This window comes from Lucilia cuprina, chromosome 4, assembly GCF_022045245.1.
Source record: "Lucilia cuprina isolate Lc7/37 chromosome 4, ASM2204524v1, whole genome shotgun sequence".
Lineage (NCBI taxonomy): Eukaryota > Metazoa > Arthropoda > Insecta > Diptera > Calliphoridae > Lucilia > Lucilia cuprina.
The window spans coordinates 29,576,180-29,679,730 of NC_060952.1; the positions used below are offsets into that span (position 1 = coordinate 29,576,180).

Below are 103,551 nucleotides of genomic sequence, written 5' to 3' on the forward strand. Positions count from 1 at the left end.
ATAATGATAATCTGTGATCACTTCTATTTCCCACCAAAAATCGATTTTTTGAGTGAAAACATAAAAGTCAATTTATCTTGGAAACTAGAAGAGATAGAGCCAAAACAATGATAATCTGTGATCACTTCTATTTCTTACCAAAAATCAATTTTTTGAGTGAAAACATAAAGGTCCATTTATCTTGGAAACTAGAAGAAATAGAGACAAAACAATGATAATCTGTGATCACTTCTATTTCCGAGCAAAAATCAGTTTTTGAGTGAAAACATAAAAGTCCATTTTTCTTGGAAACTAAAAGAGATAGAGCCAAAACAATGATAATCTGTGATCACTTCTATTTCTTACCAAAAATCAGTTTTTGAGTGAAAACATAAAAGTCCATTTATCTTGGAAGCTAGAAGAGATAGAGCCAAAACAATGATAATCTGTGATCACTTCTATTTCTTACCAAAAATCGATTTTTTGAGTGAAAACATAAAAGTCCATTTGTCTTGGAAACTAGAAGAAATAGAGACAAAACAATGATAATCTGTGATCACTTCTATTTTCCACTAAAATCTGTTTTTGAGTGAAAACATAAAAGTTCATTTATCTTGGAAGCTAGAAGAGATAGAGCCAAAACAATGATAATCTGTGATCACTTCTATTTCACACCAATAATCAGTTTTTGAGTGAAAACATAAAAGTCCATTTATCTTGGAAACTAGAAGAGATAGAGCTAAAATAATGATAATCTGTGATCACTTCTATTTCCCACCAAAAATCGATTTTTTGAGTGAAAACATAAAAGTTCATTTATCTAGGAAACTAGAAGAGATAGAGCCAAAACAATGATAATCTGTGATCACTTCTATTTCCCAGCAAAAATCAGTTTTTTAGTGAAAACATAAAAGTCCATTTTTCTTGGAAACTAGAAGAGATAGAGCCAAAACAATGATAATCTGTGATCACTTCTAATTCCTACCAAAAATCAGTTTTTGAGTGAAAACATCAAAGTCCATTTATCTTGGAAACTAGAAGAGATAGAGCCAAAACAATGATAATCTGTGATCACTTCTATTTCCCACTAAAATCTGTTTTTAAGTGAAAACATAAAAGTCCATTTATCTTGGAGACTATAAGAGATAGAGCCAAAACAATGAAATTCTGTGATCACTTCTATTTCACACCAATAATCAGTTTTTGAGTGAAAACATAAAAGTCCATTTATCTTGGAAACTAGAAGAGATAGAGCCAAAACAATGATTATCTGTGATCACTTCTATTTCCCACCTAAAAAACATAAAAGTCCATTTTTCTTGGAAACTAGAAGATATAGAGCTAAAAAAATGATAATCTGTGATCACTTCTATTTCCCACCAAAAATCGATTTTTTTAGTGAAAACTTAAAAGTCCATTTATCTTGGAAACTAGAAGAGATAGAGCCAAAACAATGATAATCTGTGATCACTTCTATATCTTACCAAAAATCGATTTTTTGAGTGAAAACATAAAAGTTCATTTATCTAGGAAACTAGAAGAGATAGAGCCAAAACAATGATAATCTGTGATCACTTCTATTTCCCAGCAAAAATCAGTTTTTGAGTGAAAACATAAAAGTCCATTTTTCTTGGAAACTAGAAGAGATAGAGCCAAAACAATGATAATCTTTGATCACTTCTAATTCCTACCAAAAATCAGTTTTTGAGTGAAAACATAAAAGTCCATTTATCTTGGAAACTAGAAGAGATAGAGCCAAAACAATGATAATCTGTGATCACTTCTATTTCCCACTAAAATCTGTTTTTAAGTGAAAACATAAAAGTCCATTTATCTTGGAAACTAGAAGAGATAGAGCCAAAACAATGATAATCTGTGATCACTTCTATTTCACACCAATAATCAGTTTTTGAGTGAAAACATAAAAGTCCATTTATCTTGGAAACTAGAAGAGATAGAGCCAAAACAATGATTATCTGTGATCACTTCTATTTCCCACCTAAAAAACATAAAAGTCCATTTTTCTTGGAAACTAGAAGAGATAGAGCCAAAACAATGATAATCTGTGATCACTACTAATTCCCACCAAAAATCAGTTTTTGAGTGAAAACATAAAAGTCCATTTATCTTGGAAACTAGAAGAGATAGAGCCAAAACAATGATAATCTGTGATCACTTCTATTTCCCACTAAAATCTGTTTTTAAGTGAAAACATAAAAGTCCATTTATCTTGGAGACTAGAAGAGATAGAGCCAAAACAATGATAATCTGTGATCACTTCTATTTCACACCAATAATCAGTTTTTGAGTGTAAACATAAAAGTCCATTTATCTTGGAAACTAGAAGAGATAGAGCCAAAACAATGATTATCTGTGATCACTTCTATTTCCCACCAAAAATCAGTTTTTGAGTGAAAACATAAAAGTCCATTTATTTTGGAAACTAGAAGAGATAGAGCCAAAACAATGATAATCTGTGATCACTTCTATTTCTTACCAAAAATCGATTTTTAGAGTGAAAACATAAAAGTCCATATATCTTGGAAGCTAGAAGAGATAGAGCCAAAACAATGATAATCTGTGATCACTTCTATTTCCCACTAAAATCTGTTTTTTAGTGAAAACATAAAAGTCCATTTATCTTGGAGACTAGAAGAGATAGAGCCAAAACAATGATTATCTGTGATCACTTCTACTTCCCACCAAAAATCAGTTTTTGAGTGAAAACATAAAAGTCCATTTATCTTGGAAACTAGAAGAGATAGAGCTAAAAAAATGATAATCTGTGATCACTTCTATTTCCCACCAAAAATCGATTTTTTGAGTGAAAACTTAAAAGTCCATTTATCTTGGAAACTAGAAGAGATAGAGCCAAAACAATGATAATCTGTGATCACTTCTATATCTTACCAAAATTCGATTTTTTGAGTGAAAACATAAAAGTCCATTTATCTTGGAAACTAGAAGAGATAGAGCCAAAACAATGATAATCTGTGATCACTTCTATTTCCCACTAAAATCTGTTTTTAAGTGAAAACATAAAAGTCCATTTATCTTGGAGACTAGAAGAGGTAGAGCCAAAACAATGATAATCTGTGATCACTTCTATTTCTTACCAAAAATCGATTTTTTGAGTGAAAACATAAAAGTCCATTTATCTTGGAAACTAAAAGAGATAGAGCCAAAACAATGATAATCTGTGATCACTTCTATTTCCCACTAAAATCTGTTTTTAAGTGAAAACATAAAGGTCCATTTATCTTGGAGACTAGAAGAGGTAGAGCCAAAACAATGATAATCTGTGATCACTTCTATTTCTTACCAAAAATCGATTTTTTGAGTGAAAACATAAAAGTCCATTTATCTTGGAAACTAAAAGAGATAGAGCCAAAACAATGATAATCTGTGATCACTTCTATTTCCCACTAAAATCTGTTTTTAAGTGAAAACATAAAAGTCCATTTATCTTGGAGACTAGAAGAGGTAGAGCCAAAACAATGATAATCTGTGATCACTTCTATTTCTTACCAAAAATCGATTTTTTGAGTGAAAACATAAAAGTCCATTTGTCTTGGAAACTATGGAATTTTCCACTAAAATCTGTTTTTGAGTGAAAACATAAAAGTTCATTTATCTTGGAAGCTAGAAGAGATAGAGCCAAAACAATGATAATCTGTGATCACTTCTATTTCACACCAATAATCAGTTTTTGAGTGAAAACATAAAAGTCCATTTATCTTGGAAACTAGAAGAGATAGAGCTAAAATAATGATAATCTGTGATCACTTCTATTTTCCAGCAAAAATCAGTTTTTTAGTGAAAACATAAAAGTCCATTTTTCTTGGAAACTAGAAGAGATAGAGCCAAAACAATGATAATCTGTGATCACTTCTAATTCCTACCAAAAATCAGTTTTTGAGTGAAAACATCAAAGTCCATTTATCTTGGAAACTAGAAGAGATAGAGCCAAAACAATGATAATCTGTGATCACTTCTATTTCCCACTAAAATCTGTTTTTAAGTGAAAACATAAAAGTCCATTTATCTTGGAGACTATAAGAGATAGAGCCAAAACAATGATAATCTGTGATCACTTCTATTTCACACCAATAATCAGTTTTTGAGTGAAAACATAAAAGTCCATTTATCTTGGAAACTAGAAGAGATAGAGCCAAAACAATGATTATCTGTGATCACTTCTATTTCCCACCTAAAAAACATAAAAGTCCATTTTTCTTGGAAACTAGAAGAGATAGAGCCAAAACAATGATAATCTGTGATCACTTCTAATTCCCACCAAAAATCAGTTTTTGAGTGAAAACATCAAAGTCCATTTATCTTGGAAACTAGAAGAGATAGAGCCAAAACAATGATAATCTGTGATCACTTCTATTTCCCACTAAAATCTGTTTTTAAGTGAAAACATAAAAGTCCATTTATCTTGGAGACTATAAGAGATAGAGCCAAAACAATGATAATCTGTGATCACTTCTATTTCACACCAATAATCAGTTTTTGAGTGTAAACATAAAAGTCCATTTATCTTGGAAACTAGAAGAGATAGAGCCAAAACAATGATTATCTGTGATCACTTCTATTTCCCACCAAAAATCTGTTTTTGAGTGAAAACATAAAAGTCCATTTATTTTGGAAACTAGAAGAGATAGAGCCAAAACAATGATAATCTGTGATCACTTCTATTTCTTACCAAAAATCGATTTTTTGAGTGAAAACATTAAAGTCCATTTATCTTGGAAACTAGAAGAGTAGAGACAAGACAATGATAATCTGTGATCACTTCTATTTCACACCAATAATCAGTTTTTGAGTGAAAACATAAAAGGCCATTTATCTTGGAAACTAGAAGAGATAGAGCTAAAATAATGATAATCTGTGATCACTTCTATTTCCCACCAAAAATCGATTTTTTGAGTGAAAACATAAAAGTCCATTTATCTTGGAAACTAGAAGAGATAGAGCCAAAACAATGATAATCTGTGATCACTTTTATTTCTTACCAAAAATCAATTTTTTGAGTGAAAACATAAAAGTCCATTTATCTTGGAAACTAGAAGAAATAGAGACAAAACAATGATAATCTGTGATCACTTCTATTTCACACCAATAATCAGTTTTTGAGTGAAAACGTAAAAGTCCATTTTTCTTGGAAACTAAAAGAGATAGAGCCAAAACAATGATAATCTGTGATCACTTCTATTTCTTACCAAAAATCAGTTTTTGAGTGAAAACATAAAAGTCCATTTATCTTGGAAGCTAGAAGAGATAGAGCCAAAACAATGATAATCTGTGATCACTTCTATTTCTTACCAAAAATCGATTTTTTGAGTGAAAACATAAAAGTCCATTTGTCTTGGAAACTAGAAGAAATAGAGACAAAACAATGATAATCTGTGATCACTTCTATTTTCCACTAAAATCTGTTTTTGAGTGAAAACATAAAAGTCCATTTATCTTGGAAACTAGAAGAGATAGAGCCAAAACAATGATTATCTGTGATCACTTCTATTTCCCACCAAAAATCTGTTTTTGAGTGAAAACATAAAAGTCCATTTATTTTGGAAACTAGAAGAGATAGAGCCAAAACAATGATAATCTGTGATCACTTCTATTTCTTACCAAAAATCGATTTTTTGAGTGAAAACATAAAAGTCCATTTATCTTGGAAGCTAGAAGAGATAGAGCCAAAGCAATGATAATCTGTGATTACTCCTATTTCACACCAATAATCAGTTTTTTTAATGAAAACATAAAAGTCCATTTATCTTGGAAACTAGAAGAGATAGAGCTAAAAAAATGATAATCTGTGATCACTTCTATTTCCCACCAAAAATCGATATTTTGAGTGAAAACTTAAAAGTCCATTTATCTTGGAAACTAGAAGAGATAGAGCCAAAACAATGATAATCTGTGATCTTTTCTATATGTTACCAAAAATCGATTTTTTAGTGAAAACATAAAAGTCCATTTATCTTGGAAACTAGAAGAGATAGAGCCAAAACAATGATAATCTGTGATCACTTCTATTTCTTAACAAAAATCGATTTTTTGAGTGAAAATATAAAAGTCCATATTTCTTGGAAACTAGAAGAGATAGAGTCAAACCAATGATAATCTGTGATCACTTCTTTTTCTTACCAAAAATCGACTTTTTTAGTGAAAACATAAAAGTCCATTTATCTTGGAAACTAGAAGAGATAGAGCCAAAACAATGTTAATCTGTGATCACTTCTATTTCTTACCAAAAATCGATTTTTTGAGTGAAAACATTAAAGTCCATTTATCTTGGAAACTAGAAGAGTAGAGACAAGACAATGATAATCTGTGATCACTTCTATTTCACACCAATAATCAGTTTTTGAGTGAAAACATAAAAGGCCATTTATCTTGGAAACTAGAAGAGATAGAGCTAAAACAATGATAATCTGTGATCACTTCTATTTCCCACCAAAAATCGATTTTTTGAGTGAAAACATAAAAGTCCATTTATCTTGGAAACTAGAAGAGATAGAGCCAAAACAATGATAATCTGTGATCACTTTTATTTCTTACCAAAAATCAATTTTTTGAGTGAAAACATAAAAGTCCATTTATCTTGGAAACTAGAAGAAATAGAGACAAAACAATGATAATCTGTGATCACTTCTATTTCACACCAATAATCAGTTTTTGAGTGAAAACGTAAAAGTCCATTTTTCTTGGAAACTAAAAGAGATAGAGCCAAAACAATGATAATCTGTGATCACTTCTATTTCTTACCAAAAATCAGTTTTTGAGTGAAAACATAAAAGTCCATTTATCTTGGAAGCTAGAAGAGATAGAGCCAAAACAATGATAATCTGTGATCACTTCTATTTCTTACCAAAAATCGATTTTTTGAGTGAAAACATAAAAGTCCATTTGTCTTGGAAACTAGAAGAAATAGAGACAAAACAATGATAATCTGTGATCACTTCTATTTTCCACTAAAATCTGTTTTTGAGTGAAAACATAAAAGTTCATTTATCTTGGAAGCTAGAAGAGATAGAGCCAAAACAATGATAATCTGTGACCACTTCTATTTCCCACCAATAATCAGTTTTTGAGTGAAAACATAAAAGTCCATTTATCTTGGAAACTAGAAGAGATAGAGCTAAAATAATGATAATCTGTGATCACTTCTATTTCCCACCAAAAATCGATTTTTTGAGTGAAAACCTAAAAGTCCATTTATCTTGGAAACTAGAAGAGATAGAGCCAAAACAATGATAATCTGTGATCACTTCTATTTCTTACCAAAAATCGATTTTTTGAGTGAAAACATAAAAGTCCATTTATCTTGGAAACTAGAAGAGATAGAACCAAAACAATGATAATCTGTGATCACTTCTATTTCTTACCAAAAATCAGTTTTTGAGTGAAAACATAAAAGTCCATTTATCTTGGAAACTAGAAGAGATAGAGCCAAAACAATGATAATCTGTGAACACTTCTATTTCCCACCAAAAACTGATTTTTTGAGTGAAAACATAAAAGTCCATTTTTCTTGGAAACTAGAAGAGATACAGCCAAAACAATGATAATCTGTGATCACTTCTATTTTCCACTAAAATCTGTTTTTAAGTGAAAACATAAAAGTCCATTTATCTTGGAGACTAGAAGAGATAGAGCCAAAACAATGATAATCTGTGATCACTTCTATTTCTTACCAAAAAACGATTTTTTAGTGAAAACATAAAAGTCCATTTATCTTGGAAACTAGAAGAGATAGAGCCAAAACAATGATAATCTGTGATCACTTCTATTTCTTACCAAAAATCGATTTTTTTGAGTGAAAACATAAAAGTCCATTTATCTTGGAAACTAGAGATAGAGCCAAAACAATGATAATCTGTGATCACTTCTATTTTCCTCTAAAATCTGTTTTTAAGTGAAAACATAAAAGTCCATTTATCTTGGAGACTAGAAGAAATAGAGACAAAACAATGATAATCTGTGATCACTTCTATTTCCGAGCAAAAATCAGTTTTTGAGTGAAAACATTAAAGTCCATTTTTCTTGGAAACTAGAAGAGATAGAGCCAAAACAATGATAATCTGTGATCACTTCTATTTCTTAACAAAAATCAGTTTTTGAGTGAAAACATAAAAGTTCATTTATCTTGGAAGCTAGAAGAGATAGAGCCAAAACAATGATAATCTGTGATCACTTCTAATTCCCACCAAAAATCAGTTTTTGAGTGAAAACATAAAAGTCCATTTATTTTGGAAACTAGAAGAGATAGAGCCAAAACAATGATAATCTGTGATCACTTCTATTTCTTACCAAAAATCGATTTTTTGAGTGAAAACATAAAAGTCCATTTATCTTGGAAACTAGAAGAAATAGATACAAAACAATGATAATCTGTGATCACTTCTATTTCCGAGCAAAAATCAGTTTTTGAGTGAAAACATAAAAGTCCATTTTTCTTGGAAACAGTTTTTGAGTGAAAACATAAAAGTTCATTTATCTTGGAAACTAGAAGAGATAGAGCCAAAACAATGATCATCTGCGATCACTTATATTTCACACAAATAATCAGTTTTTGAGTGAAAACATAAAAGTCCATTTATCTTGGAAACTAGAAGAGATAGAGCTAAAATAATGATAATCTGTGATCACTTCTATTTCCCACCAAAAATCGATTTTTTGAGTGAAAACATAAAAGTCCATTTATCTTGGAAACTAGAAGAGATAGAGCCAAAACAATGATAATCTGTGATCACTTCTATTTCTTACCAAAAATCGATTTTTTGAGTGAAAACATAAAAGTCCATTTTTCTTGGAAACTAGATCACTGTGATCACTTCTAATCCACACTAAAAATCTGTTTTTAAGTGAAAACATAAAAGTCCATTTATCTTGGAGACTAGAAGAGATAGAGCCAAAACAATGATAATCTGTGATCACTTCTATTTCCCAGCAAAAATCAGTTTTTGAGTGAAAACATAAAAGTCCATTTATCTTGGAAACTAGAAGAGATAGAGCCAAAACAATGATAATCTGTGATCACTTCTATTTCACACCAATAATCAGTTTTTGAGTGAAAACATAAAAGTCCATTTATCTTGGAAACTAGAAGAGATAGAGCCAAAACAATGATAATCTGTGATCACTTATATTTCCCACCAAAAATCAGTTTTTGAGTGAAAACATAAAAGTCCATTTTTCTTGGAAACTAGAAGAGATAGAGCCAAAACAATGATAATCTGTGATCACTTCTATTTCTTACCAAAAATCGATTTTTTGAGTGAAAACATAAAAGTCCATTTATCTTGGAAACTAGAAGAGATAGAGCCAAAACAATGATAATCTGTGATCACTTATATTTCCCACGAAAAATCAGTTTTTGAGTGAAAACATAAAAGTCCATTTTTCTTGGAAACTAGAAGAGATAGAGCCAAAACAATGATAATCTGTGATCACTTCTATTTCTTACCAAAAATTGATTTTTTGAGTGAAAACATAAAAGCCCATTTATCTTGGAAACTAGAAGAGATAGAGACAAAACAATGATAATCTGTGATCACTTCTATTTCTTACCAAAAATCGATTTTTTGAGTGAAAACATAAAAGTCCATTTATCTTGGAAACAGTTTTTGATTGAAAACATAAAAGTTCATTTATCTTGGAAGCTAGAAGAGATAGAGCCAAAACAATGATAATCTGTGATCACTTATATTTCACACCAATAATCAGTTTTTGAGTGAAAACATAAAAGTCCATTTATCTTGGAAACTAGAAGAGATAGAGCTAAAATAATGATAATCTGTGATCACTTCTATTTCCCACCAAAAATCGATTTTTTGAGTGAAAACATAAAAGTCCATTTATCTTGGAAACTAGAAGAGATAGAGCCAAAACAATGATAATCTGTGATCACTTCTATTTCTTACCAAAAATCGATTTTTTGAGTGAAAACATAAAAGTCCATTTTTCTTGGAAACTAGATCACTGTGATCACTTCTAATCCCCACTAAAAATCTGTTTTTGAGTGAAAACATAAAAGTCCATTTATCTAGGAGACTAGAAGAGATAGAGCCAAAACAATGATAATCTGTGATCACTTCTATTTCCCAGCAAAAATCAGTTTTTGAGTGAAAACATAAAAGTCCATTTTTCTTGGAAACTAGAAGAGATAGAGCCAAAACAATGATAATCTGTGATCACTTATATTTCCCACCAAAAATCAGTTTTTGAGTGAAAACATAAAATCCATTTTTCTTGGAAACTAGAAGAGATAGAGCCAAAACAATGATAATCTGTGATCACTTCTATTTCTTACCAAAAATCGATTTTTTGAGTGAAAACATAAAAGTCCATTTATCTTGGAAACTAGAAGAGATAGAGACAAAACAGTGATTATCTGTGATCACTTCTATTTCCCACCAAAAATCAGTTTTTGAGTGAAAACATAAAAGTCCATTTATTTTGGAAACTAGAAGATATAGAGCCAAAACAATGATAATCTGTGATCACTTCTATATCTTACCAAAAATCGATTTTTTTAGTGAAAACATAAAAGTCCATTTATCTTGGAAACTAGAAGAGATAGAGCCAAAACAATGATAATCTGTGATCACTTCTATTTCCCACCAAAAATCAGTTTTTGAGTGAAAACATAAAAGTCCATTTATTTTGGAAACTAGAAGAGATAGAGCCAAAACAATGATAATCTGTGATCACTTCTATTTCTTACCAAAAATCGATTTTTTGAGTGAAAACATAAAAGTCCATTTATCTTGGAAACTAGAAGAGATAGAGCCAAAACAATGATAATCTGTGATCACTTCTATTTCTTAACAAAAATCGATTTTTTGAGTGAAAATATAAAAGTCCATATTTCTTGGAAACTAGAAGAGATAGAGCCAAACCAATGATAATCTGTGATCACTTCTATTTCCCACCAAAAATCGATTTTTTGAGTGAAAACATAAAAGTCCATTTATCTTGGAAACTAGAAGAGATAGAGCCAAAACAATGATAATCTGTGATCACTTCTATTTCTTACCAAAAATTGATTTTTTGATTGAAAACATAAAAGTCCATTTATCTTAGAAACTAGAAGAGATAGAGCCAACACAATGATAATCTGTGATCACTTCTGTTTCTTACCAAAAATCGATTTTTTTAGTGAAAACATAAACGTTCATTTATCTTGGAAACTAGAAGAGATAGAGCCAAAACAATGATAATCTGTGATCACTTCTATTTCCCACAAAAAATCTGTTATTGAGTGAAAACATAAAAGTCCATTTAACTTGGAAACTAGAAGAGATAGAGCCAAAACAATGGTAATCTGTGATCACTTCTATTTCCCAGCAATAATTAGTTTTAGAGTGAAAACATAAAAGTCCATTTATCTTGGAAACTAGAAAAGATACTTAGAGCCAAAACAAACCAAAAATCAGTTTTTGAGTGAAAACATAAAAGCCCATTTATCATGGAAACTAGAAGAGATAGAGCCAAAACAATGATAATCTGTGATCACTTCTATTTCCCACCAAAAATCAGTTTTTGAGTGAAAACATAGAAGTCCATTTATCTTGTAAACTAGAAGAGATAGAGCCAAAACAATAATAACCTGTGATCACTTCCATTTCTTACCAAAAATCGGTTTTTGAGTGAAAAATAAAAGTCCATTTATTTTGGAAACTAGAAGAGATAGAGCCAAAACAATGATAATCCGTGATCACATCTATTTCCCAAACTAGAAGAGATAGAGCCAAAACAATGGTAATCTGTGATCACTTCTATTTCCCACCAAAAATCGGTTTTTTAGTGAAAACATAAAAGTCCATTTATCTTGGAAACTAGAAGAGATAGAGCCAAAACAATGATAATCTGTGATCACATCTATTTCTTACCAAAAATCGATTTTTTGAGTGAAAACATAAAAGTCCATATTTTTGTGGAAACTTGAAGAGATAGAGCCAAACCAATGATAATCTGTGATCACTTCTTTTTCTTACCAAAAATCGATTTTTTTAGTGAAAACATAAAAGTCCATTTATCTTGGAAACTAGAAGAGATAGAGCCAAAACAATGATAATCTGTGATCACTTCTATTTCCCAGCAAAAATCAGTTTTTGAGTGAAAACATAAAAGTCCATTTATCTTGGAAACTAGAAGAGATAGAGCCAAAACAATGATAATCTGTGATCACTTCTATTTCTTACCAAAAATCGATTTTTTGAGTGAAAACATAAAAGTCCATTTATCTTGGAAACTAGAAGAGATAGAGCCAAAACAATGATAATCTGTGATCACTTCTATTTCTTACCAAAAATCGAACTAAATCACTGTGATCACTTCTATTCCCCACTAAAAATCTGTTTTTAAGTGAAAACATAAAAGTCCATTTATCTTGGAAACTAGAAGAGATAGAGTCAAACCAATGATAATCTGTGATCACTTCTATTTCTTACCAAAAATCGATTTTTTTAGTGAAAACATAAAAGTTTATTTATCTTGGAAACTAGAAGAGATAGATTCAAAACAATGATAATCTGTGATCACTTCTTTTTCTTACCAAAAATCGGTTTTTTAGTGAAAACATAAAAGTCCATTTATCTTGGAAACTAGAAGAGATAGAGCCAAATTAAAGATAATCTGTGATCACTTCTATTTCCCACCAAAAATCAATTGAAAAAATAAAAGTCCATTTATCTTGGAAATTAGAAGGGATAGAGCCAAAACAATGATAATCTGTGATCACTTCTATTTCTTACCAAAAATCAGTTTATAAGTGAAAACATAAAAGTCCATTTATCTTGGAAACTAGAAGAGATAGAGCCAAAACAATGATAATCTGTGATCACTTCTATTTCCCACCAAAAATCAGTTTTTGAGTGAAAACATAGAAGTCCATTTATCTTGGAAACTAGAAGAGATAGAGCCAAAACAATGATAATCTGTGATCACTTCTATTTCCTACCTTAAATCAGTTTTTAAGTAAATACATAAAAGTCCATTTATCTTGGAAACTAGAAGAGATAGAGCCAAAACAATGGTAATCTGTGATCACTTCTATTTCCCACCAAAAATCGATTTTTTTGAGTGAAAACATAAAAGTCCATTTTTCTTGGAAACTAGAAGAAATAGAGCCAAAACAATGATAATCTGTGATCACATCTATTTCTTACCAAAAATCAGTTTATAAGTGAAAAGATAAAGTCCATTTATCTTGGAAACTAGAAGAGATAGAGCCAAAACAATGATAATCTGTGAACACTTCTATTTCCTACCTTAAATCAGTTTTTCAGTAAAAACATAAAAGTCCATTTATCTTGGAAACTAGAAGAGATAGAGCCAAAACAATGGTAATCTGTGATCACTTCTATTTCCCACCAAAAATCAGTTTTTGAGTAAAAACATAAAAGTGCATTTATCTTGGAAACTAGAAGACATAGAGCCAAAATAATGATCATCTGTGATCACTTCTATTTCCCAGTAATAATCGATTTTTTGAGTGAAAACATAAAAGTCCATTTATCTTGGAAACTAGAAGAGATAGAGCCAAAACAATGGTAATCTGTGATCACTTCTATTTCCCACCAAAAATCGATTTTTTGAGTGAAAATATAAAAGTCCATTTATCTTGTAAACTAGAAGAGATAGAGCCAAAACAATAATAACCTCTGATCACTTTTACTTCTTACCAAAAATCGGTTTTTGAGTGAAAAATAAAAGTCCATTTATTTTGGAAACTAGAAGAGATAGAGCCAAAACAATGATAATCTGTGATCACATCTATTTCCCAAACTAGAAGAGATAGAGCCAAATCAAAGATAATCTGTGATCACTTCTATTTCCCACCAAAAACCGATTTTTTGAGTGAAAACATAAAAGTCCATTTATCTTGGAAACTAGAAGAGATAGAACCAAAACAATGATAATCTGTGATCACTTCTATTTCCTACCTTAAATCAGTTTTTGAGTAAAAACATAAAAGTCCATTTATCTTTGAAACTAGAAGAGATAGAGCCAAAACAATGATAATCTGTGATCACTTCTATTTCCCACCAAAAATCGATTTTTTGAGTGAAAACATAAAAGTCCATTTTTCTTGAAAACTAGAAGGGATAGAGCCAAAACAATGATAATGTGTGATCACTTGTATTTCTTACCAAAAATCAGTTTTTAAGTGAAAACATAAAAGTCCATTTATAATGGAAACTAGAAGAGATAGAGCCAAAACTATACTATGATAATCTGTGATCACTTATATAGGTTTCTTCTTACTCCATTTCATGTTTCTTGATCCGTTATTATAGTTAATTCGAAAAAAAGTACTAAATTTCTTAATTTCTAGGTTCAATATTTTAGGAAATTCAAAAAGGACCTTTGAAGAACGAAAAAGTACTGAAAATCTGGACTCTACATACTTAGTTTCATGTTTCTATGATCAGTATTACAAAGAATTTATAAAGTGAAACAAGTATGAATATATAGTCGGGCGTAGCCGACCATATGATATCCTATACCCTTCAGTATGTTAAAAATGGGGATTATTTAAAAAAATTTGGCATTTGATTGGTTTTTTAAGTTTATTTCGGAATATTTTTACTTTTTTGGCAAAAAAAAAGAGATTTTGTTACATTAGGACCCAAAGGGGAGTAGAGCAAAATATGGCCCTATCCTTTTAAATGTTGGTATAGGGAGTTAAGTCTACTTCAAAGTTATTTACGTAGAATTTAAAAGTTTTATTAGTGTTTGTAAGTGAATTTTGATATTTAGGTCATTTTCTGAAGGTGAGTTTGTATGGGGGCTAGGGTCAAATGAAGCCCGATCATTGCAAAAATTGGTAGTGTCATTTAGAGTTCTATAAAACTCTAAATTAATTAAAAGCCCAAACCCCCTATTTAAGGGATACTGTTGTATGGGGGCTAGTCGAAATAATGGTCCGATTTTAACCAATAGCCTTCGTCCTTGGGCCTAAAGAAGAGTGTGTGCCAAATTTCATCCAATTATCTTATCCTTGGGCCAAAAGAAGCGTGTGTGCTTTTCTAGTTTAGGATATATAAGATTTCAGATTATATTCGAATTTCCAAAAATCGCGACCAACCTGCTGTCTAAATTTCTATTCTTAGCTTCAACCGTTTATGCTGTACGATGATGAATAAGTCCGTCAATAACGTTAAAATTTGTTTATACATATATATAGATTAAATATGTTTATTCAATTCCAGTTTGGAAATGATTACCTAATAATGCGAAATTTATTGTTTCAGCCATACAATGACCTCTAAATTTTAAAAAACATTTTACATGACTCGTCATCACGGGGGAAATGGCAGCAAAAATGCAAAGCTCTTTCACATGGAACAGTAGTTATGGGGGTTAGAAATACTACAAACATGAACTTTGACAAAACCGTAAATAAGTGTTTAACAGATTTACGCAAAATAAAATTTTCCAAAAACTAAAGAAAAGTTAATAAAATAGTTAAACACGTTTTATACATAATTTATAACAATAACATTAAAATATCCATAAATAATGAAATATATTAAAGAATTTCAAATGATTTCTAATTAAAATCACATAAATTTTTTTAATTTTAAATATTGTATGTATATAATAAATTGTAATTTATAATAAAAACACCAGTTGCATTTTAAATCGAAAAAATATATATATATATATAAATGTACTTGTTTAAATTTGTATAGACAACTTGCATAACTTTTATATCCGTTTCTAAGTGGCTAATAACCACCACTTCCGTTCTGAGCATACAAGTGTCTACTGCAAGCACATGCATGTAGTTAATTTTTAAAACTCAAAAGGGGGTTTAAAACAAAATTAATGCCATAGGTGTAAAAAATGAGTAAACAATTTTTATTGTTTATAAAATGTATGAATACTAGTGGATTTACTATGCCGGTTTTTGTTTCTTGTTTTAGAGGCAAACAAATATTATGTACAATTGAACTTGGCTTAAATTTTGTCATAAACTTACGAGTGTAAACATACACGAATACACATGTGTAGAAAAGTTAGTTACACTTGGTTGCATTTATACTCTTTTGAATTGAAAGAGTGCAGATAGTTCATATGTGTATTTGTAAAAAATAAATCTCTTTAAACATAAAACACCCTACAGCAGAAAGATTTAAACAATTTTAACAAAAAAAATATAAAAATATAAGTAATATGTTATGTTGCATGGATGTTACGATACACTAATACGTGTTACAATGTTCATGAGTTCAGTGACATAAAGTTCTTGAATTACAAATACTTCATAAAACAAAAAAATAATTTATTTCCCAAAGACTTAGCGTCCAATATATTTTTGTATTAAAAGTGTAACAATGTCACACTTTTAAATGTGTCATAATATTCATGGACACTCTTGCAGGATTGGTCAAGTTTGACAGAATTTGATGTTGTCCTAAAACATAGATAGAACAATTAATAGAATGAATTGATTCAATTGTGTTTTTTGAAATTATGACAATTTTGAAATTATGACAATTTTTAAGAATTGTCACACAAAAGCATAAAGTTCATGATAAACAAATAGTCACTAGGTATGCATTTAAAGAAAAGGCAAAGCCAGTGAAATACCCCAGAGTTTAAACTACTTGCGCCCTACCGAGTGCCCTAAATTAAATTTCTCCTGTCAAATTTTCGATTCTTTAGAAAAAGAAATGAATATAACAGACTTTTCATCTGCGATGGGTAGTTATCTTGACGTGATGCTGATGCTTAAGCGTAATAACCTGTAGAGCCATGGTGGAGGAAATGGCCATCAGATGTTGGCTATTCCAGGTAGGGTCACCATTCCAGACGTCACCATTTCAGCGTGAAATTAAAAATTACACTCAGCCTGTCTGATAGCGTCTGTTTCCCTATGGAACGGCTATCATAATTTTTCCTTGGTTATTCCTTGAGAGGGATAGTCCTGAAAAGCATGTCCAGCAGATTCTATTTGAACTATTCCTCTGTGTATTGTCCGTCTGTAACACTTGTGGGGCAGTTTGACCTGGCAGTAGGTTAAAGATTCAGTTCAGCTATGTCGTCTCTTACACCAGCTTTCAAAGTGCCAATTGTATCTCATGCTAACTGACGGAATCCTCCTGTCCTAGGGTTCAACTACCCCCTGCCAAGTCCGGCAATCAAGAGTAGACTATTGATTGCCGGACTTGGCAATCAACTAAGAGGCGTTCCGGCTATAGGATTATTGCGCGACTCGTGTATAAACCACCCGAAGAACACACAACGTAGCAAACAGCTTCAATCCAATGGTCCAAGGATCACATCGCTAGCAATGACAACGCTTCTCCTCCCGCCAAAGTTAAAAAAGAAGCGGCGCCGAAACGTCAACGTATAGAGGATGAAGCGCATGTAAGTCACTCATGTTTGATAGAGTGGCTGCCCTTCTTACCTAAAACTGAGATCTACAAACTAGGGAATTGATTAATCCATAGACTATAGAATACATGTAGGCTAGAGAAAGTAATAGACTAGTTTATAGCCCAGTCAAAGGACTAGATAATTGACTAGAGTGTAGACAAGTCTATTGAATAGACTAGTTTATAAGCTAAACAATTGGCTAGTCTATAGACTAGACACTATGAAAGTCTATTGAATATATAAAGTAATTGATAGAATACTCGCTAATCTACATTTTTTTAAACGTCTCTTCTTAACTTCATAACACATACATATTTATATTAGAAGTTAAAGCATCTTAAGTATATACTTTAACCTTGTTGTCACAGAATCATTGCAAATTATTTATATTTCTTTAAAAAAAATGTAGATAAGAATATGACGATTTAGACATTTCTACAGGTTGGTCCAGAATAAGTCATAGTAGCATAGTAGATGGACTGAAATTTTAAAAATCTAACAGTTATATTTGTGTACTTCTATTGTCTTGTCTTGTCTTGTCTTAAGGAAATCGACCAATTATTTGCATATTGACAGACTTAAGAGTCTTAAAATAGCTGATGGAAAAATAATCAATAAAAAACACAACCTAATCTACACATCTCATCTTTTTTCGGAACCCGGAACCCATTGTTTAACGATAATATTAAAAATATTTCTATTTAGTTGATGAGATTAGTTTAGTATACAAATTTAAATTAAAGAATTGTTTAACTAAGTAGTATTTAATAAATATATATCAAACATTTTTTAAAATGTTTAAAATTCTTTAAATAATATTCATACTACCAAATATCGTTTTGTGTTTTCCAAAATATAAACATCTAAAAGTGTTTCCCAGGTTTCTTGGAACCTGTAAGAAAGCTCTAAATTAAATGTTTCTGCCACATAGATGCTACTGAACTTGACATAAAGTATTTCTAAAATATAATTAGAAAAGCGCTCAAGCAAAATTTTCCATTGCTGATCAATTCTGGTAAAATACAAAGAACAAAGAATTGTTAAAATGTTTAAGAACCAACCCAGCAAAATTTTTACTTAAACGGTAAGTAGGCAAGTAATATTAAAGAAAAATGTAAGTAATTACTTTTTTGGTGAATAACTACTTATTTTTGTTTTACAAATGTGCTCATCCGATTTTTCTGGATTTTATGTTTACTAATCTAGTCTTTTCTCTTACTCAATGCTTCATTAAGTGAAATTTCTATAAAAAGAAAAAGTGGGCGCACAAACTGCTGGGGGTGTGGCACCTCCCATATTAATAAATTACAAAGATTTGTTAATCCTGGAAACTATTACAGTTAAAATCTTAAAATTTTGTTTAACATACATTTGGGAAATAAATTGACGGACTATCAATGGGGGGAGCTGAACCTCCTATATGAATAATATAAAATATCATTTATCTGAGAAACTAATGGAACTACATTCTTAAAATTTTGCATTAAAAACTATCATATTTATCTGAACATTTTGAGGGAAAAAAGGAAATTTCATCGGGGGTGGGGGGGGGGGGGGCTGGACTTAGAACCCCCATATGAATTAAATAGAAAAATTTGTATATCTAAGATACTATAGAAGCTAGAATCTTTAAATTTTATATGAAGACTTTTGACATGCATGGGAACATTTAGGAAGAAATTGGCGGACTTTTAATGGGAATTTTATTATTCATATTATTTACATTATTCACAGCTTACATTAAAATTCGTATTAGTTTTACAAAGATTGGCGAAATTGAATTTATTTGATTGGCATCTCTCTTATATTATATTATGACAATTAGGGCGAAACTGTCAACCGATCTAGGAGAAGAATTTCCTTATCCTAACTATTATGAGGCCATAGATATGGACAATCAAACAAAAAATTAAATTGACTAAACCAAAAAGGTTTGGTCGTCAAAGTTATTTCTCATCTAAAAATTCAATCTGTAGTCTTTAAAAAAAGGTTTGATTATATTTTTTTGCAGATAACTAAACCGAAATTGCTAGAGGAAGTGCAGACTTCCTTATGCCACAAAAATAATCCAGAGTTAACGTAGATATTGAGTAGATATACCTTATACATGTTTAAAATTCCAAGCCCTTTCAAAAATATTCTTCTTTTATATGTACAGTTTAAAAAATTCGTCTATTATCGAAACATTTAACACAGTTATTGCCAGTTTGATGTCAGTAGCCATAGTGTGTGCAACATAATAACAAATTGTGCTTTAACATATTAAAAGTTGGGTAGTTTTGCCACTCTCATATACTCACAAAAATGTACACAAATAAATGTAATGTACGTGCCACCAGTATGAACATTTATTCGATGAGTGTATAACAATGTATTGTGCTTTACCACTCTACTCAATTCCATGGTAAATATATTTGGTTAACTTTACATTTCGATGGTCTTTAGTTAATACGAATTGTTTTGAAAATTTAGTTGTTAAGACGACTTAAAACTTAGCGGTTGACTTTTTTTTCAAACTGAATTTATTTAATAACAAGAAAATAAAATATATTAATAAAAAATCATAAGACGGGATTAAAAAGAAAATAACAATTAAAATATTGAGAAAAAAATGAAAACATATATTAAACAAGCTATAAATAGCTACATAAATTAATAAATCTGCAATTAATTAAAGATAAAAAAATGTTTTAACATTAATTTTGATTTTTTTTCAACTTTAAATTAAATGATTTTAAAATAAAAACAACAATATCGTGAAATAATAAAAAAAAACTAAATAATTAATTGTAAATTGAATATAATCGTGATCGTGTTCTAAATGTTTATTACCACCCAAAGAAATAAAAGTTCTATTTAAATGATCGTGTTGTAGGAAACAAAGAAACGAATAGTGCGTGTACAACGTCTTCTTATGGCACGTTCCAAATCATTAAAGTGTTGTCATCATTAACTCACCAACTTAAAAAAAATACTACAAACAAAATAAGTCCAAAACCCAAACACCTTTAATAAAACGTTAAAAAAAAATATATATACAAAATTTGCTGTTTTATTTTAATAACCCACAAAGAAGTCAGTCTATAAGTTCATTTGTATCAGAACAAATAGTCACGGTGGTTGCATTTTAAAATTCTATGCCATCCATGTAGCCAAACATACAGCCATCCATCCATCCACATTCATTCACATTATAATTTTGGTAACTTTAACTTATACTTCAGTCGTTGTTGTGGTCTATGGGGTTCTTGACTTTTTAAAAACATACAAGTCGTTTGATCACCCATCACATATGAATACATAACTAATTGTAAATTGTATGATAGTATTTCTTAAGGAAATGTCACCTTAAATAAATTAAGGAAGTAAGTGCATGTGAGTGTATTATTTAGTGAAAAATACAACCCTCTTCATATTTACAAACTTGGGAGTATGCAAATAAAAGGATGATATTTAACTAAGGATATTTTTTTATTATACCACAAGGGTAAGTATTATTTTATTACAAAACTTAAAAATAATTTTTTTTAAATAAAAAAAGTCGAATTTGTACATAAATAATATTTTATTTTTTTAAACTAAAACACTCATACATTTCCTTAAAAGTATCTGTACATGAACATTTTCCTTATAATGTTTGAACAGAACGATAGATCAGTTTTTTTGCTTAAGCTCTGAAATTGATTCTCGGGACCGTATCAAGGAACTTATAATCATTGTGATATTTTATCATTAAAAAAACTTAACTTCTGATGCTAATTTTGCAAATTTAATTGTTTTACTATATCCGCTAATTTTAGTAAAATTAGGAGAGTACTCTTTAGTTCGCTCGATATTTACTTAGTCCACTCAAAGATTTATCTATCAATTCCATTCTATATGGCATCGTTATCGCAGAATTTTTAACGACTTTATGATCGTATAAATTTTGCGACTTAAGAAAATTCCAAATCATTCCAAGATTTCGGTAGCCACTTCACATCTCCTCTTAACATCTGATGCTAATTTTGTAAATTTAATTGCTTTACGATATCCGCTAATTTTAGAAAAAAATTGAAGAGTGCACTTTGGTTCACTCGATATTTACTAAGTCCACTTAAAGATTTATCTATCAATTCGATTTTATATGGCATCGTTATCGCAGAATCTTAAACGACTTTATGATCGTATAAATTTGCGACTTAAGAAAATGGCATATGTCTGAATATATGTCATAAAAGTCTGAATTCTCTCTCTGGTGTTGTTGCCAACTCAACAGATATCACTGGGTGAAGTGATCGCAGCCTATGCTAAATTGCTAAACCCATTGAGTACCTATTTAATAATCTTCGCGTAGTACACAGAAAAAATTATCGGTAGTTTATTTTCAATTAACATGTTTTAATTTTCTTTATTTTTTATTTAAACAAATTTTTATTTGTCTTAATTATCTCGTTCTTTGAAAATGTTTGAAACTTAAGTGTAAAATTTTTATTAAATTTTTAATTGATTGAAAAAAAATTTTCTGGCCGTCTATTCTATTTTAGATTTTTTTGAATATTTTATTTTGAATTTTTTCCTAGCAATATTTATAATTCTTAAATAGTCAATAAAATTGTAGGCATATAATATTCAAGTTTCTTGAAAATTAATGAAAAACTTTATATGTTACATTGTGACAATAAAGTGATAGTTTTTGTAAATGCTGAATGCATTTTTAAAGGTCTAGTATTCCTTTAACGTTGTGTGTCATCGATTAATAATTTGATTGTTTCAATCACCTTTTTAATATATTTTTAAAAAGTTCTCTATCAAACAGTTTAAATTATTTGAATAATAAATTAATAAAATATTAATTTTAAATTTATTAAATATTTAATTTATACAATTATTGAATTAATCAATGTTAAATCTTGTTTCAATTATTGACAATAATTCTTCTGATTAATTCGTTATTTGGAAAAAAAAATATTTTTATTTTTTACAAATTTGGTAATTGATATCATCATTTTGGTTATAGGTGCAAAACTTACTTGATACAATTATTTTGATAATTAAAAATCATTTTCAGTTTTTTCTGTGTAGGGTGTCAGTATAGGTTTGGGGAATTTTTAGGTTGACACTGTTGATTGTGATTTCGTAGTTCGTTCCTTATGTTCAGAGAATGGAAATGATGTACGTTAGTGAACGTTCGTGAAAGTCTCATTTGCCAAACGGAGACTAGTTTCGATTAAGTTGCCTTCTCAACATTATACATATTGTTTCATGCCACGCAACTTGGTTGAGGTCTATCACTCAACTAGTGGTGGACCTCAACATGGAATTGATTAATGCTGCCTCTCAGGACTATTTCATCAAAGTGCTGGTTATGAACCGGCACAGTCATGTACAATGATTGCCACCTGAGTTCATCATAAAAGGACTCAGCGACACATGGTAGAAGGTTCTCAACTCTACCCAGTGGATGAAAAATACCACCGTGAAATAAGGCCGTCAAGGCAGGTGTTCACGTTAGGCACTTAGACATTCTTGATAATTGCAACAAATAGAGTCAGTAACAGCAGTAATTGCAAAATCTTGCACATGAATTTGGTTAGGAGTTTATCCATTAAAGATCCTTAAGAAGGTATATATGTACATATGTATGTGAACTGAACCGACAAAAATTATGTTTTTTTTTTTTAATGCGTTTTTACATCTGTCATGAAATTGTGGTCATTGTGGATTTCAGAAATCGATTCTCTATTCGCAAGAATTTCTTATAAACTAACTTAAATGTTACTTTTTGAACATTTTGAATAATGTTTATTATATTAAATAAATTTACACGATTTGTTATTAAACATAAATACATTTTATTTAGCGTTAAAATATATAGAAAGTGAAAATATTTAGGTTAAAATAGTTTTTTGTGTCATATCGCGACAGACAATAACATTATCTTCTACTTAATTAAAAAACATCTTAAAGAAGTACTCAGACAAAATCGGAAGTTAATGAAAATAAATTATAAGTTGTTGCTGCGGCACTTGTTAAGGTGTTGCACAAATTATGAAGCAACTAAGCGTTACGGAAAAAACTTCTGATAAAAAGAAATTGTAAAGAAATAAGTAATAAATATTCGTAGAGGAATCCATAAACTGTAAACAAAAATTAAGATTAAAAAAAACTTTGTAATAATTACTACTTGCAATATATATTACCTAGAATAAGAATTATACATTACTTCGAAGTGGTTTAGTAATGTCAGATGTATAAGCTAAGATGTTTACATTTTTATGGAAACATCCATATGTAATATCACCTAGAATAAGAATTATACATTACTTATAAGTAATTTAGTAATGTCAGATGTAGAAGCTAAAATGTATATATTTTTATGGAAACATCTATATGTAAACAAATTGTAAATGCAACAAGTGCAATTATGTTTCATATACAAATAAAACTAAAATGTTATCAATGATTTTACAGATAAATATGATTTGTATACAAGTGTTTCGGTTGGATTTTTATTAGTCACTTTTTTTATTTAAATAAAAAAAATTGCACTTTACCATGCTGCCTTCAATTTCCGGTGTTGGTGTTTTGATGCATAAACTTGGAGATACCCCAGTTACCCTTATGACTAGCAACACTAGTACATACTTAAATAGGCTACACATTATCAAATGCAACAACCATTTAAAACTCTATTGAATTCTTTGTTTTTTGTTTTAATACAATCGATTCAAGTTCAACGTCATCAAGCCACTTGTTTTTTTTTTTTAACAGAAAAGATATATTTATTTGTTTGTTTTTAGAATAGGGTTATAGTTACTGGTTAACGAAAATGTAACTATAACAATCTGGAAATCAAATAAATCCATGTATACAGAAAACAATTCGTTGCGCTACTATGATTTTGATTTAAAGTTTATTTTTTGTTGTACAACAAAAAAAACTACAATAATGAAAAAGGAACACACATGTGTTTTTGGTTTTTCCAAACATCATCCCTGCAATAAAAGAAAGAACTTTCAAAGAAGCGAAAAAGAAGTAGAATTCTTTGTTTGCTGTATTAGATAATAGGATAATAGGGTTAGTATTTGAAAGGTATTCAAAGTTAATTAAATTATAAATTTTTTTTAAAAAGTACTAGTACGGTGTCTAGTGAAAATTGACATACCCAGCAAAAACTCGGTAATGGGTTGTACTTCCATAACCACTTACTTTTCAATAACTATTTACTTGCCGTCTGCATTACTTTGAAGTAATCGTGTAATGACTTTCTTTTAATCTGATATAGAAGTACTTCATTTTCGGCTTTGTCATTTTGTTTGCACATTTTATTTAATTGCGTGTTAAGAATTGTATTTTATAAAAAAATGAAAACAACATTAACTTTGTATCTGAAAACCATTATTTGACGCGCAATAATATTGCTAAGCAGTGGTGCAGTGAGTAGAATATTTAACTAACAAACCAAAGTCCCTGATTCGTATTCTCTCTGGCTAATTTTTATTCTTAAAAACAAAACAACTTACCCAATAACTTCTTTGTAAGCAAAATATACAAAATAGTATATGAGTTAAAATGCTAACGAAGAAGTAGTGAGAAGCCGCCTGTCTGGTATTACCCTTGTTTGGGTCCCTAGGTACCATAGTAGTACTGACAGATAAGATTACCAGAATGGGATCTGCTGTTGATATTTCCAACGCCGTAACAGTAGCAACCCCATCAAGAGTAGAATCCTCAGATTCTATCTTCAAAAAGCTGAAAATAAGACACATGTAAAGGGGCCAAGATATTGCGGCCTTTCTTCAATGAGAAACGCACAAGACTCCTTATAAATCGAAGTAGACGGGATATGTCGAGATCCCACAAAGGTTACTTTGTGTAGACAGACATGCAAATCTACTTGAACTCCCCTTCAGCTATCACTGTCGCAGTTGCAAAGACTTCATATCTATCCTTAGTGAGATATCTGGGTCTAAGCTTAATGTTGAATTTCCACAGCTACATCTGACGACTGGAGTGGTTTGGTCAAAACGCAGTCTTTTCAACTCTACTTGACAGTTCGCGTGCAGTGAACTACCACGCTAAACAACCAACCAGAACTTGTGTCATAAATCCAGTTTAAAATGACATCATTAAGGCATTCTAAGTATAACATCTGAAAACTGACATATGCTGAATTATGTTGTTGCCGGAAATTAAACTAAAATTACCCTTGTCACGGGGCTCGTACTTTATAAAATGGAGTTTGATATAGAATTTATGTCTGTTCAATTTCACCTTAAGATATCTATAGAGGTTATGATTAATGCGAATTAGACATTCTGCCAAAGAGCATTAAATTTGTTCCATTGTCGTATATACGATTGGTGTTCAAAAAGATTTACATTATATTAGGTTAACCGATTTAGGATTATAAAGTTGGAGAAGACTCATGATCTTCTTCATTCCCTATTAAAAATTCTCTTAATAATTAATACGAGTTTTGAAGTTTTTGGGGTAAAAGAACATTAACATCTTAAAAATAGGCAATGTTAACACAAAATTTAAATGTTATTTCCCTTTTAGATCTGCAACTGCTGGAACTAGTTACATAACTAGTTCTTACTAACCATTAATTTGGTTTTTTCGTTCAGCATGTCGGTTGACAACGTAAACATTTCTGCAATAATGAGCAATGTCAAGAAAAATTGTTTGATATAACTGTCATGCTCTTTGATTTTAATTTAACATTACTTAGTAAAAAACCATTAAAGTAAAAGTTCGTACTGTTAATTAAGTTAAAATTATATATATTTTTTGGTGAATATAATGTGATAATAATTTTATAAAGCATAAACTTAATACGAAAATTAGCTTAGAAATTTACTCCCATATTCATAAATGTTTAATAAAGTTGTTGATGGTTTATTGTAGGAATTTTTTATGGAAAACGATTGATATCTTTATGAAGGTTAACCTGTAAAAACTTATGTAACTTTACAAAAAAAAATTAATCGAAAATGGTAAAACAATTCCTTTAATTAAATTAACAAGCAATGGGAATGAAAAATATAAAATTTACTAATAAATTTTGCTTTATTATCACTTAAAGCAAAAATTTCAAATAATTAATCCAACGGATTAATATGCAACAAATTTCAATTGATATATGAATTTCAAATACATAATAACACATATTAAATATAAACAAATGTATAGTATAATAATAATATTATGGGAAATTTTGTGTTCAATTCGAACTATTGTTTTATACTCATACATAGTTATAATCCTAACCAAACCAAAAAGCAACACTGATGTATTAAGTACCTCAGATTTTAATGAAGAAAAGTTGTATTTTTGCATCTTAAGTGTCTCTCTCTTTATGGAAAAAAACTAACAGTTCATTCAAATAGATTTGAAATTATGACATCGCTGCAACTCGATCGTATTATGAACGCATTTTATAACAACTCTACAATATTGTTTATTTTCGTACAATATATTTTCAATGAATATTTTTTTGAAAATGTAGATTGCACAAACCAAAGAAAAATTAAAAACCATATTGTGGTTTTGGAAGTCTTTCAACAAAGACAATTGTTAATCATACAATTATGTGAGAAAAAAATGTTTAAGAAAAACTAATTACACTCATAAAGGAATGTCTGTAAATAATTAAGTTTTCTTTAGTTTAGATGTTTGAGTTGGATATGATGCTTACAAATTGATTGACATGTTTAGGTTTTAAAATAAACTCAACTTAACTAAACTGGTTTGAGATGAACTGCATTTTAAAAGTACGGTTTTTAGCGAAAAATTAAAAAAAAAATGTTTAAACACATTTTTAGTAAATCGTTAAAAGAAAATGTTGTTAAAGTAGGTGTAAGTTTTTATTAGTTACTCAATACTTTCCCAGGATAAAAGACACTGCTTTCGTTTAAGTGGCATTGTTCTGTTATTAGTTTTTGTTATTTTTTTTAATAAAAAGGCTAGTATATTTTGTATATTTTGTAGATTTTATAATATAGAGTGATCCAACAAGCCGTTCTTTTTCAGCTAATAAAATCTAACTAACTAACAAATGTAATTATATCACAATCACATCGGCCATGACAACAATCTTTTATAGGATCTACCGAATCAGAATACCAAAAAGTAAAACTGGACTATAAACACTGTTCTTCGGGAATACACGATATTGGGTACTATCTCGGGAATTATCTCCGATAAGCTTACTAGATAGTATATTTAATCCTAAAGATATCGCCCATTTACATTTGCATCTCTCATGGCTTTCATCTCGAATCAGATAAGGTCTAAATGTCCCTTCTTTGACTCTTTGAGAGATATTGTTACAAACATCTTACATTATCTTTATAGACTCAAAGGCAAATCTTATCAAATATATTAGAAGTATCGTTTCAATAAATAGAACGCCCAGACAAGGTAAAACTAATAAGGTTGGACCAAAAGGTCTCCAATAATTCAAGCTTATCATTATTTGTCCAACCCGGATTGCCTAGTGTAATCTTATTTTATAACAGACTAATTTCTATAACTTCTTTCTCATTTTTGACTTGGTCGTTATTAGACTTTTAAGGATCGTATATTTAAGACAAGAAAAGCCTAAGTTAGCCAAATTATAACTCTGTTCCTTATCTTACTTCACAAGATCACACTTTACGTACGTAAAAACTTATGACAAAAAAAGAGTAAGAGTCCCATGATTTTTAAATTTCGAAAACAAAAAATACATAAAAATACATCCTTGATCTAATGCGACTAGCTTGTTTTTCTAATCATTTCAAAAAATGAAGACTTTGATTTTAATTTCAAACTGTTAAACTTTTCATCCGTATTTTCTCTCAATAACCGTTCTCTTCTACACAAAATTTTGACAGATCATAATACTTGTGTGCTCGTGTAAAGGAGACTTAACTTGAGTACTAAATATTTATTTAAACAAATTATGTATTATTTGTGAGGAGGACCATAAAAATCGCATGAAATAATGGAAACTTCCTCTTAGGGAATAGAGGTTGTATTAGTATTTTAACTCCCCAGCAAAAACAAAACTTCTAAAGAAGCGAAAATGAAGTTTAATTTACTCCATGGAAATACTGAAAAAGATCTGAAAATATGATGATTTTAACACAGACTGTTATTTTTATTTAATGGATTTAATTCAAAAAATTTCAGTACAAAAATATATATTTTCAATTCAAATCAAAAACATCACTTCCACAGTGGTGATAAATGTTATTCATTTGGAAGTAATTCGTTGTATTTTTGTTGGGTCATTAATTTTCAATGTAAGTTTTTCCTAGTACATTTTTAAAGAATAACGATTGTATTAGATTTAAGAAAGTACATTTGAAAGAATCATGTCTAGAAGATCGATTGTCTAAATCATCAGATGACATTTGGTTCTTATGAACATATATGTTAACTCTGCACTTGTTGGATCCATAAATACGTAGATCCCACGATTGAGGCTTTTGTCCGTTAATTGCATATTTTTATACCCTACACCACTTTAGTGGGGAGGGTATATTGGGTTTGTGCTGATGTTTGTAACATACAAAAATATTCGTCCTATACCCACCTTAAAGTACACCAATCGGCTTAGAATCATTTTCTGAGTCGATTAAGGTATGTCCGCCCGTCCGTCCGTCTGGCTGGCTGTCCATGTAAACCTTGTGCGCAAGGTACAGGTTGCAATTTTTGGATGAAATTTGGCACACACGCTTCTTTTGGCCCAAGGACGAAGCCTATTGAAAGTGGTTAAAATCGGTCCATTATTTCGACTAGCCCCCATACAACCGTACCCCCCAAATAGGGCCTTTTTGGCTTATAATTAATTTAAATGATCTATTATGTTAACAAAAGTCGACAAAACTTAGTTTTATAGAACTTTAAATGACATTACCGATTTTTGTAATGATCAGGCTTCATTTGACCCTATCCCCCATACAAACTCCCCTTCAGAAAATGACTTAAAGGTCAAAATTCACTTACAACCACTAATAACACTTTTAAATTCTACATAAATAATATTGAAGAAGACTTAACTCCCCCTACCAACATTTTTAAGGATAGGGCCATATTTTGCCCTACTCCCCTTTGAGCCCTCTTAAAAAATTTCTTTTTTGCCAAAAAAAAGTAAAAATATTCCGAAATAAAGTTAAAAAACAAACCAAATGCTTTATTTTTTTAAATAATCCCCATTTTTAACATACATACTGACTGGTGTAGGGTATCATATGGTCGGCTACGCCCAACTATACATTCATACTTGTTTGATATTAAATTTAACCGGACCATTGAATTGAGAAGACGATTTGACTTTATAACGTTGGAATTGAGAGAGTTTTAGAGTCCAAAAGTTTGGGATTGAATAATTCAATTCCTACCCATAGACTTTGGCACGTTACACCCGTTCTTATTGTCTTCTTGATTTGCTCTAATAATTTAATTATACTCATATGGATAGGTTTCTGAATCATATATATTTTTTTCTATATTCAAATTTGAACGCCTTGAAAATCATTCATAAATATTTTATTAAAACAAAACAAAAAATAATAATTTTTAATTAATTTCAATTCATGAAGATTTTTTTACAATTAACCTTGTAATATTACACCAAAAAGAAAAAAGATCTATGTATTACTTTATTATCTATTTCGTTTTTAATCGCCTAAATGTATCGCATTTTATTTGTAATTATTTTTCAAAACAAATCTGTAGTATTGCAATCAAATTCAAGGTTATCATTTTTTTATATTTTAAACAATTTAACAATAAAAAAGAAATACTAGCTTAAGAAAAACATTGTTTAATTAACATAATTATGCTTATATTTAAATTGTTTTCAGTCATCCAAAGATGATGAGTGATGTACATAGTTTTTTTACATTTCTTTAAGATTTACTTTCGTTTAAATATTTTATTTTATCAACATGCTATTTTTTATTTACAATCAATCTTGTTTAAAAAAAAGTAATATAATATTTATATATTTAAGTATGTACCCTACAACCGCAAAGTTGGTGACTTATGTTTTAGGGATTGCTCACATTGTTTTATTAAACATAAAGAACTAGAACTAGTTCCGTAACTAGTTTTATGTGAATAAGAACTTATTATAGAGAAGACCTGTCTGTCTTTAAAACTTAAATATATCGTAGTTGAGCAGAATTGATGACATTTGGATATTCTGTGACAGGACTCCGTAAATGTTTTAATTATTATTTTTCTTTTAATTCTAATTATAAAAATTATAAGTTTAAAGTATTTAGCATTCGAATTTTACCTTTGCTAACTACGTTAGTTTCTATTTTTTTCTTAAAGTACATATTATGAAGACAATAGTCGCTATATTTATGGTGTTGATGATTTTTCCAACGAAACAGTACTTAAATAAATAAGAAAAAAATCATAGTACTAGTGTTTAGTAAACTGTTGCTAATCATTTTATGGTCAACGATTTTTTGTAACAAATATATTTGGGTTGAGTGGTTACTATGACCATCTTAGGTATGAATATACAAACAATAAATACCCTAATAAGATTTGCGCAAAAAATGAAGAAAATGTGTAAAACATCTTTTGTTTTTCAATTATTTCCAACAGAATGTTTTGCTCTATACGTATGCAAGTTCAAGTAATTTAATGCTATGATGATCATTAAATAATATTTGTTGTATAAATATGTATAATACGTTGATGACGATTTAAAGAAATGTAAGCAAGATGTTTACAAAAAGAACGGCAAACTGACTCTGGTATCATAAGATATCGAACAGAGATATCTTAATCTTTGCCGACATCTAAGCTGCAATCAAGTCCCTGAGAGGTGTATACTCTTCATCACGACTAGTCCAGGAATGCCGGATGTCCTTAAATAGGCTAGCGAGACATTCAAACATCGTACTCGTATGGGTACGTGCACACAGGGACTCTACAGGCATGTTTACAGTTGCCCGACTCGGACATAGACCACGGACCATATTCTAAGACATAGCCGAACCCAATTCAGCAGAACTATAGCTGTCATCACAGGCCACTGTAAATTTGGCAACTACACAATTCGACTTGGATTACCTTATAACGACTACTGCAGAAGCTGTCAAGATGAGGAAGAAGAGAAATCAGTAGAACATCTGGTTTGATGAAACAAACTCAAATAGCACTGATTAGTAGCTTTTTCGAGTCCGAGACTTCTCCTCTCTCACGTTATGTTCTTAGTCTTTCTCTATCTATCTTAATCTCCGTCTTTCAATAGATACAATTTATACCCCTAATGCCTCATCACTATTGTCTCTTACCATAACATTCTATGTCCTCTCCCACTTCTCTTTTAATACACTTTAATACAGGTATCACAAAAGGACCAATAGGACCCACGTGTACATCTATTGCAGCCTGAACTACCAACCAAACAAAATGTAATGAAAATAAGATTTATTTTCATTGACTAAATAAAACTCAAAATTATAATAGAATCTTTAATCATAAAAATTCATAATTTTTATCTTGACTATAATGTGTCCAATCAATGATCGTCAAAATAACGTATATTTTGACGAAAATGTGTCTTTAGCTAAAATTGATCCCTGTGAAGAATTTTTCAACGAATGGTTATTAGACGTGACGGATCTTTTCGCTTCTCTGTCGTACAATTTGCGAGTTAAAGATATGACACATTGTAACTGTACATTGCGCTATAAAGGCTTATAACCTAAATATATGATCAGGTGTAACTGCAGAATGCGCTATAAAGTGTGCTGATATATCTTACTCTTGATCGCCTTTAATCCTAATCTTAGTGCATAAGCCGATCATGGGCGAAACCCAATTTTTGTATTTTGACTATTATGTGTCTCCGGTAAAATTAGTTCCGGTACAGAATTTTACCACAAATGTTAATTAGTGGTGACTAATTCCGCTCCTCTAAACTTCTTAGTGCATAAGCTGATCAAAAGATTGGTCAAAACACCCTTTTAACGGTATTTAAACGCCACATCTGCTGTGCCTAAACGGTTAAGTACTTCGTGAGTACTAAAGCTGCGATCCGAAGCAAGTTTTGGCAACCAATTGTGGAGTTTAAATAGAAGATCTCAAAAACAAATTTGTAAGCTAAAGCCTAAGCTGTTGGAGTTTAAAAAGATGATTTCATGTATAAATTTTCAATCTGGAGCCTGTGCAGTTGCAATCGATTAAGAATCGACTATCTGGGGTTTAACCGATTTTTTTGCGAACAGCGTAGATGTTTTCATTCGATAAAGCGTTCATATGATTAAGTAGTATTGGCTGATGTTAAGTGTCATTTGGAATTTAAATTCCAATTGTTAAAGATTTGAATTTGGAACGACACTATAATAAGTTATTATGTGAATTAGAAGCAACAAACTCTAGAAAGTGTAATCAGTGAGGACGGTCATTTAGTCCAGATAATTTATCGAATCATTCGCTTAAAATTTGTATATTCGACTTTGAAGAACTACCGCAGTGACTTGAGCTTAATGTATGAATTGCAGTCTAAGGTAAAGTGGTTAGTTCCTCTGTCAGCTCAATATTTCTTTATACTTTAAAGCTATTTGAACCCTTCGAAAAAATAATATATATACATAGTTTCCCTGATCATATCACAATGGGATTTTACAGTTTCTTTTTAATATTTTTCAAGAAATGATACGGGATATTTGATTACACTGATAATTTAAAATGTTCTACAATTTTCGAGTATAAAAATAAAAAAAATGTTAGTTCTCACATATGTACTACATATATGTATGTAGTGCTTATCAAGTAACCTTAATTATAAGTAAACATAAAATATTTTAAACTCCTCTTAAAGAGATACATAATAACTTTAAGAACTCAGAATTATTACCACACTACAGGAAAAATTCATAGAAAATTAAGTGAATGAATGAGTTAACGTACAAATGGAACAATTAAAATTATATATGTGTCTGAACTGGACTGGATAATCAAGTAGTAATGTTTTTATTGTGCTTGTATCTTGATTTACACATACACAAACGTCCAAGAATCAAATGTTAAACATACGCAGTAACCGTAACACTCTTAGTACATTAACTACTGATTGTAAACATGGTCGTAATGTGATTTATTTGAATTTATATTATTTGATTCTTTTGTTTAAATCACGTACGTTAATTTGGTACTACTAGAAGTGGCCGAAAGACAGGTTGTCTGCTTGGTCATTTTATTTCACTTTTTTTCTAGTTTTTTTTTTACTTTGACAACAGATCTCTTTCTGTTGCAATAACCATACATATGTACATATGTCAATGTATTTGTTGGTTTTTTATGAGTATTTTGACTTTAATTTATGATTTTTTTTTAAGATTTTTTTTTAACTTAAAATGTGGAGTATGTGAAATCAGTTTAATTACCGGAACATGTATGTATGTTTGTTGTATTTATAAGTAGATATAAATTACTTTAAATAATTAGGAAATTGGCACACTAACAGATTTTCTTAAATCTTATAAATTCATTTAAATTTGAGTAGGTATTTTAATTAAGACTTTTTTACTTGTTTTCATTTGTTTTTATCTATTTTAATTGATTATTAAAAATAATTATAGCTCTGCACTTGATTATTTTTTAAAATACACTGTTCATTTAATCAAATTAAGTATGCACTAATATTGAATATATTTTCTTATAATTTAAGCAATGAAGTTTTTTTGTTGCAAATAAGATTTATGAGAGATATGGCCGATTTTGTAATACCCTATTTCAAACATTTGCTTCCAAAAGTTTATAATTGAATCATAGGGCCAAATGCAACGAGATAATTATGAAAATAGGCAGCAACAAACTCTAAAAAGTGTAATCGGTAAGAAATCTACTTCCACGCCTTACTTACACATTTCAAAAGGAATGACTAATTTATAGTCCCAAATGCAACAAGATCATTTCAAAAATAGGCAGTATCATAACAAAATATAAAAATTTTAAATTCTACAACATATTTTAATATGTCGAGTTTACACAGATGATATCATACTGCGGCGCAGACTATTAAGAGTCGACTGTATGGGGTTTAACCGAACTTCTCAGGAACAGTGTAAATGTTCTCATCCGATATAGCGTTTATATGATTAATTAGTGCTGGCTGAAGTTTAATGTCATTTGGAATTTAAGCGCCAATAGCTAAAGATTCGAAACAATACTATGATAAGTTATTGTGTAAATTCTAAGCAACAAACTCTAAAAAGTAGAATCCGACCGAACTCAAAACTTAGTTCGGTACTGAATAACGAACCCGAACTTCGGTAAATATGAAAGTTCGGCAGAACCCGAAGTTTGTTCGGTTTTCAAAGTTTGGTGAACACGAACTTTTTTCTTAAATGAGAAACGCATTTATGATTAAAAAGTAATAAATTTATAACATTTAAAGCCAAAATATAAACATCCGGAAGATATTTTGAAGAGGGTCTTTAATTAGCAATTGTGTCAATTATCAACTAATTCCGAATTCCAGAGAGTGATAAATTTCTAATAACAAACCAATTGCATATATCTTAATACATTTATATTTGGTTTTTAAACGATTTATTGACAATGAAATAATTCTCTGTAAGAGCACGCAGAGAAAAATACATGGTTGTGATTAAAATTATGATTGTTGTCTAAACATATTATTGTTATTGTAACAATTTTAAAATTTTAAAAAATCTTATTATGATTAAATACCGTCAAAATATTTCATCTTGATATTTTTGTATTTATCATAATATTGTTATACATGATCATATTATGATCCAAGGTGATCAAAATTTCTTTTTAAATATGTATCGAAATCAAAATGAATTTTATCGAATCATTAAAATTACAATTTCTAAAAAAAAAAAACAAAAAATTATATATATAATATAAAGTTAATAATTTGCCGATTTATATGAAATTTTGGTTCATAAAACAATTTAAGTATAATTTCATAAAAATACTAGTATTTTTAAGCCTGTTATTAATGTTAGCCATTTTCTAAAGCGAAGGTTATATGGAGACCATGTCCAAATGTAAACCGATTTCGTCCATTTTGAATACCAATCAAACTGCAAGAATAGTTTAGGTCCTATCGTTCCTTTAAGAGATTGACTGTGTGAATGACAAAAGTGTCTAGATCGTTTGGGAATGAGGACCTAGAAATTGTCAATGTTACAAATTAACAGTTAACAGTTTTTCAAATCAGCCGAAAAACGAACAGTTTAACTGGCGTTCTATACCTATGTATATCGGAAATTCATTGTACAACCAGGATGAATGCTAACTTCTGTAAATAAATTTTCAGCATTTTTAAAACTTTTTGATAATGTAAAAATATAATAAATAAACATTTTCGGTCAAAATTTCGACGAACACAATGGAAAAACCACACTCTTTACTGAACTCCGAACCCGTACCCGAACGTTCGGTCGGACACTACTATTAAGTGTAATCGGTAAGAAATCTACTTTCGCCTTAATTACACATTTTATAAAGAGCTATATGGCTCATTCATTTGAGAAAAGACTATTGCCAATTAGTCCCAATTTACTTGGGATTAATGTATGATCAATGTTTCAACTTTGTAGGACATTTGTAGGTCAATCGTAATCTACCCTCAAATTTTAGGTATTACATTATATTTTTCATAGATTATAATCTAAAGTCAATACATAGGATTTTTAAATGACATAAAAAATTTTTATAAATAATTCGATTCTATTCAATGACTTTTTCAAAGGTATATATAAAGTTGAACTGGAATAATTATTTTTTTATAATAATAGATAAATATTAGATTAACTAGAATTTAATGTTTTTATTAATTGCAGATCAATCAACATGAAATCCTAATAATAAGCATTTAAAATATAACAAACAACTAAGACAATGCATCGAAGTATAAGAAGGCCTTTGAGGCCTATATTAAATTTAAAACCATCAACTCCCGAATATAAAAGAAAACAAAATAAAGTTCGTTTAAAAATCAATGAAATCATACGAGTCACACAACTAAGTCACTTAATAATACTCTTAATATTATTGCAAACCACTCAAGCCAATCGCCCACCAAGATTTATGATAGAAGGACAATCGGAAATTGTATTAAGATTAAAAGAAAGTCCCGAAACAGAAGTGGGTAAGTTATCTGCCGTAAAAATAATATAATAATAAATGAGTTAAAAATAATCTCCTTTTTTAGGCACGCTAATATACACACTTAAAGGCTTTGATCCTGATAATGATCCCTTAACATTTGGCAAACGTCCCTCGCATGATAGTGAAGTCATACGCATAGAGAATAAGGGTTCCAATGAAGCCTATGTTTATCTAGCCAAAGAATTAGATAGAGAAACTCAGGATGAATATTCTATAGTGTTAACATTAACCGATAATCATTACAACGACTTTAATTATGTAACACAAAGTTTTTTACTTCTCGTAGAAGATATTAACGATAATGCTCCCATATTTTTACCCTACCAAAGTGCTATTGAAATACCTGAAAATAGTGCTCCAGGCATTGTAACATCTCTGGAAGCTATCGATGCCGATGAAGGTGCCTATGGACAAGTCGTGTATTATTTACAAGAATCTGAGGGGGATAATGAAATATTTTCCATAACTACTAATCAGGGCAAGGGTATTTTAAGTCTTATGGGTAGTTTGGATTATGAAACAAAAGCTTTATATCAGTTACGAGTTTTAGCTGTGGACAGAGCCAATCAGGGCCCTGTTAATACGGGTACAGCAGCTATATTGATTAAGGTCAAAGATATAGAAGATCAGCCGCCAGAATTTGTTAAAGTACAACCGGTAGCTAGAATACCAGAGGATGCTCCTGTGGGTACCAAAGTGTTGAGGGTTTTATGTGTAGATGGTGATCGTGGCATTAATAATCCTATAGCTTATGAGTTAGAAACTAATGAGTTATTTGGTATAGAACGTAATACGGGCTGGATTTATACCATACACGAATTGGATCGTGAGGATCCGAGTAATCAAGTAAATGGAGCGTATATTTTGAAAATAACGGCTAAAGAAATATCGAAGGTAAGAGAAATCAAATAGTTTTTTAAGCAACAACAAAAATATATACTTTTAGACAGCAGAACAACTACCAGCCTCGATGACAACGGTTAAAACTGAAGTTACCATAATCGTATCCGATGTAAACGATGAAATTCCAACATTTGGTGAAAGTCTGTATCGCTGTGAGGTTAATGAAAATGCCCAAGCCAATACACCACTTAACTTCATAGATGGAGATGTCAAACATTATGTTTATGATCACGATTTGGGTAACAATGGTACATTTCGTTTGTTTCTTGATCCACAAAATGATATTTTCGAAATAGTACCCGACATAGCAGTAAACGAGGCTAGTTTTATGATAAGAGTGAAAAATCCTAAATCATTAGATTATGAACAACTAAAAGAGATCAATTTCACATTATTTGCTCGAGAAGTAGATGAGCCAAGTCGTTACTCGTCAGCTCATGTGCAGATTTTTATACGCGATCAGAATGATAATTTTCCAGAATTTACACAATCAGTGTATAATGTATCAGTAGCGGAAAATAGTGAAATGGGTACAAATGTGGCTAAATTGGAGGCTTACGATGAGGATTCGGGAGATTTTGGCACAATGGGCATAAGATATAAGAATTTAAGAGGTGGCATAGCGAATTTGTAAGTTGTTCTTTAAAATATATGGAAATTGTAGCACAATTTTATACTTTTTTACCTTAAATTACAGATTACATTTAAATCCCATTACCGGCTTGGTAACTATAAAACAACCAGGCGGTGCAGCCTTTGATCGGGAAATTATATCGCGCCACTATTTGACAGTGGAAGCTATAGATAATTTGGGCATGGGTAATCGCAATACGGCTCAGTTAATCATTAATATTGAAGATATTAATGATAATGCACCCACGTTCTTACAAAGACAATATGAAACCACTCTAATGGAAAATAAACTAGAATTTGAACATCCTTTACAACTGGAGGCACGTGATATCGACTTAAATGGCACGGAGAATAGCCAAATTACATATGAAATTGTCGAAGGCATGTATCGTACCAATTTTACCATAGATCCTGAATTGGGCATTTTAAAACCTTTAAATTCATTTGACTATGAAGAGCTAGTGGAACATAAACTAAATTCCCCAAGACGTTTTGGTACTAAAGAAGAAAACATCGATAAGGGTGTTAGATTATTAGATTTACTAATACGAGCCCGAGATTCTGGCATACCCATGTTATCGACCGTGGTTCCTGTATTAATTTATGTTCAAGATATCAATGATAATCCTCCAATATTTCATAAAAGCTTCTATTCCAAAAGTATTCCCGAAGATTTGCCAGGTGGTAGTTCGGTTCTGCAAGTAACAGCTATAGATCGTGATGGTTCCGCTCCCAATAATGTTATAGTTTATCGCATACAAACTGGTGCTAAAGACAAGTTTGTTATTAATTCGGAAACTGGAGTTATATCTGTGGCTCAAGGTGCAAATTTAGATCCAGATTTAACCGATAACAAGACAATGGATTATACTTTAACAGTAGTAAGTATATATAAAACAAATCTGTCCAGAAAACCCACTAAACAATTTTGTTATAATTCTTAACTTACAGCTCGCCATAGATGGTGGCATAGGCAACTCTCAACTGATGAATACGGCCACAGTAAATATCACAATCAAGGATGTTAATAACAAACTTCCCATACTGCCCGAATTACCCACACTTCACATTATGGAAAATACTCCCGTGGGAACTGAAATTTACAAAATTCAGGCTAATGATTCAGATGAAACACCCATAATACGTTATAAAATAAATCCTCTCAATTCTGAGGCGCGCAACGAAGAAGGATCTGTAGTAAAGTTAACAGAATATGATTATATATCAGCATTTGATTTGGATCCCATAGATGGTACTATGCAGGTGATCAAAGTAATTGATCGTGAACGAGTAGAACATATAAAACTATCTTTTACTGCTGAGGATTTGGCAGCGGCCAAAGGTAAACAAATTGTTGAAGGTTTCCTTAACATACAAATTGGAGATGAAAATGATAATAATCCCAAGTTTAAACAACCTTTCTACAAAAGATCCATTACCGAAAATAGCATGAATGGTGTTTTAATAACAAATGTTATAGCTTATGATGTAGATAAGAATCGTACTATTACTTATAGTCTAGAGGGAAATCCTTTAATACGTCAATTAATACATTTAGACTCTCATACGGGTGAAATAGTGGTGGCAAATAAAATCGATCATGAACAATATCAATGGTTGAATTTTTCTGTCCGAGCTACAGATTCTGGCATTCCAGCCAGATCGTCATTGGTTGATGTTTATATAAATGTTTTAGATGAAAATGATAATAATCCTTATTTTATTGGTGGCTCCAAGAACTACAGTATCAGTGAATCGGCGGTGGTAGGTACTAGAATTGGTACTATTCAGGCGGCTGATGCCGATTCGGGTGACTTTGGTAAAATTACTTTTCTCATGGATCGCATAAGTTCTCAGGGAAAATTCTCTATTGATGCTGATACGGGAGTTTTGACGGTTACCGATGTTTTGGATAGAGAAACTAAGGATTTTTATATGCTTGTCATCGAAGCCTGGGATAATTATCAATTTGGTTTTTTAGCTGGCGAAAGTCGTAATGCTTTTAAGCAAGTTTTGTAAGTTACTTTGTTTAAAAAATTTACTTAAATAATAGAGTTTTTAATATATGTCTTAAAGCATAACTATACTTGATGAAAATGACAATGCTCCCGAAGTTTTTATGCCCTCAGCATGTGTTTTGATCACTGAATATCATGAATTAAATGAGAAAATAGCTACTATAAAAGGCAAAGATTTGGATGATCCCCTAACGCCAAATGGTAGATTAGAATTTAAGATATCCAAAGGCAATAAAGATGGTAAGATTTAATAAATGTTTTTTAACTTAAAATTTAGTTAATTCTATTCAATAATTTTAGATTTATTTGAACTTAAACAAATTGATGCCTGGAATGCTTATGTGTATGCTCGTTCTTCTTTGCGTAATCGTTATGGCAATCATTCCCTAACCATAACAACACGAGATTTGGGCATACCCTCTAATATTATTACAAAAACATTAGATATATGTATTTCGGATTTTAATGATCATGCACCGGTTTTTATACAACCTCTGCATAATACCACTGTTAGAGTACCAGAGAATACCACTGTGGGTTCGTTAATTCTACAAGTCATTGCTACGGATGAGGATATTGGTATGAATGCTTTGGTGCGTTATCGTTTAAAACCTGATCCTCTAGGAAGTTATAAACTTTTCGAATTGGATGCAGAAACGGGTCATTTATTTCTAAAAGAATCTTTAGATCGCAATAAACAAAAGATACATGAGGTGAGTTGAAATGATTGATAAGCAAATGTGTGAAATATGTTTGATTTGAGTACTTTGTATATTAGATAAGAATAGAGGCTTATGATCAAGGTTTGCCAACTTCCTTAAGTGCCGATTTAGATTTAACAATTTACATACGAAATGTCAATGAATATGAACCGCAATTTATTGTGGATGAAATTTTTGTTAATTTTACAGGTAAGTTCTAAAACATGATTTTTCCAACATTTTTAAATAAGAATAAGAAATATTTCAGAACATGCGGATCCGGGTTCGGAGCGTGTTAAACTTCCCGATACAATTGATAAAGACGAAGTTGACGACTTAGATGATCCACCTAGTCAAGTGTGTTATTTCATTGTTAAAGGCAATGAAGAGCAATTCTTTAATTTAGATCCTGAAACCCATATATTAACGACACAAAAAGAATTGGATCGTGAAATAAAAGCATATTATCATCTCTATGTAAGAGCTACCGAAAATTGTATAGAACAAGATAATTCTTTAGAATTGGCTATGAACAAAAAAATGGAAATAGAAATTGACAATGAACCGTTGAAGCCTTTTAGTCGAAGGCAAGGTGGCTTTTTAAGAAACTCTGAATTCTATGATCGTTATAAACATTCTAGAAGTTTAAGATCCATAAGCGAGGAATCATTTCATAATGAAAGTATTTTAAATGATTCTTTAAACAGTGAAGAATTTCTAATGTCTGATAGTACCATTGTTAGAGTCAAGGTTAAGGTACTGGATGTCAATGATAATCCACCCAGATTTCGTACGAAAATCTTTACAGGTGGTATTACAACAAATGCAGATTTTGGTACCAGATTCATGCGTGTTGAGGCGGTGGATCTAGATGAAGGCATTAATGCAAAAATAAATTACTATCAAGTAGGTGACATAAGACAAACCTTGTCGGAAGGTTTAGAAAATGTTCGCAGCTCACCGTTTTTGGTGGATCAAGAAACTGGTGAAATTCAACTGAATTTTGATCCCCAAAAGGGTATGAAAGGTTATTTTGATTTTATGGTATTGGCCAATGATACGGCTGGCATGAAAGATGTGGCACATGTTTTTATATATTTGCTAAGAGAAGATCAAAAAGTAAGATTTGTCTTTCGTTTACAGCCGAATGAATTGAGAAATAAAATTGAGGAGTTTAGGGAGTATGTTTGTTGTAAAAAAATATATAACTTTAACTAATGTTATTATGATTTTCAGAACATTAAGTAATATCACCGATACCATAGTAAATATAGATGAAATAAAGGTACACGAAAATAAGGACGGTTCAGTGGATAAAACAAAAACCGATTTATATATGCATTTAGTGGGGAAAGAAGATAATTCTATATATGAAGTGGCGGAAGTTTTAAATCTAATTGACTCTCACATAGAACACTTGGATGAACTGTTTAAGGAACTAAATGTTTTGGATACTCAAGCGGCCGAAGCTCAAATGCTGCAAGCTGGCCCTCAAGCCAAAGCCATGTATGTTTGGTTGATATTTACCAATCTATTTCTGGCCACTCTATTGGTGGTTACTTTAGCATTATGTGCCTCACAAAGAAATGGCTACAAGCGTCAGTTGAGAGCTGCAAAAGTTAATATATTCCGTAAGTTTAACTATATAAAAATATGAAATCATTTATGTAATCCTATTATTACAGGAAATTCATCATTATCTTTACAACATCCAAATGAACCCACCACCCGAGTACCCAACACCAATAAACACAGTGTCCAGGGTTCAAATCCCATATGGCTAAAAGGTTATGAAAATGAATGGTTTAAAACCGAGGAAAATTTAAGGTACGAATTTCCATTCCAATTGTAGATGTAAGATAATTTTACTCTATATTTTTTTTCTTACTTTCAGCCAAAGTGGCCATGATTCTTTGGATGATAATTTTTTAGCCATTGGTGCTCAGGACATACAGGAAACTTTAAAGGGTACTGCAAAATTATTTAATCATACCAATGATTTGAATCGTCATTTTAATGTTTATAATCAAATAGACAAATTAACAAATAATGCTCAAATATTAGCAAGGAAATTAGAAACAACGGAACTATAATTTAATTTATTTTTAATTAACATAAGATTACATGATTTTTTTAAGTTATTTATTTTAATTTAAGAAAGTTAATTATTTCTTTGTACATAATTGAAAGCAATTTTTTATACATATTAAAACGAATTGTTTATATTTAATGAGTTATTAGATAATTTTACGAAACACAGCAGGTGATTATGTACCTAAAACGCAAGCGATCCTAACTAACAAACAATCTGAAATCTGCTTTCATTAATTTTAATGCAAACAAAAAAATTTGCACTCCGCCAACCAAAATTATTGATCTTATTAATAAAAAACAAAACGTACTATCTTAAAAAAATTAAATAAAGGCTAAGAGAACAATAAAAAACAAGGGCCAACACATTTTAAACCCAGAGACGAATGTATACTTTTGTTAAGGTTTGAGCTGTGTTAAATTCGAATCTGTTCTCAGAATTTCTAAATCACAACAAATGTTTGAGATATCGAGCACTAAAGTTTGAAAACCCCGCTTTTTTCTGAAAGCCATATCTATCGACATTTACATAAATAAGGGAATACTTTTTAATATTTCTGCTTCTTTCTTCGAGATTTCTTAATCTAAACCTAAGACAATCAAGCTTAAAAATATGCATTTCTAAACATATAACACAAGTTAAGCTTTCATAGAATGGATTTTCAGATAATATAATAATTTTATAAACTTATCTCCGAGCTCTTATAATACTAGAGATTTAAATAGAACTAGCATTTGTCTAACTTTAGTACACGATATCCCCAATTCCTCTTGTAATATATTAATATTGAGTCCCAATTCGAGTTCAACTTAGTCCTTATTTGAGCCATTTCGACTTTTTGCAAATTTAATAAAAGTTTTATTATAAAACCTTTTAAATAGGATCGTTATTTGGGGATCTACGATTTTGGGAAATAATAAAGGAGAAAAATTATGATTCTTTAATATACATATGTATGTAATTGAAACCATTATAGTGGGGAGGATATTATGCATTTGTGCTGATGTTTGTAACACCCTAAAATTTTAATTCTTCTTAAAGTATACTAATCGGCTGAGAAACACTTTCTGATTTGAGAAGGCTTGTGCGCACGCTATGAGTCGCAATTTTCAAGATAATTTAATGAAATTTGGCCCATACCTACTCGTCTGTTGATCCAAAGACAAACGCTGTTGAAAATGTTTGAAATTGGTCCATTATTTAGCCAAGCCCCCATACAACTGTACCCCCCGAATAGGGCTTTTGGATCCATAACTATGTTAAATATTCTAGTATGTCAACAAAAATCGGCAAAACATTTTGTAATGATCGAGTCTCGTTTGACTCTTGCCCCCACAGAAATTCCAATTAAGAAAATGACTTGAAGGTCAAAATTCACTTTTAAACAATAATAACATGACTAATTTCACCTTAATAACTCTGAAGTAAACTTTAATCCCTTTACCAAATTTATAATGATCATCGATCCTCGCTAAATTTACAATTAAAGCGTTCTTAAGGATCAACAGATTCTTTCGGTTTTCGTTATTTTCTTAATTTGATCGATAATTAAGGATACACCAAATACATTTTTGATGAATAATTAATTGATTAGAGCGCTTAAGTGGTTTTTTAATTGTAGATTTATTTAAAGATCTGATACCGAGTTTTGTTTTTTATAAATGTACCCAGTGTGCTTCGCTACCCTCATCGTAATGGAATAAAATACATATCATTATTGTAAATGTGTATATATCTGCAATATCAAAAATATCAAAAATTCCCCTTTTAAAGAACTTTTTAAGCTTGATTTTATGATTCTAGTCTCAATATTACAGAAAATTTAAAAAAAAAAAAAACAGTTGAAGAACGAAGAAGTACCATTTAGTCAGTGCCTTTTTATATATTTTCATTAAATAAGGATGACGCATGTTTAATTTTCAACCAGAAACTAAAAAATCGCATACATATTTTTATACAATCAGGAAGCTGCATGTCCAATTTTAGGTTCATTATTATAGAAAAGTATTAGTATAAAAACAAAAAAGTACCAAAGTATCCTTTTTCAATTTTCGTTCAATTAGGATACTGCGTGTTTAATTTTATGTTTATATATTCAATATTTTAGAGTGCTATAAAAGTAAGTGAAGTGCGAAAAAGTACCAAAAGACCTATTTTATTTAATTTCATGTTCCACTCATGTCCCTGATTGCTTAGTTTTATGTCTACCAAAGGGCCCACTTTTATAGATTCCAATTAACTCCACATGCTTAATTTCATGTTTCTAGGATCAATATTATAAAAAACACAAAAAGTACCTTTTGAAGAACGAAAAAGTACCAAAAAGTGCCATTTTATAGGATCTCACTTAATCCAGGCTCTAAATGCTTAATTTCATGTTTCTAGGTTCAATATTATAGAAAATTTCTTTTGATGAACGAAAAGGTACCAAAAAGTCCCCTTTTATAGATTCTCATTTACTCCGGGCTCTACATGCTTAATTTCATGTTTCTAGGTTAAATTTAATAGAAATCAATGTTTTATGAAAAAAGTACTAAAAATAGGTACAATTTTCACCCCTTAAACATCCGAATAACCAAAAAGTACTAAATTTATATTTTTATTTTTTCGTCAAGTTATGAAGGAGTCAAAAATATTGTTTGAATGTTCACTGGTTTAAAAGATACATGGGGTGCAAAAAATGTACATGTTTGCACATGTTTTTATATATTTGCTAAGAGAAGATCAAAAAGTAAGATTAGTCTTTCGTTTACAACCGAATGAATTACGAAATAAAATGGAGGAGTTTAGAGAGTAAGTTTGTTGTATAACCAAATAACCATAAGTACTAAATTTATATTTTTATTTTTTCGTCAAGTTATGAAGGAGTCAAAAATATTGTTTGAATGTTCACTGGTTTAAAAGATACATGGGGTGCAAAAAATGTACCAAAATACAGTTTTTATCCGTTTATTCCTTAAAGGGGCCGAAATTGAAAAAAAGTACCAGACACCTATCCGCTTATTTTTTAAATGAACGACGATAAGCTTTAAACTATTTTTGTATCTTTTCTAGTTTAGGAGATATGAGGTTACCGAATTTACCCGTTTTTACCCTTTTTACCCCCTAAACATTCGAATTTCCAAAAATCCCGTCTATTTGTTGGGAGACCAACCCCCTGTCCAAATTTCAGTTCTTTAGCCTTAACCGTTTAGGCTGTGCGATGATGAATCAGTCTGTCAGTCAGTAACGTTAGAATTTTATATATATGTATCATATACATACATAATGAATGTATGTTTAATGGCAAAAGACAATGGTACCAGATAATAGTACATAATAAAATAATAATACCCACGTAATAAAATTTATAAATTTAATTTGCATACATACCTTGCATAAACACTGCATTCAATATTCTGAAGACATATATCCAAAGGTTTGGAGTTTATAAATTCTGTTTACTTTGTACGTACAAATAATTTACTACACACAATTTTCTTTTATTGAATTACTATAACATTTAAATTTTATACTGATTTTTCTCTTTTATTAACATTTAATTTCTTCATCTTAGCAGAGCATCAACAACCTGTTGTTGTTTAAAAAGCACACATACACACACGCACACAAAGAAATACATAAACTCTTTTTTCGTACAGGAAAAATTAAAAACAACAAAAAAACTAGGAACTATTCATCTTGTGCCTTTGAAATTAACAAATTACTTATTTTTTTATTTTAAACTATATCTAACAATTTTTTGAGATTTTTGTATTTATATAACTTATTATTTTATTTCAACACCATTTTTCTATAGATTTTAATAAGATTTGCTTAATTTTACACAACAGCCGCCACCACCTATCACACGCACTTGATTTACTTTAAAGCTATGTTAGGTTACATAGATTTCTTTAAAATTTCTTTATATCTTTACATAAATAACACATTTTTTTAAATATTAACTATTTTTGCTATAATTACTTTAGATTTTAATAAATTTCTCTTAATTGTTAGCAACAATCACTTCCAATGTAAAACGCGCCGAATTTTATACTAATTTGACATTAAGTAACGGAAGAAGGATAAAACGAATGACAAATAATAAAAGAGTTGTTAACTTTTTTCGCTGTTAAAAGCTCCATAATGTACAAAAATCGCTTAGTATGGAAAATTATGCGCCAAAGTTAATACAAAAAATGAAATAAGAAGAAAAAAAAAAAGTTGACTTTGAAAATAATTAAAGAACTTGTTAACTTCTGATTGGTTTTGTTTGCAAAATTAATAAAAGAAAAGTTAAATTTTTGGTATATTATATCTATACTTCATAGGTAACACATACACAGTAGTATAACTCCTCAAAGACCTTAAAACTGAAGAAATACATTTAGGCTTCCATCGGGCCTGTTGTGAGCTCCGGTCTACTGGTCTAGAAGACAAAACCACAAACCTACCGGAGACCACAAGGTATTAAATGGTTTTAAATGTAAGTGTAATTTTAGTAAATTTTAGATCAAAATGTGTTTTCAAATGCCTGCGTCCAAAAGCAATTAAATAGATAAAAAGTCTAATTTTCGCACTTCTCTTAAGCTGTTATTTACCATAACAGTTTTTTTCTTTAAATAATTTAAAAACTCCATTTATTTTATTAAATTAGTTTATTTAGCAAAATCATTATACGAGTTCTTATACAAAAAAGTTATTAATTTCTTTGATAAATGACAAAAAATTTTCTTAAAATTAGGCATTTCTTGTAAAAAAAATACTCTCATACAAGAAGGTGAATTCATTAAGAAAACATATTAGCGAAATGCTTAATTTTGTTCAATAGTTTTTGATTAAATTTCAAAAATTCTGTTTATCTATAATCTAATGTTAAAATATAGATTAAATAGTATTAGACAATTATTTCATCTAATAACAACTACATCGTAACAAATGTAGTAACTACCTCTGCAAACTTAAATCAAATCAGCCACATTCATAGGCATTTCATCAATTTGTGTTGAATAGTACTGTTCAATATCACGCAAAATACGAATATCATCGGATTTAACGAAATTAATAGCGACACCTTTACGGCCAAAACGACCCGAACGACCAATACGATGTATATACAATTCACGATTGTTGGGTAAATCGTAATTAATGACCAGCGACACCTGTTGTACATCTATACCACGAGCCCAAACATCGGTGGTAATAAGTACACGGGATTGTCCAGCTCGAAATTCTTTCATAATTTCATCACGTTCCTTTTGCGGCATATCACCGTGCATTGAGCTGACTGTGAAATTAGCTTCACGCATTTTCTCCGTTAACCAATCGACTTTACGTTTTGTATTACAGAATATGACAGCTTGTGTTATGGTCAAGGTATCGTAGAGATCACATAGAGTATCGAATTTCCATTCTTCACGTTCGACGGCCACAAAGAATTGTTTAATGCCTTCCAGGGTCAATTCATCACTGTTAAAAGGAAAAAAGAAAAAAGTTAATGTATCAAAAAAAGATAGAAATTTTAAAACTCATAAGTCTCAACTTTCCCTTTCTCTGCGACTTACCGTTTTACCAAAATCCTAATAGGATCTGTCATAAATTTCGAGGTCATTTCCAAAATTTCATGAGGCAATGTAGCCGATATCAAAACGACCTGTGTGGCTGGTGGCAAATAACGATATACATCATAGATTTGTTCCTTGAAACCCTTATTTAACATCTCATCAGCTTCATCCAACACCAACATTTTAATGGCTCTTGTACGTAAAACACGTCGCTTAATCATATCGAATACTCTGCCGGGGGTACCACTAACAATATGTTGACCATAATCCAATTTACGTATATCCTCACCCAAATTTGTGCCACCAATGCAAACATGACACTGTACGTTCATTAGATCACCCAAGGCCAAGATGACTTTTTGAATTTGCACCGCCAATTCACGAGTAGGTGACAGACATAACACTTGTGTTTCACGCAGTGAGGTGTCAAGACTCTGTAATATTGATATGGAGAAAGTGGCCGTTTTGCCGGTACCAGATTGTGCCTGGGCAATGACATCGCGTCCCTTTACAATGGGCTTGATGCTGCGCTGTTGTATGGCGGAGGGTTTTTCAAAACCTAAGGAAAACATTTTATATTTTTAGTTGTTTTATTTAAGGAATTTACTCCCTCCCCCCCTATACTTACCATAGGCATAAATGCCTCTGAGTAATTCTTCTTTAAGACCCATAGCATTAAAACTGGGTATGACTTCAACATCTTCGCTTGTCTCAAATTCTACATTTGATAAATCCTCTGCGGGTGCTCCACCTTTACGAGCCATTTTATTTTATGTTTTCTTCAGTCTCTTAACAATAACGAACAATATTCAAGAGAAATTTATTAAATTATTTTTATATTTTTTGCTGTAAATTGAAAATAATGCCAAGCCACGAAAAAAGAATTATTTTTTACAATGTGGTTCGCTGCAGATTGTTTTGACGTTTACTTTTACTGTTCTTATTCGTCACTTTCTCTATTCGTTATTAAATAAGGGTTGCCAGTGTGTTGAAAAACAAAATTAAATTGTGTTTTTCTTGTGGAAATTTTGATGTTGGTGAGCATGTGTTTGTTAAAAACTGGTATAAAAAACAAAATTCAAAACTTTAGTAACATTTTCAGTGCTTTTTAATATTGAAAAAATACTATCATGTCATTTTCGCCACTTTCTCTAATATATAAACTTTTGATTAGGGTTCTATAAATCGACTTTCGAATAATCGAACAATCGACTTTTTGTCGAAAAAAGTCGAAATCGACTATTTTGTTCCAAAAAAGTCGATAACTCGATTATCGTCTGTGAAAAAAAGTTGAAAAGTCGACTTTGTGAATAAAAGTCGAAAAAAGCCGAAAAGTCTGAAAGTCGAAACGTCGAAAAAAGTCGATAAGTCGAAAAAAGTCGATAAGTCGAGAAAAAGTCTATAAGTCGAAAGAAGTCGAATAAAGTCGAAATTTCGTAAAAAGTCGAAAGGTCGAAAAATCGAAAATTGTAGAAAAAAGTCAAAAATTAAAAAAAAGTGGAAAAAAAGTCAAAAACTCTAAAATAGTCGGAAAAACTCGAAAAAAGTCAAAAAATAGTCGGAAAAAAGTAGAAAGAAGTCGAAAATAGTAAAAAAGTCGAAAAAAGTCGGAAAAAGTCGAAAAGTCGACTATTTATAAAATACTTATAGTCTAAAAGTCGACTTTTATTTAAATGAAAAGTTGAAAAATCGACTTTTCATAAAATGCAAAAAGTCGAAAAGTCGACTTTTAACTAAATGAAAAAAGTCGAAAAGTCGACTTTTTGTTTTAACTGTAGAACCCTTTTGATATGTTGTCCACATGATGGCCATTAAACTAATCTATATATGAGCTAGTTTAGTCTACAGTCGGATCTATAGTATAGTCTAAAATTTAGAGCATAGTCTAGTCTTTAGTATAGTTTATAATCTAGTAGTTTAATCCAATCTGTTGTGTAGTAATGTAAATTGATCATGTTGTTCTTAAAAAAACTAAAAAGTACTATTTTTGTTATTAGTACTATTTTCCATGCCTGCTACCATAAGTAAGTTTTTTAGTATTTTCGTTTTCATAAATTGAATGAGTGAGAAATAGTGTATTTTTCTTCCTTAGGGCCAATCTTTAAGTGAAGAGTTAGGGATTAAATTAAAATTAATCTTCAAATGTTGTTTTTGAATACTCAGGGAGGGTTTCTTACTCATCAGTTAAACTAGGCTTAACTTGCTGTTAGATTAAACTCGGAACAAATTTAGCAGGACTTTAAACGATAATTGTGTTTTTCAGTTTTAGATGTAAGCTCTGTTAACTTTGTAAGTATTGCCAACTTTTCACTCAAAAACATAAACAATGAACAGCTGTTTTTTGCAAACAATACTTTTGTAAAATGGAAAATTTTGGAAAAATGTTAAATAAACATTTAAAACAATAATAAATAAAACAAAACAAATCAGAAAATTGCAATTTAGTTAAAATATTAAGTTTTTGTTCTTCCGAAATCATTGTTTTATTGTTTTTGTTAATTGTGTTTTCTCACTTATAACTTGAGTTTAATTGGCCAATTACACTCAGTTAAACTAAGATAATAAGTAACTTTACCGATAACTGAAAAACACGAAAACTATATTAAACCAGGTTTAACCAAAGAATGAAGATTATATTTATCAGAAAAACTCGCCCTCAATCAGCTAATTTTGTTTGCTAGTTTAAGCGCCCAATGGAGGTGGTTTAAACTTGAGCCAGAAATGCAAAAGCGTAAACTGCTGATGCCAAAAAAATTAATACAATTTTTATTAGAAAAAACATTATTAAAATATTTAATTTATCGATTAGGGACTTCACAATATTTTTTCTGTTTTAAATTTAAGTTTTCATTATTTTCATTTTACATCTTCTCTTTTTTGTAAAACATGTATTGTTTTGATAACAGTGACGTTTTCTCTTGTTTTGTATGGCAACACTGCATAGTTTAATCTAGTACTGAAAAACATCAAAAGTGATAAACATCAGATTAAACTGATTAACCCACTCTTAAGTGTTAAATTTTCCCCTATAATGCGGCACTCGTACAACCTTCGTATTTGGTATCTCGGTCAGAAATTTTATGTTCAAAATTTTAAGAAAAGCACTCTTAACTTAAAAATTAAGTAATTGTTCATGGAATTTTTTGAAAATATAATTTCCGTCGAAAATACTCAATACGAGGTTAAATATATTAATGATTTTGTTTGCACCATAGTTTATTAAAACAATTTTTCTAATTAAAAATAAACATTTTATTTATTTTTTTGTTTAATTCTATTACTAAATAAATTATATAACTAATTATTACACTGTTATATAGAAAATAAAAATATTTTGGTTAAAAAATGAACCAAAAATTTTGCAAAATAATTTTTAAAATTAGTTTTTTTTATATATTATTATATACTCAAAAACTTTTCATAAATTATATTTTTTCATAAAATTCAAATTTATGTGTAAGTTCTTTTTTAAAAAATATCACATTTCTTTTATTTTTTTTATAAGAAAAGTTTTTGAATATGTGTAAACGAACTCTTTGTTTAATTGAGCTTTTTTGATTTAAATTATGTAATTTTCCAGGTTCACTTATATGTAACTAAAGAAATAAAACAAAAATAAATAGAAAATTTACAAAATCTTAATAAAAATTAAATCAATAAAGATTTCTTCTCTAAATTTTAGAATAAAATATGTACTATATATATTGTACTGAGAATCTAGCATTAATAATTAACAGTTTTAAGTTTTTTACAACAAGATTGTCGCAATTAAAATTTTGACTCCTTTTAAGTTCAAAACTAATGCCCGAATTCAGAAAGAAGAAAAGAAAACAATTTTCAACATTTTTTATGAAATCTTCTCAGTTTTTGTTAGAATTTTTCATATAAAAATTTTAAATATTGTTCTAAAATCTTCTTTACGGGCCTAATAAGCCGCTCAACTTTTTACGGATATATGTGCACCATTTTGACGTATTATGAACATTTTTAATGAACAATATATATGTCAAACATAAAAGTATTATCTTCATACAGTGTTACCAAAGTCGTTTTAATCAAAACGATAGATATCGTTCCTATTATCCTCGCTAAAGCACTTTGTATAGTAAATTTAGTTAATTTCGATATGGAAATTAATGACATTTTTCTTGTTTTAAGTAGATAAAAGTAAATTTAATGATTCCAGTCTAGGAAACGTCTAGAAAAAGACACTTTTGCGAAAATATGGTCCAATTGGTACGTTAAAAATGAATCGATTTTGTAGATTTAAAAAGAAATGGTAACACCTTGAGAAAGTTTGTGTCTGATAGATTTATTTAGATCTAGGAGATAACTACACTGAAAAAAAATCCATGCCTAATATATACGACAAAATGTCGTACATTGTACGAATCGTTCGTTGTTTCGCACCACGAAATTCTTTCGTAATATATACGAAATTGTACGAAATATTTTAGTATAATGCAAAATATTCTTGAAAAAATTAATTTACATAAATTGAAAAAATGGAATTTTGAATAAATATTGTAAAATTTACGAAATATTAATTTATTCAAATATTTTTGTTCATTTTAAAATAAATTTTCTAATTTTAGTTCAAAATTATTCTTCACAGGAATTTTCAATTTTTTTTTTTTATGAAAATAATAATAAAATATTACGAAAGGTTTTCGTACTTTTGTAAAAATAGAAAAATAGGGTTTTATTTAATAATATTTCGTATTATACACGAAATTTTTGTAAATATTACGAAAATAGAAGTTACGAAATTTTTTTTTTCGTAAAGTTGAGCATGTTTTATTTTCAGTGTAGGATCTTCAGAAAACAAATTTAAAACAATATTAAATTGTTGAAATAACAAATGGAAACATAAACTCTTATCATGAAGTTAAATGGTGTAAAAATAAACATAATATAATCCTTGATTAATTTTAAAGAAAAACCCCCATATTCATAAAGGCTTAATAAAGTTATTGATGGTTTAATGTAGGAATTTTGTATGGAAAATGTGCGTAATAAATCTAAAGTATTTCGAGAAAGTAATTGTCCTTTGCAAAAAAAGAAATAATTTATAAATAATAAGTAAAAAAAAAAAAAACATGAAAAATGTATTTAACAAAGTGTTATTAAAAAAATATATATTATTTTTTTTAAATACAAAAAATATATTAATAAAATTTTCAAATATGAAAAATAAAACATTAAAATATAAATTAGTGAACTAAGATATATTCAACTTTATTTTTTAATTTAATTTAATTTCTTTTTATCAAAAAGAGTTAGTTTTTTTGTTGTTGTTTGTTTCTTTTCTTAATCACATATAATTGGTTGGGGAGGAAGGGGTGTTGGGAAGGAGGTCAATAGTAAATGATTTTTGTTGCTTTCGAGGAACACTAATGGGGTGGGTGTTTAATATGTATGTATTGTATGCATCTAACAATATGTTAATGAGAAATACAGAGCCAGAAAGTAACTAGTTTGAAATATTTTGTAAGCGTTCTACTACTAAAACATCTGCAGCAATATTACCACCATTATTATCATTATTAGCAACATTTTGAATGCCAGCATTATTTTCAATGGTTCTATTTACATTTGGTGATAAATTAACACTTAATTGTGGCTGGTGTTGTTCTTTATGAAAACCATTAACTTTGGGTGAATTTTCCTCATACTCATCATCACCTTCAACATCATCATCATCCTCCATATGATCGTCCAATAACTGTCGACGTTCATAATCATCTTCTACTTGTGATGGTGATGCTGCTGCTGTTGGTTGATCATTATTGTTTACTAGACCATCTCCTCCTTGTCGTTCTTCTGCTAGATTATTGTGCATATAGTTATTTTCTATATAGCCATTATACTCACTTAAAGAACTGTGTGAAGAACAACTACGTCGACGTCGCACCTGTTGATGGCGCTCATCATTGCTTGACGATGATGAAGAGGACGATGATGAACTGGATGTTGAACTATCACTTTCACTGTCCTCACTGGATGAATCCATGGGGGTAGGTTGACAGGCGGCACCCATTGGTGCTGTAGCTGAGGGTGGTGAGGCTGCTGCTGCGGCTGCAAATGGTGCTGAACGCATTAATTGACAGCGTAAATCTAAAATAAGAGAAAAAAATTATTGTTGTAAAATTTTAGTAAAATTCTTGTTTTAAAAAATAATAAAAATATTATTTTTATTTAATTAAAAGGATAAGATTTAAAAGTTCCGATTCTTTTTATACCCTACACCATTATAGTGGGGAGGGTATTATACGTTTGTGCTGATGTTTGTAACATACAAAAATATTGGTCCAATACCCACCTTAAAGTATACCGATCGATTCAGAATCATTATTTGAGTCGATTAAGACATGTCCGTCCGTCCGTCTGTCTGTCTGGCTGTCCATGTAAACCTTGTGCGCAAGGTACAGGCTGCAATTTTCAATATAATTTGATGAAATTTGGACCAAGCATGTTTTTTGGCACAGGGACGAAGCCTATTGAAAATGGTTGAAATCGGTCCATTATTTCACCTAGACCACATACAACCGTACCTCCCGATTTGAACTTTCTATGCCATAATTACGTCAAATATTCTATTATCTCTCTGACACAAATAAGTTCTATATAAGTATAACTGACACTGCAGATTTTCTTTATTTGACCCTAGCCCCCATACAAATCCCCCTTCAAAAAATGTCTTAAACGTCTAAAATTGACTTGTAACCATTTGTTTCGCAATGAAACTCAACAAAAGTAACTGTTATTTAAAAATATATATCCTTTCCCAAATTTTGCGAGGATCGGCCCATATTTGACCTATATAAAGCCTCATTTAGAAATTTTAGTTTATTCAACGTAAAAGTTTCTTTAAATAGAAATAAAAATTTTAAAAATATACTCATGGTGTAGGGTATTATATGGTCGGCCATGCCCGACTATACTTTCCTACTTGTTTTGAAATAAATTTCGAATTTTCGAATATGTTAAGTTTTTTTCTGAAAACAAGGAAAAATATCTTAAAATTTTTCAAAATTTACTTACTATGATTCTCCCTTGACAGCTCTTTAACTTTATCATCTAATACTCGTATTTTCGCCATATATTCTTGTGCTATACGCTGTATATTCAGTTGCTGTTGCCGCTGATTACCCTGATCTTTGGAATAACGATCTTCTATTTGTAAACATTCCTCGATTAGTTCCTGCTTACTTAAACTCTCTAAACGTTCCACTCTAGCTTTTTCGTAAACATTAGCAAATTCTTTTGTTAGAAATTCTTCTTCATCTTCTGGTAAAGAGAAAAAATAATTATCTTCCGAATCCATGGAAAAACTAGAATCTCTTGTACGGCCTGTGGGTGTTAGCAGTGCACTGGGCACCTCTGCCAAATGTTCTTCCATTAGAAATTTATTAGTATTATAGGGTACTAAGGAGCGTGAACGTTGTAATTTTTCTCGACGATTACAACCACCACTGCCGCCGGCCGAAGCACATTTACTGTAGTTGATTCGTGGCATTTGAAATCTCCAATTGGTTTTCTTATATGGTTTATTGGCATTTTTTGCTTTGGGTTTACCGCGTCTATGCTTCCGTTTTGTCTTTTGCTGTGGTTGTTGCTGCTTCTGCTGACCGGGAGGACTAACCATAGGTCCTTTGGCAGCACCCTCTGCTGCTGGTATTACTACCACCTCATCATCTTGGATTCTTGGGGATTCAGTTAATTTTTCAGGAGAATTTACTGTAATTATAGGAAAAAAAAGTAAGTTTAGTGGATTTAATAAGTTACCGTGTAAAGTTCGGATATGCCGAATATTTTAGACATATCTTTATGTTTATATAAAATATATTTTTTCGCCCTATACCAGTGAAACGCTGATATGTCGCAATTTTGAAGATAATTCAATGAAATTTGGTACATGATCTTTTATTGTCCCAGGGACGAAGCTTATTGAAAATGGTTAAGATCGGTCTATGCTTTCACTTAGCCCCCATACAACTGTACCCCCGAATTGGGCTTGTAAACTTTGTAATCAAACTACAGGTCGCAATTTTGGAAATAATTCAATGATATAGGGCACATGATCTTCTATGATAACGTAGACGAAGCTTATTGGATACGGTTAACATCGGTCCATTCTTTCACCTAGCCCCCATACAACTGTACCCCCGAATAGGGATTTTAAGTTTTTAATTATGTTTAATATACTCATATTTCGACAAAAGGCTGCAAAAGCAAATTCTATATTAGACTTCATGACGCTCACGAATTCTATAATATAGGGCCTCATATGATTCTAGCCCCTAAAATTTTGTTCAACAAAAAAACTGCTTAAGTTTATTAAGTACAATTCAACTTAAATGCTTTATTATGACAATTAATGACAAAGAAATAGATTTAGTGTGATAAAATCGATTACTCAGTTTTCAAGTTATTCGCATTGACAGATGTGCCCCTATGGCAAATGATCCCCCTTCTACCCTACATAGATATTTTAAACAAGTAAGAACTTTTTGTCGGGCGAGGCTGATCATATAAGCCTCGCCCGACAAAAATTTCGTGTTCAAATTACAAAGAGACCCCCTAAATCAATAGATCAATTTCAGAATTTTCCAATAACACCCCAGAAAATTTCACTTTCGAGAATATATTACAACACAATTGGTAATTTCTAAATAAATAGAAAATTTCTGAAATAACGGCTAAGACCCGGTTCACACTAGGAAACTTTTTTTTAGAAAACTCTTGATTTTCGTGTGTGAGAGAAAGAGAAAGAAATATCAACCATCTCTTTCTCTCACACACAAAATCAAAAGTTTCTCAACAAAAGTTTCCCACAAATATGGCGATGTAATTAAACGAATTTTAAAGTTAACAGTTTTATACGTATTTATTTAAAATACTAACAAGATTTTAAGTGAAAATTAATCTTCAATTTATCCCATACCAAATGGTAAGCCCTAAAAAGTATTATAAATTATCCACCTAATAAATACAACTCTTTTAAAAAAAAGACCCCCCTACATACATTCTTTCTCAAGACAATGGCAACTCTGACGATTAAAAATAAACCGACATCCATGCTACACAACTACATAAAATAAACGTATAAAAAGCAAAACAGAAAAAAAAACGCAGCAATAAATTAAAAATCTAAATTCTCAATAGTCGCCATTTGTCGTATCTCAACGAACGGGAGGGTCGAGAAAATGTTCTAAATTATTAATTTAAGAACTTACCTGGTTTAATTGCTATTTCCATCGTTTCTTTTCAGGTTTTTTTTTCAAAACAAAAACTTTTTCTCTGTATATTAATGCTAAACGATTTTAAATGTTTTCCGAAATGCAAATAAATTTCAATAATATCACTTCACTTTTCGACTTTAATTAAATCACTTGAAATGTTGTGCGCGATGTATTTGCCTGATTTGAATTCTATCGCCATTTTCTCAGTAATAAACGTCCCCTTCATAGAAATTGGGAAGAAACCAAAATGTGTAGAAAAAAATGAATAAAAAGAAAACTACAAAACTACGAAAATTTGTAGTACAACTTGAAGGGGAGTGCTGACAACTGTTTTAGCTGAAAAAAAAAACGCTATAGAAAAACTATTAAAGAGCAAAAAAAGAAAAACGTTTAATTTTACTCGGTAATTTGGAGATATGACTTTTATATAGGGAATTTCAAAACTTGAGACTATGTTAGTATTTTTATATAAAAAAAAATACAAAATTTTACGTCAATGATACGTTTGTTTCAGATATAATATGTCATATCGTTGAGAACCTGGGTAATTTCTTGTTTTACCAAATTACCATTAACTATATGTATACAACATTTCGGCCTTTCATATGATATATGTTCAAATTAGGGTTCTATAAATCGACTTTCGAATAATCGAACAATTGACTTTTTGTCGAAAAAAGTCGAAAAGTTGAAAAGATAACTCGACTATCGTCTATGAAAAAAGTCGACTTTGTAAATAAAAGTCGAAAAAAGTCAGAAAAAGTCGAAAATTCGGAAAAAGTCGAAAAAACTCAAAAAATTGCAACAAATAGAAAAAATATAAATAAAATTTTTATTAATAATAATTAATAGTTATATAATGTTAAATGGCAACATTATAAATTTACGCTTCCGGCAACTTTATAAATTTTTAACTCTGGTCGGAAAAAGTCGGAAAGTCGAAAAAAGTCAAAAGTCGAAAAGTCGACTATTTACAAAATATTAAAAGTCGAAAAATCGACTTTTAACTAATTGCAAAAAGTCGACTTTTCATAAAATGCAAAAAGTCGAAAAGTCGGCTTTTCGTTTCAACTATAGAACCCTAGTTTATTGCCCTATCTCATGATATGCAAGCGTTATGAAAATAAAGGCAATAATTTGTATTTTCAAAAATATTTACAGTTTATTTAATTTTATTATATAGCGCCGTTAAAACGCTAGACGATTGGGACGTTTCGCATCTATCGTGTTTGCAAAATTGTAAAAGCAACGTGTAGTAAACGGAGTAGTGATTTTTCCCTCCAATAAAAATATTTAAATGATTAAAAAAATTACAAGTTGATAACACTGTAATACAAAGTTATTTTGTCCCAGGGTTGTAACTTGTAATTTTAATTATTACAGTTGATATTTGACGTTATTAATCATATGTATTTATTAAGAAATAAAAATATTTTATAATATTCTTCTAGAAAATCGTTAAAAATAAAAATATATTAATAAATCTTACTTAAAAGTTTTTGGGCGCCTAAAAATATATGTTAAATTTTAAGCAAAATATTAAAATAAAGTCTGGTTAAATTTAACTAAATATTAGTGCTGCCACATTATTTAACTTAAAAATCTAACATTTTATTTGAAATTTTTAACACATTCCTAATTTCGAAATCATTGACTAGACTTTCAAACAATTAAGTTTTAATTAAAGTTAACTATTGGTATAATTTTAATAACTTTTAATAATTAATTTTTATTAAATTTTTTTAAACTTTAAACCTTAAATCAAATATAACACTATCTGGCAACATGCGTCTCATCAATTTGTTTTCCAATTCAGCTGTGAGCAAGAGAGGGAACACATATTCGTTGGTCGTTGCCAATAACCGAAGTAGACAAAGCTGACGAATTATCCGCCATTTTAGTTGCGTGTTGTCATCTCTCAACTAATGTCGCATTGAAAAAATTTTCAATTTACGAAAAACCTAATAAAAAGTTTTACAAACGCTTAACAAATACCAAATTTTGCAAATATATTGGTAAATTTAACGATTTCAAAAACATTTATCTTTCTACGAAGTATTTAAGCCAAGAAAAACGGGCGTGAAAATACCATAATATAAATTTTTTCTTTCGAAAGAAGTGAGAGAAGCAAAAAAAAACATTTTTATTAACAGAACCAGCCTATCTTTTGAAGGGGCGCAAGCAGTGAGAAGAAGAAAAAAATTCCCAGGCAGGTCTGTTTTTACAATAAAGAAAAATACAAAAATATGTTTAATAGCTTATGAGAGCGAAAGAGATAACTATATATACATATGTATGCAGATGTTGAATTGTTATAAAAAGAAAACCATAAATGCAACGTTGCCAGAAGAATGATGTTGTGGTGGTGATTTTTAATGTTTTTGAAGTCGTTAAGAAAAATTTGGGCGATTTTTTTTTATAAAATTCGTTAGGGAAAATTTTTAAATTTACAAAAAACAAATTTTTATTTATAACTGCTTGCCTTTTGTTGTGGACACTTGATCGGTTTAAGGCAATTGTCTGCTTCTATCGTAAATTAAATATTTATTTTGCCGAAAAAAACTTTAATATTAAAATTTTACAACAATCACCGCCATAGTTTAAGTTATAATTGAAACAAAATATCAAGTTTTTGCAATTTTTTCTGGCAACTCTTTTTACTGAGAATGACACCACCACAAAACAAACAATTTTTGCCAAACACATATAAAGAGAATGGATGAGAGAGTAATTTCTGTAAATTGGCGCAATTTCTTTTATTTGCAAATTCAGCATTCTCATTTGTTTTTTATTACTGTGCTATTAAAAGGAGAACGAAAAGTACTTAATGATTCATGAATCAAAACATTTTAATTTATATTAAAAAATTTTTATGTTGTAAAATTATATTGTTGATTACTCGATATTAGTTTAATTTATTATTTTAAATTATTAATGTTTTAAAATTTTTGTTTAATATATTTTTATTTCAGAGATTTTATGGTTTCATTTTTTTGTTTGAAATAAGAATTTCCCTAATATTAAATATATACAGTCAAACCTATTTATAACGAATCTGTGAGACTAGTCAGATTTGTTTTATGTTAGCTCAGTTCATAATAAGTATAAAAAAGTAGACTTTTTATATTGTTTCTTGATTCTTTATATTACCTACAAACTAGGGTTCTATAGTTGAAACGAAATGTCGACTTTTTGCATTTTATGAAAAGTCGACTTTTCGACTTTTTGCATTTTATGAAAAGTCGACTTTTCGACTTTTTGCATTTTATGAAAAGTCAACATTTCGACTTTTTGCATTTTATGAAAAGTCGACTTTTCAACTTTCGTTAAAAGTCGATTTTTCGACTTTTTTCATTTAATTAAAAGTCGATTTTTGACTTTTAATATTTTATAAATAGTCGACTTTTCGGCTTTTTTCGACTTTTTCCGACTTTTCGACAATATTTGACTTTTGACTTTTTCCGACTATTTTTGACTTTTGACTTTTTTCGACTATTTTCGACTTTCCGACTTTTTTCGACTATTTTCCACTTTTTTCGACCAGAGTTAAAAATTTATAAAGTTGCCAGAAGCGTAAATTTATAATGTTGCCATTTAACATTATATTATTATTGTAATATATAATAATATTTATTATTATTAATAAAAAAATTTATTTATATTTGTTGCAATTTTTTGAGTTTTTTCGACTTCTTTCTATTTTCGACTTTTTCCGACTTTTCGACTTTTTTCGACTATTTTCGACTTTTTCCGACTATTTTCGACCTTTTCCGAATTTTTCCTACTTTTTCCGACTTTCCAACTTTTCGACTTTTTTCGACTCTTTCCGACATTTCGACTTTCCGACTTTTTTCGACTTTTATTTACAAAGTCCACTTTTCGACTTTTTCATAGACGATAGTCGAGTTATCGACTTTTTTCGAACAAAATAGTCGACTTCAACTTTTCGACTTTTTTCGACAAAAAGTCGATTGTTCGATTATTCGAAAGTCGATTTATAGAACCCTACTACAAACTACGTCACAAAAGCAGTTTGTAAAAAAACTTGAAAGAAAAACGAGAACGTGTTATTAGAACGGTTCCTTCAGCTTGGTGTAAAATAATGTAAAAAACAAGTAGGAAAGTATAGTCGGGCATGGCCGACCATATGATACCCTACACCATGAGTATATTTTTACAATTTTTACTTTTATAAAAATTTTATTTTTTGTAAAGAAACTTTTATGTTGAATATTACCATAATTCCAAAATATTTAAGCCATTTATTGATAAAAAACTAAAATTTCTAAATGAGGCTTTATATAGGTCAAATATGGACCGATCCTCGGTAAATTTGGGAAAAGGATATATTTCTAAATAACAGTTAGTTTTGTTGAGTTTCATTGCGATACAAATGGTTACAAGTCAATTTTAGACGTTTAAGTCATTTTTTGAAGGGGGGTTTGTATGGGGGCTAGGGTCAAATATAGGCCGATCCTTACGAAAATCTGCAGTATCATTTATACTTATATAAAACTTATTTGTGCCAATTTTTAGAGAGATAGCAGAAAATTTGACGTAATTATAGCATAAAAAGTTCAAATCGGGAGGTACGGTTGTATGGGGTCTAGGTGAAATAATGGACCGATTTCAACCATTTTCAATAGGCTTCGTCCTTGTGCCAAAAAACATGCTTGGTCCAAATTTCATCAAATTATCTTGCGGCCTGTACCTTGCGCACAAGGTTTACATGGACAGCCAGCCAGCCGGACAGACGGACGGACGGGCATGTCTTAATCGACTCAAAAAATTATTCTGAATCGATCGGTATACTTTAAGATGGGTATTGGACCAATATTTTTGTATGTTACAAACATCAGCACAAATGTATAATACCCTCCCCACTATAGTGGTGTAGGGTATAATAAATAAAGTAAAATGGATTAAAACTACTTATTAAGATCACTAGTACTTTGGGTCTTGGAATCTAAAAATAATACCTTTTAATCATAAAGAGTAAAGAAGTTCCAAAATTCTATTAAGAAAAAACACATTTTTGTTGTTTGATCACCGTTATTATGTTTTTTTTCGTCATTTTGTTTATTTTATTATTTTGAATTTGTTTATGTGGTCAGTGACTTATAATTACAACAACAAAATTAACGCTTTTTTTTGGCAAAAAAAAGGCCAACAAGAATTTGTTAGTAAATAGAACAAAAACATACATTTATACATACATACATACATACATACATATATGTACTTATAAGTAATTTATGTGATCAACGTCATAATCATTATTATGAAAACAAAAACAAACAATAATAGCTTTATCATCATTATTATTCTCATCTCATTCAACAAATTGAAGTCTATCTTACTCACTCTTTTTTAACTATAATACAAACAGACAAAAATATTCCCACAATAACAAAGAAATCGTACAGAAATGTATGTATGCATGTATGTTTGTGTTGTAAAAAAATACGAAAAAAATTGAAATCATTTAAGTCCGACTTATAATTACCCTTGATAGAGAGTAGTTTTTGAAAAATGGATTTAAATGAAATACCTATGTAGATATCGATTAGTAAAGAAATTTTGTTATACTTAGATACAAATTGTTGTACATATCAAATAAAACAAAACTGGGTTCTTTAGAGATTTATGCATTCAGTTACGCTATGATCGAAAAAAGGTATTCCAACAAAAAACTGAATCGTAAGAAAAAGAAGGAGCAATTCCATTTCTTTTCAATTTCTTTACGATTGTGTGTATTTTGCATTTCGATCGTAATTACGTTTTTGTAAGACCTGGTTCACACTAAGAAACATTTTTGGAATACTTGATTTTTGTGTGTGAGAGAAAGAAATATCTCACACACACAAAATCAAAAGTTTCTCATTTGTATGTGGCGGAGAGTCGAATCGAAATGCAGAATACCAAAGTTGCCAAACGAGAAAATTTCGATTCAAATCGAAATGCAGAATAGGGACCATAGATTATGTACCGCGAATTATAAAGTGTATTTCTGGTATACCTGTATTACATATATTTTTAGAGAATTCTGCAGTTTCGCATATACCTACAGTCTCACTAGGCCTAAGCCATGTAAAGGTTACAAGGAAGGACAAAATTTAGCACAAATGATATATATTGTCACCACTATAGTATTTAGTATTGTAAGGTACATAGGTATAAAAAAGAAATTATTTTTTTTGCACAAAAAAATCTTAACAAAAAGAAAAAAAAACAAATTAAGTACAAAAAGCAACATATATACAGTGAATCAACTAAGTTTTTTGCCTACCTTTTTTTAAAAGAATTTTGTTTTAGGAAAAATACCTAATTTAGATATTTTAAAATAGAGGTGGTTATCATACCGTAAAGGCATGAAAAGCAATATTTTTCACCTAATACATACACTTATATATATTTAGAACCCAAATCAAGAATAACTATCCAGATCCAAATACGCCTACTGTATCTTATTCATAAAATAAAGAATTTAAAATTTGAGGTTGAAAATTAAGATTTTAGCATTTAATAGTTTTATAGTGGTATATGGTGATGTCCCCGTACTTAGAGTGGCTAGGATGGTACTTAGTGTTAGATTTATTGAATAAGAATATTATAAAATTCTAAATAAAATTTACACAATACTACCCAAAAAGATGGAGTTCCCGTAATGTAGTTCTTGTTTATCAATACAAAATGACCAAAAACCAGGATTATTTTTGTTATAATATATAGATTTATACCTCACAAAACATTTTTTCTAGGTCCAAATCCATTGATTATCTAATATATCATGTATACAATTCAAAATTACTTATTATTTTCGAAATTTAATCAAAGAAACGATAGATTTAATGTTAAATCAATTATTGATAAATTCTTATAGGTATATCGGATAATAAATCGGTTAAGAAATTTCGTTCCACTACTAAAATATCTAAAAATGTTATTCTAATATATAGGTGTAATAAAAATATTAAATTTTATAAAATAATGCAGCAATATTAAAAAATAACAAAAAACCTAAAAAAGCAAAATACTTTAGAAATTTAGACTGTATAACAAGTTCATAATACAAAGACCTGGTCCACACTAGGAAACTTCTGTTGAGAAACTTTTTCTTAATTCTCTTTTGAAGTTTCCTTAATGTCCACACATAGAAACTTTTGTTTCACTTGAAAAGTAGCTTTTTATCGTTAAAAATGACAAGTCATTAAAATATAGCGCCTATCGAACATCCTTAGTTATTATTTTCACAGTAATATGTCGTTATTTCAATTAGCGTGTTTTAAATAGTGGGTGTAACATATTAATTTATCAACATCTGATACGAACGGACATGAAGAACAAGAAGAAGTTTTATTATGTATGCAAACAGAGCAATTATTCGAAAATCGTATGACTAATTGTTGTATCAAATCTATTGGCAAATTGTTGATTTAAAAAAATAAAAAAAATTAATTGATAACATGTCAATATAAGTGATAAAGTAGCGGTATATACAAGTTTAAAGATTTCACTGCGCAGAAATTAAAAATGTACAATTAAACAATACAGCTATGACGTAGATATCTTATAAATAAATAGGTATAAATTTTTAATTTAAATTAAAAATAAAATAAAAATTTTTATATAATTTTTTTCCCGAAACAAGGCAGTTTTGATTGTACGAAATTTTATTTTTTTTTATAAGATCATGGATTAGTCTACTCTCGTTTCAATAATCTAAATTGTTAATTCTATGAATCATTCTAAACTAGAAAATTATTTAATAAGTTCTAGTGCTACTACAAACAAGGGTTTTATAGTTGAAACGAAAAGTCGACTTTTCGACTTTATGCATTTATTTAAAGGTCGACTTTTTGCATTTTATGAAAAGTGGATTTTTCGACTTTTTTCATTTAATTAAAAGTCGAATTTACGTCTTTAAGTATTTGATAAATAGTCGACTTTTTGACTTTTTCTGACATGTCGACTTTTTTTGAGTTTTTCCGATTATTTTTGAGAAGTTTTCCTCTACTCTTGTTTCAATAATCTAAATTGTTAATTCTATGAATCGTTCTAAACTAGGAAAGTATTTAATAAGTTCTAGTGCTACTACAGACTAGGGTTCTATAGCTGAAACGAAAAGTCGACTTTTCGACTTTATGCATTTATTTAAAAGTCGACTTTTTGCATTTGATGAAAAGTGGATTTTTCGACTTTAAGTATTTTATAAATAGTCGACTTTTTGACTTTTTCCGACATGTCGACTTTTAGTTATCGACTTTTATGGAACAAAATCAGATCTTACAAAATTGGCAGTAAAATGTTCAAAAAATGTTTTACAACCGTGTAAACTTAAAATTTTTGCTTTAAAGTGTTGGTCAGAAAAATCATTTCCTGAACATTTTGGTATTTACATAGCTTACGTTATTCTCAAGTATAAAACCATGTATACAAACATATACATACATACACAATATTTACAATGTACAAACAAGTATTAAATTGGATGTATATTAATACAAATTCATTTTAACTGAATACCCTAAATAAAATGTTTTAACTTTTGTTTTGTTTTTGTATTTCTTCTTTTGTACAGAAGAGAATGTGAAAGAAAAACAAAACAAAGAGAGAGAGCATTTTGTTTTGTTATTATTTGTGTTTGATTTGCTTTTGCCTGTTCGTAAACTCTGCTCTTTAGTTTAGTTTTAACGTATTTATCGTAGAACAACGTTTGGTTGTGCGAAAGAAATCGCGTAAAGTTAAACAAAACAAAAAAAGTGACGTTAAATAGTATATACAGATATACAAACATATATTATATACATACGAAAAGTCGACTTATACATATACAAGAAAGTATTAAGCAAATTAGTGCATATTAATAAATTAAAAAGAAAGAAAATTTAGAAATTTAATATTTTGAGTTATTGTTGTACCTACTACGTTGTACATGATACTAAAGCAAATATTTTTTTTATAAAAAAATAAGAAAATTATAGTGTTAATGATAAATTTTGCAAAAAATTTTATTCAATTATAAATTGCAAAAAAATTGATGTACATAAGAAATTAAAAAAAAAAGAATTTCGTGTGGATACCAGACAGGAAGAAGAAATAAAGGAAAAAAGTTTGTTGTTTTTTTAACATTTTCTCTTATAATTGTGGATACCATAAAAACAAGTAAAGAGGAATAGGCGTATAAAGAAAATTGCAGAGGTACAATAACAAAAAGGGTAAATAAATAAATGCAAAAAGTATATAAAAATAGAAATAAAATCAGAAAGGGCGATGCCAAAACAAAATAAAGGAAATTTGTATAAAATTGTGTTGTTGTTTTCCTTTTAATTTGTTTTTGTTAACTTTTTTTGTGTGCTGGATTGATTGAACATATATGTAAGTGTGTGTGTGTGTGCAATTGAATGACGACAAAAGGTCGGACCGGTATGTTTTTTTTACTCTTCTTTGCTTGTTGTTGTTTTTTTGTTGTGCCTGTCGTGGGGAATACATATACTTGTAGGTACTTATTCCAACGGTTGATATTATATTTTTTCTGTTTTTTTTTTTTTTTTTGAAAAGGTGTTTTGTAGATGAATAATATTGGAAGGTAAAGGAGATGAAAGATTGCTAATGTTACACTCTCAAATAATAGTTGCTGTTTTACTTGTCTCTACTGATAGGATGTCATGTGCATATGATTAAATATGTATTTTAAAGTCTGTTGACTAATATAGGCACTAGATATTATATTTGTTAATAGACCAGTTAAAAAATAGTTAATAATCAATTCAAAATTTGTACTTAATAGCGAAACAATTGATTGAGATCATTTTTTCCGAGATGATTTACTTTTGGAACTTCTGCAGACGTCTGGGCAAGGTTTATCCATAACTTAAACTCGAAAATAGTACCTATCCTCTCTGTTTATAACTTGTATAAGATAACATATATTTATCACCATTTTACCCAACAGACTTTTCTTCATTTATTCGACAAATTCTTTGAGAAAAACCTTTAACACGCTTATTCAAGGTATACAGATGGCGGTGCACGCATACCCCTTCATCCATCTCATATCATATACCTACCTATAGAGTCCCCAGAATAGTTCCATAAACAATTCTCTTCAGGGTATCTGTTATCTCAGCAATAGTACATTTTTACGTTGTATCAGATTATAAGGCCCTCTAGTTCGACCTTAGGTCATCAGTCATTCCTAAGAAAGTCCGAGGATGTACATATTTGACACCATCAGTTTATAGTCTTTTTTTAATTGAACCAGCACTCAGGGGATGATCCCTACTTATGCGAAGAATTGTATTGGAACTAGGAAAATAGGTTGTGGGAAGGAGTATAGAGGGAGTAGTGTTTATGGACATTTGATTTAAATCTTCTTATATCGAAAATGACAGGGAATACCTCTGCAGGAAGTTTATTTCACATACCAACAGTGCGGCTGAAGAATGAATTTTTTTCTGTAATGTGTTGTGCGGTGCACTGGAAAATCTACCACAAATGGGTGTGTTAATGAAGAATGACGTGTGTAACGCAAGAATATACGGGTATCGGGAACAAGTTCCCTAATTTCAAAGGAACACAATCCATTGTTGTATCGATAGAACAGTGAAAATATACCCCACGTTGCGACGGTGCTCCAGTGAATCAATAGAATCTCCCCGATAAGTACCTTCGCCCTCTCCTGTACACGCTCGAGTAGCTCCAAAATAGACTTCGAAGCTCCGGCCTATACATGAGAGTTGTATTCCATTTTCGGTAGGATATAAGTGGTGTAAATAGTAAGATCAGATGGAGTGAAGTATGTCTTACACCTTTTCAAAAAAACCGAGACACTTGAATGCTTCTTTCGACACTTGTAAATATGTGTTTAGTCAAGCCCAGAACATCAGAGTTTCTGATTCCTTAATATTCACACCACCAATATATAGAGATGGAACAACAATATCTACCAAGCGTTTATGTGTTAAAAAAACAGTCTTGGAAAACTAGAGGTACTAGCAGTACCTCCATCAAGAAGGGATAATTTCATCAAGGTATCATGCACCCGGGGGATTCTCCCTGGGATTGTAAAATATCAATATCCAATCCAACTACTTAGAAATCAACCAATTTTACTATTATCACAGTATCATTCATATCATTCCTTGATTGAAAACTATTTCTATATCTAACAAAGTATTCAGTATTTCGACCCAAGTCTGGCCTAAACTATCAGTTATTAAACTCTAAAGTTATAACATTAATCTGGTAGCTATAATTGTATGCCTATATGTAATTTGTAACCGGAATATACTCTACTCAAAAACCACATTGAAAATTCTGTCGGTGTGGCAGACATAAGTGACTGACTTACTCTGACTGCGGTTAATGAATATGAATGAGTCAGTCTCATGTCAGTTAGTTTTTATTTTATCTGTTTATTTTTTTTAATTTCTATGTTTTGTCATACAACTTTAGCATACTATTTGTATTGTATTTAATGAATGTTTTCTTTTGTATGTTTTTTTTTAAGGAGGGGCTAATAAAGCAAATAACAGCAGCAAAACTAACAGAACGGAAAGAAGGGGTCAATTTAATTTGCGAAATAAAAAAAAAATAGCCGGTAAAACGTTTAGTCCAAATGTTGTAGATGAATACAAAGTGTCAATGGTTAACTTGATAAAAGAAAAATTTTATTACAAAGATTTAACAATATTACACTTACCAGCTAAGAAAATTATATTAATATACATTAGAGTACTCCAAGCTTGTATGAAGGAAAAAAATTTTATCCTACAGGACGTCCCACCCACTAGAATTGTTCTATGAGTTATAAAAATAAGTCGTGCAAAAAATTAGGTCAATAGGATTACGTTAACTGGTGCCGCAACGGCTCTGAAGTTTGAAGATGCATTTACAAGGGGAAAATATGCAATTTTTTCAGTTTTCACAAACGTTTTGTCATTAAACAATTTGTTTTGCATTTTATTACCAAAGAATCGTAATGTACACAGAATTAGTGTTACAAAAAGATAAAAAACACAAACATTGTTTGAAAAATGTAAAAGTTATTAAAAATTCCCCAGGCCATTATCGTGTCTCAGAGCACTTGAATTCGAAATGTGATAAGAAAATAAACATATTTATTGAAAATATTCTAATAAAAGAATTGTTTGACTTAAAATATATCTGTAGTTACTTGAATATGAGTTTTTGTCCTTAAAGAATAACGTAAACTTGTTCTCAGCTATGGTCGAAAAATTTTGATATTTTTAACGGTCGTTTCAAAATTCAAATTTTAGTTTTTTTAATACTTTGTTAAACAAATTTCAATAATTTTGGGAGATTTTAATAGTGATTTATGGACAACAGATTAGGAAATAAAACAGTAAAAAAAATAGAGCAATACCTCTTATAGTTTGCCTGTACCTGCAATTTGAATTAAGCGGATTTCGAGAAAAACGCATTTTTACGTAATATTTTGCAAAATTAGCCTTTTTATTATATTGTTGTGTATTTTAAATGAAATCTTTTGTACATTTATTTGTCCACATATTTCTAAATAAAAATCAAGAGTTTCATGCAATTTGGATGCCATTAACCCATAAACATTAAAGGTCAAAGGTCGAATTTTGTTATATTTGCAATTTTTGATGGAAGCTAGTCGAAATTGGTTCTATTTTTTGGTAGATTACCACAAAACTTAAGAATTTTTTTTATTAACAACCGATATTTACAATAATAGTGAAAAGAAATAGATTAAACCTTAAATGGCCTTGGGGTCAAAATGACCCCGATGTTTTAAAAACATGCCAATTTGGACATATATCAATAAAACCCGTTTGTTTAACAAAGTATAAAAAAAACTAAAATTTGAATTTTGAAACGACCGTTAAAAATATTCAAAATTCGAAACTTAGTTTTTTTTGGAGCACTGTAATATACATATATCTTTAATGAAATTTTTTCATATTAAAACCATCCCTTCCCTCAGAATCCCTAATTTAACACTAGATATATTATTTCTGCTGCTATTTTCCTACTCAAGAAGTAGTAGATTCTACTTCTCTTTTAGCTTTGGAAGATTATTTCTATTCGCTGGTTTCTTAATAACGGCAATTTAGTTTTTTTTTTATTTACTCTTCGAGTTCTCTTGTGAAACCTAAATAAAACTTTAAAGTGAAAACATGAAATGTACTAACAACAAATAAAAAGCTGCTATAAATGTTTTTGTATAATATAAGTTTTTTTTCTTTTGCAGCTGCCAGGGCAGCTGTATGTTTTATCTTTGGGTATCTGTTTCAGTATTTTTAATATATAAAAAGTTACCAAACATCTCTTGAAATTTAAGTGGGTTTTAAGTTTTTTTTTGGTTTGAGTTTTAATTTTCTTTTTCATTTATTATGTTTTTATTCTTTTCAGTTTAATTGAACATGTTAACACGACCTACGCCTTAAAAAGTCATATATCTGTATGTATATACATATGTATGTAATTAAAATAAAGATAAAAAAGAATCGTTAACATCTCACCTTTGTACACCCTTCATCACTACAGTGGACAAACAATATTATGCGCAGAAAAATGTTGGTTCTCCTACCACCTTAGTATAACTTTCATTGAAGTGATGGTCTTCTTGTGATCAAATTAGAAATTTTGATCTAATTAGAAATTCACACAAATTTTTTAAAACAATCCGTGTTTTGCATCATTTAAAAGCTGTCTTCTTAGGGCGGGTTTCTTACACCTCAGTTAAACTAGGCTTAACTTGCTGTTAGATTAAACTCGGAACAAATTTAGGCGGACTTTAACCGATGATTGTGTTTTTCAGTTTTAGATTTAAGCTCAGTTAACTTTGTAAGTATTGCCAACTTTTTCACTCAAAAACATAAACAATGAACAGCTGTTTTTTGCAAACAATACTTTTGTAAAATGAAAATTTTGGAAAAACTGTTAAATAAACATTTAAAACAATAATAAATAAAACAAAACAAATCACAAAATTGCAATTTACTTAAAATATTATGTTTTTGTTCTTCCGAAATCATTGTTTTATTGTTTTTGTTAATTGTGTTTTTTTCGCATATAACTTGAGTTTAATTGGTCAATTACACTCAGGGCGGGTTTCTTACTCCTCAGTTAAACTAGGCTTAACTTGCTGTTAGATTAAACTCGATACAAATTTAGGCGGACTATAACCAATGATTGTGTTTTTCAGTTTTAGATTTAAGCTCAGTTAACTTTGTTAGTATTGCCAACTTTTCACTTAAAAACATAAACAATGAACAGCTGTTTTTTGCAAACAATACTTTTGTAAAATGGAAAATTTTGGAAAAATGTTAAATAAACATCAAAAACAATAATTAATAAAACAAAACAAATCAGAAAATTTCAATTTACTTAAAATATTAAGTTTTTGTTCTTCCGAAATCATTTTTTTATTGTTTTTGTTAATTGTGTTTTCTCACTTATAACTTGAGTTTAATTGGCCAATTACACTCAGTTAAACTAAGATTATAAGTAACTTTACTGATAACTGAAAAACACGAAACATATATTAAACTAGGTTTAACCAAAGAATGAAGATTATCTTTATCAGAAAAACTCGCCCTCAGTTAAACTAAGATATTATGTAACTATACTGATAACTGAAAAACACGAAACATATATTAAACCAGGTTTAACCAAAGAATGAAGATTATCTTTATCAGAAAAACTAGCTCTTAATCAATTGTTGTTTCAAGCCTTAACTCAAGGTATCTTCAAGAAGCAAGCAATTTCTTACATTGTCTTAAAGTCGTGAGATTAAACTTTCAGATAACAGTTTTTATAAATAAATGTTCTACACGTTATTGTAACGTCCTAAATATTAAGATAAGTTCTCTAGAAAATTAGACGTGATTGATAAATCTGTCAGATTCAGATTTTGGACTTCTCGATACTGTATAAAATTATACTTTGATTTTTGAGTTAAAAGTTTCATTATTGATTCTAGGCCCCATATTAGGCGTTCTGCTGAAATTCGATCTAAGGTTCAAGAATCAGGCCAATTCTGAATAACAAATTCCCGGGGAGTTTGTTCCCTCTCCTATATATAATATATGTATGTATGTATGTATGTATGTATATACCTGTCGTTTTGTAATTTTATTATCTCAACAACTTTTTGTTGTTGTTCGACGTTTTTCTCCAGGTTATTAAAGGAAATTCTGAAAAGATTTAAAAGAAGATACAAAACAAAATATTTTTTTATAGTATGTCTACCTGGAATAGTTGTTTTTATATTTTGCCTTATTTATTCCTTTTGTTTTCCTGCTTCTTTTGGTTCCTTAATTTTATTCCAAACACATTTATCATTTTTTTCTTTCGTATATTGTATTATAGACATGCGCACGTTTTTTTCTCTTTTAACACTCTTTCTTGTTGTCTTTGGGTTTGATTTGTTTTACCATTAAGCAACAGCTGAAGGTTAATCACAGGCGGCCTATAGGCTTTTTGTTTCTTTTACTTTAAACATAACTTGTATGCCCGGCCAGAGCCTAATAAAACATGTATTTTAATTATCTTTTTCTTTTTTGCCAAATTTTTCTTTAAATTGCCTAAAAATAAAGTATAATCTATTAAGTTTTTGTTTGTTGAATCTCTCAGCTAGGCACACCATTTGGCACGGCAAATTTTGAATCTGATTATTAATTGTGCTTGTTTAACTATTCAGTAATATTGTATTTATATAAGGAGTTTTGAAATATTAGCAAAATCTATTTTGTATAATTTTTAAAGGTAGTAGTAGAGCTATTCTAGTTCTTACTAAGTTCAGAATTATACCGATAGTCATGCTGCTATTACATCCCTAATTGGTGTGTTTTCGAACATCCAAAATTGTCAATGAAAGCTGAACGTCTCTTAATGATATGGCGAGACATCGATAAAGGGACACGGGATTTTGTATGGCAATAGCATTGCTGACACCTTGACAAGAGCTGGCACCATGCTTAGCAGACTGGAAATAAATCAGTTTTGCAGTATTCTACTACTACAATAAAGAAGCAGATCACGAAATACATCCTCTGTATTGCTCGCGACAAATGGTCACGTGAGCACACGTTCTCAACAGCTAAGCGCGTTGGCCACAAATGGATCCACAAGGGTCTAAATATCTTCTTGGTCTTCAAAGACCGCAGCTAAGTAGGCTGATGTCGGTTATCACTGGCCACGGTAAATTTGGTAACCACGCTAGACGCATTGGTCTTTTGTTCAACGATTACTGCAGAAGTTGTCATCTTCTCTGCTATTGTACTGCTCTGGCGGAGGCCAGATTCGACATACTTTGGTGATCTGTCTCATTTGTCAAATATGGTGAATATTGGATTCACAGTGTTTCATCCATGGCAATTGGCCTGGTGTTTTCTCTTTCTCAAAATCTTACTCCTATTCTCACTTTAATTTTGCCAACGTCTCTTTTTACCACTTTTCCTTATTACAAAGGGAACAACTTGGACCTAAGTAAAGCCGAAACGGCTACCTATGATAAACTTACCTCTAGAAAGAAAACTCAATTATTATTCGATAATAATTTTAACAATTTTCAATATGTCTTTTTTTTAAAAACATAAAAATGTATTGTCGTGCATGGTCGACCATATGATACCCTATACCAGTGATGATGTTTAAAATATGGATTAGTATACCTTGGTTGATTGGTTAAAGTGGTAGTTCACAGCACGCAAACTGTTAAGTAGAGTCTGAGAGACTTTGTTTTCATCCGACCGCTCCACTTGTCAAGATCAAGCGTGTAGCTGTGAAAAATCTGAGGATATCATTAAAGGGCACTTCACACGATCTAATGAAGAAAAGAGAATAAAAGTACATAGTTCGATTTATATATTTTGTGTTTACACGATTACAAACAATAACAAATTAAAATGAAAACAGCTGTTTCGCTTAAATCTAAACCTAGATATCTCAGCAAGGTTTTATATAAAGTAACTGTTAAGAATGCAATTTCTCTTTACGGCCAAAGCAGGTCATTCACAGAGAAGTTGGAAGACCGTTTCCTCGTTTTCCATGTCAGACGAATGGACAGAAGGAGATAGAAAAATCGTGCCAGAAAGTGGTCCTGAGATGATTGGTATACATTAAGGTGTTTGTAGGAGCATTGTTTTTGGGTGTTCCAAACATCAGCACAGACACATAACCCAATATATAGTGGTGTAGGGTATAAAAAAGTCATATCTCAATGTTAGTCCATTACTTATGTATACATTTAGATAGTTCTTTGAGTCATTCCAGTTCCTTGTCTTTTTAAAATATGTGCCTGAGTTTAATGTACAATTCAACTAGTTTTTTTTCAACTAAATAAGGGGAAACAATTTAGAAAATGACATTACAAAATCATTTAATCACGTTTTAATAGGAAATCAACAATTGTTGAAAGAAGTTCCATCATTAAGTATAAAAACAAACAACAACAACAACAACAACAAAAGGCAAAGATCTTAAGAATGGGGTATTTGAACTTTTACAATTTTTTTTTATTTACACATACAGCTGTAGTTATACGAGGATGGTTTCAAGATTTTGTAAAAGGTAAAATTGATTTCCAATAGTTTGTCATGGGTTAAGAGATCTACAATGTCAACATTTTCATTTTAACTGGGCAATTGAGTCTACTTGCTATGAACCGATGCAAATAAAGTTCTACCTTCTGGGTTTCTCACAACATCGATTGTCTTGTAAAAGTAATTTTTTAGTTAAATAAAACTTTTGGTTTATCTATGTAGATGTAATCAATGTCATTTCGGATAATTTCTAAATAATTTTTATAAAACATCCACAAGATCCTCGTATGCTCTCTCTCTCTTTCTTCGTATTCATAATAAAACATTCTGGTTCCTTTTATAACTTACTACATGTTTCATTTCTTTCAAAAGCTATGGATCATTAGAGAGGAAATTCTTGAACTGAAAAAAAAAAAACAATTCATATAACAACCAAAGTAAGAAGAATATGAAAAACATAAATAGGAAATACTACTATGTCTACATGACCATTATTTCATTCCCACATTTCTTAACTGGTTTTAAGTTAATATATAGTGAAGAGTTGTTTGGTTCCACTACCAGCATACAGCATATTCTATGATGATCAAACCAACTAACCAACCAACAACTATTGTTTAGCTAACGACTTTGTAAGTCATTCATCTAGGCAGTCAGGCAGCCGAGACAGTCATTTACCAACCAACGAACCAAGCAAACAACAAAGAGAACGTCGTCATGGTAACGTTTGTATGGGTTTAATGATTTTTATTTTGGTGTTATTGTTTTCGTTTATGCCTGAGGTAAAATCAAAGTTTGACAGAAATTTGAACCATATTAGACAAATATTAAAAAGAAAAGGTAAAACATAAAAATAATGAAAAATATAATAAAAAATGGTGTAATTTCACGATTCACAACAACTCTTTTGGAGAATGACAATAATAAACAAAATTACTGTGAAAACTTTTTAAAATTTTTACTTAAAAGAAGTAGAAGAAGATGGTTTTGGTTAATGTGGTTGTACTGGTATCAGCAGTAATTCCTAAACAGAACTTTAAATGAATTCAAAGAATTTTGAAAATTAAAATGAAAGTTACAAGTTTAGCCGTTGTTACATACAGTTGTGTTCAAAATAATAGGAGTGAAATTTTGAAAAATTTTGAATATAAATTTTTAGTGAAAGATTTACATTTACAAATTTATATAAAAAATATATATTTATTTAAATTTATATACAAAATCTATTGTTCAAAATAATAGGAGTATTCGATTTAAGTTGAACTATTTTTAAAATAAAAACAAAAACGAAAGCACTTTCATCTAAATTATTATTAATTAATGTGTGCCAGTACAATATCAGTCATTTTTGTAAAGATTTAATTTAGAATTTGGGTATATGAACCTCCGGAACTTCCTTCCGACAACGGTTTTGAGCGGCTTGATGACACATGTCGTGGCCGATTATCAACAAATATACAGTAATTTATTCAGAAAGCATTAAAATATGTTATACTCGAGGTTTTTTAACGTTTTGCTTTAGAATCAGTTAGTCGATAACCAAGTAATGGCCTACTACCTATGGAACGAACTTCCACCATTTTCGAATCAAAAATATTTTTATACGACAACACCGCCATTTTATCCAATTTGTTTATTGGGAATATGAGAGCATATCTTGGGCTAATATGTGTACCTTCAACATTTGGGGTACGATAACATTTTACAATTTATTAGACTATACCCTTTTTGTCAAGACCCATCATTAATCATTCCTATTATACAACTTCCTTGAAAGTTGGTTAGAGCTTAATATTTTTCGATTAATGGACTTCGAATATATTTTCTGAATTCATTTAGATTTAAAAATATAATTTGTTGTCGTATTCATGCATTAAAAATTCATCCATTTATGAAACTACCTCTAAATGTGTTACTTGGCAAACTATATGGGTTTCACTATATGCTTTATGGTCTGAAATTAATTTTTTTTAAAAGATTTGTTTATAAATTAATCTGAATGAACTGAATATTGATCACGAAGTTTAATATCTGCGATTTGGCTTAGTTTTACTAGTTTGGGGCGCCCTAATGGGATTAATTAAAAAAAGTGAAAAGCGCTTATGGAAAGCTGTTATAATTTTTGAATGAAATGCTTATTTTTTATGAAAGATTTTTAAATATCTGAATTCCTAAAGTATTCAAAAAGTCTTTTAATGAGATTACCATGAGAATTTTCATGTTTTGTTCGCGATATTTTTATAATTTTCAAGATATTTGAACATATTTTCGCCAATTCTGACATTTTCTTTCAGGATTTTAAAGGAAATAATTGTGAACTGACCTTAAAATCATCTAAATATAACAGTTTTATAACATATTTTAAATATTTACTACGAATTACACATTTTAAAAATGGGGAATAAAAAAAATTTAATTGCAGCCTTTAACACTTCTGTATATTTCTTCAGACGATTATGCGGTTAAATGTTGTGTTGTTATTGCCTTAAAAGTACTCGAGTACAAAGTTTCTGTCTTGATGATAATAGAATTTTTTTTTCTTTCATTGCTTACAATAATGATGTCTTCAACCTAATGACAAACGATAAAAAACCAACAACAATAACAGTAATTATGATGATAATAACGATCATCGTCATGATCATAATTGAGTTAAAAGACGTGTTGTGTTGTTTTGATCGTAATAATGAGGTTAATGGCAATGAATGAGATGCCACAACAGAATTAAAAAAAGTAATACGTTTTTCTGTTGAATTTTGTTGTTAGTGCAAATATTTTGTTATTTCTTTTCTACTCTGTGAGTTTGCAGTTTTTTTAATGTTAATGTTTTAGCTCTGTTCTGTATAAATGTGATGACGAAGAGACCTCTCTGGTGTTTTTTTTTTTCAAACAAAAACACACAAAATAAAATGTGTTTTTTTATAAAATAAAAAGTACAAAAGTTTACGTTAAAATTAAAACAACAAAAAATGATTGTAGTGATTGCCAAAAAAAAACTATGGTTAGTTAATTGTTGTTGTAAAGTGAGTGAATGGTCTTTTGATCGGTAGTCGGTGTGGTGTTCTTTGAATTGGATCAATGAGTAATCAAAGAAAAACAAAAACAACAAGATTTCACTTTAAATAGTAACACTCACAAATAAACAAAAACAAATTGTATTTGTGTATCTAGGTATAAATGTTTTTATTTTGAAAATTAAACAATTGCAAAACAAAGCGTAATTTTAGTAAATTAGAAAAATTAAAAAAAAAACACACACATACATACTTATAAGAATTAAATTTCTTAAGTATTTTTCCATTTAAAATTTTTAAAAATTCTGTTTTTTTAATTCTTTAAAATTATTTTACAGTTTTGAATTTGTTTTAAAAATAACATTTCTCATGGACTTGTTAATTGTTGAAATTGTATTAAAATTGTTTAATGGAAAATTTTTATTACATTAAGAAATTTTATACAAATAGGTACAATAAACAACTTTGATGAAACTTGTTTGTTATTATAAAGAACTTACCCCATGTCTATATTAGACAAATATTTATTATGCTAAACGTCAAATTGTTATCATGATAAAAAATTAGCAGGTACAGACGGCACTTATTAGCGTTATAAAGTCGTTATGACAGTTTTGTCTAAACAATTGTTTAGACAACGTTGTCTTGATAACAAACGTCATTTTATTGTAAAATTTGGTTAGAATTTTGATTTTGTGCAATTAAAATTTATTTTTAACATAAGTTTTCGTGAAATTAGTATTTATTTACAAAATTTGCATTTAATTTCGATTGTTTTTATAAAATATAGCATTATTTCAATAAAATTATCTGTGAGTTGTCGTGATAAAATTAGCATTTTGTTACTCTATGCATTAACATAAACAAAAACCGTCTGCCGACGTTTTGTCCATTGCCGTGATAAATATTTGTCTAATATAGACACGGGGTTATTTTCAGAGCATAATATATACACTGAAAATAATCCATGCTTAACTTTACGAAAAAAAATTTCGTAACTTCTATTTTCGTAATATTTACAAAAATTTCGTGTATAATACGAAATATTATTTAATACAACCCTTTTCTATTTTTACGAAAGTACGAAAACCTTTAGTAATATTTTATTCTTAAATTTTAGGCGAAATTAAACATAATGATATTAATTATATGTATTATAAAATTTAAGAAAAAGTATATTATTCTCGAATTATTTTCATAAAAAAAATTGAAAATTCATGCGGAGAATAATTTTGAACTAAAATTAGAAAATTTATTTTAAAATGAACAAAAATGTGTGAATAAATTAATATTTAATAAATTTTACCATATTTATTCAAAATTCCCTTTTTTCAATTTATGAAAATTAATTTTTTCAAGAATATTTTGCATTATACTAAAATATTTCGTACAATTTCGTATATATTACAAAAGAATTTCGTGGTACGAAACAACGAACGATTCGTACAATGTACGACATTTTTCGTATATATAAGCATTTTTTCAGTGTAGCTATAATGGTAATGGTTGTATCAGTTTTTCAAAACGTAAGAAATTATATGTACATAGTTCTATTTTTCAATCTCTGTAAATTTGAAGGAATCCTTCGTATTTTCACCTATGAATTTAAAATACAACGCATAGATCCACTTTCGACTCCAGAAGATGTTTATCACCCTACACTTGAAATTAGTTCAAATATTAATATGCAAATAACGGCAAAACTAGTTCCGAAAGAAGAAAAAGTCTTTGACTTTAGGAAAGCTGATTTTTCCAAGTTAAATCGCCTACTCTCATCAGAGAATTGGTTCGATTATGATTCTCACAAAAACTTAAGTCCATATAACATCGATCTAATTCTAAATAACTTTTACGACGTCCTATTTAAATGTTTTAAATTATCTATTCCGATGAGAAAACTAATAATTCCAAATGGCCCACCATGGAATACAAAGCAGCTCACTACACTGAAAAACTTAAAAAATAAATACTATAAAAAATACAAGAAATCCGGCCTATCTACTGATTACGCGAAATACTCAATATCCAGATCAACTTTCAACTTGGCAAATATCCAGTGTTACAATAATTATATTTTTAAAGTAAAGACAAATTTCAAAAACAATCCGAAATCTTTTTATCAATTCGTTAATTCGAAACGTCGGATATCTGGATATCCTTCCATGATGAAATCCGGAGATTCAGAATCTTCAATTGATTCGGAGATTTGCGACATGTTTGCTGATTTCTTTTCCTCTTCTTATTCAAAGAAGTCACTAAATATATTATCAAATTATCCATATTCAATATTAGAGGCAACTCCAATCCACTGTCCAACAATACACACATCCACTGTACTCTTGGCTATACGAAAATTAAAATTTTCCGATAAATATGGTCCTGACGGTATACCAAGTTGTGTTTCTACTGAACTGTATATATCCTCTTATTTCACCCTTAACATACCTTTTTAATGCATCACTTTCCAACGGTTATTTTCCTGATTTCTGGAAAAAATCATATATTATTCCTTTGTTCAAATCCGGAAACAGATCCAACATTTCCAATTATAGAGGTATTGCCAAATTAAGTGTTATTCCAAAACTTTTTGAGCAGATAGTCACAGAAACACTGTCACACCAAGTTTCAACATTTCTGTCACCATTCCAGCATGGATTTAAAAAAGGACGTTCAGCCCACCACTAATTTATTAGAATTTACAACTTCCGTGATCAAATCTTTTTATGCCGGCTATCAAACTGATACTATCTACACGGATTTCAGTAAAGCATTTGATAAGGTGAATCATAACCTATTGCTTTACAAATTAGACAAACTTGGACTTACACCTATATTCCTCAATTGGATTTCCTCATATCTTAAAAACAGATATCAATGTGTATCGTTTAGAGGATGTACATCGAAAACCATCCCAGTTATATCCGGGGTCCCTCAAGGTAGTCATTTGGGTCCAGTATTATTTCTAATATTCATAAATGATTTACCATCTTGCATCACGAATTCCAATATATTAATGTATGCCGATGACGTCAAACTTTTCCTTAATTTGAACCATTCCAACCAATGTTCCTTACTCCAAGCAGATCTAAACAATTTTAGCCAATGGTGTAATGAGAATTTAATGGATTTGAATTTGAAAAAATGTAAGCAAATGACATTCTTCAGACGAAGTCCAGTAGTCTGTAGCTACTCGATAAATAACTATCAACTAGATAAAGTTGATGTGTTCCTTGATCTTGGCGTTCTACTCGATAACAAAATGTGTTTCAATTCCCACATTTCCCAAACTGTTAATAAAGCAAAAGGTGTATTAGGTTTTATCAAACGCTGGGGAAAAGAATTCGATGATCCTTACGTCACAAAACAATTATTCACGTCGCTTGTAAGACCTATTTTAGAATATGCTTCAGTTGTATGGGATCCTCAATATGAAATCCATATTAAGAAAATTGAATCCGTACAAAAGCAATTTCTTTTATTTTGTCTTCGAAAACTTCCTTGGAATCCTAACATTAATCTTCCATCATATGAAAGCCGTTTAGCTCTCATTAAACTTCCCTCTCTACAAAGTAGGAGAATATGTATGAACATATCATTCATAAGTAATCTAATGAATGGAGTAATTGACTCTGAGATCTTACTACGTAAAATCGAGTTAATAGTCCCAATTCGTCCAACAAGAAATTATATTCCACTTAAGCTACAATACTTCCGTTCAAATTACGCCAACTTTGATCCGATGCGTAGAATGTGTGCTCAAGTCAACAACTTATACAATCATATCGACTTTTCAACCGATCCAAAAGTCATCAAAACAAGCATCCTAAACTTTTTAAATCAATATCCTCCCTACTAAAGTAACATTATTATTTTAGTTTTATTATTAGTATTATTATGCTTTATCTTATTTAATGTTTTAAATCAATTGTAATTAGCCAGTAAGAAATTGTAATTTCATTGGCGAAATAAATAAAATAAATAAATAAATAAATGACTCTTCTTGTAATAATGAATGCCTTCAACTATCGACCACCTTTTAAAAAGGGTTTTTCGATATAGGTATATATAACTAACAAGATTTAAAAGTGATGGAATTATTCATCCGTACCAGATCGCTTAAGATCTATATATGTATATTAGAGTGCTCCAAAAAAACTAAGTTTCCAATTTTGACCGCCCCCCCTAACATTGTTCTATGGGTTATAAAAATAAGTCGTGCAAAAAATTAGATCAATAGGATTACGTTAACTGGCGCCGAAACGGCTCTGAAGTTTTAAGATGCATTTACAAGGGGAAAATATGCAATTTTTTCAGTTTTCACAAAAATTTTGTCATTAAACAATTTGTTTTTCATTTTATTGTCGAAGAATCGTAATGTACACAGAATTAGCGTTACAAAAAGATAAAAAACACAAAAATTGGTTGAAAAATGTAAAAGTTATTAAAAATTCCCCAGGCCATTATCGTGTCTCAGAGCACATGAATTCGAAATGTGATAAAAAATTAAACATATTTTTGAAAATATTCTAATAAAACAATTGTATTACTTAAAATACATCTGTAGTTACTTGAATATGAGTTTTTGTCCTTATAGAATAACGTAAACCTGTTCTCAGCTATGGTCGAAAAATTTTGATATTTTTAACGGTCGTTTCAAAATTCAAATTTTAGTTTTATTGATACTTTGTTAAACAAATTTCATTATTTTTGGGAGAACTCATACAGTAAAAACAGTAAAAAATTAGGTCTATACCTCTTATAGTTTGCATGTACCTGCAATTTTAATTCATCGTATTTCGAGAAAAACACATTTTTATGTAATATTTTGCAAAATTAACCTTTTGTAAATTTATTAGTCCACATATTTCTGATTAAAAATCCAGAGTTCCATGTAATTTGGATGCCATTAACCCATAAACTTTAAAGGTCAAAGGTCAAATTTTGTATTATTTGCAATTTTTGATGGAAGCTAGTCGAAATTGTTTCTATTTTTAGGTAGATTACCACAAAACTTAAGAAAATTATTTATTAACAACGATATTTACAATAATAGTGACAAAAAATTAATTAACCCTTAAACGGCCTTGGGGTCAAAATGACCCCGATGTTTTAAAAACATGCCAATTTGGACATATTTCAATAAAACCCGTTTGCAATCCCATTAATTCAGCAAATTGATAAAAAAACAAAAGTGTAAATAGCTGATGCTAAAAAAATTAATACAATTTTTATTAAAATAAACATTAAAATATTTGATTTATCGATTAGTATAAACTATGGGGACTTTATAATATATTTTCATCAATTTTCATATTACATTTACAATTGTCTTCTTCTTTTTTATAAAACATATGTACATTGTTTTGATAACAGTAACGTTTTCTATTGTTTTGTATGGCAACACAGCAAAGTTTAATCTTGTACTCAAAAACATCAAAGGGGATTAACATCAGAATAAAATTTATTTTTATATTAACTGATGTAATTATTAATTGGCATTTGATTGCCATCTTGAAACTCCGATCTTAATGTCTTCCTCGTACTTAGTTAGAAATGTAACTGTTTGGAATTTTGGATGATACATTTGATTGGTTTTGCTTAGAGTTTATACATACATATAATACATATGTATGTACAAGACCCAGCAGTTCGAAGGAACAGTCCCGAACTGACCACTTAACCTACCACTTGTGGTGGCCCCTAGCCACCTGACTACCTAGGTGGCCAACCATTTTAACATGGGCTTGTCCTACGAGGAAGTCAATCGTCACTCTACATCCTACAAAAAGACAGTAAAGAGACGATTGCCTCCGCTCTCGCTTACAAAGGGGACACTAAAGTGACGACTGTATTCATTCTCGTTTACAAAGAGTATATTTGTGACGAAAGACCAAAAACATACGAATTGGAGTCAGCCAGGTGGTAAGATATTAATGGAAATAAATTTTTAAAATTTCAACTGCATACTCTCTAGAATACTATGGGACAATAATGTGACGATTAACCCGAATGATATAAATTTGAGTCAACCAGATGGTGGCATATTGGTAGAAAGTAATAATCATTTCTCCAAAAGATGGGTAAAATAACTACTTTCGGAAGTACAACAAAAAAAACTACTTTTAAAAGTATAATCTCTAGGTTACTTGAGGACAGTAAAGAGACGACTGTCTTCATTCTCGATTACAAAGGGTACATTCGTGATGAATGACACAAAACTTACGAATTACGATCATCCAGGTGGTTAACTATTAGTGGAAAATACTGTCTTTTTCATATGCATTGACTCTTTGTCGAACTGCTGGGAAACTTAATGCTGCTAAATATATACATACATGTAAAATCTATCTCTTTAGTTTCAATGATTTAAGATGAAATGAAAAATGCAATTAGAAAGTAACAAATAATAATTTATTGTTCCGTGTTATAATTGACAAACTCTATACATACACAGATAGAAACTGCATAGTAAAAAATGAAAAATAAACAAAATAAAAAAACATCAAACAAGTGGTTCCACTTAACGAATCACGTTGATGGGTGACTAAAAACAATACATATTAACGACAAACGGCAACAACTTAAACAAAAACTAAATAGAAAAATAATAAAAACAAAACGTATGTGTATACAAATAAAACTAAAGAAAACAACAAAGGAGAGGTGAAATATATTTTGTGGGGACAACAACAAAAAAACTTGATACTACAATGACAAATGGAGACAAACAACAAAAAATAGGAAAAAAATGCAACTCTACTGCGCCATTGATGATAATATTGTTATTATTTTATATTTGTTTATATTTCTATAAAACTTTGTTATTTGCATACCTACCTATTTTGTTTTATTTTTAAATTTAAAAGAGAAAAAGAAAAAGCAAAAACAAACAAAAATAGGAAGAAGGCTAAAGAGAGCAAAAAATGCACTCAACAAATTTAAAATTGAATATGGGGAAATGGGGGAAAAGAGCGCTACAATGAAAACGACAAAAAAAAAACAATTTTAGCAGACAAAGAACTGTTATAAATTATTATAAAATCAAAATAAACAAACAAAAACATAACAAAAGTATACAAAATTTTACTGGTGAAAACATTATAAAATAATTTGTTATTTAAAGAAAAGAGGACAAAGAATACTTAAAAACAAAATACGCATTTTATATATTTTGTAAATTTTAGTATTGTGGGTATTAAAATAGTTTTTAAATAAATAGGCATCTAAAAACTTTTATGTTTTCCTTAACAATTTAAAAGTTCTTTTCTGCGTTTTTCTTTTATAAAGTATAAAATTGCATACGTTAAAGCGCACAAAGCAAAGAAAACGTGTTTTGTCCGCATTGTACAAGGTGATCAAATAACGTGACAAACTAAACAAAACATTCGTTTATTTAATTATTTGCGTTTGCTATTTATTTTCTTTAAATTTGTATAGAATTTCTTTTATAATTATTTGCAATTAAAAGATATTTATTATACATAAATACATAAGCAATTTTAGACAGTGGTAGTCTGCTAATTAATTAATGCAACATTTTTGCAAATTTTCCAAAATTTCAACTAATATTAAGAAGAATAAAAACTTGGGACAGTCTTCAAAATGGTAAAGACGCATTTTTTTTGCTTTTATTCTGATGTCCATTAAACTTTTGCGGATCTATCAGATCATCAGCTTCAAATCCTTTAGCGATCGGTCAGAAAAGCTTTTTCATCTTAACCTTCTCCGTTCGACAATTGTCGTCTATTCCGTAGCTCGTGGAATTCATTTTAGAGCTATTTAACTAAAACGCAAAAACAGCTGTTCATTGTTTATATTTTTGACTGTAAAGTTGGCAATACTAACTAAGTTAACTGATTCTAGATCCGTAACTAAAAAACTAGGGCTCTATAAATCGACTTTCGAAGAATCGAACAATCAACTTTTTTTCGAAAAAATTCGAAGTTGACTATTTTGTTCCAAAAAAGTCGATAACTCGACTATCGTCTATGAAAAAAGTCGAAAAGTCGACTTTGTAAATAAAAGTCAAAAAGTCGGAAAGAGTCGAAAGAAGTCGAAAAGTCGGAAAAAGTCGAAAATAGAAAGAAGTCGAAAAAACTCAAAAAATTACAACAAATAGAAAAAATATATATAATTTTTTTCTATAAATAATAATAAATAATAATAATATAATGTTAAATGGCAACATTATAAATTTACGCTTCTGGCAACTTTATAAATTTTTAACTCTGGTCGGAAAAAGTCGGAAAGTCGAAAAAAGTCAAAAGTCGAAAAGTCAGACTTTTAACTAAATGCAAAAAGTCGACTTTTCATAAAATGCAAAAAGTCGAAATGTCGACTTTTCATAACATGCAAAAAGTCGACTTTTCGTTTCAACTATAGAACCCTATAAAAAACTCAATAATTGGTTAAAGTCCGCCTAAGTTTGTTCCGAGTTTAATCTAACAGCAAGTTAAACCTTCTTTAACTGAGTAGTAAGAAACCCGCCCAAAGTATCTATCATTGGACATAAATCCTGTTGGATGTTACTGTTCATCATCCACAATTGTCAGTTATTGGGACATGTGCCTTAAAATACTTTATCAATTGATTGCATTGATTCATACTGAAATTCATATAAAAAAAATTTTATATCAAGGGTATCAAATAGTCGTACTTAATCGACTTAACATATTTTTCATGTTTTTAATTATGTTTACTCAATTTATATTTGTTTTTCATAATTAAAAATAAACTTTATCTCTAAATTGTAAACAACAAACCACAAAAATACTACATTAATATCTCAGACAGATAATTTTCAAATCTTAGCTAAAATATTTGTAGGCGTACTTTATAGTTAAAAATCTATTTGAACAAAATACAAACACTAAATACACATATAAATATGTCGGTGTGTGTTTGTAATTGATTAGAATTATGGGTCATACTACATATTATGTACATTATACTTTAGACTTTTTACAATTCAAAATGTATATCGAAGAACTTTATAAAAATTCTGCTCTCAACTGTTCTCAATTACACAGACAAACAAATTTTGTAATACTGAATCCGAATATTAACTTAGATATTACTTTATGAATAAACTTTTGAAATAAAGCTTTAACATCTGTTTTTAAGCTGTTAAAACTTTCTTAACTTATAAAACGATATCTCTAAAACCTAATGTTGATGATCGATCTTATGTTTGTTTATACAATTTGTTTTATTATCTGAAATTTCAATCTGATGAATTTAAAATAAAGCTTTATTCTCTGTTTTTGAGCTGTTATAACTTTCTAAACTTATAACACGATATCTCTAAAACCTGATGTTCTGGATCGGTCTCCAACATTGAAGTACTAAGTACTATTATTTGCTTTGTGATTTGCTGTATTGTAATTACTCAAATGAGTCAATCAGTATCAAAGTCGTTTTTTTATAGATAGATAGATAGATAGATAGATATATAGATACATAGATATATATATATAGATAGATAGATAGATAGTTAGATAGATAGATAGATAGATAGATAGATAGATAGATAGATAGATAGATAGATAGATAGATAGATAGATAGATAGATAGATAGATAAATAAATATATAGATATATAATATAGTAAGGGCAGGTTTTTCAGATAAAGATAATCTACATTTTTTGTTTAAACCTAGTTTAATATATATTCTGTGTTTTTTCAGTAAACAGTAACTTTACTTAGGGCGAGTTTTTCTGATAAAGATAATTTTCATTCTTTGGTTAAGCCTGGTTTAATATATGTTTCGTGTTTTTCAGTTATCAGTAATATTACTTATTATCTTAGTTTAACTGGGTGTAATTGACCAATTAAACTCAAGTTATAAGTGAGAAAACATAATTAACATAAACAATAAAACAATGAGTAAATTGCAATTTTCTGATTTGTTTTGTTTCATTAATTTTTGTTTTAAATGTTTATTTAACATTTTTCCAAAATTTTCAATTTTACAAAAGTATTGTTGGCAAAAAAATAGCTGTTCATTGTTTATGTTTTTGAGTGAAAACTTGGCAATATTAACAAAGTTAACAAAGTTAACTGAGTTAACTTAAATCTAAAACTGAAAAACACAATTATCGGTTAAAGTTCGCCTAAATTTGTTCCGAGTTTAATCTAACAGCAAGTTAAGTCTAGTTTAAGTAAGTATTAAGAAACCCGTCCTACAAGAATATAATTTGGTTTGCATGTTATCTTCATGGCATGGTAAACATCTAGATGTAGGCTTTTAAATGTCTTTTAGATATTCTCTGTACAACGCATTTAGTATTCTTTGTTTTGTAACTACTACTGGAAACATTAAAGTAATTATCTTATTCTTTATACATAAATACATACATATATAGCATTTAAAAGTACATATATTTCCTATTCATTTTATAAACATTATGTGTTTTATATTTCTAAATATTTTTCTTTGTTTTCTCTTTACAGGCTTAATATTTTTCTTCAAATATTCATTACGGAAAAATTATAAACATTTTATATTGTGTTTGTGTTATTTTTTCCAACATTTATTGTTATTATTTAAACGCAGCTAAATTTGTAATTTACATAATAAAATTTGAATTGTAAATTGTGGAAATTTAAGAAGACACTAAAGCATCTAAATAAAGCAGGAAACCTCATAATAGAATCACACACACACAAAAAAAAGAAGAAAAACATAAAACTTTTTTGATTTTACTGGGACATGTCATGTCAGCAAGCATCAAGATTTATAACAAACAGCAGCAACATCAACCATAACAACAACAACACCCACAGCAACAGAAACAACCATAACAACAGCAATTGTAAAAGTTTAAATAACCTCAGCAATAACAACCACAACAACAATAACAGTAACAACATTATTAAAGGAAATCGTAATACACGAGGAGTAACAGTACAACAAGAAGATCCGTATGTGTTCACAGAATCAGTGCCAACAACACCACCCATATTATTTAATACACAGGTAAATTACAGGTTAATTACAAATAAAGTATTTAATTCAATTTTTAAATAATATTTGGGTAAACCTAAATATCCTGACAAACGGAATTACTATTTGAAGGACCTACAGTTCATTTAAATGAACTTGTGTATGATATCAAGTAGTTGTGACGGCTATTTACTAGTTCCAATATAAAAAACTGTCCAAATAAAACTTGGATGGTAAAGCCTTTGCATAAACGATTTTAACTTGGTTCTCACAAGATTAGGCATTCGAAAGGGTTATATCGATTCTACCTGTTTTGCCTGATAAAATCTTGTTTTAACAATTTCACTGTGACCGGAACATTAGTCGGTTTCAGCCTTAGTTTTATACCATAAAAAGCTGCATATCATCTTGGAGACCATAAGGTCCATTGTGATTTGCTTAAAAAAACGAAACGATAGAACATAATTTCAGTTAATGCCCTTAAGATTGAAGAGATAAAAGAGAAGATCTTTGTCTCCCTATAAAGTTCAGTGAAAGAAGTGACTAATTCTCTTCACAAAACCTACTAAACTGTGAGGGTCAAGACCCGCAATAATCCCATTTAGTCACGAGATTACGTACCTAGGACAGCAGCAAATCTTAGCACAACCTGCAATAGTTTCGTGTATTACTGTCCCACTTACTGACAAAGGTCCTAACTGAATCTTTAGACTGATTCGATTCAGTCCTAAAAGTATTTTGGTAGCCACCATAGTTTTGGCCATAGGAGCTTTTATACTTTGCAATTCAATATACTATTGCAGGACAATCTTTAATAATATCAAATGGGTGGTTATCCTTTGTCTATTATCTATATTAATCTAGCCAGTTGCTCCGCAACCTCATTACCGTGCACATTACAATGCCCCAACACAGTCTAATGGTAAACAGTATAATAATGTCTCTAAAGGCATTTCTACAATCTACAACCAGACGCGAATGTACCGTGTGACAAGTCAATGCTTTGAGAGCAGTTTGATTATTAACAATTGAACCAGATCGATATGATTTATTAACAGTTCCGTCGCTATGATCTCTAAGACTGCTTTGTAAACTTAGGGCGAGTTTTTCTGATAAGGATAATCTTCAGTTTTTGGTTAAACCTGGTTTAATATATGTTTCGTGTTTTTCAGTTATCAGTAATATTACTTATTATCTTAGTTTAACTGAGTGTAATTGGCCAATTAAACTCAAGTTATAAGTGAGAAAACACAATTAACCAAAACAGTAAAACAATGATTTCGGAAGAACAAAAACTTAATATTTTAACTAAATTGCAATTTTCTGATTTGTTTTGTTTTATTTATTATTGATTTAAATGATTATTTAACATTTTTTTTCCAAAATTTTCCATTTTACAAAAGTATTGTTTGCAAAAAACTGTTGTTCATTGTTTATGTTTTTGAGTGAAAAGTTGGCAATACTAACAAAGTTAACTGAGCTTAAGTCTAAAACTGAAAAACACAATCATCGGTTAAAGTCCACCTAAATTTGTTCCGTGTTTAATCTAACAGCAAATTAAGCCTAGTTTAACTGAAGAGTAAGAAACCCGCCCTTAGTGTGACAATTTAAAGAAATGAATTTCAATTGATGAGGGAGGAAAATTACTTTTAATTAAATTAAACAAAATCAAATTTTACATTAAAAAAAAAGTGATTTAAAATCTTTAATTAACTTTTTATATTTACAACAGAAAACGCGTACCAGATTAAATGATCTGACATCTGCAACAACTTTAAGTATTGGAAAATTGCAACAACAGCAACAAAAATTACCTTTAACTGAAACAAATGGAAAGATAACAACAAATTCATTAAAGACGCAGGCGTCTTTTCTATCATCATCATCTTCTTCAACCGCATCATCAATAACAACAACAAATACTTGCATAGCACCCACATCAAAAACTAATGTAATACAATCTCTAACAATAACTGCAACAAATAATAATACTAATAATAACAACAGCAACAACAGTAATAGTAAAAAACTAACAAATGTTTGTATTGTAAGACCACAATTACAACAACAGCAGCCAAATTATCACCACCACCATCATCAAAACTATGCTAATGCAACATCATTACCATCATCTGTGTATGAAGGAGATTTAAAGTCTATATCACCACCACCCTTGTATACTCCACCAACACCGTCATTATGGCAAACACCATTACTTTTGGAATCTCCAGCTCCACAAGTGACCAATGTGGTGGTATCACCAAAACCCACAATAACAACGACGACAACAACATCTCAAACTACACCCGTTATGGGTTGTGTAACGCCAACGGTGCAAACTGTTGGCAGCACTACCACCATAATGAATCCCTCACTGACTACAACTGCCATGGCTAAGGTAGCTCCAATTATTGTACATACTCCGTTTGCACAGTCGCATACTCCACCACCTCCAGCTCAATCGCCTAACCAACAACAATGTCTGCCTCCATCGAAATTTCATAATCATACATTGGCACAGCATTTACACAAGGTGGAATGTTTGAAAAAATCAAAAAAATCAACGGAAGCTGAAGTGATACATTGCAATGATAATATCAAAGCAATTACTGAAGCAGTTCCTTCATCATTTAATGCCCCTATAAAGGCAGCTTCTTTAAAAACGTTGGACCTAGCAGGTAGCGGTAGTGGTGGTGTAACAGTTAAACATTCCGAAAATGAAGATTTAAATGAAATACCGGTAAATGTCATATTTCGTATGGCCATGGTAGCGCAACAGAATGAGAAATCTTCAAATAATATACAATTTGTAAAACCACAAACTGATATAGATCTACTAAAACCATCTCCAACACCCCCACCACAACCACCACCACCCTCATCACCACACACAACACAACTCAAAACAAATATGAATAAGAAATTGTCAATACCCGCCTCGATAACAATTGCAACAAATCAAGTTATAAAACAGCAACAATCGAAACAACAGATCAATACGTCTTCCATACAAAACAATGCAACAACTACAGCTTTAAATTCTCAACAACAACAACAAACGGCAAACAGCAAAACTGTTACAGCAGCAGCTGCAACAGCAAATGATGATTCTAAAATCACAACAAATTCAGAAAGTTTAACTAAAAGCATTAATGGAGACACAACTCCAACAACAAATTTAAAAACGAAAACTTCAACGCACATTACAAATAAAACCCGCAAAACAAATAATGCATTAAATACAATAGCAACAATAAATCTTAATTATGATTTACCCTACAATTGGCAAATGGGTTGTAGTACAACTAAAGGTGCCGTGGCCATTGTTAAAATGTCTCAACATCATGTTGACTTGGATACAACACACTTAGCAACCGCCACTGGCTTACCCTATTGTCTACAACAATATTGGCTTAATTCATATGATTTGCGTAAATCTTGTGATTTGTTGTTAATGGACGATAAGCCGTTAAATCGCTCACTAGCCCGTGAGGAGCGTATTGCATTGTATAAACGTCAGTTGCGACGTCAAGCTATGCAACTCATCTCTACAAGATCTCTGCAAAAATTGCCCATACAGCTGGCAAGACGTCGTCTGATGTGTGTCGATCGCTTGTTGAGAAAATATCAACATAGTGAACAAAATAAAAAAGAGTAAGTAGTTTAGTGATTGTAATGACTGAAAGTTTTCTAGAGTTTTCTAAGGAACTTGATTGACTTTTAATGTATAATTGTAAACACACATTTTTTCCCCTATTTCAGACTACCCGCCAATGTTAAACGCTGTTGCGTAAATGGTTGTGATGCCTATACCCTGGAAATGGCCTCACACTGCCAACAACATATCGTTTATAATTCAGCTCAACATGTCTTCTTGCCGTGTACCGCCAAATTTGCCGATAATACACAATGTAGAGTACCAGTATTTGATATAGCACATGATTTGCCATTGTGCATGGAACATGCACGCAAACGTGATGCTTACAATCGTCTTTTATATGAACAAAGACCACGTAAAATCTCCACAAATCCTCATATTATGAATGAATCAAAACTATTAGCCAACAATAGCAGCAACAAAGATACAGTAATGATGGGGGAAGGAAACGGAGCAGAAGCAGGAGGTGTTTTAATAAAAACCCAACATCAATATCAACAGAAACAAAAGCCGCAGAAACAACAACAGAAGCAACAGCAGCAGCAACATATATTACAACAATTACCAGCTAACAATAACAGCAATAATGGTAAACGACCAACATTAGTTAATCAAGCAGCACGTAAACGTAAAATGACTACTGTTGGTTTGACTGGCAATCCAGTGGGTAGACCACAGAAACGTGTTAAGAAATCATTAGAAAAATCTGCAGCTGCACCGGTAATACAGCAACAAATGCCACGTTTAACAGCGACTAGTTTGAAACGTAAAAGTAGTACGACATCTTTAGAATCTATAGCCAGCAATTCACAACATTCAACAACTTCTAGTACCTCGCAACAACAACAGCAACAACCACAGCAACAATATCAACGTCAGCAAACACAGCAACTGCAAAACTTGTATGGCTTAAACTCATCTACAACAACAAATTCATCTTTACCACCACCAGCTTTAGCCCCTCTTAGCGGTTTGGTGGGTCATGGTTTTCCTCAACATTTGTTTAGTTTTGGTCATGATAACTATCATCATCAAAATCACACTCAGCAACAGCATCAGCAACAACTTCAACCCATTCTCAATCTAAATGATAAACATTCCTTCTCCCTCACCACTAGTAACACAAACACAGCTACTCCTGCCACAACCGCCTCCACACCAACCGAACTCAAAGATTTCATTTCTCAGTTTTCCTTGGCTGCTCAAAAGCAGACACAGGCCGACTCTTCAAACGATGTTAATTTGTTGAACACCAACTCAAATTCAAATTTCACCTCTTCGGGTATGGGTTCGACAACTTCATTGCCAACGGCCGATGATTTTCTTACTCAGGATATGTTGAGTATATGTGAAAATAGTTCAGCCAGTTCGGCGGATACTGGTTTGGGTGGTTTAAGTGATCCCGAATTAATGTTGGGCGGTCCAGAAGGTAATTTAAGGAAATTTTTAATTTCAGCTATTATTTAAAGTTTTAATTATTGTATTTGTATTTTGCTTAGATGATATTCCCTTGGGTGATACCCACTTGCTGGAGGAACATGATTTGGAGAATGTTTTAAATTCCCTGCCAGAAGATGCATTTAAAGAATTATTTACAACAGGTGAGTTTAATAAGAGATTTTGCAAAGTAAATGTCTATTTTGGGGATTTTTTCTATCATAAAAAACATGAAATGCTTGAGTGTTTCATTTCCATTATTCATAGGAACGTAAATTTAAATTTAAAAATATAGAAACATTTTTTAAGAATTTAAGTGGCTTTAAATATGGAGAATAAAATGTTAGTTAAATAATGAAAATTCTTAATGTTTCATTTCCATTATTCATAGGAACGTAAATTTAAATTTAAAAATATAGAAACATTTTTTAAGAATTTAAGTGGCTTTAAATAAGGAGAATAAAATGTTAGTTAAATAATGAAAATTCTTAATGTTTCATTTCCATTTTTTATAGGAACAAATGTAAAATATTACATATTTATGTTTTTTCTTTGAATATAAGTAGTTTTGTTACAAAAACCATGTGATTTCTTATAAATAAACGAAATTATATGTGTTTCATTTCCATTAATCATAGGAACACGTCCTAAAAGTTAGGAACATATGTAAAATATTACATATTTCTGTTTCTTCTTCGAATAAAAGTAGTTTTGTTACAAAAACCATGAGATTTCTTATAAATAAACGAATTTAAGTGTGTTTCAATTCCATTATTCATAGGAACACGAGCTAAAAGTTAAAAATATTTTATTTTTTTATATGCTTTTGAATATAATAAATAAAATTTTAATTAAATACGGATAAATTTTAATGTTTCATTTCCATTATTCATAGGAATAACATAAAAATGTTACACAATTTTTACAAAAATTATATGAAAATGAAATGGGTTTTACATGGCAACAAAATTTAAAAACTAAAAATAGTTTTTAAGAGATTTGAGTCGAGTCTAATAATATTTTAGTTAAAATATTAAAAATGTTTATGTTTCATTTCCATTTTTCATAGGTACTTAAGCAAAATATTAAACATTTCTAATTTATTTCTTCGAATATAAATAGTTTTTATTAAAACATAATAAAGTCTTTAAAAATAAAGAAAATCATAACTGTTTCATTTCCATTTTACATAGGAACAAAAAAGAAATGTTTTTATATAATTAGAGTATTGTAAGTAAAACGATCAGTTTTTAATAAATAAATAATATTTTAGTTAAATCCTTAAAAAAGCTATTGTTTCATTTCCATTTTCTATAGGAACAAACGAAAAATATTACAAATTTTAGTTTTTTCTTAGAATAACAAGTAGGTTTTAATGAAACATTTTAGAGGTTTTAAAAATAAAGAAAATTGCAAATGTTTCATTTCCATTTTACATAGGAACAAAAACTAAAAACTTTAAATTTTTATTTATTATTTTTATTTTTCAATAACTATTGTTATTTTTTCTCTAATTTCCAGTCCATCAAGATGAAAGTGATGAAATCGAACGAGCTATAGAACTAGCCGACAAACATTTGAAAACATTACAGCAAACTATAGGTTCGGAATTGGGTGATTTTCTTGATTTCAATGACGACATGTTAATGGACAATGGCGATCTTTGTAATGGATCAACAGCCAATAATATATTGGATACAACAGCTTTATTTATCGGAAGTGGAGGAGGTGGTGTTGCAGTAGGAGCCACAATAGGCTCAAATACAACTCAAGTTGGTGGTGGAGGAGCCGTGATAGGAACAGCAGATATTAGAGGTTTAGTGCAAACGTAAATTAAAGTTAACATAAAAACAAAAACAAAATGAACTAAAGCAGATTTGAAGAGAAGAAATTTTATTTTATAGTTTGCCTGGTGAGAAATTCTTATTTTTTAAAAATAAAAAAAATTAAACTATTATTATAATTTAAAGAAACAACAACAAATTTTTAAGTTTATTTTAATTATTATTAATTTTTTTATAAAATAACCCCTAACATACATATTTTCGAATTTTATTTAAAAATATGAACATAATTAATTATATATTTATCTTTAAAATAACAAAATGTAATATTTTGAAATTGTATTTTTCTGTTAAAAACAAACGCTTATTTTTTCTCTACATATTTCTTTTTAAATGTAATTATTGAAAATAATTTTTAAGATTTTAATGTGTGAAAAAAATATATAAAAAACAAAATTATATTAAAAATAAAAAAAATGAAATTTTTAAGCTTAAATGTTGTAATTTAAAGAAATTCGTAAAAAAATCAAGCTTTTTACATTAAAACTTAAAAATAAAAAAAAATATATATGAAATTTTTTATATTTTAAAAATATTTTACAAACAAAAACAAAAAAACCTTTTCAATTATTTTCTCTTTAGTTTTTACAACAAAAATTTAACTACAAACTCGATTGCTCAATTTTTAAAATTATTAAATAAATTAGATAAATTTTTGGGTTTTTAGAAAAAAAAACAAAGTTATAAAAATAAATTTTTATTTAAAAATTTTTTCATTTATAAAAAATTTTAAATTAAAAAATGAATTTAAGTTAGAATTTTTGAAAATGTTTAAACTTATTCTGATAAAACCAGATTAAAACTAAAATTAATAAGATTTTAAATTTTTAGAGAATTTCAAAACAGTTTTTAAAATTTTTAGTTTAAAAAGTATTAGATTTAAGGCTCGACTATGTTAATAGCTTTAAACGTATACTTTAAGGTGGAAGTACACAACACGCGTATGCCGGAGGTCTACACTACGCGTCTTCGCGTCAAAGCATTACGCGCTTTTTATACCTACTTCGCGTTCTACACTTCAAGTTACATGCTACGCTTTTTAAGCGTAAATTTTTTGTTTTATTAAAAAAAACTTTTCTACGGCTTTTATTTATTTTTTCATCATTAAACTCATTTTAATTTAAATAAATAAGATATATATATTATGTCAAAATCAGCTGACATGTTCTTGCGCCGCTTGTGACGTTTATAAAAGTAGAAAGTAGATCTACCTTAAGCATTCTACATGTCAAGGTAGCATAGAATGCGAGAAAGCGTAGAACTCGTGGTGAAGACCTCCAGCTAAGAGGCGGCAATGCGTTTTACGCTTTTTAAACTTTTCAACTTTAATAAGCTGCTTTTCGATGTTTTAATTTTTTTAAACATTATTACTATTTAAAAAACTAAAATTTTTAAGTTTTTGTTTAGATTTTTAATATTTTTCATTCATTGTTGGTGAAATTTATTTCACATTATTATATTTTTATTCTACACAAAACAAAATACAACTCTGATCAGCTGCCGACGCCTCTAAAGTTAAAAGTTGCTGAACTTTTTGCGGCAGACGCGTTACAAACTACAGTGTGTAACTTGTTAAACTATTTCAACCTTTTTTTGACGGAAGCCTATAACGCGTTGCCGCGTACAACGCGTGTTGTATATTTTCACATTTAGTTTGAATTTTTAAAAATATTTAGTAATTTTTTTAAATTTATAGATGTCTTTCCAAATTTTTCTTTAATTTAGATTATAAAGTTGATTTTAGAGCGGTTACATAAGATTTAGGTAAGAAGGGTAGCCACTCAATCAAACATAAGTGGCTCACATGTGTCCACCTAGTTACGGTCTCATTGTGATATCCTTGTGGTCGTAGGAGTCTATTTGATTATTACTAATCTAATATTCTTTAAGCATATCCCATATAGCTTATCCAAACAAGATACAGCAACAAGGCCGAAGTAGTATACGTACTCTGCTGAATGATGATTAATAGCAGAGAAGGTGAGGTATTGTTTTCTCTTTCTCCTGATTAGTACAACTTTAACAGTAGTCGTTATATTCTAGACCTATACTACTGGCATGATTGCCAATAATACAATGTCCCCATATGACCGTTATGATACCAGCAGTCTTATCTGTACCCTACGAAAGCTTAATAGTTAGCTTGACCTGGGAGCATCGTACAGAGGTCAAATTAACCTCGAAGTGCCTGGCATGATTGTCATCAGTGTCCCCTTATCTCTTATGATATTAGAATTATTATTCGTGCCCTGCGATAGCTTAATAGTAAGCTTGGCCTGGGACCATCGTATAGAGGCCAAATTGACCTCGAAGTTCTTACATAATCTTTTGATAGAAATCAGACAAATGTTTTACCTTTTATTATGTGTCTGTATTTCTGTATTAAAACATAATGGCCTTATGTTGTTCAAGTGTCAACTATCGAACTTTCTTGAGGAAAAAAAACTAGGATATGATACCTGCAGTGATGGAAATCGATCGATATTGCAACAATAAGAAACTATAAATTCATACTTCCAATTAAGAACAGGATGTATTTTTTGTAAGAGGAATCGTTTGATTTAAAAAGTTTATCAACTCTTTCAATGTTAAATTTTGTACCCGAGTTTTTATTATTCGCCCATATTTTGAATTGAAATTTTTTCCGTTTGGCATCTTTCGTATTCTGCATTTCGGTTCGACTCTTCGCCACATAAACAAAAACGTAGAGTTTCGCAGAAAACACACACTCGTAAAGTATTGAAACGAAATGTAATTGCTTCTTTTTCCTACGATTCTGTTTTTTTTTTTTTTTTTTTTTTTGGAATACTTATTTTCGATCGCTGTCGAACTGTGAATGTGTTAACGTTATCGAAACGCAGAATACAGCAAGAACCCTTGAAATGAAGGAACAATGAGTCGTTACATCAAGTTCAATATACCCTTCATCTTCTCGATAAGGGTATATATTTAACAGACCTATTTAGCAATTCAAAAACTGTCTCGCAAAAACGGAAAGCATTTCAACAAAAAACGTTATTACACGGGGCGTCACTAAACTTACGATATAAATATGTATGCGCAATATAAAAAAATTGGTCAATAGGTGAATATAAGATGGGATATAAGTTTGTCATTCTGTTTGTAATCCTTCCATATTCGGCATTCTCATAACGTTTCCGAATTCTGTTGCGCAATGATCCAACAAAAAATGGGAACCGAAGGGAAAAGAAGACATGTAGAATAACCCCTGTAAGAGTAAATATAAATATATATGCTTATTTGATCCTTATATATAGGGACAACCATTTAGTTATGTCCGTATGTACATTTAAATCACATTCCTAGAGACTTCTAAAATCTTCGGACAACAAATCTTTAGTAATTCTATCAGATATGTTTTTCTGAAATTTGCTAATCGAACTATTTATACCGTTGATATGAGTAGAGAAGACTTTTCAAATGATATATATTTAATATAAATTATCAGAAATATGGTTGGAGATGTTTTCATATCTTGGATTTTGATTTTTTTTTGGAAAATTCAATATAATCCACAACTATTGTGAATGAATTTATGGCTAATTTTGTGGAATTAGTATTCCACCCCTTTGAGAGGTAAAATATTATTGATTACAAATATTAAAAATCTACTAAGAGGTAACTCAATTCGAAATTTTTGAAATTTGTAACAGTTTTTCGTTTAAATCGAAGAACAGAATTGAAAAATCTTTAGAAAGAAACCATTTATATCTTTCATTTAAACTTTATTTTATAATATAAAAAATTATGTTTCAGTTTAATTACATTATAAACTCTTGATCAATTATTTCATTGATATATATAATAAATAATTTACAAGGGATTTTATATGTTTAGAAATATTATTATTATTATCATTATTTAAAAAAACCGACTTATGTATTAATTAGCTTTGATTTAATTTAAATTAATTATATATTTAAGGTAAATTTAAAATAAATACATTTACCATTAAAATACTTTTTAATAAATTTGTATACTAAAGGTTTTAGCGGAATTATGTTTTAGTTTTGTTTTAATTTTTATTCAGATATATTTTCATATTTTCTAAGAATTTCATAATTATTTAATAAATGTTTACTATTTATTTTGAATATTTGTTTTTAAAATAACTAAATTTAAAAAAAAAAAAAACAAAATAATTTTTGTTAATTTTAAAGGTAAATTTTAAAAATGTTTTTAATTAAAGAGGAAAAAATGATTATTTAAAAAATGGAGACTTATATAGTAAAAGTAAAAAATATAATTTTAATAAAAACACAATAAACAATTTGTTTAGGCAGAAACATATTATATTTAAATTTAATTTAGTTTTATCTTAAATATTTCAATTGTTTTAAACAATAAAAGAATTTTGTAAATTTTGTACTTTTAAGTGATGAATTTGTTTATTTTGATAAGTAAGAACATTATTTTTATTATAAATTTAATTCTTGATTTTAAATTAATATTAAATAAATATAAGTTTGTATTTTTTTAAAGAAAACTTAAAGAATTAACAAAAAATATATATATTTTATTTTAATTGATTTTAATAGTTTTTTTCCACCTTCCTCCCCTTTTAATTAGCTTTTAAATATTAAATGCATGTTTAAAGATAAATTTATTATTAATAACAATTTAAACAAACAGAAATTATTCTTAAGTTTATGACTCTTATAATGAGAATAAACTAATTTAAAACCAAAACAAAATAGTTTATACTTTAGAAAGGGTTGTAATATAGGTTGTAGGTTAACCCCTTTATATTTTATAAAAAAGTTTATAAAACAAAATTTCAATACGAAATTTGATTTAGAAATCGTTTACAAATAAGACCTTAAGTCCATAATAGTTTAAGGTGTCGAGAGAAATCAATTGATAACACATCTAGAGTGAAATGAATTAAGCTTTGTTGAATACGAATCGGATCTCACATTTTCTTTATAACATCAGGTTTTCACCTATAAATAAATATAAGTTCTGCATTTCGATTACGTTTACGCATTCAGTTAAGCCGGAGGTCAACATTACGCGTCTTCGCCTCAAAGCATTACGTGATTTTCATACCTATTTCGCATTCTACGCTTTAAGTTACATTCGACGCTTTTTAAGCGTAATTTTTTTATAACTTCATTAAAATCGTATTAATTTATTAAAATTGAAAATTACGCACTAAAAAAAGAATATAAAATGTAAAAATCAGGCGACATGTTCGTGCGCCGCTTGTGACACTTATAAAAGTAGAAAGTGGATCTACTTTAAGCATTCTACGCTTTTGTACTTGTAACTTTCAGTCTACAAATACATTGCTTCTACTTTCTTGGCAGACGCGTAGAGTGGACCTCCAGCTTTACGCAATGATCGGTATTCCAGCAAAAAACTGAATCTTAAGAAAAAGAAGAAGCAATTCAATTTCGTTGCAATGCTTTACGATTATGTGTATTCTGCATTTCGATCGTTATTACGTTTTTGTAAGTTGTTGTTTATGTGGCGGACAGACGAATCGAAATGCAGAATACCAAAGTTGAGGAAAAGAGAAAATTTCGATTCAAATTGAAATGCTGAATATGGGCCATTATTAATAGGTCTATATACTAGTCAATGGACTAATCTATTACTAAGTTTCTTGTCTAGTCTATGGAGTAGCGCATAATATTTTGTTTAATCTATGGACTAGCCCTGTGTTTTGTCAGTTGCTTAGTCGTTTGTCTAGCCTATGAATTAGTTAGTTGTCTAGTCTATAGACTTAACTGTTATCTAGTCTTTCACCTTTCCTATAAGCTAGGCAGTTTTCTAGTCTATGGATTAGTCAGCTTTCTTATATAGACACTATGTAGTCTAGCCTATAGACGAGACTTTTGTCTAATCTAAGGACTAGTTTGTTATAAAAGGGCTACACAAGCGGCATGACAAACTTACCAGTATTTTTTTACATTTTTTTTAAATTTCTAATACTGTTTTGTATAATATGAAAACTACATTTGCCATCCCTGGTTAATATATTAAGGAGAAAACTTTATTTGCTTATTTCCATTACCTTTACTCTTTATAGTTCATAACAAAATATGAAAATTTTCTTTAGTTCTTTTTCAGCGGTTAATTAGTACGGTTGCAAATCTCACACAGTTCTGCAAATATTGAAAAAAAGTTCTGTTAATTTAAATTAAATCACTAAAAAATGTAATAAAATTACTACATACATAAAATATAAAAGAAGTGTTATAAATTAATTAGATTTTTTTAACAAAAACAATAAATTTATTCCCTCGTGTTTCTATTGCAAAAAAAAAAATAGTTAACGGCACTTTCTTTTTTGTGTGATTGCAAAGAAGAGTGTGTGTGTGTGTGTCTTCGCTTAATTTTTGTGAGTGGTGCCATCTCTAGTTAACGACAAACAAGAATAACGGATGTACTAATGTTGTTATTGTTTATGCTGCTTTTTTGTTTGTTGTCAGTTAGACTTTGAGAGGAGTATGACAAGAAGGAATATACATCATAAAGCGGGAAATATGACAGTAGTAAAAAAATAAGCTGTGAATTTGTTGTGTTTAAGTTTTCAACTAAAATAAGTAAATAATTTATTTAAATAATAAGCTTCTGTTGAATGTTAGTTATTGTAAAAAGAAGAATAAGATAAAATGAGAGTTTGTTAGAAGAAATAAAAATGTATGCATAATAACTGAAAATAAAAAAGTGTAAATTTGCATACTTCTATGGCCTGTTTTGTAAAGAAAATGTTTAAAAGTGAAGTGTTAATTAAAAATAAATAATAATTTGCAACATATTTTGGATATTTAATAAGGTAAGTATTTAATTTACTCATGTTTTTATGTTTGTAATACTTTTTGTTCCAACCTTTTGGTGGCAACATAATTTGTGTTTTACGGGGCAGAATCCTTAAGTCTCATAATAGACATTGTTGTTGTACTGTGGCCGATTCGATTGTTGCAGGTGTCGCTTAGTTGGTACACTTTAGATGAGTATGTTTTGGTTGTTCCGTATAGAAAATCCGGTTGTCTTTTGAACCTCATTGGATAACATTTGATGTTGTAACAATAATATTTACAATAATTCAAATTTTGATATAATATGACCCATTGTCTGTTTGGGCAAAACATTCTTCTCTTATCTTCTCCTGTTACAGGGGAATATTTAGTATAATGAAAATAAAATGAAAATATCTGATCACAGTTGGTGCAGGACAACTTTTGGTTTAAAATATAACAATCGAGAAATAATTCTTCAGCAACAGTTTCAATTACAAAAATAAAACTTTTAAGAATTAAAGGTTGTTTATTTGGGATGATAACACTCGATATAGAACAAGAAATTTAAATTTATTTAGATTGGAAAGCTTAAATTGTTGCTGTTGTTGGTGTAACTGTTCGACTGTGGCCGATAGTTCTTTCCTGGGGTGAAAACTTTCGGTTGATACTGCTGTCGC

The 103,551-nt window shown here is 29.7% G+C and overlaps 4 protein-coding genes across 5 annotated transcripts; 2 read left to right on the forward strand and 2 right to left on the reverse strand.

Annotated features, from left to right (window-relative positions):
• The first annotated feature begins 20,049 nt into the window (after positions 1 to 20,049).
• On the forward strand, positions 20,050 to 43,077 carry LOC111690985 (cadherin-23). The gene is made up of 13 exons (XM_046949549.1): positions 20,050 to 20,869; positions 36,204 to 36,511; positions 36,575 to 37,425; positions 37,478 to 38,064; positions 38,132 to 38,948; positions 39,019 to 40,082; positions 40,144 to 40,325; positions 40,386 to 40,798; positions 40,864 to 40,996; positions 41,055 to 41,967; positions 42,023 to 42,417; positions 42,472 to 42,613; positions 42,681 to 43,077. Exons 2-13 carry the CDS (start codon positions 36,262 to 36,264, stop codon positions 42,877 to 42,879), a joined length of 5,946 nt encoding a protein of 1,981 aa, XP_046805505.1. The 5' UTR covers positions 20,050 to 20,869; positions 36,204 to 36,261; the 3' UTR covers positions 42,880 to 43,077.
• A 4,422-nt stretch (positions 43,078 to 47,499) lies between these two features.
• LOC111690965 (eukaryotic initiation factor 4A-III) lies at positions 47,500 to 49,353 on the reverse strand. Its single transcript, XM_023453579.2, has 3 exons — positions 49,053 to 49,353; positions 48,425 to 48,983; positions 47,500 to 48,329 (listed from the first exon to the last, which is right to left on the reverse strand). Exons 1-3 carry the CDS (start codon positions 49,186 to 49,188, stop codon positions 47,822 to 47,824), a joined length of 1,203 nt encoding a protein of 400 aa, XP_023309347.1. The 5' UTR covers positions 49,189 to 49,353; the 3' UTR covers positions 47,500 to 47,821.
• A 4,365-nt stretch (positions 49,354 to 53,718) lies between these two features.
• LOC111690979 lies at positions 53,719 to 57,892 on the reverse strand. The gene is made up of 3 exons (XM_023453596.2): positions 57,664 to 57,892; positions 55,469 to 56,164; positions 53,719 to 54,541 (listed from the first exon to the last, which is right to left on the reverse strand). Exons 1-3 carry the CDS (start codon positions 57,683 to 57,685, stop codon positions 53,898 to 53,900), a joined length of 1,362 nt encoding a protein of 453 aa, XP_023309364.2. The 5' UTR covers positions 57,686 to 57,892; the 3' UTR covers positions 53,719 to 53,897.
• Positions 57,893 to 66,385: 8,493 nt separating this feature from the next.
• Positions 66,386 to 96,229, forward strand: LOC111690995. Of its 2 annotated transcripts, none has more exons than XM_046950384.1 (6): positions 66,386 to 66,887; positions 88,673 to 89,198; positions 90,898 to 92,819; positions 92,928 to 94,252; positions 94,323 to 94,424; positions 95,782 to 96,229. In XM_046950384.1, the coding sequence occupies exons 2-6, from the start codon at positions 88,932 to 88,934 to the stop codon at positions 96,090 to 96,092; spliced, it is 3,927 nt and encodes a 1,308-aa protein (XP_046806340.1). In that variant the 5' UTR covers positions 66,386 to 66,887; positions 88,673 to 88,931; the 3' UTR covers positions 96,093 to 96,229. The 2 variants fall into 2 exon arrangements, with proteins under 2 accessions (XP_046806340.1, XP_046806341.1); XM_046950385.1 differs by having other exon boundaries at positions 66,386 to 66,870.
• The last annotated feature ends 7,322 nt before the right edge of the window (positions 96,230 to 103,551 follow it).

Excerpts from the sequence above, each read along its gene's own strand:
- LOC111690995 (XM_046950384.1), top strand. The coding sequence starts at position 88,932 with ATGTCATGTCAGCAAGCATCAAGATTTATAACAAACAGCAGCAACATC. Across the intron at positions 92,820-92,927 it reads AGTGAACAAAATAAAAAAGA|ACTACCCGCCAATGTTAAAC; the intron begins GTAAGTAGTTTA and ends CCCCTATTTCAG. Across the intron at positions 94,253-94,322 it reads AATGTTGGGCGGTCCAGAAG|ATGATATTCCCTTGGGTGAT; the intron begins GTAATTTAAGGA and ends TATTTTGCTTAG.
- LOC111690985 (XM_046949549.1), top strand. The coding sequence starts at position 36,262 with ATGCATCGAAGTATAAGAAGGCCTTTGAGGCCTATATTAAATTTAAAA. Across the intron at positions 37,426-37,477 it reads CGGCTAAAGAAATATCGAAG|ACAGCAGAACAACTACCAGC; the intron begins GTAAGAGAAATC and ends ATATACTTTTAG. Across the intron at positions 40,799-40,863 it reads ATAAACAAAAGATACATGAG|ATAAGAATAGAGGCTTATGA; the intron begins GTGAGTTGAAAT and ends TTTGTATATTAG.
- LOC111690965 (XM_023453579.2), bottom strand. The coding sequence starts at position 49,188 with ATGGCTCGTAAAGGTGGAGCACCCGCAGAGGATTTATCAAATGTAGAA. Across the intron at positions 48,984-49,052 it reads CAGAGGCATTTATGCCTATG|GTTTTGAAAAACCCTCCGCC; the intron begins GTAAGTATAGGG and ends TGTTTTCCTTAG. Across the intron at positions 48,330-48,424 it reads ATTAGGATTTTGGTAAAACG|TGATGAATTGACCCTGGAAG; the intron begins GTAAGTCGCAGA and ends TCCTTTTAACAG.
- LOC111690979 (XM_023453596.2), bottom strand. The coding sequence starts at position 57,685 with ATGGAAATAGCAATTAAACCAG. Across the intron at positions 56,165-57,663 it reads GGAAATAGCAATTAAACCAG|TAAATTCTCCTGAAAAATTA; the intron begins GTAAGTTCTTAA and ends CTATAATTACAG. Across the intron at positions 54,542-55,468 it reads GCTGTCAAGGGAGAATCATA|ATTTACGCTGTCAATTAATG; the intron begins GTAAGTAAATTT and ends CTCTTATTTTAG.